Source organism: Colletotrichum aenigma (genome assembly GCF_013390185.1).
Source record: "Colletotrichum aenigma strain Cg56 chromosome Unknown KSG_Cg56_contig01, whole genome shotgun sequence".
Lineage (NCBI taxonomy): Eukaryota > Fungi > Ascomycota > Sordariomycetes > Glomerellales > Glomerellaceae > Colletotrichum > Colletotrichum aenigma.
This window is the reverse complement of record NW_023500907.1, coordinates 6,654,630-6,774,623: the sequence shown is the minus strand read 5'-3', so window position 1 is coordinate 6,774,623 and position 119,994 is coordinate 6,654,630. Positions and strand designations below refer to the sequence as shown.

The 119,994-nt window shown below is 52.9% G+C and overlaps 30 protein-coding genes across 30 annotated transcripts; 17 read left to right on the top strand and 13 right to left on the bottom strand.

Moving 5' to 3' along the window:
- Positions 1 to 3,589: 3,589 nt before the first annotated feature.
- Positions 3,590 to 4,043, bottom strand: CGCA056_v001800 (uncharacterized protein; the record flags this gene model as incomplete). The annotated part of the gene is made up of 3 exons (XM_037317060.1): positions 3,590 to 3,707; positions 3,795 to 3,872; positions 3,931 to 4,043. 3 exons carry the CDS (start codon positions 4,041 to 4,043, stop codon positions 3,590 to 3,592), a joined length of 309 nt encoding a protein of 102 aa, XP_037185489.1.
- Positions 4,044 to 7,739: 3,696 nt separating this feature from the next.
- CGCA056_v001799 (uncharacterized protein) lies at positions 7,740 to 8,064 on the bottom strand (the record flags this gene model as incomplete). The annotated part of the gene is made up of 2 exons (XM_037317059.1): positions 7,740 to 7,901; positions 7,990 to 8,064. The coding sequence occupies 2 exons, from the start codon at positions 8,062 to 8,064 to the stop codon at positions 7,740 to 7,742; spliced, it is 237 nt and encodes a 78-aa protein (XP_037184692.1).
- Positions 8,065 to 23,925: 15,861 nt separating this feature from the next.
- On the bottom strand, positions 23,926 to 24,745 carry RPS16 (40S ribosomal protein S16; the record flags this gene model as incomplete). The annotated part of the gene is made up of 3 exons (XM_037317058.1): positions 23,926 to 24,216; positions 24,477 to 24,548; positions 24,677 to 24,745. 3 exons carry the CDS (start codon positions 24,743 to 24,745, stop codon positions 23,926 to 23,928), a joined length of 432 nt encoding a protein of 143 aa, XP_037184691.1.
- Positions 24,746 to 25,235: 490 nt separating this feature from the next.
- On the top strand, positions 25,236 to 26,018 carry SNF8 (Vacuolar-sorting protein SNF8; the record flags this gene model as incomplete). The annotated part of the gene is made up of 1 exon (XM_037317057.1): positions 25,236 to 26,018. The coding sequence occupies one exon, from the start codon at positions 25,236 to 25,238 to the stop codon at positions 26,016 to 26,018; it is 783 nt and encodes a 260-aa protein (XP_037184696.1).
- A 603-nt stretch (positions 26,019 to 26,621) lies between these two features.
- On the bottom strand, positions 26,622 to 27,661 carry PMP22 (Peroxisomal membrane protein PMP22; the record flags this gene model as incomplete). The annotated part of the gene is made up of 3 exons (XM_037317056.1): positions 26,622 to 27,047; positions 27,104 to 27,379; positions 27,479 to 27,661. 3 exons carry the CDS (start codon positions 27,659 to 27,661, stop codon positions 26,622 to 26,624), a joined length of 885 nt encoding a protein of 294 aa, XP_037184695.1.
- A 2,304-nt stretch (positions 27,662 to 29,965) lies between these two features.
- On the top strand, positions 29,966 to 31,258 carry CGCA056_v001795 (uncharacterized protein; the record flags this gene model as incomplete). Its single annotated transcript, XM_037317055.1, has 4 exons — positions 29,966 to 30,175; positions 30,222 to 30,395; positions 30,447 to 30,764; positions 30,812 to 31,258. 4 exons carry the CDS (start codon positions 29,966 to 29,968, stop codon positions 31,256 to 31,258), a joined length of 1,149 nt encoding a protein of 382 aa, XP_037184694.1.
- A 452-nt stretch (positions 31,259 to 31,710) lies between these two features.
- CGCA056_v001794 (putative prephenate dehydrogenase) lies at positions 31,711 to 33,616 on the bottom strand (the record flags this gene model as incomplete). Its single annotated transcript, XM_037317054.1, has 4 exons — positions 31,711 to 32,756; positions 32,824 to 32,935; positions 33,004 to 33,064; positions 33,486 to 33,616. 4 exons carry the CDS (start codon positions 33,614 to 33,616, stop codon positions 31,711 to 31,713), a joined length of 1,350 nt encoding a protein of 449 aa, XP_037184693.1.
- Positions 33,617 to 34,102: 486 nt separating this feature from the next.
- CGCA056_v001793 (RCC1 repeat-containing protein) lies at positions 34,103 to 35,197 on the top strand (the record flags this gene model as incomplete). Its single annotated transcript, XM_037317053.1, has 1 exon — positions 34,103 to 35,197. The coding sequence occupies one exon, from the start codon at positions 34,103 to 34,105 to the stop codon at positions 35,195 to 35,197; it is 1,095 nt and encodes a 364-aa protein (XP_037184700.1).
- An 80-nt stretch (positions 35,198 to 35,277) lies between these two features.
- On the bottom strand, positions 35,278 to 36,905 carry rad9-0 (DNA repair protein rad9; the record flags this gene model as incomplete). Its single annotated transcript, XM_037317052.1, has 6 exons — positions 35,278 to 35,418; positions 35,467 to 36,068; positions 36,129 to 36,344; positions 36,397 to 36,544; positions 36,598 to 36,735; positions 36,792 to 36,905. 6 exons carry the CDS (start codon positions 36,903 to 36,905, stop codon positions 35,278 to 35,280), a joined length of 1,359 nt encoding a protein of 452 aa, XP_037184699.1.
- A 2,835-nt stretch (positions 36,906 to 39,740) lies between these two features.
- PHO8-0 (Repressible alkaline phosphatase) lies at positions 39,741 to 41,477 on the top strand (the record flags this gene model as incomplete). The annotated part of the gene is made up of 1 exon (XM_037317051.1): positions 39,741 to 41,477. The coding sequence occupies one exon, from the start codon at positions 39,741 to 39,743 to the stop codon at positions 41,475 to 41,477; it is 1,737 nt and encodes a 578-aa protein (XP_037184698.1).
- A 3,427-nt stretch (positions 41,478 to 44,904) lies between these two features.
- Positions 44,905 to 45,528, bottom strand: CGCA056_v001790 (PKS-NRPS hybrid synthetase; the record flags this gene model as incomplete). Its single annotated transcript, XM_037317050.1, has 1 exon — positions 44,905 to 45,528. One exon carries the CDS (start codon positions 45,526 to 45,528, stop codon positions 44,905 to 44,907), a length of 624 nt encoding a protein of 207 aa, XP_037184697.1.
- A 1,220-nt stretch (positions 45,529 to 46,748) lies between these two features.
- Positions 46,749 to 47,241, top strand: CGCA056_v001789 (uncharacterized protein; the record flags this gene model as incomplete). Its single annotated transcript, XM_037317049.1, has 3 exons — positions 46,749 to 46,853; positions 46,908 to 46,971; positions 47,036 to 47,241. The coding sequence occupies 3 exons, from the start codon at positions 46,749 to 46,751 to the stop codon at positions 47,239 to 47,241; spliced, it is 375 nt and encodes a 124-aa protein (XP_037185681.1).
- Positions 47,242 to 47,932: 691 nt separating this feature from the next.
- RPL34B (60S ribosomal protein L34-B) lies at positions 47,933 to 48,664 on the top strand (the record flags this gene model as incomplete). Its single annotated transcript, XM_037317048.1, has 3 exons — positions 47,933 to 47,970; positions 48,102 to 48,225; positions 48,476 to 48,664. The coding sequence occupies 3 exons, from the start codon at positions 47,933 to 47,935 to the stop codon at positions 48,662 to 48,664; spliced, it is 351 nt and encodes a 116-aa protein (XP_037185682.1).
- Positions 48,665 to 49,319: 655 nt separating this feature from the next.
- On the top strand, positions 49,320 to 50,045 carry ndufaf3 (NADH dehydrogenase [ubiquinone] 1 alpha subcomplex assembly factor 3; the record flags this gene model as incomplete). Its single annotated transcript, XM_037317047.1, has 2 exons — positions 49,320 to 49,773; positions 49,837 to 50,045. 2 exons carry the CDS (start codon positions 49,320 to 49,322, stop codon positions 50,043 to 50,045), a joined length of 663 nt encoding a protein of 220 aa, XP_037185683.1.
- Positions 50,046 to 51,411: 1,366 nt separating this feature from the next.
- On the top strand, positions 51,412 to 53,322 carry Rngtt (mRNA-capping enzyme; the record flags this gene model as incomplete). The annotated part of the gene is made up of 1 exon (XM_037317046.1): positions 51,412 to 53,322. The coding sequence occupies one exon, from the start codon at positions 51,412 to 51,414 to the stop codon at positions 53,320 to 53,322; it is 1,911 nt and encodes a 636-aa protein (XP_037185684.1).
- A 646-nt stretch (positions 53,323 to 53,968) lies between these two features.
- CGCA056_v001785 (uncharacterized protein) lies at positions 53,969 to 54,523 on the top strand (the record flags this gene model as incomplete). The annotated part of the gene is made up of 1 exon (XM_037317045.1): positions 53,969 to 54,523. The coding sequence occupies one exon, from the start codon at positions 53,969 to 53,971 to the stop codon at positions 54,521 to 54,523; it is 555 nt and encodes a 184-aa protein (XP_037185685.1).
- Positions 54,524 to 56,086: 1,563 nt separating this feature from the next.
- Positions 56,087 to 57,310, top strand: CGCA056_v001784 (uncharacterized protein; the record flags this gene model as incomplete). Its single annotated transcript, XM_037317044.1, has 1 exon — positions 56,087 to 57,310. One exon carries the CDS (start codon positions 56,087 to 56,089, stop codon positions 57,308 to 57,310), a length of 1,224 nt encoding a protein of 407 aa, XP_037185686.1.
- A 3,403-nt stretch (positions 57,311 to 60,713) lies between these two features.
- On the top strand, positions 60,714 to 62,476 carry CGCA056_v001783 (Satratoxin biosynthesis SC1 cluster protein 4; the record flags this gene model as incomplete). Its single annotated transcript, XM_037317043.1, has 8 exons — positions 60,714 to 60,815; positions 60,867 to 61,008; positions 61,066 to 61,247; positions 61,299 to 61,335; positions 61,389 to 61,456; positions 61,515 to 61,897; positions 61,948 to 62,015; positions 62,064 to 62,476. 8 exons carry the CDS (start codon positions 60,714 to 60,716, stop codon positions 62,474 to 62,476), a joined length of 1,395 nt encoding a protein of 464 aa, XP_037185687.1.
- Positions 62,477 to 68,244: 5,768 nt separating this feature from the next.
- On the bottom strand, positions 68,245 to 69,054 carry CGCA056_v001782 (Chitin deacetylase; the record flags this gene model as incomplete). Its single annotated transcript, XM_037317042.1, has 2 exons — positions 68,245 to 68,923; positions 68,987 to 69,054. 2 exons carry the CDS (start codon positions 69,052 to 69,054, stop codon positions 68,245 to 68,247), a joined length of 747 nt encoding a protein of 248 aa, XP_037185688.1.
- A 6,886-nt stretch (positions 69,055 to 75,940) lies between these two features.
- Positions 75,941 to 77,128, top strand: CGCA056_v001781 (Endochitinase 42; the record flags this gene model as incomplete). Its single annotated transcript, XM_037317041.1, has 1 exon — positions 75,941 to 77,128. One exon carries the CDS (start codon positions 75,941 to 75,943, stop codon positions 77,126 to 77,128), a length of 1,188 nt encoding a protein of 395 aa, XP_037185689.1.
- Positions 77,129 to 78,593: 1,465 nt separating this feature from the next.
- On the top strand, positions 78,594 to 80,113 carry CGCA056_v001780 (uncharacterized protein; the record flags this gene model as incomplete). The annotated part of the gene is made up of 2 exons (XM_037317040.1): positions 78,594 to 78,926; positions 78,980 to 80,113. The coding sequence occupies 2 exons, from the start codon at positions 78,594 to 78,596 to the stop codon at positions 80,111 to 80,113; spliced, it is 1,467 nt and encodes a 488-aa protein (XP_037185690.1).
- Positions 80,114 to 81,117: 1,004 nt separating this feature from the next.
- corA (Cobalt/magnesium transport protein CorA) lies at positions 81,118 to 83,038 on the top strand (the record flags this gene model as incomplete). The annotated part of the gene is made up of 2 exons (XM_037317039.1): positions 81,118 to 82,802; positions 82,870 to 83,038. The coding sequence occupies 2 exons, from the start codon at positions 81,118 to 81,120 to the stop codon at positions 83,036 to 83,038; spliced, it is 1,854 nt and encodes a 617-aa protein (XP_037185219.1).
- A 4,390-nt stretch (positions 83,039 to 87,428) lies between these two features.
- On the top strand, positions 87,429 to 89,603 carry xptC-8 (Dehydrogenase xptC; the record flags this gene model as incomplete). The annotated part of the gene is made up of 5 exons (XM_037317038.1): positions 87,429 to 87,956; positions 88,018 to 88,603; positions 88,655 to 88,753; positions 88,826 to 89,505; positions 89,574 to 89,603. 5 exons carry the CDS (start codon positions 87,429 to 87,431, stop codon positions 89,601 to 89,603), a joined length of 1,923 nt encoding a protein of 640 aa, XP_037185218.1.
- Positions 89,604 to 91,682: 2,079 nt separating this feature from the next.
- On the top strand, positions 91,683 to 92,184 carry CGCA056_v001777 (uncharacterized protein; the record flags this gene model as incomplete). Its single annotated transcript, XM_037317037.1, has 2 exons — positions 91,683 to 91,953; positions 92,018 to 92,184. 2 exons carry the CDS (start codon positions 91,683 to 91,685, stop codon positions 92,182 to 92,184), a joined length of 438 nt encoding a protein of 145 aa, XP_037185215.1.
- Positions 92,185 to 95,360: 3,176 nt separating this feature from the next.
- Positions 95,361 to 96,647, bottom strand: gliI (putative aminotransferase gliI; the record flags this gene model as incomplete). Its single annotated transcript, XM_037317036.1, has 1 exon — positions 95,361 to 96,647. The coding sequence occupies one exon, from the start codon at positions 96,645 to 96,647 to the stop codon at positions 95,361 to 95,363; it is 1,287 nt and encodes a 428-aa protein (XP_037185214.1).
- Positions 96,648 to 100,809: 4,162 nt separating this feature from the next.
- On the bottom strand, positions 100,810 to 102,150 carry dhcr7 (7-dehydrocholesterol reductase; the record flags this gene model as incomplete). The annotated part of the gene is made up of 4 exons (XM_037317035.1): positions 100,810 to 100,825; positions 101,002 to 101,304; positions 101,361 to 101,475; positions 101,532 to 102,150. The coding sequence occupies 4 exons, from the start codon at positions 102,148 to 102,150 to the stop codon at positions 100,810 to 100,812; spliced, it is 1,053 nt and encodes a 350-aa protein (XP_037185217.1).
- Positions 102,151 to 103,866: 1,716 nt separating this feature from the next.
- On the bottom strand, positions 103,867 to 107,639 carry vpr-18 (Minor extracellular protease vpr; the record flags this gene model as incomplete). The annotated part of the gene is made up of 12 exons (XM_037317034.1): positions 103,867 to 104,766; positions 104,841 to 104,859; positions 104,921 to 105,023; positions 105,082 to 105,503; positions 105,571 to 105,710; positions 105,764 to 105,843; positions 105,910 to 106,107; positions 106,165 to 106,304; positions 106,360 to 106,502; positions 106,562 to 106,686; positions 106,741 to 107,491; positions 107,544 to 107,639. The coding sequence occupies 12 exons, from the start codon at positions 107,637 to 107,639 to the stop codon at positions 103,867 to 103,869; spliced, it is 3,117 nt and encodes a 1,038-aa protein (XP_037185216.1).
- A 3,589-nt stretch (positions 107,640 to 111,228) lies between these two features.
- On the bottom strand, positions 111,229 to 111,729 carry ACOT13 (Acyl-coenzyme A thioesterase 13; the record flags this gene model as incomplete). Its single annotated transcript, XM_037317033.1, has 1 exon — positions 111,229 to 111,729. One exon carries the CDS (start codon positions 111,727 to 111,729, stop codon positions 111,229 to 111,231), a length of 501 nt encoding a protein of 166 aa, XP_037185211.1.
- Positions 111,730 to 112,876: 1,147 nt separating this feature from the next.
- CGCA056_v001772 (uncharacterized protein) lies at positions 112,877 to 115,132 on the bottom strand (the record flags this gene model as incomplete). Its single annotated transcript, XM_037317032.1, has 4 exons — positions 112,877 to 113,783; positions 113,848 to 113,947; positions 114,845 to 114,944; positions 115,040 to 115,132. The coding sequence occupies 4 exons, from the start codon at positions 115,130 to 115,132 to the stop codon at positions 112,877 to 112,879; spliced, it is 1,200 nt and encodes a 399-aa protein (XP_037185210.1).
- An 868-nt stretch (positions 115,133 to 116,000) lies between these two features.
- INVA-1 (Beta-fructofuranosidase, cell wall isozyme) lies at positions 116,001 to 117,930 on the top strand (the record flags this gene model as incomplete). Its single annotated transcript, XM_037317031.1, has 2 exons — positions 116,001 to 117,492; positions 117,551 to 117,930. 2 exons carry the CDS (start codon positions 116,001 to 116,003, stop codon positions 117,928 to 117,930), a joined length of 1,872 nt encoding a protein of 623 aa, XP_037185213.1.
- Between the last annotated feature and the right edge of the window lie 2,064 nt (positions 117,931 to 119,994).

The following is a 119,994-nucleotide window of genomic DNA, read 5'->3' as shown; positions in this document are numbered from 1 at the left end:
GCACACGGCCGCCGCAGCGTCTTGCATAGGAAACCTGGAGTCTGGAGAATGAGATGGACGGGTAAGGCCATCCTCGCTGCAATGCAAGGTAGGGCTCGTTGCGAGAAAAGGAGTTAGACCCCAAATAGGAGATGGTTGGCCGCGCCGCGGAACGGGAGCGTGGGCTCAGGGAAACGGAGGGTAGCGTGTGCCTCGGTACCGAGCGAGGAGGGAGAAGAGAACGGGAGAGGGTTGGGAGCTGGAAGGCCGGAGATGTTGGAGCCCAGAGCTGAGGGCCGGAGCCTGGAGGTTAGGACAAGCAAGCGCAGACAAGGTCCAGGGCCAGATAACCGCGGCCGCGGAGCTGAGGGAAAGCGCACCGCAAGTGGATTCCTGTGTTTTTTTTGTGCCCTTCCCGCCTTCCCTCTGGCCCCTCTCTGTCGACATTTGGTGACATTGTGGTGGTACGCCGTGCAGATAGGGAAGTCTGGGTATGGCGGTACGGCGGTACAACGGGAAGGCGGACGGCGCAAATACGTGCTGTTGGTATAGGGTTCCCTGACTTTGGGTTTCCATGGGAGTTGCCGCTCCTCGTGGAACAGCACCCCAAACCACCAGCCGGCCCAGCGGTAGGCAGGCCTGAGGACGTTGTTGCCAATCCTGCTGAACGCAAGGGAAAGGAATAGCCATGGTCGATTGCCAATGGTCTGTTGGGCGGTGTGGGACTGCACTGCGACCGTATGAGCTGAGTCCGGCGAGCAGCGAGATGTGATGTGAGATTCAATCCACTTTGACCTGCATCTCATGGGTGGTCACGTCTCATGGAAGAAACAGAGAAGAATTGGCAATGGAAGCACTGGAGCGCTCAACTGGAGCGGAGCACTGCTGCTGGAACCCCCCCTGGCACAGCAAGGCAAGTGTGAATGTCGGATCCGGTGTGTATTGGTTGGGTCGTGCTCTGGCCGGGCGGGCACCGACCCAGGATGGAGAGAGAGAGATGGAGATGCGCGCAGAACCACACTGATGCGGCACTGTGCGTGTTCGTTGGGATACCCATCAGCAGGTGTAAGTGAAGTGGTGGTGGAAGGCAGCTGCCTTCATCCTGTCTCTCTGAGTCTGCCCCTCGGTCTCTCTCTCCCCCCCCGAATGGAAGGCGCTCGACCAGGGAGGTACGAAATGGGCCCTTGTTCTTTCCCTTGAGTGTCTCCATCCAGTCGTGGGTGTTGCTGGGATGTGAAAGTGGGGCGTGAGAGCCCAGGCCCCAGAGAACAGAGATCTGCGTCTTTTTTGGCGCTAGCCTGTTGAATGATGAGGTGGAATGCCTGTCGCTGACCCACTCTCTTTTTTCTCATTGCATCGGCGAACCAGCTCCAGCAATGCAAGGTGAAAACTGATGATCCCCTGCACCTTGCCTCGTCTTGGCTTCGAGTCTTGGGAGGGGGGCTTGATGTGCCGATTCTTCCATCCGTCACTGGCCACTGAGAGCAGAAGCCCATGTCGATCGTCGAGATGCTCGGTTGCCATTGCATTGGCAGTTGCAGTTGCAGGACCAGGAGTACTGCGTAGCAACTTCAAGCCCCCAAACTTCAAGCATCGACGCACTATCACCACCAATCACCACTTGCACGCCCAACCTGTCTGTCTGCAAGGCCGACAACGACAAGCCGAGGAGCCCCAGGGCTAGGGAAACTAGGTCCCAGGTTGCAGGTGAGGCCTGTCTTGCGCGCGTGGGGTGTACCTTATTCGTACGTGCATGCTGCTGACTACTTACAACTCTTCCCTAGGCCAGCAAGCCGACTAGTTCCTCGCCTTCTGCAAGTCCCAAATACCGTCGTGCAGCTGTCAGTGATCACCATCATTCAGTCGCAAAAGTCAACGCGAACATCGGGACCGTCTCGGCGCGGCAGTCAAGGAATGCCAATTGCCATGGGCACTTCCCGGATTACGGTACCTGCCCATCCAAAAGCACTGCCCCGTGTCTCGAAACCCCCGTCGATCCCGAGTCCTCTTCCGACGACAGCCACAACAACGTCAAGAGACAAGTAACAAAGAAGCAAATCCCGCCTCTTCCCATGATGCCGGCCAAGGGGGGTAACACAGCAAAGAGGGACTTGCCGTGTGGTGCCCGCGATCTAGACTCCCCGAGTGTGGGACCCTGACTCGGGCGGAGTCGAAGGAATGCTTGCGCTGGAGTCGATCCCAGTGGACCAAAAGAGCATAGGCTCCTCGGGGACTTCTGAGCCCGCGCGTTGAGCACAACACTAGCCCCGACGGGCGTGACGAACGGGGCTCTGCCACCAAAAATATTCTCCGCCCGCGACAGAGATTGTACGACGCGATACAATGAGTGGGTTCCAGTGGGCTATGGTCTGTGTTTTGTGCTGTGGGCTTTGACCTTTTGTCCATGTCCTTTGGACCGCGACAGACACTCCGACCCGTGTCTCCTTGTCTGCTTTGTACGAATGCTATGGCATCATACTTGGGGGCTTGTCATCGCCTTCGAGACGACATCTACTAGACAACTGAAGCGGTGCCGCCGATTGCGAAACGAGGACCACGCAAAACACGACATGCCCTACTACGACTCGACGCAGGGGCGTTTATCAAGCCTTTGGGGATCTTGCTGGCGTCTCGAAGGTTAATTTGGCGTAGCCCAGGGCTTGGGATCAAACGGTGGTCTAAACTCTCTGACCTTGAGATCGCCCTGCCACTACGATGTTTAGGGGTTCGCCGGTTTCCTAACCACATACACTTGTTCTGTTCTGTCTCTAAGTTGACCTAAAACATTCGTTTCCTGAGCTACGACGACAGACGGAGTCAAGACAAGAATAGCCACTCATGGGACGAAAGCCCTCTCCTCCTCTATCCGTCTTTGCTTCCCGTCCCCCTCGACAATTATCGGATGGTTCAACGCCCGTGTGGCGGAGTGTTCGGTCAAGACAACCGGGAGGCCACAGGGAGAGAACAGAAGCTGGCCGTTCATCGCCAACAGCCCTAGGTGCAGACTTACCTGCGAATACCCATACTGCGACCCCTCCCTTTCTGAGAGCACATATTGCGCTGTCACATCTCCGAGATGAAGATGAGGATGGGTAAGCATAGACCTGAGCAGACCACCCATCGTTGGGGACTCCTACGCGACTTGCGTCTTGTCGAATGCTGCTTTTCCCCTGAAAGTGTAGGGAACCAAGATGTCTCTGCACGTGTCTCCTGACACTGTCTGATGTTGTGCTTGTCCCTGTCACCCACAAGAGGTTCGGGGCCTACCTTAGCGTTTCCCCCGCAAGTTCGACTTGTCAAACGAATACTCGAGCTAGGGGCGGGCGCGAGCGCAGACAGGGACACTGACGCCGGCTCGTCTAATCTTGTCTCGAGTTTGTCATTGCCGCTTACCACCACTATCAAAGTCGAGACGCGACGCGCCGCTCTCTCTGACGCACAGGCTACTGGGACATCACAAATAACTAGATATGAAGGACCGCCGTTGCCTGAGCTCGCAATTAAGAGAAGAGTTGCGTGTCCAGCAGTAGTGGCAAGGGGGTGGTCAAGTTGCCTTACCCTGCCTCGCACAGGACTGAACGTTACCGTGCCTCTAATGATTACAGAGATCTTAGAGTGTCGATCTTGTAGGGAACGACTGCAGTTGCGAGCGCGTAATTGCAATCGATTTGCCGAAAGCCGTGGAGTGCTCGCTTCTAATCTCGATGGGAGCTGCTGCGGCGTACCGACTGGAAGAAATCGTATCTCAACAAGATACATAGGTGCACACCGGGATTCGAAGGCGCTGAGCATCTGTGCTGTACCGTCTGTACCAACCACAGTTAGAAATCTTGACGGCGGAATGCCAGGAGGTTGACACCCTGTTGTCTCCAATTTGGTTGACGGTGGGTTTCCTGGAGAGCATCAGAATTCAGAAAATAGCCTCGGGGATGAGAAATGGGCGGGACTAACTGGAAGAGGCTGTAGCGGCATCCGCTCCTTCGATTTTTAAATGGGATTTCCTCCTGTTCCCTGTCGTCGGGCACCTCGACTACGGCGGACGGGCCACACCTCCACGTCGACATGTCGCAGCTGAGATCTGCCGGGGGCGGATTTACCAGGAATACCGAGCTAGACGCGAGGCCGGGGGCCGGGGGCCGGGGACCCAAGATCAAACCCGAAGGTCGAAGGTGTGGCTCAGGGTGGCCCAAGGTGATGGTGAGAATGGTAGGGGTAGGGCCCAAAGTTCTAGGCAGCTTCACCTGGGTTCCTTGCACCTTAAGTCGAGGTCGAAGCTAGGAAGATGCTCTAGCGCCCAGCTCTGCCCTGCGTTACCAACGTCCCCTTCTCCTACTGGCGTGCCAGGTGCCCAGGTCCAATGCTATGCCGCCCGGATACGCTAAGGATAGCACTTCTCTTGCAAGTGTCTCTCTATGTATTTGTCGCAGCCATATTTCCCAAGCCTGATCAGCGAACACCTAGCAATTTGCTATTCACTAATGCTTCAGAGAAATTCCAGAGGGCTGGAGCGCTGCGATGGCCAGGGGGGGAGGAGGGGAGGTGTTCTTTCTTTTGCCTGCCCCTCGCTTAATTGTGACAGCCTGCAACCCTGCCCGACGATGGCTGCTCCCCTCAGGCTAATTTGCCCTGCGAGGGTGGGCTGCGGGCACTGAGAACAGAAGGTTGAATTCCGCAACGCAGATGCATGCGGAGTTGCGAATCGACACGGGTATTCAAAGGCGGGCTCTCTCGCTCAGTCATATCAGACACGCGCGCGCACTGGGTCCCGCGAAAATTTGGATTGCGCTCGAGAGCCGAGGCAAACAGGGAGGGAGTGTCCGAGAGTGATGAGGGACGATCGAACACCTTGCCTGGTAAATGACATTGGAATCGGCGGCCGTCGGCGACGGCGACGCGATAGCGACGTTGACGGTAACGGTGAAGGTGGACGAAGCGAAGACAAGGCAGTGGCACGACCGCCGGAAAGGGCCGCTGAGCATCTGCGAGCCACCTAGGCCAGTTCTTAGCCGACCAGCAACCAACCTTGGGGGATTGTATCGAGAGCGAAGTACTGTACTTCGTGCTCTGGTTCGAAAGTACCTGCGGCAGTACCGGGGCAAAAGTCCCGGTACATGGCCAGGCCGCCGTCCAACGATGTCGTCCGCGCCCTTTCCTTCGCAATGCGTCTGTACCACTACCTGAGTACAAGTACTGCAGAAGCAGGCAGTGGCGTACGGAGTACCTTTCATCCTCCCTTGGGTGGGCTGCGGCGCGGTGTCCCTTCCTCAGCTGGACATTGTCGGAGAAGGTGCAAGCATGGAGCACGATGCGGACTTGTACGGCCGCTTCCGCCTGCTATGCTGGACTGTCGATGCCGATGGGAAGCATGTCTTTTCTCTCTCGGTGTTCATGGCAGGACCTCGGTGAAATTCCGCCACGACGACTGCAATTTTTTTCTCTCCTCTGTTCAATCCCGCACTGGTTGCCACATTAGAACATGGAGCCTCAATCCGCCACCTGCCATCGCGCAGCCCGCATGCGTGTCAATGTGGCCTGTCGAGCCGTGTCGAGCCGAGTCTGACTGATGTTGCAAATGTGACGGCCGTGTTGGACTACTCCCTGCTTGATGGGACCGTACCCTGTTCTCACCGCTCAAGTTCACGGCCGAGTCGGTCGGTGTCCGACAGCTTACGATGCGATTCCTCCGGATTGCATGCGTCACATCTACGCTCCACGGCCCGCAGTCCACGGCGAACGGGCACGCTGATGCCCAGATGGCGGCCGCCGCCGCCGCTGCTCCTCTCCTACTGCTCCCACCTTCCGACACCCCTTACAGTCTACAGGCGATAGCCTCGTCGAAGCGGTGTGGTCGGTCGTCCGAGTACCGACAACGACGGCTTGCTAGCCTGGTTCAGGCCTCAGCACGAGGTGCTGCATATGAGCCAAAGCCAATGCCAGGAACCGCCTCCAACGTGCCTTAGGGCTATCCGAATAGTTCAGGACCAATCTACGGCTATTCTCGAACAAACTAAGCAAGTCCCGACACCCTGGTTTGGGGGTTCACCAAGAAACGCAGCCCGCTGCTAGAGTGATCTGTCGCGAAGGTTAGGGCGTCGACAGATCTCAAGCGACCCAAGCCGCTGGGAATCGACTAAACAAGCGTTAATGCCCCGGAGGGGCACAGTGTCTGGTCTTGTCTTTCAGTTGGCCGTCTCCGAGGAACCCAAACCAACACACGCACACACAGAAGAGCAGTGCCGTACAAACGGGCGAACACCTTATCCCGACTTGACTCGCACCTACAGGCCTGGCTGGCTGGCTGTTCATCTACCGCCGGTCCATCCTTGAGACGAATAGCGCCGCCATCGCCAATTGTTTGTTCCAACGACAGCCCTCCATACCCAACACCTCGGGCAGTCGCACCACCACACATCAAACCCTGAATGACAAGGACGCTAGTCCGTTCAGTCACTCATCCTGAAGGATTTGGGGGCAGAGAAGCCACGAGAAGCATGCCTTGGCATGGCCGGCGGCTAGCATCCCGACAACACACGAACATCAAGCTCAACACCGTCATGCTACAGGCTGCTCCGTCCTTGACGAAGACGTGCCACACCGACCTGCAAACCCGCGCTGCTGTCGGTAACGACTCGCCTGGTCGGCTTCAGCCACCTGCAACACTGCAACACCAACGACTGGCCAAACGAAATGTCTTGTACTAGTACACACGCACCTTTACGGGCACCCGTGCGAGCACACCACAAACGACAAGTGATTGGCAAGGAGCAGCAGGCCCCCGCCAATCTTGCTTCCCGCTTCCAGCCGTCACCATTTCAACGGTCACTGGTATCACATCACCCTCACGTCGTCCCATGTTCATGTCATTCTCATTAATCCTCCCTCAGTTGGTGGTGCCGCCATCGACTAGGGCGAAGCAACTTTCGGCCAATGCACACTCCCAACGACCTGCTGCAGCCGGCTATGAACCTCATGTCCCTCCAAATTCCGCCGATTTCATCTTCTTGCATCGGTCACCCATCCATGAATTCGAAAAATCGAGTTGTCGCTCCGAATGCGGCACTGCATTGCCGTCATTGGCCGAGCCCAGCATTGGCAAATATTGTGACTCCCTCTTGTTGCCCGTGTACTTTGCACACCGATACGAATGGCGGCGGCAACACACGAAATTTTGACAGGATAGGACCGCATTAGGCCACGAATCCCAGGGAACGAGGAACACGAGAAAGGATTGAGATTGCGCGGATACCTCGGGACGACAAGCAAGACACGGTCATCAGACCCAAAGTTTCTGGCCGCATTACCCATGCGATGATTCCATTGCCTGAAGCCTGCAGCAGTTGAGCAGCGACGACGGCAGCCTTTCTGCCCTTTGCCTACGGGTACTATCCATGCCATTGAGTGCTGGTTGGCCACCTTCATTTGCCGCCCTTTTGTCACTCACCATGTCGTCGCCTCCGTCGCCGGCGGCCTGCCAGTCGACACCCCTGCTGCGTGTCTTGGCCTTGGCATGCTGGCTCGTACTCTACGCACCGCCCAGCACAAAGTACCGGCCAGACCAGCGCTGAAAAATGCAGTCGTGGCCCTCCTCTCCGGCCCTGTGGATGACCGAGCGCTGTCACTGACAGGCTCAGGCTTGACCTGACCTGACCAGACTAGACCAGGTCGCGAGACACCATTTTATCGAAGTCCTCTGGGGCCTGTCTACCCCTCCTCACATCACCTAGGATTTTGTTCGCACGTCCCTTTTCGAGTTCAAAATGCTACCTCACCACAACATTCCACGTGCAGGCTAAAACTTTGTGCGCCCGATGTCTGCAGTCCGGCCATACTGCCTCACGTGGAGTATCCACTGATGTGCAGACCATGCCGTTCAGCGCAACGGACCACGGTCCAATCCACGCACCAAGGACAGTGGCTTGACCCTGTGCAACAATCGTATGAGCACGGCGAACCGTCTAGCCGTCAAGCCAGCCGTGGCAGCTGGGCGAAGTGGCCGAGGAAGATACAGACCGAATCGGAACTTGGATCGTCAATGAGGCGGTCTGTTGGAATCGTCCAAACGTTGCACAAGGACCGACGACGCATCTCGCGAATCGACCACAACACTCATCAAAAACAGCCGGCTCAGGGCAGACGCTACCACGGCCTGCCAGTTGCTTGGTGTCTATCAGACAGGGTCATGCTCGCTCTTGGTTTCGCAGCCGCAGGGTAAGATTTTATGCTTCCCTGCTCTTTCAATCACTTGCCATCGCACACTGGACTGTCAATGTCAACCATCTGACATCTGTCTACAAGTACACCCTTTAACCTTTAATATGTTATCAATGCTTCACCTTTCCTCAGCTGCTCTCGCGTCTGCCGTACCCTGCCGCGTCGCCGTGCCCCTCACTTTCGCGACATGGCTGTCCCTCTTCTAATTCTTCGTCGCAGGACTTCCCAGCCAATATCGCAAGACTTCTTCGGTAGCAAGGATTTTTGTGCATCTTCTGGGCCCACCATGAGATGAAAACCGGGGTCACTTTCGGCTGCTCTCTGCATTTCGGGAGGTCTCTCGTCTCTTGTCATTTGATGCCCAAGGGAAAGGGTGGGATTTTGAGTTTTTCGTGAGGCTGGAACCAATCTTGCAGGACGCACCATCATCCGCACAGGTCACGTTTTCCTCTCACACCAGGTTTCTCGCTAGTTCCAGGCCGGGCCTTCTAAGGAAGGCACGACAACGCTATTCGACCGATTACGACCTTGATTTCAGACTCTCGTTTTCTAGCCATGGCCGTCGCCGTGTTTGGCTTTCAGCATCAAGTTGCGTGTCGTTCAACCGCTTCCTCACGGCAAAGCAGGACAGAGCATTTGCACTGACTCGTCCAACGGCATGGCAGCGCAAGCTTCATGCACATTGACAGCCATGCAACAGCCAAGGTCGTCTGCCATGTATCTTGCTGCTCCTTCGAAAAAGACATTCCTTTAGGCTGGGCAACTGAATCATCTTGAGGATCGCCGCCGTAATGAGCAGGTGCCGACAACCACTTTCGGGAAGGCTAGAAAGCAAGTTTCAAGGCTTGTCTGAGACATATGTTCCTGACTATTCCCAATACCTCGAGGCGTATGTGCGGCCAAGACGAAGGGGATGCTTCAGGCGCCGCTAATGCTCATGGAATCATTTGCCAAGCTCCAGGAACAAAACCGGAAAGACGTCTTTATCGAGTTATTCGACCGTCAACAAGTGATCCCCTGCTGGTAAGATGCTCTAGCCGACGCGTCTCACATGTCTCTGGGAATTTTACAAGACAAGGCAAGCCCGGCCCATCAGGGACATTATGCAACTATGGCATATGGTACAACTGGTGGATGAAGTCATGAGGCCATCAGGCGGTCAGTCCTGCTGCTGTGGTCCTCGATGAACAAGCATCCTTCAGGGGGGTCTGGCGAACCCAGCAAGTGTCAAGCAAAGTACGGCCAATTTTAAGCCCCCAACGGACAAGAGCAACGATACCCCTGCTCCCACTAGCGTGAGCTGATGCGAGTCGGAGCGATAGACAGTGTTCACATTGTTGGGCTTCGCACTGTAAATGAAATGGGACAGAGGTGCATGCCCTTATGTAACGGACATGGGCGAGGAGCCACGGAAAGCGGCTTATTTTCACTCATCGCCAGTTGGCTAGAGGTTGCGCACATCCACTGCGGCAACAGACGACCGCGAAAAGCGGCACCTGCACCCAAGCCAAGCAGAAACGCGTACGCGGTATCCGTACGGAATTGCAGCGGGCGATGGACTGTTCAACATCGTTCTCGGATCTTCCTTCTGTGGATGCCAACAGTTGGCGGTGAGCAAGACGACACAGAAAAATAACAATGGCGTTCGTACCTGCAAGAGATGACTTACAACTGGACCGACATGAGGCCTGGCTAGCTGCATGCTCCAGGCTGCAGCGCGCGCTGCAAAGCCGGTGCACCTATCACGATTGCTTCGCTGATTGATCCGGGTCGGCAACGACGGACGGCCAATATCGGAGATGCCACACTCCGAGAGCCACGGCAGCGGAGTACCCAAGTGGAGGTACGAGGAGGCAAAGAGCAAAGTTGAGCGGCGGGAGTGGGAAAGTCGATTTCCCATGTCCCCCAACTACGAATACAGCGGCGTGGGCCAATTTTGCTGCTGACGCCGGCTCATGAAGATCGTCCTCTGCCTGGGGCCCACCGCTCAGCTGTGCCCTCCATCAACCTGCTATGTCGCATACAGCCTGATCTCCCGCATGATGGGATACAGACAGGGCCATCGCGATACCATACAACCCCTCTCCTCTGACGGTCTGACCCCTCGAACCCCCAGAAGGTCATCGATAGTGGCTCAGGTAAGGCGGTCTTTCTAACCCTCGGCTACCCGCTTTTGGATCATCCGCCTCGTCCTACGCAGTACGTACGGACACAACCTTCACATTCACACTGCATTCCTAGGTATCATCGCGCAAACTCCAAGAGAGGAGCCAACTCCTTTCCGCTATCCGGTCGACTCTGGGCAAGCGGGCCACTAACAACCGCACCCCCACAAACTCACTATTCCCTGCATAGCCCTTTCGCTTCGCTGCTAGCGCGGTGTGCAAAGTGTACGCAAGAACGATTACAAACTACAGAGCACAGGACTAGGCGCTCTGACTGCCAAACGATGCGTGCGGCAAAGAAAGAACACCACCTAGGACTCCCGACAGCTGGGAAGCTGACGAAAGCCGACTAGCTTGATGATCCGCCGCGATGGTAGACCCTATCTGGCGATCATTCGGTCTGCAGGAGACTTGAGCAGAAGAATCCTAGGGCTTCACAGAAACAGCCTCAATTGCTTCTTTGAAAGGCTTGAGTCAACGACAGTTGAAGCTCATCCAGTAGACCATATGGACCATTCGCCTCGCCACTGTTGCAACGCAAATCGCTGCAACCGCGCAATCCTCTCAACGCCTCCGGTGAGGTGTTGTGGGTTGAAAATCAAGAGAAAATGACTCGTGTCTGTTCATCGATGATTTGGAGGAGCGCATGCGCTTCCGTATTTCCAGTGATATTTTGCCCTGTCGATCGCCTTGCTTGCTTGTCACTGATCGACCTCGGCGCTCCACACATCCACCCTTGAGCGCGAGAGGCCCTGCGGTGGGCAATGTTGATCTCTGAAGAAACTTGCAGCTCGGTTGAAAGCCCCAAAAAGCACAATGATTGTCATGTGTGATCGAGCATCGATTTCTGCTGCTGCCAAGTCCAGCAACCAGGTGGACGATTACCCGCAACATTTCGGTTCATGACGGCCAGTCTTCGTCCAGAGGATGGTTGGCAGACCGAACGCGATCGGGTAGCGGCAAACTGACTTCATCCAATCAGCGTCATCAATCATCGAGCGACTCGAGTTGGTGCACATGACAAACTCCTCCTGCGGGCGACTTATCATCCCAGAGAATGTCAGCCTTAGCCTTATTATTCGTACTACTCTAGAAATCCAACGCCTGCAGAGCCACTTATCTAAGCGGACGGGCTGGTCAATCACATCTGAGCTCACAAGGCTATTGGGCCCCAGGCTGCTTGTCACCTACCTTAAGGACAATGGATCTAGGTACAGGTTCGGCCTTTTGTCTCTCTGTGTGTGAGGCACTTGGCTTGCGGCTACCGCTGAGATGTCTTCAACGGTGGTTATCAATTGGCAGCGACGCTCGCGAGTTTGCATCATGGTCCAGCCATCATAGCCCGAGACACCTTGAGGGAAGAAGTTTTCATGGTGAGGGGCTTGCACATTGAAACTTGCTCATTAAGCATGCAGGAGTATCTTCATCTCGAGTGCAGTGGGTGGTTGGCAATTGCAGACTCCTGGCAAGGTTCTGCCCGTCTCTTCGTCTCCCCGCTTCCCGTGGCTGCTGTCGCGACTGCTCATCGCGGCCAACGATCACCATGCAAGGCAACGCAAATCATAGTTCTTGCCCGAGGCCACCAACCCTGGAGTATCTGCTTGTTATGGCATCGATCATGCCTGTGCACAAAGCTCGAACAAGTCTGTTCTATGCCAAACCGCGCGTACGGCGTCGTGGTGCAAAGAACTGCGACACTGTCGGCAGGATTTATATCGGATGAAGGTTCCATCCCCACAGCACTCCCCCTTTTCAGTCGCATTTTCTTCTCTCCTCTATGCTGCGGTCAAGTCTCATGTCATGGATGTGTGCGTCTGCACAATGATCATCCCCCTCAGGGCGACGCAAGCACCATCCATCTTGGACCTACCCCTGAGTGGTTGGCATCCAAGCACGATCGAGACGCAGTCACAATCACATACGAGCATCATGTTTGCATCCAGTGAAACTGCTTGGATGTTTTTGAAGCTACCCAGGAGAGTCATTCGTCCCAACAGGGACTCAAACTAACCAGCGAACATTGTCCGTGCTGATGAAAGCCTCAGCTTCATCCCTGTTTCCAACTGCCTTGCGTCGCACACAGTCTTTGTCTTCACCGCCGTTGGGACCAAAGTCCGCACGACTAAGAGCTCTGCAGAACAGACTTTGCCTCGAACAGGAAAGCGCCTACCAGATATCAGAAGAGATTGGTACGGAGCAGTCTCATGGCCTGCGCGCGGTCATGGGAGCTAGTCGCTGCTCCCATGGGCTGACCAACTACACCCATCCGACGATGCGGCGAGATCAGAAAAGTCACTTAGGTGACATCCGGCCGTTCTAGCTGTCCCTCCCGTACCTAGATGTGTATCCATTGAAAGCTCCCGTCAACCATGGGTAGGCCGTCCCACATGGTCAAGCTCGATGCGAAGCCTCTCTCGACATAGCCGGCTCCTTTGTCTGTAGCGTCTCCAACGAGGAATAGCGGCGGATCATTCTTAGGGCAGGGTTGCAGTTGCAACCAAGTGCTTCCGTTAGTCTCTGCACAAGAGAAGCACCTCTGGTGCAACTAATCACCAGCCTACGCTAAAGATGCATCGGTCAGGTCGTGAGCCGAACTGACGATGCCATGGAGACGCCAGCGCATGAGAGAACCCTAACCCCGTCAAGGCACTAGCGGCTCCTGGTGACCACGGCATCACCACTTCGTGGCCTTCTAATTGACCCCCTTTTTTCGCTCCCGATGACGGTGTTGACGCCGTCGGAAAATCACGCGCGCAAAGGCCAAGCAAGTTCTGGCCCGCCTGGTTCGACAGGGTTGAGGCAACGCCAACTACGAATTTCTCCGATCAGGCGTCTTTCAGTTCCTGTCGACAAGTGGGCAGGGCGCCATCGTGGCCTAGCTTTCAATTACGGGCGTCTGCGTATCGGTCAGCAAATGCAATGAAGCGGAAACATGTTTGCGTTGGAAATGGCCTTAGTCGCCATATGGCTAAAACATTGAGCCATGATATTTCTCCGCCGTTGGACAGCTGTTTGTCCTGTGGCTCGTGAAACCCGGGGGGACTGCGACTAGCCCACGTTTCCTCGAGAGAAGGCCGAGACCTCCTGAACCAGCCGTATCCTTAGCAGGTTGCGGACAGGAATTGGGGGGTCAGCTTCAGCAATTGGGCTTGCTATCGGCATGGCTGTCGCGTTACATGTCGCGTTAATTGGCCTCTGATATGCCAGCACGCGGTAGTCGCGAACAGAGCATTACCAAACGGCACGTCAACCAACCTACTGGTGCTAGAACCATGGCCTCCCTCCAGCTTTGCGTGCCTGAACAACAGGGGACTGCCCGGTACGCGCAGTCATTTCAATCATATTACGCCGGGCCAGAACACGAGAGGGGTTTCGACAAGAAAGAAAAACCGAGCGTTGAAAAAGATTGAGTCTGTCGCAAGGTGCGCCTGGTTCGACGCAAGAATCAATCAATTCGCAAAACACGTATGATGTCGTCAAAAAAAGGGGATTTGGCTGCATATCCCCGGGTGGGCTATTGTGGGCCGTGGCCGTCTCGACCAACCGGGATTGTGCAGATCCTTGTGAACATCATCCGTCGACCGGGACACCACGTTGTCGGTTCTGTCTCGCCCTCGACGCCGCTCCCTTCGCTGCTCCAGGAACCTGGGTCTGGGTTACACACCTGATGCAATCTTTTCTTTTCCTCCTCTTGGCCTTCGTGCGTACCAAATTTGCACAAAGACAACGCCAAAGAGTGTAACATGGCGCCTCAATAGCTCGTCCTGCCACTTGGGACGGCATTTTGGGGGGTTCGACGAGACGAGGAGGGGCGGGGGCTAAGCCTCGAGAGGAGGGGAACCAGAATGCTTCTCGTCCTTTGACTTTGGCATGCCCTGCTACGAGCGGGGCTCAAACTGTAAACATCGGATTACGGCAAAAAGTGCCTGTACTAGCAAGCCAACGAGGACGCATCACGTACCAGGCGGTCGGTCGCGGTGCTGCTCTGGAGAATCGGGGAAGTTCCATGCCATGTCTTCAAAAAGGTAAAAATAAAAGATAAACCGGACGATACAGGCACATATTGGTCGATGCCACCCGATATTACTCGATACAAACCGTGCCCAAGAGGCTATCAACTCTCCAGATATCACATCTTAGCACTCTCTTTCGCCTGATAATCGGGCATACTCCGGTTGTACGTCAACTCGAGTCGCGATTCCTACCCTGCACCCTGCCACTCTGCACCCTGCTTACGCGCCAAGTTACGAACTCTACCCGACTTCCAAAGCATTATCTCCCAGCTCCCCGACATAGTTTCGCTCACGCCGCCACAGACGTAAACATGCCTTCATCAAGTTAGGGATTCTTCAACATAGGTCAAAGACTTGTCCTCACTCGCGCCGGCGGCCCACGGCAGCACTAACCAGCGCACTAAGCCGCTTGCTTACAAGCCCGCCTGCTGAGGTCCCCGATGTCACGTTAATTACACACTCAAGGTGATGATGAGCTTGGCCATACTGTATCGGGACTACTGGCGGGTCTCTTCCAAAATCTCGTCAATGTTCATCCAGCGGCTCTTCCAGGCCGGGACGGGAAGACCAACGCAAGCAATTGAACCAGAGACACAACGAGCCGGAAGGCTTTGTGAGAGGTGTCAAGATGCGGTCACTACTCGCGAATTCATCCCTACCGTACTTGGGACAGTCACGGGTATGCGCAATCTGTCAGCGAGGTCTGAGGCCGCGCCCACCTCATCTCCCTTCAAGCATACGCGTCCAATCATTGCAGATATTCCAAGACAAAGACTCGAATAAAGTTTCCCACCCGTGGGCCTTTTGCACTTCCACCGCACCCAACGTCCGTACCGCTCCCAATTTGGACGAAACTGGGGACGATTCTCACAGGATGGCAGTCGAGAGGAAAATCTCAAATCCCACACCCATCGTTGCTTGCTATCCGAAGTTACTCTCTGCCTTCCTCCCGCTTGTCCGCCAACAAACCTGCCAGCAGAGAGTCCGAGCTCAAGAGTCCGAGTGTGGCTCCAAGATGGCGCCCTCGCTTCTCGCGTTTGGTGCTCGGGAAAGGGTGTCTCTTTGTTCTCGACCTTCCCCGGCTTCAATTCTCAAACGACTTCCACAACAGAGAGAGCGCGCCACAAGGCGCTTCTTCAACAGCTCAAGCAATTCTGCAAGCCATCGAGGTTAAATGACTCGTGGGGGGAGAAACGGCATGCCGTCGTCTCTCGCTCCCGTTCTACTCGGCACAGGATCCCAGAGATATCGTGTCTGTTCTCCTTGGGAAGTGATCCATGCCGTTTCTGAGACGGCACAGCCGTTCATCCAAACGCGGCAACAGCGGAGAGGAGGAGCAAGTCACTATGTCAATGCAATAGCACCGAGGAAATATGGCCCCCAGAGTACTGTACACGCGGAGAGGAGCCACACCACGCATGTCGAGCCGCGTCTAGGCCCTCTACCCACTCGGCCTAATTCACACAACCAAGGATAATTAACCCGAAAACTTGTCAATTTCCCCCAGCGTCGCAGGTGGCGCATATCAATGATTCGTGACCTGCTGCATCCGCATCTCCGTGTACGGTGTGGGTCATTTCAATTATGAAGACCTACCGCGTCTTGTTGGAGGATAGATTGAGTCCGGCGGCGGGAGAGAGTTGGACAAGGTAAGGGGGCCACGGAAGCATCAGCGAAGAGAGATGGTATCCGTGGGCAGGGTCCTTTCTCAGCCCCCTACTCCTGTTGCCATCGCGCTCTCTCATGGATGGATGGCCCGCTACCTACTCTTCCCCGCCCCGCTACCTTAGGCCGAAGATCTTTGCTCACTTGGCCGGAGGCTATCCGAGGGCACCCGGTGGCAGTGCGAACAAACGCTGATCACCCTCAAGGGGAACTGCTCTCGTCCGCACAATTCCCTCTGCTCTCACCCATGGCTTCCCCCTCTCCATCTGATACGCTCTGCATGCGCTGCCGCATACGATACGACAATTGGCTGGAATAGACTACCTACCACCCGCCATAATTTTGCCTCCCCCGTGACATGGGCGTGTGTCAAAGGGACCTTTGGAATCACTGCCGTTGCAGGAGTGAAGGAAGGAGGCCAGGTGTGGCGGCAACGCACATGCGAAGAGGCGTTCGCGCGCGGACGGGCGTTGAAGCAAGCCTCGTTCTTCATCTACTTGACCAATTTGAAAGAATAGAGGGTACAGAGGGGGAGAGGATCTTTTGCAACGAAGATCAATGACAAATAACCTCCAACCTCATCTTAGTACTGCCTCTCTTCCGAGTCCCTACGGATAGCCGGCCACAACGGGGAGGCTTGTTTTCGCCCTCGTTCGCTGGACTTCTCCGGAGTCGACTCCGTAGTCAACGGATCGTAGCAGAAAGGACCCCAACGCTATCATGAACCCCCTCCGTCAAGCGGGTTTGGCTTGCTTCGAGGTTCTCTTGTCCGCCGGCGGCATCGTCGTCTCAATTATTCTCCTTCCTTGTCCGTTCTTTTCGGACACGCTGCCAACGCTCGCACACCCGTCGACGGTGTTGTTGCCGGCGCTGATGATTGTCAAAGTGGCGCTGGTTGGCGTCTTTGCGTGCCGATGCCCGGGGCTTGTGGCTAATCCTTTCGACCCTTTGCTTGTCCTTCTTTCAAAAACGCGACTTCCTAGCGCTGCCTGGTGGCGACCAAGGTAGACGTGTCTAGCGGGCGATTGTAGCGTCCTCCTTTTCGTGATTTTCCTCTTGAATAGAGCAAGCCATGCTTCCTCAGCGATGAGGGAAGTAAGAGAAACGGGACGGCGTGATGGTTTAGTGAGCGCCCCTATTTCGAGACGGCGCCGCGTTTACTTCGCTCTTTCACTCCTTCACCCCCTTTTCTTCTCCTCCCCCGCCGCCGACGACGGACACTAGAGGGTAGAGGAGTGTGTGTGGAAGTGTAAGAAAGTCGGAAACTCTGTTTTTGCCATCTTTCTTAGTCTATGGGGTGAGGAAATCACGTACAGCACGTCGCGTGCTGGACCAAGAGGATGCCCGTGGAGGAAAACACGACGGCGTCATGCGGTAAGACTGGCGGAGAGACAGAAACACACACCCACGGCATGGCTATCGTGAATTGGCACAGGATACGGCTAGGCGCGCCATGGGCTTCTCTCCGGGGCGCCAAGGGGGCGTGTATTATCCAAGGCAGAGAGAAAGAGAGAGAGAGAGAGAGAGGCTGGATGAAGTGTATGGATGGGAGACGACACGAAACGACACGATACACAATAACACACGATACACGCACGACGCGCGTAGGATTCATGCCGCCCCCGTATGTTCAATCTTCGCGCTCTGGCGTTCAGGTTCGTGTCATCTGGTGTTCTTTTCCCTCGAAGGAGGTCGGGAGAGGCGGGAAGAGCGGCGGCTCTCTAGACCTGATCACACTTTCTTCCCACATTATCGCATTTGCGCATCACGGACGCGAGAGTCCGAGGGGCGCGGGTGAGGGAAAAAAAGAGATGGAGGAGGTGTCACGGGCTTTTTTTTTTCTGGCGGCAGCGGTACACGTAGCTCAAGCTGCCTTCCTGCCGTGCCTTAGCCACTGAGTTGTGCCCGGACTGGTGATCCGCCGGCTGTCGTCTTGAGTAGGGTGATCACACTGCTGCAGAGGCAGATGTTTAGCTGCAGATGTCCGCGGGGCGGGCACCAGGTCGGACGGCTGGGGCTGGGCTGGGTGCTCGTGCTGTGCATACGGCGGCCTCGAGCAGAATGTGACGGGTGACCCGGGCCCCTTTCGCCCAGTTGTGTGAGGCAGGATCGTCCAGTGCAAGTTGTTGCCGCGGCCTGCGCAGAGAGGGAGGAACTTTCCTGGGCCAAAGGTGCTGCTGCTGGTGCTGGATTGCAGACTGGGAAAGGTTGGGCAGCTTGAGCGCATCGTGCTTGCCGTTGCATGGGGATTTTGAACGCAATTGGCGATGAATTGGTTGGCGCAGCCAGCCCCCCTGTGAAGTGCGGTCGAGCAACAGCAAAGCAGCCCCTTCCAGCCTTCGTAATTGTGATGTTGAACTTTGAAGCCAAAGAGAGACGGATGCAGACAGACACAGTGACAGAGACAGAATAGATCTCACGTCAAGAACCTGTGGTGGAGGAGGACCCTGATTGACGCCGTCAACGACCCAGGCGAGGGAGTGGCGTTCGACCGTCTTGGTGGTCGATGAAGCCCGCTCGAACCTGGTGTTGGACAGTTTCTTCGTTCAGTGTCCGGTCTTTGGTGCCGTCGCTGAGCTACGGACGGCGTAGTTTGGGGGCAGATTTGACAGGTTTGACGGGCATCTTGAGGCTTGTGGGTATCGTGGCAGATATTCTACCGAACGCGTCGATGGAGGTGAAATGGGCGCGTAAAGATTGTTTAATCGTAGAATGTAAATCGTGACTGTCAATAAAGATTCAATTGAGTGGAACCAGTGTATGATTTAGATGATTATGTGTTCAAGAAGGGGTTCAGGGGTGAGGGCAAGGCTGGATCTGGAGGACGCAGGTCGCATTCGTGAGGCTTTTTGGTGATGTGAGGCCTGCTTGGCGTGTATCGCTACGCTCTGGTTCACTGGGAGATTGAGATTTGGCTTCGCAGCAACGAAAACTAGAATGCGCAATCGTTCGCATCTTTCCTTTTGCAAACGTGATAGTCGAGATGCGGTCAGGGGTTGGGCAGAGGACGACGATGATGGGCCATGACGGCGAACTCAGTCTTCGCGCGTTCTGGAGGTATGGATACTGCCCTTTTCGAGGCGCAATTCGAACTCATCTGACTGTTTTGCTGACGGGAAGAAGAAGAAGAGGAAGCGACGAATTACCCGGTTGGGGGCGTGTGGAGGAGGAATGCCCGTGACTGATTGTCTTCGCATACACAATGATCTCAGACCATGACTCTTTTCTCCCTGGTCGAATGCTTGTTGTGTGTGCTGTGTCAGGTTCACTTCCCGTGATGGCCTTCACGAATAAGAGAGCCTTCGTAGGACCAAGAGAAGTCTCGGCGATGATGGCTTGATGTTCCAAGAGAAAGTCACATGCGTCAGTCTCGGCTGTTGTGGGCTCTATGATTAGTTCGTCGATACAACATGCTCTGGGTTTACGTCTTGCCAAGAGGCATGGGAGAGGAGAGGCTTCAGAGCGACGTAACTGGAGTGGAAGAAGTAGGGTTCATGACCAAGTCTGGCAGTGTGCGAAGATGTCAGCAGCATCAAGACTACTAGCCAGGATGCTCCGGAAACGACGGGGATGAGTGCTTCATATCTACGCTGAGATTGGGTAAATATTGTGATAATGTAGAAAATAACGCAAAGAGAACGCACTCAGTCTAGCATTCAAAATCGGCAAGTAAAACCAATGGATAAGAATCCGACAGTTGAGGATGGCATTCGATGTCGATGAAAAGAAGTCAGTAGCTGTTGGAAAGCATCTGTTCGATACAACCTGGGTTTTGAAGAAGACTGCTTAGGAGACTACCTAGTCAATATGATATTGTCTGCAGAGTTTTGTTGCTTCACCCTAGAGTTGAAGAACACTATCCGTTCACGAGTTATTGATACTGGGTAAACGCAGAAAAACAAACCACAAGCGCTTGAGTGACATTGCGGTCCATGCATGGCTTGCATGAAGGACTTGTGATACTTCTAGAGGAGCAGGTTGATGACGGTAATTACTCGACTTTGATATAAGACGTCGAGGCACTATCACAAGGTCTGCTGTGGATTCGTCATTCGTCTCTTTACGCAACGTTTTCCGGCATGATGATGCCTGTTTGTGGGCTGTAGGTGTCACTGATTCAAGCCATAGTTTGGTTTTGGGGGTCTCGTCAGCTCCTCTGTCGCAAGATTATACTACCACATAAAGAAGAATACACATTGGTGGTACGCAGTCTTTAAAGAGAATTCGTTCTACGAGATTCTAAGACTACCCCGACTGTGTCTGAAATATTCCAAGCCTTGAGAATGGGAACTTGCGTTCGGTCCATTTTGCTTGCGGCCTCAGCTCCATAATACCATCGAGGACTGTCTTAATATGTGAATCAGCAGGACATCGAATTGTGAAGGGATTTGAGCTGGCTATCGTTGGCGTCATCAACTGGTCATGGGGTTGCTGCCGAATGCGAGGCCACCAAAGTCTATGATGTGTTGCGGGAATCAGCTTGAGAAGCTCCTAGGGGGACACATTGCTTCTGCTGACCAGCGTCGTCTCGCTCGTATTCCCCCTGACGGGAGGAAATACTAGGGCTCAAATCTTGCCATCAAGCCGCAATTAACTTCGACGATGCGTGGAAGACGAAGCTTATGTCTCGAGAATGTTTGACGTAGGCGTTTCTTGAAAGAAACGAGTACTTCAACTTTATCTCATGATAGAGTTGTGTCGTCTCTTGTCTAGGCTGGCCTTGATGGGGTATTGTTGTTGAATACGGGAGGGCTGAAGTTTGCAGCGCAGCTTTTACGACACCGTTGCAGCCCTTTAAACATCTCTGGCAGGGCCCCTATGTGATGGTGAAATTCAAGATCGTCCAGATGGGTATAACCACGCTCTAATTGGCCGTGTTTGAATATTCCACGTGTTGTCTCCCACTCGAATATATATTGGGAGTAGCGCCTTTCTCCCCCCCCCCCTTTTAGCAGAACCGAGTCAATAGCCGTCATAGCGGGGAAAGAAATCCCTGTAAATTCAACCTCTGAATCAAGAACTCGTGGATGCAGGCAATTGCTGTCGTCCATCGGTCTCTTGCCGTTGCCGGCTATGACGCCGAGACTGGCCTTTCAGAATGTCGATATAGAGGCTCAGGCATGGCGCCCACCTTGCTCGCTGCCTTTACATAACTTTCGGTGTATTCAGACTCAAAGTCAGACTAAGAAGCCAGAGGATACCCAATATCCTGAAAAGTCGAGGGGAGTGCTAGAAATTAATAGCTGACACAGCAGATAGCTGCGTTCTCTGGACGACTACGTACATGATCTTGCTCGCTGACACCAGCGGTTTCCATTAAATTTACCGAAAAAATATTGTCAACTAGCAAAACACGAGGATGACTGATATGGTCGTGGTGATGACACGTTGAACCATCTTTGCTATTAGGGCTGGGCAGACTCGGGTGATCTCTTCATCACCGGACGACGGACTATGAGAGCGTACAACCAAGCCCAAAATCTGAAAAGATCTGAAAGCGTTGCAGTAACGGACTCTCATTTGTACGAGAAGACTAGCCTTGATTGTATAAGTTCACCATCTAGGAATACATAAAAGGCCTGTTATGCTGTTTACCCATTACTCCTGCTCAGTCAAAGTTCAGGCGTGCTTCAGGTTCTTGGGAAGGATAAGATGTCTGATAACAAGCCAGAGAACGGATGAGAGCTTTCAAACATATCAACCCTGTCCCCAATCAAACAGACTGATCGGTCCCATCGACTTATCCCCTGCACAACTTCGCGAGACGGAGGGATCGAAGATTGAAGACTATTCAATGTTCTAATCGTAGCTGCGTTTGGTTCTTGACCGAGGTTTCAGTCGTTTCACAGACATGGGGCATCGTTCGCCCTCATAAGAAAGACGTGATTTGTTCGCATGCCAGGCAGCTTCGAGACGCAGTCTATCGGTAGACAGACTAAGTCAACTTTGAAGCTGGAATCATGTATATTTCCCCAGTGGTGCTTCAATGCCCTTCAAAGTCAAATGCCAAGTTCTCGTGTTCAGAGTTTCTTCGCGCTCACGCAACGCATTCCACGAGGAACGGTTGCGCTGTGGTCTAGCCAGGATTGCGGTACGTAGTGTCCATGAACAACCCTTCGGTCACCATTGCTGTCCTTCGTTGTTTGGTGATTCGAGTCTTCCCAGTGGAATAGTCCTTCGGCTACCCGGTAACAAGATTTCATCACAGAGAGTCATTTGCGGATACGGTCGTCGAACATGTTTTTGGGCTCATTTTGAGCTACCCAAAAACCCAGAAGAAGGCCATTGCGTGTGTGCCCACCTTTTGTCATGAAACTTCATTGCCTTGAACATCCTTTAGTTGGTTTTGAAGATACGCCATTTCGACACTGATGTATATCTCTAGCTTGAATCAAACTTGCCTTCACTCGCTTGCAGTGTTTTGCCACCATGCCTATCCATGTCATGCAGCGACCTGTGTGGGAGAGAGTCATTTCCGCCCCACATTGCTCCGTGGATGCATCATAGGGCTCAATCCCGCCACTCCACACAACAATATCTGAACAACTCCGTTCGGTCGGTTAGCTCAGTTGGTTAGAGCGTGGTACTAATATCTCATCAGAAATGTTAAGTAATGCCAAGGCCGGGAGTTCAAGCCTCCCACTGATCACGTCTTTTTGCCTCTCTCGTCTACCTCTACGGTGGTGGCGGGGTAGATTCTACTATTTTTAGTTTTTCTTTTTGACAATTCATTCACATCAACGCAGCTTACTGCCAGACGACGTTGTTACGCTACGTATCTGCTAAGTCCCTATTCGTGCAAGCATCGTCGTGTAAAGGAGTTTGTTCGAGGTCTCGTGTAAGGTGGGCGAGAGTAGTGAGGTAGTGAAGTGAAGAGCGAATGGCTGGCGTGGGTTGAGATCGATGGGATCGCTAGAGACTGACTTGGTTCCGTCATTCAGTGACAGCGCGGGCAAGCGGCCAGACCAAGTGATGTGAAGCCTCGGGATGACCTGATTTCCCTGTGTCTGCGTGGCTATATTTTACTCGTGTTGAAGACAATAGTAACGACAGTGACGACGACGATGGTAGGCTAGAGTATATCCGAGGAAAACCAGCCGCTCCACCATAAGAAAAACAGGTGGTCTCCTCGGAATTTGCCAGGTCCATATCACGATGGTTTTGATTGGAATTACACGCATGGACGAGAGGAAGCTGGTTAGATGCTGCCCGGGCTTATTAATGGCTTGGTCTAGATTCAATGGCTGGCGCCGGAGGTGCGTGGGAGAGCGAGGCAACTGGATAGCTATGAGGGCGGGAGGACCTTCTCAAACAAGCTGGCAATCACAGGGAAAGCGAGTCCACGGACCTTGAAGGTTGAAAGTCATTCGTTTTCCCTTGCCCTCTACACCATAACTTTTATGCGGATCGTCGACTCTTGAAGGAAAAAGAAACACGGCACACGCATAGCTCGAGCCCAAACGCCGTGTCATGAAGTTTCAATGTTTCATTTGCCTGCCTGACCCTTTACAAACCCAAGCCAAGCAGCGATACCGCGAGGCATGCCATTTGTATTATGCGTCGATGAGGGCGGTGGACGAACCCGCACCGAGCATTTCCGGAAACACGTCCCCCATCGAATCTCGTGTGAAAAGGACGCTACCAGATCATTTTTTGATCCACGTTTGACTCCTCCCGGTTTAAAAAGAAGAACGATGTGTCTTTTTTGCTGCGCGGGATAACACCAAAAGCTGGCCGGACCGGAAAACCCCCACTCTGCCCAAATTTCCATTTTTTCCCACACACTCACACCTTCCCCAGCTGCCTGCGCGAGACCAGAAGAGGTAGATGTCCCATGGTCCGACAGACAAAATGGAGGAAAGAGCGACGCCAGCCAGAGAGAGATATACCGTTTAACGGTAAGACTTCTGGAATCTGGAGCGGGCACCAACACCACCGAACTTCTTGGGCTCGCACCGGCGGTTGTCGGCGACGAGGAGGGTACGGTCGAACTGGACAAGAGCCTGCTTCAGCATGTTCTTGGAGTGCTCGTCGACGAACTTCTGGTAGTAGGCGACGACAGACTTGGCGATGGCCTGACGGATGGCGTAGATCTGGGAAGTGTGACCACCACCGGTGACGCGGACGCGGATGTCGATGTTGGCGAACTTGTCGAGGCCGAGGACGAGGAGGGGCTCGTAGACCTGTGGGTGAGTACGTTAGTATGCTTGTCGTTGCGAAATTCCGATGCATGTCCTTTTGCGGTCCCTCGGTCTTTGCGTTTCCCAATCCTCTTGCTCGTTGTGAAGAGCAGGACGCCGCGATGCTTCTCTTCCTCTCCCATTGAAGTGTTCCGTCATCCTGGCGCCTTGCTCTTCGTTTCCGAGTTTCGACCCACGTGGTGGTTTCCTCCTCTTGTCGACCGGTTCTGCATTGGGACTGTTTCGCGCGGGTTTGTTCGTACCTTGAAGCGGAGGATCTCAGGCTGGACAAGCGAGAGGGGCTTGCCGTTGACCTTGACGAGGCCCTTGCCAGCCTAGAGCAACATCAAAGTCAGCCTTCCAAAGTTCGATATCGAATTTTCGTTCACCACCCCAGTCGCTCTGGGACGGCATGTTCTTTTCTCGTTCGGCAGGGAGAGGCAGAAAAATTTCGGGATCGCACCTTGCACTGGGCAACCGCAGTGGCGGTCTTCTTCTTGCCGAAGCACTGGACGCTCTGGGTGGACGACATGGTTGCTGCGGGATGGAGGGGGGACTGTGAGGAAATTCGCAGCGATAATCGTGAGCGCGTACTTTGGTGATATCGAAACGGACAAGATTTGGATTTTTCGCGAGGGCTGTTGTGCGTGTGCCCTCCATGGGGCGCTAGTCGAAAGAGAGTTTAGCGTCTCCGGAGTTGAGCCGGCGGACCTCTTCACGTGATCTTTGCGGTCTGGGCTGCGTGGACCCGGAGAGCCATCCGGGCTTGCCTTATGTCATCACCCGCGACATCGAAGCGGGAGACCCGCCGAGTCGGAACTGCTGTTGACGTCGGCGCCAACGAGGACCGACATGGCGGAGCGTCCACCAAGATATCCGCCCCTCTATTAACCTCCCTCTCTGCCCCTCTTCCCCCCAAAAAGACAGGCAACAGAGAGCTAGCTCACCAACCAAGACCCCCCTTTGCCCGCTCCCGTCCTCCACATCCAAACTCCTCACGAAACCACCGACCGACCGAAAGCATGTCGCGAAAAGGCATCGGCATCGCGGCCTTTGACCGGTCCCGCCTGACCTCGGCGCAGTACGCCTCTCATGGCTCGAACCTGCGCAGCAGCAACGCCCAGGCCCTTGAGACGCAGCTCTCCGTCTTCCGCTCCCTCCTACAGCAGTTCGCGCAGACCCACGCCAAAGACATCCGTTCTGATCCCTCCTTCCGCGCGCAGTTCGCGCGCATGTGTTCTGCCATCGGCGTCGACCCCCTCGCGTCGTCATCCTCCTCGGGCAGCGGGGGCGGCTCGTCGTCGATATGGGCGCAGCTGCTGGGCAGGTCGGTCAACGACTTCTACTTTGAGCTCGCGGTGCGGGTCGTCGAGGTGTGCGGCGCGACGCGAGACGAGAACGGCGGTCTGATCGGGGTTCGCGAGGTGCGGGAGCGCATCATGACGGGCCGGATGGAGGGCGCGAGCGAGGTTACAGAGGACGATGTGCTGAGGGCCGTCGGCACGCTGAAGCCGCTGGGCAGCTCGTTCAGCGTCATCAAGGTTGGAAGCAAGGACTACATCCGGAGCATACCCAAGGAGCTCAACACGGACCAGAGCGCCGTGCTCGAGGCTGTTCAGGTGCTGGGGTACGTCAGCATCTCCATGCTCATGGTCAACTTGAAGTGGCCGAAGGCGCGGGCGCAGACGGCGTTGGAGGACCTGTTGGGTGAGGGCATGTTGTGGGTTGACAAGCAATGTCCGGAATGGGAGTATTGGAGTCCCGGGTTTATGGTGGACACCGGAGAGGCCACGGCCGGGGAGTGAGAGCCGCGTGCGGAGACATCACGAGCCACATATCCACTTCCCCGTTCGACAGACCGGCGGAATCACGTCACACCGACGATTGACCAAGTCCAAAATTCGGACAAGGGGGCACATCGCGTCCATGACTAGGTCTACACCGGGCTGGTTGTTCAGAGACACCAAAGTCCTCCAGCTGTTGCCGAGACCATGAGAGTGCATGCTACACAAGAGCACCTAATAGTGCTAGGTAGATCGTTAGCATACGGCCATGACGAAGATATAAAAGATCTCAAGCCAGGCCAGCCTAGAATGCAGTCCACTCAATAGTTAGTCACAATAGACGCCGATGCAGCAAGTCGAACCATAAAACCAAGCGCATTGAACCTATCTACCGACACACAGGACATATAACATGACGCAACGTACGAAGCAAGCAAATTGTACAAAGATACTCAGCGGCCGGTTGCAGCGTTTCCAAGCCGCCAGCCTGTTGCTCGCGTATCACTCACACTGCCCCCCGCCCCTCAACTCCAGAATTCCGCCCCAAGGACGGAACTCGTTTTCGTATTAGATGTTACTAGATCTCATCAAGGGGGCGTAATCTTGCCGTCATCAAAGTCTCCTTTAGTAAGGAGGGTTGGGGCCACCCATGGGGCTGGGGTGAGGGCCTCCGTGAGGCCCTCCGTGGGGTCCGTGAGGTCCGCCGTGAGGAGGGGGGTAGTCCTCCGGGCGACCTCCCATCGACGGGGAGCGACCATCGGAGCGGCCGTCACCGAAGTGCTTCTTGCGGAGAGCCGCGAGGCGCTTCTTCTTGGTGGTGGTGTTGATGTAGGTGCCGATGATGAAGGCAACCAGGTTGAAGAAGGGAACCCAGAGTTGATCCGGGAGGAACTTCTGGGCAAAGGCCAGGCACAGAGGAGAAGTAATCCAGCTGACCTTCATGACCTTCCAGAAGCCGACCTTCACAGTGGCGCGGACCTGGTGGTACGTCTTGGCGCCAGCAATCAGGGCCATGGCAACCAGGTAGACGGAGTTCTGAATGGGCGCAATCTACGGAAAGTCAGCCATCTCTTCTGTCGCGATATATCAACAATCAGACCACGTACAATCAAGTTGCTGACAATGATCTGCAGGACCTTGGCGCGCAAGCTGGTGCGGCCGGCAAAGGTCTTCTGCAGGGCCCAGATGAGGAAGTGGCCGAGAGGCGCGCTGACGATGGCGCCGTAGGCGGCCATCTTGGGCACGCGCGAAGTGAAGTAGTTGCCATGCTTGTTGCGGTCCTTGGCGAGGAAGGACGCGAGCAGCTCCTGGGCGCCAGCTAGGGTTCCAGCCGTGAGCATCTTGGTTCGCAGCGGGTTCTCCTCGAGCTGCTTGATGTAGGCCTGGTTGCAACCGCGTCAGTGGTGTATTCTCGTGGGATTTGGCCGCGTCTTGGCGGCGATTTCGCAGGCATGACGGAATCGAGGGAGTGTGAGACGAACCGCGAGGTAGCCTTTGGAGCCTGCATTCTTCTTGCCTCCGGTGATGGCAGTGCCGATGGCCTCAGAGATGGGATGCTTTCCGCTGGTGCCGGGCAGAGGCTTCTCGGGGTGGAAGGTGTCTTGGACCTTGTCGACGGCCTTTTGCAGCGTCTCTTTCGTCTCCTTCTCGAACTTGACGGACATTTTGGGCTATGCGTCGGGGGGTATCGCTATCGAAATGGGAAACGCGGGGAAGACAAAACTGCGGTGAGGGATGAGCATTAGCTGAGAGGGTCTTCTCGATTGTGTTCGCGATGGATTTTCCGGGGGGGTGTTCGTCAATTGATTTGCGGCTCCAGCTTCCAGACCCCGGGGGCCAATGGTTTGTTTACCGCGTCGCTCAGCCGACCGACAAGGAGTGGGCAGTAAATTGCGCGGCGACAGCTTGGAGGATTCGGAAAACCGCAATTGCAACTTGACGATGGTCGGAAAAGTGCGCGACGAAAAATTAGGGCAACGTACTGAGTGTTTCTTGCAAGATGACAAGAAGGTGGGAGTCTGGCCGTCTCGGAGGGGAGGTTGGGCGGCAGCAGCAGCAGTAAGAGGCGGGTGGGTTGTTGATGTGTGGTAGAGTGGTCGAGGAGGTTGACACAATTGGGGCCCTCTGGGCTCCCCTTTGGTGCGTGCGGATCGGATCCTAGGTACGACACGGGAAACTAGAACCAGGCAAGCTGTGTGGGCTGGAAACTGGGTGACTGGTTGGATGTGAACCGGCTGGGGGGAGGGGGGGACGCTGGACACTGGACTGGGCAACGCAACATGGGAAGAGAGGGACGGGACTGGGAGGAGATTGATTGCTTGCCTGAGATGGGGGTGGTGCCTCGACCTGGACTCTTCTCTTCCTGGACCTGCTGGACCTGGAGCTCGCTGCTGGGAGAAGCTCATTCGTCTTCGAGCGCTAGTCGACCGGGATGTTGCATGATGGGGCAGAGCTGGACGGAGCTGCAGGGGTGTGTCAACGGAGAGCTATGATTGGCTACATATAGCCAATGGCCCGAGGTCTGTTTTCACCTCCCGAGGAGGGGACGACGGCCAGCTAGAAAAAAAAAATTGGGTGGTGGTAGCGGACGGACGCACGCCAGCTCATCCTGACAGACGCTGGAATCCTGCACTTGCCGGCAGTGATTGTCTGTGCTGGGTTGACCCCTAGTGAACCCTTCCCAAAAAATGATGGTTTAATGATCAAGCTTCATGCTTTGGAGATGCCGAATCGTCCGAAGGTCATCTGAACCACTCATTCTCCTCCCGCTTTGCATCCCACCAGCTTGGCACCCTCGCAAAATTCCGCCAAACTTTTTTTCTTCATCGAAACGAAGTTTGTGTGTGCTGATGATGAGCTGGGTCAGAATGATAAGCGAGCCTGGGGTGTGACATCTGATATCAAGCCAACATCAACGAGCCTCAGGTTTTAAAGCTCGAACCTGCTTTCCACGGAGAATACTTAAAGTGGTCCTGGGCTTGCGTTAGCATTGTTCGACATGCCAAGGCGATTGGAAGAAGCAGACTTCCTTACCTCGGCGAGCTATGCGATTGGTGACATGTTCTCGCCTATGGCGAAATCCGCACTCTACCTAGACGTATAACCTTGTCAACCATATGCAAAAGATTGTGGATGCCCTTGGTTCTTCAGCAAGAGTGGCATGTTGGTCGACAAATTCGTCCATCTGCCGGCCGGTGGAAACGAATAGCGGATATCATTGGCAACCAAGGTGTCACCGTACGCGTCGAGGTGCAGCAAAATGATATCAGAGAGCTGGATAACATCGATGTAAGAGAACCTGAGCAAGTAGCGGTGGGAGAGTCGAGCCCAACGGCGATAACACCCAAAGTTTCGCAACGATCAACATGACTCACATCCTCGAGAGCTTTGCAGAGGCCCAGAAGTAATGCGTAGGAGTATTGTTTCTTGCATTCAATGTCATTCATACCCGTCAGCCTGCCGACAGTTATGAAAAGTATGTCAGTGTTACTGCAGACCAATAATTGATTCTGAACGGCACCAGAAGCTTACACGGAGACGTCAACCCACCGACCGAGATAGCCTAATTGGAATTTAGTCGCCTTGGTGCCTGCTTGGTCAATATATAATCAGGTGGTGTTGAAATCTGAGGGTTTGGGCAGTGCATCCCCGGCAGGAAAATGTGCACTTCAAACAAAGAAGGCGGGTGGTGACAGAAATCGGGAGCTCCTGCACTTTAAGATGAAAGCACGATGTCATCGCATTTCACCTTCTAGTGAATGTGAAGTTGAAGCGGGTGCTCCTGCCCAGAAGTCTAGTTTTCACCTACCAAGGCCCGAGTATGCTCCTTCTCAACTCCTTAAGGCTGTTACCCCTTCGCCCCTCCCGGGACTTTTTGGGTTTGGAGTATCACCAAATGACAACCTGACCTACGGACCTCCTACAAACACTCGCCACTACCATCCGACGCCCATTTCCTCGAGATCGTGATGGCTGGCATCAAGATCAAGACGGGCCCGCAGGGTTCCTCCCGTCAGACGCGAACCTACGCGGCCTGCACTCACGTCACGTTGATCCGCGTCTATAGCTACCATCTCCGCTGCGATTCTTGTGGCAACCTCGGCCCCTTGGGCTGGCTGTACTGTTGTACTCAAGATCACGAGGAGTTGCTTCGCGAGGCCATTTGCCGCGGAGAAGAGGTAGGTGCTGAGGACTTGGTAAAAGCCACTTGACTGACGAGGAAAGTGCAATTTTGACGAGCTGGGCCGTGACATGGTCAATACCGTCAAACCCAGACTTCGCGGTCCAGAGCAGCGGGCCACAAACCCAGCCAACTTTCTCGAGGAAATGTCCCCTGAATTTATTGCCAAAACGTACACTAGCGAACAGCTTATGACCATTTTCAACCAACGCAAGCATGTCAGTGACTCTCACTTACTGGGGTATGTTCTGGGGACTGACATGATCCAGCTTGCCAAAGTTCTTCAGCAAGAGTCTGATCGCAAGACGGCAGCCACTGTCAAAGAATCCAATACGTCCGATTTGGCCGAGTTCTTGACCCAAAGCGCCAAACCCTGGGTTCCGAATCCGAGAGAGGGGTGCAAGTACAGAATTTGTCCTTGCTGTCGCCCTGGTGGCGCAGACAGAGCGTATCTCAGCCTTGACAGTATCGCTAACGGCGACGTTCCCGCGACGGCTGCGACAGGTTGGGGATTTCATCATTTCGGTCGCAGGCCGATCTGCAACCCTGTAGTAGTCGCCAACCTGGGTCTTCGCTCGCAGACTGCCGTGAGTACTATAAATGAAAATATGCGCAATATCTGACACATCTGCAGTCGACGGCTCCTTCTCTTACATCCACGTCTCCGGCATTGACATCCAGCCGAGACACTTCGAGCACTGAAGATAACCTCGAGTCACTTCTTGCAAGTCTGAACATACAGATCGATCTACCTACCAGACTTCGCAACCCCGAAACATCCTCGCCATACCCAAGCCCGCAGCCTCCCTTGCCCCGATCTCCCGGTTCTCCAAACCTCGCTGCCCAAGCTGGACGCCGAGAGTCGTTGGATGGCGACTCGTCCATGCATGATAGCTCGACTGCGTCTGTCAGCTTGCCTTCTGGCGCGGGCAACACGACCGCTGATGTCACCACTGCGATGGAAGAGCACGAGAAAGAGGAGGGCAAGTTCTCAGCCCAGCCGCTGAAGGTTCAGAACGGAGTTGCCATGTTGGAAGAGAGCGTTGAGTTACACGTGCCGGATGTGATGACCCAAGTTTGAGCGCAGGAGAGGAAAGCTCTCATTGCGGATGGTCAAACTGATTCCTAAAAGCGACGACACGACGGGCGGCCGCAAGACGACCTGTTCGTGTCCGTCACTAGTTGTTGGTGGACGACGTGGTTGTAATCGTGGTTTTGGTTGTTTCGGCGTTGGATGGAGGGAGATACCCTTTTTGCTAGCGGAATGTCGCCTGTATCCTTTCAATCACGGATAGTGGGCAGAAATATTCAGCAGAATGCAGATTGTAACCTACGCCGCCTCTGCAGGTTATAGAACGAGTCATAGATCCGTATCATCAGTTTGTAATGGATATGCATCTTTTCACGACAACATTTTGGTTTCCTGAGTGGGAGCTCCCGGACGAAATTCTCCTCATAAAACCGGCATTGAGACCCCCGCAAGCCCAGTTTCTTGTCTCCTACTCCTACGTATCAATTTCCCAAACAAAACCCTCAGTCCTTCGTGCTTTCTAACACGGCCTTCATCATGGCGTTACCAACAGCAACAGCATCCTTAAACCTTGGCTGGAAGAACTGCTGCGTCGTCTCGAATCGATTCTTCCACGTCTCGAAGTGTCCCTGGGAGACACACTCCGCCCAGCCCCTCGCACCAAACGTAAACTCCAAGTCGTCGCTGCGGTACGTGTGATCCTCAATCGCCGTCCTCAACGCATCGTCGAGCATCTCAGGGCTGCGGAACAGGTACTCCGCGACGCCGAGCCACAGGCGGAACAGGGGCGTCGAGCAAATCATGTGGTCGTAAGGGACGATGCCCAGCTCGGCCCAGCAATCGACCATGGCGAGCAGCGAAAGGTGGTTGTTGGCGCGCGGGGGCTCGGTCTGGTCCTCCTTGCGGCCGAGGGAGAAGCGCTCGAGCAGGTCCGGGTTGAGGAGGGGCCGGTCGGCCCACTTGGGGCTGCCGTCGTGGCCGAAGACCTTTTCCTTGGCGGCGAGGACGCGGGCGCGGAGGGCGGGGGCGTTGCCCTCGAGCATGAGCTTGTAGAGGTCGGTGACGGAGCGGGCGAACTGGGAAATCTGCTTGCGGGCCTCGGGGTTGAGGATGGCGAGGCCGGCGTAGACGTGCCACTTTTGGGAGTAGATGCGCAGCATGATGTTGATCTTCACGTTCTCAACGCCGCCGACGTAGCGGGACATCTCCCAGGGGAACTGGGTGTTTGCGTGCCAGGCCTTGCCCATGGAGAGGAAGGCGGCGTGGGTGACGGCCTGGGTGTCGGCGGTGATGCGGTCGTGCTCGTGGGCGGAGAGGTAGACGTGCTTAGAGCCGAGGACGGATAGGACGGTCTCGACCTTTTGGACGGAGAGCGGGGAGGCGCGGTGGGCGATGATGACGAGGGGCTGGTTGCGCGGGTCGACGTTGGGTCCGTGGAGGGAGTGGCATGAGACGATGTCGACGTCGGAGGGGAGGTGGCGCTCAAAGGCCTTGATCTCGGGGTCTTTGCATGATGTCTGGCCGCCGACGATGGCGCCGAGTTTCGTTGCTGTCGTGGAGATTGGTTAGACATGGGACGGGGGACAGGAGCTGGTAGTGGTGCAGGCAAGGCATACATGGTCCGTACTGGGAGATCACGCGGTCAATGGCGGCGGCTTCAACGCTGTAGATGATGTAGTCGCTGGCTCGGGAGACGTAGTGTCCATTTCGGCAAATTTGTATATTGTTCTATAGTTCAAGAGAGGACATGGCTCAGCGGGTGCGTTGACCGGAAGGGCAGGCAGGAGCTCCCATACGTTTCCGGAGAACTCTTCTTTCAGGTTCTCGTACTTTTCCTCCCGGTCACACGCCATGATCCTGCCGGAACCCGCGTTAGCCTATTGGTTCCTCCCAGCAACTTCCTAATCCCCTAGCGCTAATAGGTGTGTAGCAATATTAAGGGCATGCCTGCGAGTTTCCTGGGAGCAATTGTTAGCTCATTTGCTTTGATAATGAGAGAGCTTGTAGCGAAGCAAATTTGAGGTGTAGGTTCAGACAAAGTAAAGTTAAGGTAGCTAGGTGTATCATCATGGAAAGCCTTCAGCCATAGCCGGGGCCAGAATGGCTTGCCAGCGAGGCCTCGGGCGATACTCTAGCCAAATGCGCTCTTGTCATCATTACCAAGGGGGAGGGGAGCAAGTTGCCTTGCGCGAGGAGGAAGAAAAATGTGAAGCTTACCAGAAGAAATCGCGTGACGCAGAGGCCCAGCTGGGAGAGGAGAGGTGAACCAATTACTCACTTCCATCCAGCGGCAGAAAGCCTCTGCGCGTACATCTTCCCCATGTCTCCCATGCCAATCAGGCCGACCACGAAATTTTCGATCTCGGCGGGTATGGCCTGCGGCGTGTTGGGAGTCGAGGAAGATGCCATGGTGGGTGTTTGTCCTGCTTTGGGGGGGGTAAGTAGATGCTCTCTCTGGTGCTGAAAATTCTCTGTCGAGACTGCAAAAGTCTGCGCGAAGCAAGCTCTCACATCCTGAGCAAGACCAGGAAATTTTGTTTTCGCTTGGATGCTTGGTTTCGGGGGCGCTGAGTCACGACCGAGAAACGAAAGCTGAAGCTGTTTGGTGGGATGCAGAGGAGAAGAAAAAAGTTGCACGCGGTTCGAGTTCCGCTTTTTGATCTCGCGCCGGCCATTGGGTGTGGAGACGGGAGAGGGCCGCCGGAGACGCGGTAATGATTGGCCGAGAGAAGGCGTCCCCTCCATTGAGCTGCTTAGATGCATGCGAAGAAACTGGTGGGGGACGAATTCCGTTATTTCGATATTTCTGGTTGTCACATATCCACATTGAAGCTACACCTGCAGGAGTCCATCTCGTGGAGAGCTTGAACCAGCGCAAACACAGAATTTCCCGAAATGTCGGTCCTTTTTGCAATCGGATCCAACGGATCTGGCCAACTTGGAATCGGCCACAAAGAAGATGTGTCAGTCCCCAAGCAAGCTATTTTCTACCCCGACGAGCCAGAGTCTCCCGTGGTCAAGGTCGCTGCTGGAGGAAATCACACCTTGCTTCTGACTGAGGGCGGACAGCTCTGGTGGAGCGGGGATGCCACGAGCGGGGCGTGCGGTCTGACTTCGACGGCCGAGACTCAGGAACCTGTCTTCCAGAAGATTCAGCTGAGCAAGGACGGCGGGGAGAACAATGCAACGACTGCCCTTGTTGCTGCCACCTGGGAAGCTTCGGTAATTGTCCAAAAGGATGGAGAGGGCAAGGCGACACGAGTGTACAGCTTTGGTGCAGGATTGAAGGGTGAACTCGGCTTGGGGGAGTTGCTCGTCCGTTCGCCATCCGCTACGCTGTTCAAGGAATTCCCACAGGCGGGCACTGAAGTCGTGGATTTGGCAGGCTGCATGGGACATGTCATCGCGGTCTTAAGCAACGGGGAGGCGTATGGGTGGGGTAACGTGCGCAAAGGCCAGGCTGGAAGCCCTGAGGTTGTCGTTCACTCGCCCAGGAAGATCGAGGGCGTGGATTTCAAAGTTACTCGGGCCATCTGCGGAAAGGACTTCACCTGCTTGTTCGGCGCACCTGATTCAGGCAAGCTGCTCGTCCTCGGATCCGACAAATGGAGCATCAAGTCATCAGCCCCTGAATCCGTGCCGGAGTGGCAAGACGTCGGAGCAAGCTGGGGCAACGTCTACGTGTTGAAGAAGGACGGGGAGCTCCTTGCTTGGGGGCGAGACGACCACGGACAGCTACCGCCACCGAGTCTTCCCAAGCTGAGCAAGATCGCTATCGGAAGCGAGCATGTCATTGCTTTCACGGATAAGGGCGATGTGCTTGCGTGGGGATGGGGAGAGCATGGGAACTGCGGCCCGCAGGTCGAGAATAACGACGTCAAGGGACGATGGAATGTCATTGCATCGTCAAGATTCATCCCCCCTGGATCGAAGATTACGGGTATCGGCGCAGGCTGCGCTACTAGCTGGGTGACTATCACTACCGGTTGAGCAAATCGATCACTGCCCCCCATCACCGGACAGATACAACTCCTGAACTGCAACATGCCACGCTACTCTTTCGACTTCCTCTACTCCCGGTAGAACAAACCCAGACGCCTGACATCATCTAGGGGTTGTGTAGGCGCCAGACCTGCGCTGCTTTCAGGCGCCGGATCGATCTCGCCGTTATATTGGGTAGCACCACGGTCTAGATGCATGATGGATTGGTTCTGCAACGTGTCAGCAAACATAGTCGTGGTGCGCGTTTGGGAACGTACGGGTTGGTTGCTATGATCCCATTCCAACCTTGCATCCTCCTCAGCCTCTTCATCCTCTTCGTCCCTGACGGGCTCCCACTGGTCATCATCCACAAACAACCCCTCGGACCGTATACTAGCGGGTGGCGGTCGTTGAGATGGCCGGAGATCGAACAATGACGTCCTGGCAGCACCGATTCGAGTAGCAGACGCAGCTGGAGGCGGTGGCGGCATGATCGGCGCGGCAGGCTGTTCGGGTGGTTCGGAAGGCGCAGCGCTCTGTCTTCTAGATCCGACGGCAGCCTCAAGTTGCTGCTGCGGCCGGGGCGGGGCTTTGCTACCGGCCCTGCCTTTCTTCGTCTTCTGTCCCGGATTGCCCCTCTCGCCGACCGTCATCAGGAGGAACTCGCAATTGATGCCGTCGCCCTGGTACGCGAACTGAATGGGGCGGGCTGGCGCGGAGTATTTGGCAGAGAGATGGGTACCAGCGATGCCAGCGTGTTGGATGATGGCCCTGAAATCCTTGACGCTAATGACGATGCGGAGGTTCTCTTCAACCTCGATGTCTTCGAACTCGTCTACTTCTATGGCGATAGACGTGTTAAGGGGTTTCTTGAGGACCTCTGGGTAAGGTTAGCAAGTACACTAGCTTGATTCACTCCACCATGGACAACATAACATACCGTCTCCATTTGTCGTTCTCTCTGCTGTGCCAATAAAGTTGACGTGCTCTCCATCTGAAACGACCTCGAGGAAGTCGATTCCGGAACCAAAATGCTCCATCAGCTGCCTCAGGGTCCGCGAGGGGATCTTCCAGTGGTGGACGGCCTCATTGCGGTCGAAAGTTGCGCGGACTGGTACCGCGACTTCGAAAGAGAGTCTGTGTTCGGATGTGATGCCTATCAAATGTCAGCTCAATCCGAAGGTTGATTGGAAATCAGGCGACCCTACCGTTTCTGAAGAACAGCTTCAGGATGAAGCGGCTTTTGACACCGGGGCCGTCTTGGATTGCCACGTCGCAACGGTCGATCGAGGTCTCCCTCTCACGGTCTCGCGTGGGATCGCCGCCGCCGCGGCTGCGGAAGATGTTGATGAGTGCCTGTGAAGCGTCAGTGGCAATTCTTTCCCTCGGACCCGGAAGTGGCGGTATACACGTGTGTACAGCGTGCAGTAAAACTTTTCGCGATACTGTGCGCTGCCCTCGAATTGGTACCGGGAACAGAAGCGGCTTGCCGTGAAGGTGAAGCAGGCGTAGGCTGATTTTGAAGAGTTAAGTGTTGAGAGGACAAGCTGTTGAGTCTCGTCAGCTTTTCACAATTCGCATTGTCTCGGCGCTGGCGACTAACCTGGTCCTTCTTGGCTTCGAGGGAGACCTCGTCGCTGAACTTGTTCAAGCAGGTGAGAACCTCACGGAGGGCGGTGACGGCATCCTCGCTGAGTGTGAAGTTGAGGATGGCCATGTTGGCATCCGATGAGTTGCTCGATTGCTGTTATGATGTCATTGAGGCTGGAATCACTTGTATGAAGTTTGATGTCGGGACATCGGTGACGATGTCGTCGTTGGCGCCTGGAGGAAGGCGCGTTTGGTCGCGTAAAGTGGTCCATGGGGTCCAGGCATTCGAGCTGGTGCGGGGCGATGTCGGTTGCGGTGCCTGGCGCTGTTCGGGTGCGCTAACGGAGGGCGCCCAATCGTATTTTTCAGCGACACATGCCCCTAACGGGCATTTTAGGTGCCCGTACAAAGGCCCTGAGAGACCGCCGACATTGAAGAATTGGAAGAGCCAGGTAGAGCGAATGCAAGCAAGGACACTTACACAACCAGTGGGAATATGTAACTGAGCCTCGCAAACTTATTCACCCTTATCATCTCCATTCAGACTTCTGCTAAACTCCACCATATTAGGTCCGCTCTTCTTTTAATATCATCGTTCCTAGACATTTTCAGCGAGATATTGTCGTAGGCAACAGCACCTTGAAGTCGAGCAATAAAAATGGAGTAATTGAGTGCCATCCAAAAAAGCCCTCAATGGGTAGGTAGCCTAGGTCTCTCAAGGTAAAGCAGACTTGATGTGATACTTAAGAGATAGTGGCGATGACAACGATTATAATAAGAAGGACGACGACAATGACGAAAGTGACAATAGTAAATAATGACGATAATAGTGAGGCAGAGTTATATCTATTATCGTCGGAAACGTTGGCGGTCGTACATGTCTAGGGTGAGTTCCAAGTGACGCATCTATTTCACAAGCAAAATATGGGCATACATCGCTTAAATAGCTTTATAGTGAGCTATGATAATATTGCTAAGCTCAGATCTTCTGCTCGAATGTAATTAGGCACACGCAGACTTTTGTCCCTGTCTGTCGTAATTGTCGTAATTATTCCTAATTCTAATTTGAAATCAAATCCATTTCTGACGGTCCGAAGAACCGCTCGCGTCCTTCAGCAGCAACATGTTGCTGCGGGGCATGGGCACAGCTCCAATGACAGGAGTCGCTCGTGTAGATTGGTTGGATGTTATCCGGTCTAGGATCACAAGCTTCGGGCATGACGAAGGGTATCTCGCCGCGGGCGTCTCCCTCCCAAGCGTTCGGCTGATTAATACGTTGTAACTCTTCCAGAACTAGATGACAAGAAGTGTCAAAGAGAAGGAGTGGGTTATGGTGACATATCGGTATGAGAAGAACGTAGATACACATAGTTGAAGCGAAGCCGTCCAGGGCTGAACCGGTGAGCTCCCCAGGAGCTTGACCGGTGATGGTGTACAGGTGCCGAGAGGTGAAATGAAGAGCATCGTATCTCGCAGAGAACCGGGCCATGTTATAGAGTCCATAAACCTGGATCGTGGTTCTTGAGCAATGTTTGGCAAGATGCTTATACACTCGTTGTTTCCTCCTCGTACCACAACTACATCTTTAGCAAGGAGCTCATGGCACACATATTAATCGTCAGGATCTCTCGCAAACCAAGAAATCCTAATGCCAGGAAACTGAAATATGCAGATAAACGGGACGTTGATGTCTGGCTGCCAGAATGAGGCTGTTGTGACAAACCGGCGGCACAAGCTTTGATGGCCAATCACCACTGCTTCAAATTGTCAAGGCAGCCGCAAACACCCAACGGGAACCTCAGAACAAGCTTGTGCATCACGATGAAGCAAGACATTTGCCACAGCCACCAGATCTAAGCACCTCCCCGTATCCCGCCTTCGAGCAAGTATACTACAACGGCCCGTTCAATGAAAACCAACCGACCATCCCACATGCCGGATATCATTTCAGAACATCAACGGCCACACAGCGGTACACCGATAATACCCTTTCTTACCCAACCACGCCTCGTCCAACCCTCCTTGATTCCAGGCCATACCGAGTTGGGTTTCGCTGGCATGGCAGATCGCCCGCTTGGCCCGTTCCCCGCAGATGCCACCAAAACCACCTGATGCCATCCCATCCAACGGCGACGAGCAGGTGACAGCTCCCTGCTGCACACAGACCAAGACCCCTCAAACCTTGGAGGGCGGATGTGGTTGGTGCGCGCTGTGCGTGCAAGTCAGTCAGTTCATTAGACAGAGATGTGTGAGATAGATGGGGAGAGGGAGAAGGCTCGTCCCGCATATGCTGGTCGAAAGTAATCCGAAGTCGTAGAAGCAGCGACAAAAAAAAAACGCAATCTTGCTGACCATGGGACGTGATGTCACCGGCACATGGGCTGCAGACCTGCACCAATCCCCACCCGCGCAATTCAACCCCAAAAATGTGAACCCCGTCTTCCAGCGTCTTGCTGCAGGCAGTCCGTGACCCATTACCCAAAACATTCCTGGAGCTTCGTTTCCCCCCAGGGCCGGGTCGCCAGGTCAGGTACCTTGTCCACCGCGCTAGACTTTAGGCGGCAAGGCAGTTTTCCCAGGCGCTGCTACCCCGTCGCCTACCCAGCCTCCTCACCTCTGCGGTGTGGGCGGTGGTGCAATTAACACAGCTCCTTTATCAATCTGACGGGGGTACTTACGTAGTGTGGGAGTCAGCGACAACCTTCAAAACCGGCGCTCCTCCCCAGCTGCGACTGCGCGTGCAAGGCAAAATCCTGCGACAACATCTGAAGCAGCTTGCCACGACACGGGCAAGACTTGCCGAACACGTTTTGCAAACATGGTAAGAACTTCCCTCCTTTCTCCCCTTCTAACGTGCCCCGAGCAAACAAAACAAGCTTCCGTCACCCAGAAACTTTCGCTTTCTCTCTCCGAGGAAACACGGCCGCTCGCGCGCAGTGTATGAATCACGATACAGAAGAAAATGGCTAACAAGACGTCTCCGAGCAAACAGTCGACCTCTGAGAGGACGCCGCTCATCTCAAACCCGTCCGATGACTCTCGCCGTCAACCGAACCCCGACGATGCCTCAGACGACGCCGACCCCCTCCCCCCAGGCCCCTCCCGCCTCCGCGAGATAATCCTGTTCATCTGGGCCCTCGTCGCCACCGCCGCCGTCATCGTCCTCGCCGTCTGGGCGCAGCACCGCCACCAGACCGGCGGCGGCCAGTTCCGCCACCCCACCAAGCGCAACCTCATCTTCATGGTCTCGGACGGCATGGGCCCCGCCTCGCTCTCCCTCACGCGCAGTTTCCGCCAGCACATCAACGGCCTGCCCGAAGACGATGTCCTCACCCTCGACAAGCACTTCTGGGGCTCCAGCCGCACTCGCTCCTCCAACTCTCTCGTGACCGACAGCGCTGCCGGCGCCACTGCCTTCTCCTGCGGCAAGAAGAGCTACAACGGCGCCATCTCGGTCCTGCCCGACTATGAGCCCTGCGGAACGGTCCTCGAGGCCGCCAAGCGCGCCGGCTTCATGACCGGCCTCGTGGTCACCACCGACATCACCGACGCTACCCCCGCCTGCTTCGCTAGCCACGTCCTGACCCGCGCCATGAACGACGACATTGCCCTGCAGGAGGTCGGCGCCGGTCCCTTGGGCCGGGTTGTGGACATCATGCTCGGCGGCGGACGCTGCCACTTTCTCCCCAACGGTACCGAAGGTAGCTGCAGACTGGACAGCGAGGACGTTGTCGCCAAGGCGCAGGACGAGTTTGGCTGGAGCTACGCCGGCGACCGCAAGGCCTTTGACGCGCTCCAGCTCGGCGAGAAGGTCAGCTTCCCTCAACTCGGCCTCTTCGCGCCCGGCGACATCCCTTTCGAGCTCGACCGCCGCAACATGAGCGACGTCTACCCCAGTCTGAGCGAGATGGCCACCACTGCCCTGCGCGCGCTCGAGAAGGCGACGGAGAACAGCGACCATGGCTTCTTCCTCATGATCGAGGGCAGCAGAATCGACCACGCCGGCCACATCAACGACCCCGCCGCCCAGGTCCACGAGGTCCTCGAGTACGACAAGGCCTTTAAGCACGTCTCAGACTTTGTCAAGAACAGCAAGACCGAGTCTCTGCTGGTAGCCACGAGTGACCACGAAACCGGCGGCCTCGCGACGGCCCTCCAGGAGCCCGGGCACCTACCCGTGTACAACTGGTACCCCCGCCAGCTCGCCAAGGCCACCGCCTCCGCCGAGCTGCTCTCCAAGAAGTTCATCCAGCACGTCGCGAACAACAAGGCCAAGAGCAAGGACGACCTCAAGAAGTGGGTCAACCAGGAGCTCGTCATCCCCGGCCTCGGCATCGAGAACGCCCACCCGGAGGAGCTCGACGCGCTGGTCAACGACCCGGGCGTGTCGGTGCAGACCTTCGCCGCCATGATCAGCCTGCGCGCGCACATCGGCTGGAGCACGCACGGCCACACGGCGCTCGACGTCAACGTGTACAGCACGGGCGGCGAGGAGGCGATGCAGATCCGCGGCAACATCGAGAACACCGACGTCGGCAAGTTCCTGCGCAGCTACCTCAACGTCGACGTCGACAAGATCACGGACGAGCTGCGGGAGAAGATGAACATCAAGCAGTTGGGTGCCATGAGCATGCAGCAGCTGCCTGCCGAGGACCCCGGCAGCTGGAGCCAGGAGCAGGAGTACGCCCACCTCTTGTAAGCCTACATGTGATATGAGTCATTGGTTGTTGTCTGGGGGCATATTCGGCATATTCTGGAGTTTACGAGCGTCTGTGAATTCTTTCATTGCATAGGGGGGAAGGCTGGAGGGACAAGTACGTACGCTGGACCATTTCTAATCATAGCAGCAAACGACAGCTAGAAGCATTGTGTGAACATCATTGAATGGAAACACGTTTCCGAACCATGGTTTCGTATGCCTGGCGGTGATCGCTCTTCGTTGGGGCCAACATGTTTGTGGTAAATTCGTCGTTGACCGTTCGCGTTGGGTGCAGAGTCCGAGGTGCGTAGGTGGCAGGTCATGTTTCACCGGGGCGGTAAGAATTAAAAAGAGAGCAAGCTGCCGGTTACCAAGGTCCACAGGTCATTCTTCGAACACATCCTGTGTCGTGAGGAGATATGCCAGAGACAAAAGACGCGGATTTCGACTCGTCGGCCCCCAGATTTGCGAGTTGGCCCATGTGCAATTGCCGTTTTGACTTGCCTCACCTGAGGCCCATGCCTTTCCCGCACTTTTCCCGCATTCAGCCTCATAGAAACGGGAACAAACCTTGGCGTTGGCTCTTCATGCGCTTCATCCTTCTGCCCTTGTTCAGGCCCTGCTTGTATAGTTGGGTACCGCGGGGGGCCTCGCGTATTGACCCTCACAAAGCGATGTGATATGACGGTGCTAGGATTCTCCCGATTTCGTTGGACGCGCAGGCGACAGTCGTTGTACAGGGGCTTGCCTGACTTGTGCCTCTCGGTTTGCGCACGCCCAGCTCGACAGGCGAGGGCTAGACGCGAGATGGATACCACCTTGGGTGTGCGTCTACCTGGTGGCTGAAGGGATCGACGAAGAGGGAGGGATGGGAAAAGAGGAAACAGTGTTTGCTGCCCGACGAGGGAAGAACCCCTGGTCGAGCAGGCAAACATGCTAGAAGCTTGGATCCTTTGGGGCCGCATGGCGGCTTCCACGATAAGTAGCAGATTGTGAACAAGGAATCGTTCCATGGATATGCGTCGAAACACCGGTTCTAGAAGTGAGCAGAGGCTGCTGCCTTCCGACTGCGAACCTTTCGAGTATCCTTATTGGAAGGCTTAGACGGACATTTGTCGGCGGTAAACGTCGCTTGCAGACTGGGTTGCTTTCGAGCTGAGTATTCCTGCTGGTGTGTGACTGTACCAGGAGGTCATTGCAGGAGGTGAGGGGGATGGGGAGAGCAATGTCCTTTTTGGGATTTATAGAGACAATCCCAAAGAGCGGTTGGTTGGTTTTACGGCCGGTTACGTTGGGGGGAAATAAGGCTCGGGTTTTCCGCTGTCAATCACCTGTGACAAACCGGCCCCGGGCACCGCCGCCGCCTCGGCGGGATGCGTTCTCTGTTCGATGAAGTTCGAGGGCCGCTCGCAACCAACCCACACCCTTGAAGACGACGGCATCGACGACGACAATGCATATCTCGGGACCAGGAGGGGGCAAACGTGTTGGTGAATCCAGCTGCCTGCTCGTGACATGGTGCTCCACCACGACCCCGAGTCGCCGGCTCCGACAGTGGCCGTAGATACACACGTCCCATTGCCGTGATGCAAAGTAGTTAGCGAGTCCCGAGCATCCCTGATGGTCCCCGAATGTGCGCTTTGATCATGTGCATGGGGAAAACAGGACGAAGCAGCCAACGGCTTTGTCCTCACTGGGTACCGACCCGATGGATTCGTAATAACCGGGAAAAGCGGGTGGTCTGAATAAGGACAGCACAGGCGGGCAGGCAAACATGACGAGGTTTCGTTTGGATATTCGAGACATGTCCGTCGGAGCTGGTTGGTAGGAGTTTGCTGCTGTCCATCAGTCTGAGCCGGCTGGGACTGGGCTCGGCGGGTAGAGTTAATGCAGGCGCCCTTACGAGCGATGCATTGTCGCCGAAAACCCTCAAATTCGAAGGGCGGGTTCCCAGCTGTTGATAGGCTGTCACGCATTACGCCGTGCGATGTGACTGCTGCGCCTGCGATTGAGGGACTTGGGCTGGTTCTCGGCCTCGAAATGTTGACCGGAAAGTGCAGGTAAGGCGACGAATTCTTCGGATGAACGCACAAACCTGCGCGACATCCTGGGTTGTCCAACGCTCCCGGGCCTGAAGACCGAAATGAGTCCTACACAGAGTGGTTGCGCGCGGTTGCGTAGGTGGTGGTGGTGGTGGTGGTGGTGCAGACAGGGCGTGGTCTGGAGCTTTGGATATGCAGGACCGGGGTCCGTTGGGATGCTGGGATGGGTTTCGCAAGTTGGGGTGGCCAGTCGTGAAAAGAAACCCGTTGAAAGGGCACCGAAAAGAAAACCGGAGAGGGCGCGCGGGGGCGGAGGGGCTTCCGAGCGATCAGGTCAGGCTACCTGCCTGCTAATCTCGCGCGTGGCGTTCTTCTACCCGGCGTGCATTTTCTCTATTGGGAACATTGTTTGCTACCTTACCAAGAAGGAAACCAACCGGAGCTTGTCAAGGAGGGGTTTGTTCGGGTGTGTGGGAAGCTGGCCAACTCCTTCACAGTGTGCGCCTTGCGGACGTGCGAAGTTGGAATCCGGGGTGTCAGTTGATACTGTGCCGCGGACTGGTCTCCGATATGCAATCCGTGTAAGCCAGAGCGGACGTGTGTCTCACGGTCGTTGTTGGGAGCAGACGACGAGACAATGCCTCTGGATCCGTGGCGGAATGGCGACGTTCGACCGGTTGAGGTGAGAGTTGCAACGGCCAGGTCCGCAAAGAAAGGGCAATCGCAATGTTTAAGCTGTCTCCTGTTACGTCATGCTTCGGCACCCGGCTCAGCTGCCTCGAATGTCACCTCACCTTCCGCGAGTCAACGCATTCACCAAGCAATGGGAAAGAACTGTGGACATGTACTGGTTGGTATTGCAGTCGCGCTCTACCGATGATACGCCTCTGGGCGCCTCTCTTGCTACAATGAACCCCATTGTCTGCTGCTGCTGCTCTCGTCTTGCCAAATCGCAAAAAGCCGACCCCCGCCTTGCGCAAGAAATTTTCGTATAATAACATGACCTCGAAACGGATCAATCCCAGCCCAAACCGGGACTGATATCGCCATGTGGCTGGAAAGAGGTGAAAAAACAGATGATGAGTCCCAAACGCCCAAGCCTCCCTTCAACGCCCTGATAACATGACATGCCTGCCCATCCAGCCCTAGGTCTGGCTCCCTGCCTGAAGTCTCATCCTCGAGAGAAATGTGACCCTGAATCGTCTAGTCATTTTGCTTCCTTGTCTTGGTTCCGTGTGACGCGTGGATATCGATGTAAATGGCCTCGGGTCGACTAACATAGGAGTGCTCTAGGACAAACCAGCGTGGTTGTCCGTCGCGTATCCGCCGTGCGCATTCGCGCCCGACAGAGCTCCCATGCCCGACATGTCGACTTGGCCGTTTTCCTACATGACCGAGGTTGACAGAAGTCGGGCATCGACATCATCCATAGGGAGCTCCATGCTGCCACGGGCCTCCACACCTTGTAGTCGCGACTCCATGTTCTGGAAGCGGGGCTCGTATCCTCCGGCGCGGTTCTCGAGGTTTTCCAAGCGCTTGTTCATCTGGTCGAGGGCTTGCTCTATCCGCATGAAGCCCTGGGCCATGTCGTGGCTCATGCGGTCGATCTTGTTAGTAAAGGACCGCATGGATTGGGCCAGCGGCGTGTTTTCCTGGCCGGGAGGGGCGGTCGCGACGCGAGGCTCATGGTTGTGGCTACCCTCCTGGACGGCGAAACGCCACTGGTTGCCGAGTTGAACTTCGCAGACGGCCTTGGCGCGCCAGGGACAGTCGACCTTGCGCGTGGAGGGGTTGCGCTTCTTTGCAGTGCTGCTGTACTTGACGCCGCCGCGGTCGCATACCAAGTCGTAGCGAGTGGGCTTGCCATCGCGGTAGTTGGAGGCGCGGAGCTTGACGACACCGTAGCCCTGGTCTTTGGCGACGCGCTGGACGGAGCTCAGAAGATCTTCGAAGGAGCGGAATATACCCTCGGGCGGAGGTAAAAGCGCCGGCGGGGGCGCATTCGACATGATGGCGGAAGAGTCCAGCTTGGCGGATGTGAAGGGAAGGTGGGGAAAAAGTGTATCTGGCGACGAGTCCGGAGAGAAAAGGACGCGTCGAAAAAGGAATGATGAAGCTCTGCTGAAGTGAAGAGAAAACGAAGTGCGGGCGTCAAGGTTTTGTTGGTTTAGCTCAGATGCAGCTTTCCACAGTTGGTAAGTAGCTGGGTTCGTGACGGAAAGGTAGGAACACGGAGAGGTTGGAGTCAGAGAATTCCAATCCGCACGGTCTGAACTAGGTTCGCAGTTAATCCGCCTTCCGGCTAGCTTTTAGCGAGTGTCAGCTTCCAGGATCCCAGCTGCAGGCCTGCACCCCTTGGCGCGGCAGCGTACCTTTTAGGTACCAATGTTCCCTGCTGCTTCTGTACGACGATGCTGCACTTTCCTCGACCGGAGAGATGCGCAATTCGTTCGGATGCACTTCGTGTCCTGCAGTGGTCTGATGAAGTTGATGGGGGCGAGAGCGATACTGATGTTGCAGCTGAAGTCTCTTTTGTTTTGTTTCCTCCCGTTGTTACCGCTTCTCTCTTTTTCTTTGACAGTTTACCTCCTTGCTGGACTCGCAGCTCACGTGACCCAACAAGTACCGCCCTTCACTTGCTCGAGGCACAGCGACCTTGACGCTGCACCAGACGGCATGAAGTGGGGCCATCTGTGGCCCGCGCCAACCACCTTCCAGATTGACGTGTCGCCGGTGACCACATTCAGCGTCCTTTCCACGGTCCCTGGCTTGGAGCGGCTTCTGGCCCCTACGCTAATTCCCGTCGTGAGCTCTCACTGTCACCGCACCGCGCCGCGCATCGGAAACACCAACGCTTCCAAGCTGGCTCACCTAAACCACCAACAAATCTCTGACTTGCCTGCCGGCGCAGTGCCTGCTTTGGACCCCAAGTGGCTACTTGCATGAAAGGTGGTACGTTTGCACTTGCACTTTGGATTTGAGGCGGCGCGCAAACAATTTTGCGCCATACATTACACCTGGACTGCCAGTGTGCCCGACTCTGCATCTTTACCTACATCCATCGCTGCATCCACCCTCTGGGCCAGGCTCTCAAAGCAACCTCGGTCCGCGGCGCTCGACATATCGATTCGTCCCGGATTCAACGTCAATCTCCCCCTTGGGGAAACAATTACCGAGCCGGCCTTTCAGGGTTTCCATCTCCAAGGGCGACGTCTTAACCCGCATCACCATGGCAAACAACAACCCAGCCATCAAGTCCGAGCCTGGCAATGAGGCGTGGGATGAAGAACGCCTAGAGCAGTCATTGAACCAGCTGAAGCTGTTGCACACCCAGGTCGGTGTCCCCTGCAGTCCTGCCCGACTTCAGTCGAACTGACCCCTCTCACAGCTGCGAGGTTTGCGCACCACGATCCCACGGATGATGGACCCTTTGTCCGCGCATCAACCAACTCGTATGTGCTGCACATCCACGGCCATGAGCATTTTCCAATTTCGTCAGCTAACGTTTACCGCCAGCCAAGGACAAGTTCGCCAGTTTCATCAAGTCAGTAGAGGCGGCCAGAAAGGAGGTGCACGACTTCCAAGATCTTCGAAAGAGCGAGGAGATGACCAAGATCATGAATCATGCCTCTCAAAGACGAAGAGAAGAGCCCAATGGCGTCAAACCCTGGCGCGCAACTGAGCACCCCGACTGGACAACATTAGAGCCAGAGTCGTCATAGTTTGGCATAACCTGATTTGAATTATTGCGCATGGCGTAGGGGGTTTCGAGGGAAAAGGGATATGTTTATGCGGCGTTGCTTTGAAGCGCTCAGTATCAGTCGAGACAAAATAAAACAGCCTTTGCCTCCCGTCAGTTTTCCTTCAGAACAAGTGCTAGAACCCTTGAGAAGATGATGTTTGAGAGACCGCATATGTTTCCTGTGCTACACTTTCCCTTGGTACTTAGTTACTCTCATTGAAAGCGAAAACGATAACGACAACGACAGTAGCAAAGACGAAAACGACGACGACGACGGTGAGACAGAGTAAGCGACCGCAAGAGAAGTAGTCACTCTAGCACAGTAAGATAAGGCTGTCTGATGATTAAACCTGTTGGGTCATAAGTCACTGTGAACATATCATTGAGCCATCGTTGACGCTCACAATGAACGTCTCCAGAGAGACACTGAAGGGTCGCAGCATGGGGACTGATTGAGAGCCACGTGACGTGATGGACTGAAGGGGCAGGCATGCCACCTGCCGCCATTTGTTGCCAGGTTCGATCGTACCTGCCGCTTAGTACGCAGTAGAGGGCTGGAACGCCCCACCATCAATTCACAACCACAAATTTCGACCAGACAAAATAATTCTCCAGCTTGCGATTCACGACTTCTGCTCAACTAACGTCCGCAGCACCATCAATCAGTCAAAATGGCCGGAGCCCGTGTCACCTACCGCCGCCGTAACGGGTGAGTCTCTTCCCACTCCGAATCGAAATGTCGCGATCGAATTTTTCGAGAGACGGCGTTTGTTTTCGCATCGGCGTGCACGCCGTGCAGGTCGAGAAAAATCGACAAGACTGACTGGGGAAAATTTGCAGCTACAACACCACCTCCAACCGGACTCGTATCGTCAAGACCCCCGGTGGTGAGCTCCGTATCCTTCACATCAAGAAGCGCGGCACTGCCCCCAAGTGCGGTGACTGCGGCGTCAAGCTGCCCGGCGTAAGTTCGATCCAAACACCACGGCCGAAGCGAGACTCGAGAGACCATCATCTGGGAGTGCATTGGACTGTTGTAGGAGGACATGGAGGAAGGGTGGTCGTCATCAGCAAGGGCTTGCAATCATCCTCGGATCAAGGACGAGCAGGAGGAACGAAATCAGCGGCGCTCTCAGATGATCGGACTCTCACGATGCCGAACTTCAGCACGGTTTCATACAAACGCGAGGATAATGCTAATTGTCCCGCCACAGGTCCCCGCCCTCCGCCCTCGCGAGTACGCCCAGATCTCCAAGCCCAAGAAGACCGTCCAGCGTGCCTACGGCGGCTCCAGATGCGGCAACTGCGTTCGTGACCGCATCGTCCGCGCTTTCCTGATCGAGGAGCAGAAGATCGTCAAGAAGGTGCTCAAGGAGCAGAGCCAGTCCGAGAAGAAGAAATAAACGTCTCATTCTTTCTTGCGTCACACGTCAAAAAACCAAAGCTGGCCGGAATGGGAAATTTTAGGGGGTTGGTTCATTGCTTAGGTGTTCAATAAGGGCAAAAGGAACTGCATGATACACAAGAATCGTCGGCCACAGGCGGATTGATGACGGTTCGTCTGCTGCTGTGCGTTAGGGCACTCTTAGGCCTCGATACCTGAATGAAAACGGAAATCGAGCCCTTTCAAAAATTTTGTTTGGTTGTCAAACGTGGGATCTCATATTTTCTGTTGCTTTCTGAGTGACGACCCCGCGGTTTTCAATCGAGTCGAGGCGCCCAAAAGAACAAAAGTGGTTTATCCCCCAGTATCGGAATTATGACAGCGAATTGAACTTTTGGCGCCGTCGCGCTCTGAACTCCACGGTATATGATGCGTGACACTGCTACTTTCGCGTGACTGTTTTTGATGTGGTTCCCCGCCATCACGACTGGTGGTTTTTTTTGGTAGCTCAACCTTGTAATCATGACGTTCAAGATACTGAAGTAGCTCTGCGGGAAAATTCCTGCTTGTACCCAACTCTTCCGTCAAACAACTCCAACCACCCCGACGCAAGCTTCTCGTTCCTACCCGCAGCATCCGTTCACTCATTCGACACAAGTATCCGGCCCGTATTCATGTATTCTCCCGCAAGCACTCGCGTGCTCCGCGCATTCGTGCGCGCCCAGCGCACGATTCCCCGATCGCTCCCCCGAGTCTCGACGCCTTTGCGACCCTCAGCAGCTCCTTCGCAAATCGCATGCCTACGCAGTCAATTCCATACGGCGCCGCCAAGGTTAAAAAAGAACAAGACGAACGAGTATGAAGGTGGTACCGACTTCAGCGAGCTCGACGTCTTGGGCAACACGCCGACTCCGTCAACATCAATCGATGTCTGCATGTCGGACGGCTTCTCCCTGAACAGTGGCCTCAAGATTCTGGATGGAAACGCTGCCCTGCTTATCGGCGGCGAGGCATTCGAGTGGCGGCCGTGGGAGGCCAAGGGCACGATGAACTTGATTAATGCCAAGGGCCAATTCGAGATTCCCCCAGAGGCGTTTGGCGTGCTGGAGCTGGTTTGGCCTCGACCTGGTTCGTCCCCCTTTTGGCGATGTCTACGATAATTGAACACTATTCTGACGTGGCTCTTTGCAGATCTTCTTATTCTCGGCGTCGGCCCCAAGATCGTTCCGCTAGCTCCGTCCACGAAAAAGCACCTCAGCTCGCTCGGAATCCGCGTGGACGTGCTTGACACGGGAAATGCGGCATCGCAGTTCAATCTGCTTGCTACGGAGAGGGGCGTCGATGAAGTTGCGGGTGCCCTGATTCCCATCGGATGGGTCGAGGGCAAGGGCGCTGCGTGACGTGCTCACGATGGGGAGACCATATGGACCGCCCTGACTCGGGTTGAGGATAGGCTCCTCGCCAGAGTGCGCACGTGGACGGAGAGAAGCATTCAAGACGGCAGACTCACGATGAACCTCCATCAGATGGGGACTGCATAGAGCATCGAAATCTAGCTTCCTGAATGATGTGGGATACCCGGGGCCGGCCACGTCCACAAACCTCACTGCTCGTCGCTACCCCGCCATGCAAATTCCTAGCGAGATCACTCTCAAGGTTCTCGCTGAACGATGTACCACCACCTGTCTTCTTGCACAAAGCCAGCCACCACTGGCAAGAGATCACAAGACGCAAAGACTCTGCAATGGCTCATATCATAGACCAAAGTGTAATATTAAAATCACAATTTACATAATTCTCATGTACAATTTTCCCAGCTTCTTCTCGATCGCGTACGTAATCAGCCTTGCCAGGCCCCAGCGCGGGCGCTGATTCGCAGCGAAGCTCCAATTGGCCAAAAATTCCAGAGACAAGGAAACCAATGGCAGCGTTTCCCCGGGCCCAGGTGGAGGAGACATGACGAACTGTTGGCTGACAATGGGCAATGACATAAATTGCCCAAAGACAAAAGTTTGGTGCCTTGCTCCCCACTGAAAGTACTCTCGCTGCCCGCTGCCCGCTGCCCGCCTGAGTGGTGCCTTCTGTGAGGCTCGCTTTTCTTGCGTACCTACCTGGGAGCATCTTATCTCTTACTTTCCCCAGTTTCTTCCCATCGCAGCGGTATTTGTACGGAGCAGCTGGTGGCGCATCTCCTGCCTTAGAAACGGCCTGCCCCGACCACGTTCTGGCCTGCCTCCGTCTCAGTCGATCCCCTCAGGTCTCGACGCTACCTTGCCCAACTCACCTGCGGTCTGATTAAAAGGAAGCCGCCTTTGCTCTTTCCTCCCTGCAGTGCTCTGGGCCTCGCGCCCAGTTGCACACAGCAGGTGCGACGGTGGAATACCCGCGGAAGAGGAAACTGGAACTGGGTCCTTACTTCACAGCGGCTACCCGATTTTGAGTCACATTCCGTGTGACCAGATCTCATCGTTATCTCGGTCTATCTCGCCCACACTCACTCCATTTTGTTTACCTCCCTCCCCCCAAGTAGCGAAAGGTTGAGAGATCGTCGGGCTGTCATACCCTCCTGGAACGACACACACAAAGATCGCCATTTTTCCTTGCAGCGCACTACATTTTGGAGATACCCGCGCTTTATTCCGGCTTCTGTCTTGTCAGACCAGGCTTATTATTCCTCTTCTTACCGTTGTATTTGCAACCCTTTCGGTGCCGGTGGCCAAGACGCGTCTGGATCCCGGAACGACAACCCACATACCCTCGGTCAACATGGGAGACCAACAACAGGCCCGCGGCGGATGGTGGACCAACCCCCACGACCCCGAGTCCACGGATCCGGATTTGTTGAAACAGAATTCAGAGATACGCACATTCACGACAGATCGCTACACCTATGCTGATATCCGCATATTTTACAAACGGCATCAACAGGCAGACCAGCTGCCCAAGCCACCCATCCCCTTGCTCGTCTTCATTCACGGGCTGGGAGGCTCGGTGGCACAATTTCACCCGCTGCTGACCAGCCTTGTCCACATCTCATCATGTCTGGCCATCGACCTGCCCGGATGTGGGCGATCCAAATTTGCACAGACGTCATGGGATGCCTACAGTCCGGAAGCACTGGCCGAGCTGCTGGAAGTCATCATCGACGAGTACCGCCAGAAGGAGCCTGGCCGCAACGTGGTTCTCATCGGCCATAGCATGGGCACGACGATGTGTGCACAACTGGCTAGCCGCAACACTACGCACCGAACAGATTTAAGAACACACATCGTGGGACTCGTAGCGATTTGCCCCGTCTCTGGACCTCCACCAGCTGACAAGACGGCGCTGTTCCGCAAACTTTTGTGGGTTCCCGGCTGGCTTTTCGATCTGTGGAGGGCCTATGACCGATGGGGAGGACCGCAGAGTGCCAGCGTGAGCCGGTTTGTCGGACCGGGAGCAGACCTCGAGCTGCGCAAGCTGCAAGACCGGTTTAACAACCAGAGTCGCACACCGGTATGGCGCCGTATGGCTTGGGGGTCTTTACCCACGTTCAAGAATGGCGTTGCCAGGGGTGGCGTGCCCGGAAAGGACGTATGGGCCGGCGTTGACGTACCCGTATACCTTGTTGGCGGGGAGGCAGACAAACTAACCCCTCCTGGTGAAGTCGGCAAGATCGAGGAGTATCTTCAAACCAAGGCACCGCTGTCACCAGAGACGGGTTCGGAAGATGGCCATGAGACCGTCGTCGACTCTGCTGCGCCAGTCAACACCTCCCAAAACGTCACCGATCATGTGCCTGAGAGCATCGACGACATCCGAGATGAGGACTTCCAGCGAGACAGACGACTGGATGAAGGTGCAGACACGACTGAGGACCCCTCTACGCCAGATGAATCTTCTCCTGCAAACCTTCCGCCTCAGCCTCGACATCCCACCAAGGTGGTCAAGTCAATCATCATCCCGGCGCCTGCCAATCACGCTGTACTGTTCATGCCCTCGACCGCTCGGGTTCTCGCCCATCACATTTCCGACTTCCTAGCCTGTCACGTCACCGGTCGCTTCTCCCTGAAATGGCAGCTGCAGTACCTCTCGCGTGAGGGCAAGTGGGACGTGAAGAACCTAGCCAAGTGGAAGAATGTCGTACCGGTATCGCTCCCGATAGGGCCCAAGGGCAAGCCTGCCGTCTTCCGGGCGATGAAGACTTTGCGAGAAGCCGACGATGTACACTGCCCTGCCGAGTTCGTCAAGAACTGGGGCAAGATTATCAAGGACGTTGTTGACATCAGTCACGACCAGCCTGTCTACGACCCTAGAAGCATGGAGAAGGGCGGCGTACGCTACCACAAGTTCGCCACGGTGTCCAAGGTTCCGCCCAGTGAGGGAGAAGTTGCGCATTTTGTGGCGCTTGTGGACAAGTTGAGGGAAGAGCAGAAGAAGAGAGCTGAGAAGGAAGGATGGGAAGCGGTCAACGGAGAAAACCAGGTCATTGGTGTTCACTGCCATTACGGATTTAACCGCACGGGTTACTTTATTGTATGCTACCTGGTCGAGCGGTGCGGACTAGGTGTGCAGGAGGCGATCGACACGTTTGCGGAGGCGAGACCTAATGGGATCCGACACTCGCATTTCTTGGACAAACTACATGTACGATATTCAGGGGCGAGGAAGACAAGCGAGGGGGCGGAAGCGTCATAGGCAGTTCCCGGGCAGACAGCTCATGTCTTGCTTTTCTGTGGGAGTGGCACAGCTGCCCAGCGAGGAGGAACGGTTTTGTTAGGTTTTGGGACCGGAAGGGTTAAGAGATAGCGATTTTGAATATTCACAAACATTTCTTACACCTTTGGCAAGACCCTCCTGTCAGCGCTGGGCTCACGTCTCAGCTTCTGTCACACATTGTAGCTATGACTTGATGGCTTAATGAAGCAGAAGCTTGAATTACTAATTCCTGTTGGTCCGTCAGTACCTCATACAGGTCTCGCAGTCAACCACACAAGTAGAAACATGTGCCTCTGTTGCCTCTTGAATGTCGGAGACCCCGAGTTCAGCATTGTGTCCTCGGCCTATTCAAAGTTAACGCATCTCCTCAAGGGCTAGTTCATCAACCTTGATTGCCAAATCCTCCCAAAAAAATGATAAAAGGGGGATTTCAGCAACGAATCTTCTGTAAAGACATCCAACCTTCATATCATCCCTTCCAAGTTGAACAACACCGTTCACCAGTAAGTAAATCCTGCAAGACTTGTCGCCGTTTCTTCAAGTCTATGCCATCAACAACTACATCAACAACTACAACAACCACCACAGTAACAACCACAATCACAACTACAACAAAAAAACCAAAATGAACCGCTTCCGAGTCTACGCAACCAAGACGCTCTCGGGCACCGTGGCTTCGCCGCGTACGTTCCACGCGTGCAAGCTCAGCCACGACTTCGGCTCCGCGCCGGCCCCCAAGCCGGCACAACAACAACAAAACAACACCATCGCAGCCGCAGACATCGAGTCCGACGTCAAGAAGCTGGCGGCGCTGGTCAAGAGCGCCAGGGCCGCGACCGAGCGGATCGAGGGGCACGTTGGCGTGCGGGGATGTATCGTGGACGACGGCCGCAAGCTCGCGGGCCCGTTGTACAGGGCGATCGGGTTCGATGTGAACGTCTTTCAGAAGGTGGACAAGGCGGATGTGATCCGCCGGAAGTTGGCCGCGTCGTTTTCGGGCGAGGGTAAGGTCAAGGGCGAGGGCGAGGGCCGCAAGGTGTTGGAGAGGTTGAGGGAGGTGCAGGGGGAGATGGGGGAGGTGCTTGGGCGGCTGGAGGCGGTGGAGAGAGAGTCGAGGGTGCCGGTTGGAGGGAGGGGGAACTGGAGAGGTGGGAGGTTTCTTGATCTGGATTGCTTGTAGACTTATCGTCTTTCTTCCGTGTGATCTTGGAGATTTCTGGGTTGTATGCGCATTTCACAAGTTCGGCGGCATACATTGTTGGCTTTGAAGATACCCGAACCGACGTTTTTGATTACTGCCAGGAATAGTTCTTGATTTGGAGGTATGGAAGTTCAAGTACAAGCAGTCAATTTACATTTCGATGTGAAACTACACCAAATTACGTCCCTTTGTCCCATTGTGCGCAGGCTTCGCGATGAGATTTTGCACCGTCACTTAGGCATAGAGGTGCGTGCCTTAAACTCCTATGGAGAGATGTGGACAGGCCACTTGGATGGTTCAGAGGTTTCTGGTGATCAGGGTCACTGTCACAACTTTTCTCTTTCACCCTTCTGGCTCTACAAGAATTGTTTTCGCAAAAAGAGACATTAGGGTCCCCAAAAGGGTAGACCAATGTGTTCCAAACAACTACCTACCTTCTCTGGATCTAATCTTGCTGGTCAGCAAATTTGTAGCAGGAACGACGAAACAAATTCTATTAGCCATACATCAACCCGGAATCGGGTGTAGACCAGAGGAATTGTAGGTTCAAGCGTGCTTTCATTACTTGACTGCTGATTTCGACGTCGTTCGTGACTCGGATCAAAGAGGGGTATCTCGGCTCCACGAACCTGTACTGCTTGACCCTTCGCGATCCTAACACCACTCTTCATCGTATCCGTTCTCGATTCACTTGCAGAAGGTCATGGATTCACCTATCATGGAGGCTGACGAACACAGTGCCACATCACTGGCGACAAGACAAAGACTCTAATTCATATTCGAAGTCTGCCACAGCCAAAATGTCGCAAATATCTCCTTCAAAATCGCATCATTTGGATACTCCAATATACCAGTTGTTTTGCAGCAAACCCGGAAGATTTCTAGCCGCAATGTCTTTAACGACCCATTTACCTACTTTGAATGCGCCGGTAAAGACGGTGGTGCACATCGATATCTGGGAGGCTGTATTCGACCAACTTGCTTTTCTTGGCTATCACAGGACCTTGGCAAATTGTGCCCTCACAAGTAAAGGCAACGCGTGGTTGGCACTCAAGCGACTTTATGAGTAAGTTGATTATCACCGAACCTGAATCAAATAGCACGCGGCTTGTTGTGATACCGTGAATGAGCACATTGCTGAACTCCTCCAGCTTGACATTTCTTCCTCCGACAGACAAAACGAATACCTCAGAAGGACTGTGGGAAACTCTCTGTCGTTCATCAACGTTTACTGAAGGCCCTCTGAACACGCCGCCTCTCACTTCACGTCCGTACCTAACATATGTCCGACGCTTCAACGGCGCCGATTTGCTTTTCGCTCCGAGAGTGGATTTGGAGTCTGTGAGCCGTTTTGGGGACCAGAACCCTCAATGGACTGAGAAAAGAACACCCATTTCGCAGCCCGATTTCCGATTTCTCGAGGAATTGGTTATAATCAGCAACGAAACTGGTCGGCGCCCGATGCTAAGAGAAGTCTCGATGTATCGCTGGGAAGACAGAGGCCCCCTCATTCTCTCCTGTCACGCGCTGGAGCGTTTATCGATGCATTATGCCGGAGACTTGACTGCTGAAGCCGGAAGACAAGTTAGCAAGAGCCTTCCGAGGCTGCGGCATCTGGAGTTCCCATTTGCGGCGAATGCCACGGCGGCCTCGGAAAATCTGGGCGAGTTCCTCTCTCACTTGAACGCAGACCAGCTTCACCACTTCGAGTGCGGAGTTGGAGAGGCGCAGGCCCCCGTGTTTAGAGCCATCGCTAAGCAGACAGAACTACGGTGTCTGGAGTTCCGCTTAGTCGAGAACCCCCCTCTCGATCTGCTTCTGCTGAGTCCGCTCACGAACCTGACATCGCTGACTCTGAAGTCCAACTCCTTTATTCCCAGCTGGCGGCTCCGAGAGAAGTATGAGCTTTGGGCCAGAAAGAAACGTAGGCATATTGCGAATTGGATCACGTCTTGCAGAAGTCTGAAGCGCCTTCACCTCTTCCGACTGCCGGACTTGATTCCTGCCATCGCGGACGCCCTCCCTCATCTCCAACTCGAAAGGCTGCATGTGTACGATACAGGCAACCATCCCGAATTCTACCATGCACTTAAAACACAGAGCGATCTTAAACATCTCTTCATAGCGGAAAGGTCGACTGATCCTCCTCCTAGGGATCTCCGATGCCGCAAGCTAGTCATGGACGCAGTATGTTCCATGAAGGACCTGCGCGACTTGAGGCTCCACACATCCTTCTCGCTCTATTATATACAGCTTCAAACACTGGCATGCTGTCAGCCTAATCTTGAATTCCTTTCCTTCGTTCAAAGCGGAGTAGAACAGCCCGCTTGGGTCTTGAGAGCCCTGGAGCTTTTCGAGAATCTTAAAAACCTGACCATCCTGGGAATGACGCGGTTCTCCGCACCAGAAATTCTAGAGTGGATTGAGAAGACCGGATGTCATCGTCGCCACGGAGGGTTCTTGCTGAGTCTGCCGTCTCAGGAGAAGGCCAGCTGGTACCGCGGCGTGCCGCCCGCCGAGCTTCCACCGATGAGGACGGTTGGGAGAGACTCTTTTACCAGGCGCATCAAGGAGCTGTTGAGGTTTTGTGCGGTTAAGGTTAGAGGCCCTGCAGGAACCGGGGAATCATGGCACGGAAACGATTATCTTGATTACGAGGAGTCCATGTTCCACAACCTTTGGGGAGATGCGAGAGGGCCAACTGCAGTGTCGATATGGAGAGAACGTGTTCAAGCGGATCCTGAAACGAGTCTTCATATTGCTTAAGTGTATATAGTATCTCCATACTCCGAATGGAATTCAAGTGCAGTGAGTCGACAATGTCTGATCTCGGTACGTCTTCGAAACAATTGCCCGTCGACAGCCCATCGCCAAGCTGAACGTCAACAAACGGTTTCAAGTTACAAAAGCTGAGGTCTCCTGGTCATCACTATCATGGTTTTCCTCACCACAGACTGCAGCCATGTGACTGTAGCCATGTTTGGGGCTTTTCATCCACGCCCTAGGGCTGCTGTGCCTGGTTGACTGAAAGCCAGGCTCGTTGCAGACCTCCGTGCGCAGAGAGCGCTCCTCGTTGGCCGCCAAGCCGCGGATCATACTTTGCCGTCGTGATGTGTTACATTTAGCTTCAGACTATCGGCGGGGGAGTCCAATTGATGAGGTGATGAAGACGCGCGAAGGAGCCCAAGGACCACGGTTTGCCGTGGACCATCTCTTCCGCCCGTTCCTAGTGCCTGAGTCGGCTGAACGTTGAGTGCCGGCCAGCCTTTGTCGCGCACGGCGAGGAAAGATTTGCATCCGAGGAAACAGGCCATTGTTATCTGCCAGTTTTCAGCCATGAAATGTGCTCGTAAACTCACCACTTTGGCTGTCAGCTTGAGCAGTCTCAGCAAGCGCCACTTGGGCAGAATTACTGCCTATAAGCACGAGCTCAGGGGAAGTGAGACATGGCTAATGAGAATGAGCAGCTCAACAATTCCTTTCTCTCCTGAAATTGCGAGTTTCCCGCAACTTTGCCAGGTTGACGGTTGATCCCTGATGGACGGACTGGCAACCTTTATTTACTGAGAAGAGGTGTGCATTGCTTTGAAGCCAGACCGAGTCCTCCAGGTCCCCACGAACTAACACAATGCAGCACAGACAATGACTGAGGCCGGGCCACACAATGACACATCAGCGTGGGTCAATTCTTGTCTGCACCGCCAATCACGACTGTCACTGCTTTACAAAAACCTGCCACTCCGCCAGCTAGGGTTTGAAACTCGCACAACCGAGCGGTCTTCATCACACGTAGCCTTCTTAAACCCCAACCCGAGCTGGATTGTCAAGCATATCCCAATCAGCTCATTCGAGCTCATCCCCGATGGCACAATTGGCTAGCGCGTCAGACTGTTAATCTGGAGGTTGGTGGTTCGAGCCCACCTCGGGGAGATTCAGTGGTTAAACCCCACCTGGGAACGCTCTCTTTTTGCTCATCGATGTTCTGGATTGCGCGGCCCATGGATTCACCGGGCTGACTTTTGCGTTGTGAGAAAGACACTTACTTGACTTGGTCTCTTATTTCGATTGCAGCATCTCACAGCTATCTTGATTTTGCTGGTGACGGGTAACGTCATACTGACTGACACATCGCATAGAAAAATGTCTGAAGACCGTGCTTCTTCTCATTGCCTGTTTTGGGTCAACCGCTCTGGCCGCAAGCAGAGACCCGGGAGTCCGATACCGTGAGGCCCCGTCGGCACCCGAGAATGTGACCCACTCTGTCCGGAGCTCGTCTCTAGAAAACTGCTCCGGGGCAGTCTTCTCGCCGCATGGTGGTCTTTAGATTCTACGGCGTCCGATGAAAGAGACTGCACATCGATATGGACATGGCGATATCACCCAGCCTCAAGCCACAAGCGAAACTGCCCTCAATGGGCCTTACGAGACACAGAATGAGGATGATTGCGCAGCTACGACTTGTGACTGGAATGTCGCTTCTCGATCACCAGCGACTTTCTTTGTCAATACTTTTTGCGAAATGCCAACCTTCAGCATCGAGGCAGGATCCTCCGCCTCATTGTCGATGTGTCTCTCGGGAGGCAGAAGACGTTGACGCTCAGATCAACCGAAGATAAAGGAACCGGAGGCAAAATGGCGTACTTATGATGCGTGGAGAAGCGCAAGGTGGTGCCATCGACATTCTTTGATGATTCAGTGGCTGCGCAGACTTGAAGAGCCACGGCCGCCGCCTTCTCAAAAGCTTGCCCTACCTTGTTCAGAGTTTGTCAGCGCCTGATCATCTTAGGATGGGACGAACCCAGGAATCTGGAACCGCATCGACAGCTCGCTTAAACGAGTTTCCGGAGGACCAGCCTTAAACGGCGAAACAGCATACTCCTTTGGTGTCTTCATCAAGCTAAGCCATCTGTCTACGGCACTTATTGGGCTTGCATCGTCCAAAGTCCAGTGTTCACCGGCAAACGGTTCTTCGTTTCCTGTCGGAGTCTTCACGGTCCAATTTGCCCGCCTCAATGAGGCTGGAGGCCAAGGACCAGAGAGCTGGTAACAACAATGAGACACGACCCCTCCTGCATTCTTCTCCTAGCTCGCCATCCGTGGCGACGCTCCGCAACCACGAGGCGTGCTGGCGAACTTCCACTGTTTGGATCAAGCTCTGAAGATCATGGAGAGGCATCTGAAGTGATTGTCAGCAAAAGGCTTGCCATGCCAGTTTTTACATTGTTCTCAAATTCCAATGATTGATCACCACAAACCTCGAGAAAGACTCCATTAAGAAATTGCCGACCCAGGACATATACAGGCCTAATGCTTCCGTTCACATGCCAAGACGCCTGGGTGTACGCGAACGGCATTCCTCTTGAGAAGACACTCTCAACATTCCGCAAACGTCACGATGCCCCTGCGTTGGCGCGCACAGCCCGCAGCTAGTCTCACTTTAGCTCCATGTTCGCCACGCCAATGTGGGATCCCGAGTGCCAAAGCTTCTGCTTTAGCTTGAGTACTGGCTTGTTATGGGCCACACATCAGACGCCATCTTCCCATCTCGGCTGGCCAAAAGCACTTGTACCTCGTAGACTTCTTGATGGTCTCAGCCGCGGCGTCCTTCGGCTACGCGAGGGCAGGGGGAGCGTCCAGTGAGGAAGGAACTGGTCCGACATGAAAGGGTAAAGTGTGAAATTAGCCAACACCCCCTCCGCAAACGCAAAGGAACCCAGGCAAGCCGGGCCAAATACCGCGGAGGCGATCATTGAGCGCTCGCGTGTCCGGTCCGCCCGGCTACAGCGGCCGGTGAAATGCAGTGTTGTGTTGTGTGTCTTTGAGAAAGAGAGAGGGGGGACTGAAGTAAGAAAGCCACAAACCAGTGCACAGCTTTTGGATCCAGGGCCTAGGCTAGCCCGCTAAGTTAGCTGGGCAAATTGACAGCCGTCAGTACGTGCTTTCTGGGGAAAGATTGTCCCGCTAAATGCTGGTTCTTGCCTTCTTCCCTTTCCTCCAATATCTGTAGGTCTTGTTGGCACCATGGCCAAGACTGCTTCCCGAGGTTTACCTTGACGTTGGTTCCTGCTTGTCGAACCCTTGCGGACAGAGTTTTCCATCGACAAACGCTCTCGACGACAACGACGACGAACGGTATTGTGGGGGTTGAGGAAGGGGATACGAACGCAACATGGCCGCCTTTCGGTTTCTCGTCCTGCTGGCCTGTTTCCTCGGCCTGAGCAGCTACGTCGCTGCCGCCGACCTGTCATACAACGGAATCCCTCCATGCGCGGTAAGGATGATCGATGGGAATTCTTGGTCCGCTGTTGCTGACGGGATCTAGATATCCTGCATTCTTCAAGAGATCGGGGCAGGACACTCGACATGTCCCCTCACGAACCAGACATGCATGTGTAACGACAAGATTCTCGCTGGGTACGTGCAGACTTGCGTCATGGCAAACTGCACAGTCAAAGAGATGCTGGGTGAGAACTCCAACCTCGTAACGGTATCATGAAGGTAGCATATTGACGGTTTTGCAGTCGCCCAGAACCAGTCGCTCGCAGCTTGTGGTGTGCCTCCGGCCCAACAAGACACTGTTATGCAGTGGTTCAGAGCTCTTCTCTTCGGCCTTCCAACGTTCTTCATCATCGTACGGATCACGAATAAGTACATGAAGCTGTCGCCATGGGGCTGGGACGACACGACCTGTCTTATCGCATATGTATGACATTGCTGCCTGATTTGATAGTGACATCCTCTGACATTCACCTAGGGTATTCTTGCAGCCTTCTTACCAGCAGCCTATCTTGGTAAGGAACCCAAACGCTTCGTTTTGTTGCTCACTTTCACTGACACTTCCTAGCTGAGGAGACAGGCGCCGGACGAGACATTTGGAGTCTTACTCCCGAGCAAATCACGTACTTCTTGGTGGTGAGTTCACAGATGGAGTACCTGAATATTTCTAGGATGATGACTTAACACTTCCCAGCTCTTCTATGTCTTTGGGATGCTCTACCTGACCGCTCTTGCCTTCGTCAAAGCATCGATTCTCTTTCTCTATCTACGCATCTTCCCGGACGAAAAGTTCCGACGAGTACTCTGGTGCACGCAAATGTTCAACCTGCTCCTCCTCATCGCGTTCGTTGGAGGCACTGTTGGGTCGTGCCAACCTATTCACTACTTTTGGGATGGATGGACTGGGGAGATGAAGGGCCAATGCATCAACCTGAACGCCTTTGCCATGTGCCACGGCGCTCTCAACGTTGCCTTGGACGTCTGGATGCTCGTTCTACCCGCAACCCAGGTCTATGATCTGAGGATGCCGCTCATGCGCAAACTTGGAGTGATGCTCATGTTCGGCGTTGGGGTATTGTGAGTTGACCTAACCTGGACACAACGATGTTAGTGCTGACCATAAGTAGCCTCACAGCAGTCAGTGCATATAGGATCAAGGCATTATTGATCTTCTCGACGTCTTACAACGTCACAGGTAAGCCTCAAATGCCCGCAATGTGTGAGTCACACTAACATAACGTAGCCGACTCCTTCCAAAGTTCACTTTGGTCACACATTGAACTATGTGTGGGCGTCTTCGTTGCCTGTTTACCTAGTACTCGCCAAGTCTGGCGAATCCTCTTCCCCAAGATAGTAACACAACTCTCGAGGACTGGACGCTCAGCAAAGGGATCTAACAACGAGTCCCAAGCCTCCAGAACCATATCCAGTCCCCCCGAGCGAGCACGAGTTGTGTCCTACGAGGAAGCATCAATAGCCCATTTGGTCGGAGACTTCAGGAATATCGACCTCAACGACCTCCCGTCAGAGCCAGATACACCAAGCACACCGAAAACACCGAAGAGTCGAATCGAGTTCAAGGAGGAGCCTTGTTCTGGCAGCTCAAGAGGCAACGACAGCACGAGAAGCATGTTGAAGATGAAAGAAGAGGCATGATGGCTGGGTTCTGAAAGGAATGTGGAACAGAATTGAACGACTGGTAGTACTACGCAGATTCGACCTGGCCGCAAACAGGCCACTACCGACGAGGGAGATGAACGTCGGAGGGTGTCAAAGGATCACCAAAGCAATCAAAACGTCCCAGGACTAGTTATGGCCACGTCAAAGAGAAGAGGCAGCCCGTGGAGGATCAAGTAGCAGCGCCGGTGTAAAGTTGGAAGGCCGGGCCACAGCGCGAGAGGCCAAGCGGTCAATGCCACAGGCCATTGAAGCAGAATACGTCAGTCAAGATTGATTGACAGAGGAATATTATATGGCAGGATGCAATTCGTGTTTATGTAATACCTGATACCATTAGAACGCCGCCCACCCAGGTGTGGAGCGACGTTGTTGATAACGAATGTAGTTGACCAGTAGCAAAGCAAGCAAATACAAAACTCCCAAACGACGTTGTTCTCTCATCTCTCATCTCTCTGCGCTGGTGTATGTGTTGTCTCGCGGGCATCATCAAGGCTCCCTTTCATGACACGACATCGGCAAGGCTTGTAAGTAGGAACTGCCCATAAATTTAGACACGCTATCAGTGCAGAAGGGAATTGAATATCACGGGTAGAACGTACCGCAAGGGTCAAATGAACAAGATTTCACCGAGAGGGATGTCCATCAACTGCCAGAGCCCCCGGACTTTATGCAACACCCTGTATAGAGGCGTGTCTTCAGCCGGCATCAGATTACGAACCGCTTCAAACCCCCCATTTCCGGCCTTGACTTCGTCCTTGCCCTTGCCTTTACCCTCTGGCTCCTGCTCATACATTCGGCTAAACGCACGTCGATCGAGCAGCTCAACCACCCAGCAGGCACTCATACTTCTGAGAGCAGGGTTTGGCAGCGTCTCCCACTCAGCGTTAAATGGACTTGCCATAGTGCAAGGCCCATCAATGTCGAAGACCGATACGAGATCTCGTGCGCGAGCCTCGTCCGCCTCGGCATCCCAGGCACCACGATGCGCAGCATCGGCGAAGTAATACAGACTACCCATGTTCGCCAGAATGGATGTTGGTTCCTTGCTATCAGACCCGAACAATGCACGGTCAGCCAGGCGTGCAAACATGCGTTGCGTTCCCTGACGTTGCAGAATGCTTTCCGTAGCACCGCTATTCATTTGTGTCGATACAGCTGAAGCCGAGCCTTCGGGATCGTTTGAGATCTCGTACTTCCTGTTCGACTCTCTGTCGGGCTCTTTCCCCTTCGAAGATGAGCTTTGTGTGTTTGGAAGTTTGCTGGTGTCGCGCACGCGCTGATATCTCCCAATCCAAAGAGTCCCGCGTTGCATGATACGATCAATGAACCAGAGCTGGAGGTATGCGTTGCCAGAGCCCCAATGCAGATGAAGAGTGCTGGAACTATCCAGAAGAATGTCAATGTGTGTGAAAAGCTCATCGCATACTACGTCCGGTAGTTCATTCGATCCAACTTTCCCCTCTTTTGTGTAATCGACACGCAGCGATTGCCAAATGCTATTCGCCACGCCGGTTGCCTGAGGATCCTGGCGGGCTAATTTATGAAGGTATGCGAGAATGTAAAGTATGATTCCAGCCAAACTTCTCTTAGCCGCAGGATCGGCTTCCAAGCTTGCTATTTTGATGTCGGCAGTGCAGTTGATTCCAGTGGGATCCATGCCACACCACACTGTCGAGTCTTGGGGAACGTGTCCATATTTTAATATTTCCCATAAGGCCTTCTTCATGATGGTGGGGTTTCTGAAATGTCGTTTAGCTGCACCTTCTCTTGACATGAAAGCAGCCAGAGACTCGTCTTTTGTCCGCGTCACGTTGATGTGCAAGCTCTTCATCGCGAGCTATGTTTCTGCAAGCTGTTCTTTAATGGGGGACAGGTCGAGTTCCCTATTAACAATCCCGATGTAAGCAGGCAGTGGCAAGCCCTGTGTTACAATGTCTCTGAATGCATGAACGGACGCTCGTGGGGCAAGGGGTCCTTGTTGAAGCATAGAGTAATCGTGTATTGCCCCAGGGTTGATGTCAAATGGAGACAGTAGCCCCAGTCCGGCGTAGCCGATCTCTTCTTCACCAATGTTCTTTGATTCATTGAGTGAGTACACCTCTGGAACGAGTAGCGATCGGTCTCCATTGAGCAGAGCGAGCGTGAGCATGGCGAGGCGAAGAGACGTGCAATGCTGGGCCATGAGGTCCGTGTGAAGGCGAATATCATAGTCGCACATATTTGCTACGATAGCAATCTTGTCTTGTGTCTCGGCAATGACGACTCTTCAAAAGTGTCAAGGATGTGCTCGCGTTCACGGTTTGCCGGCTGCCATACTGATTTCCTTCAACCAGTTCGAAAATAAATTTGCTGGCAGTGGGGCGCGGATGGAGAAGTTCTGCGTGTTCCAAAACATCCGACGACGGCCCGTATGCTGAGTGGTAGGTGATCCCGATCTCCTGATATTGTTCCTTCACCAGCCTCTTCGCGACTCGAACCAGCCCTCGAAACTCATCAACTTGTATATTGATAAGCTGGGAAGAGTGCCGGAGTGGATGAAGATCCAAGCTGTGCTTTGGAGGGTTCCTTGAAGAGCGAAATGATGAAGGATACTCGATGCCCTCCCCTTTTCGGAATGAGAGAAACAAGCCAACTCCCGCACCGTTAGACTCTTGGACAACCCATGCACGTGTGTACCAGCGGTCTGAGGTAACCATACCCAGAAAGCTATAGAGATAATCCAGGATCAGACTATTCAGCCTAGGCAATAGCCTAAGCTCCCCGATCTCGCTGAGACTGATCAGAGTACGAAGAGCATTAACTTGATTCTGATCGACTATCGTTCCGACATGGAGACCAACAGTGACACATGCCCGGTTGTAGACAAGATCCATAGCTTGGACACCCAACTGATGGTATTCCTTTTCCTCGTCAGGACTCTGGTCAGTTGGTTGAGGTAGACATTCCTGGTCGATCCAGATCATCCGCAAGCCCACGCAGTTAGCAAAGTCTACAGCACGATCTAAAACATCATCAAGTGCTCTTGCATCCCGCACCGTCCCATCAAGGTCGCGTACTTTGGATTCCACTGGCGTCTTGAGAAGCTGGCCTTGGTCGTCAAAGATTGGTTCAGGCCAGCAATAGGACACGGCAACATAATGCGTGCAGAGAGGAATCTGTTCTAGATCTCGGTCCGGGTACAAGCTCGCAGGACTGATTAGACGAAAAGTCCTTGCCTTTCTGGTATACGGGAATTCCGGCACGTTGCAGCAGATGTCGCATCCACCAGAGGGTTTGTGATCGTTTGGCGATTGATGCTGATGGGAGGGCCCTGTCTCAGCATGTTGTGACGGCTCTTCTTCGGGAGAATTGTGTTTTGTCTCAAGTGACATTTCGATTGCCCTTTGAAGTGTTGCCGCCTCATCTTCGCTGTCGTAGAAGGGTTGCTCATCATCGGTGCCTCCCTTCATCTCGTCATCTGTGTCGTCGTAAACCAGGAACTTGATATCGCGATATGCCCAGGTTTGGGCAGCTGATCTCCTGATACTGAATTTCCAAAGATCTTTCATCTTTTCGATGTCATCGACTCCAAGTGGAGGCAGGCCCGTCTTACCCAAGTCATCTTCCATTATGGTAGGCGGAAAGTTGAATCTACTATGTGTCGCTCCGGCATGGTGGTGAACGAGAAAGGAGGGAAGAAAACGGGTGAGGGAGAAGGCGTATAAAAGTCACACGAAGGACGGGTTTTGCTGTAGAGATGGGCTTCGAGTGGGCGATTGGTTGAGATGTGCCACACTTTGGTATTCCCATGCTGCAGGCCTTCCACCGAAATTCTCGAAACGTAGGAGGCTGTTTGGTCCGAACCCGCCAGTGATGGCTTTCTTATGGACGAATTGCGCTAGCAAGCCTTGCAAAGAGCATTTTGTGTGTCTGTGTCGTCAGAGAAAAACCAATACCATCGCCGGAATTTGGTCTCACATCAGATATGGCAAGCCAGAAGTCTGCCTTATGGTGCCATCATAGTACCGGTGGTGGCGACTGGGTGAGAAAATGATACTTTTAACAGACAATTAATGACGTCCGCAACCTCTCAAAAGTAGGCACCACCAGGAAAATTATCATTTCACGTGTTGAACAAGTCTAGAGACGTATTTATTCACACATGTATGCCTGCAGGATTTGAAGCTGACGGCAATGCTGACAACCTTATCGGCCGCAGATATTCTGCAACTCAGGCAAAGCCTTTGACTGCTGGGTCGCAATTCAACCGCAAATTGATCCGAAGCCCGCTTCCGGGAATTCCAACGACCCATCTGACGTCAAAGGTGGTGGTCTATTAGACTTATACTGCATGAATATGCTCGCCGAGTAAACAGCGAACGGAGCTAACAGCGAGCCTCTGGTCTTTGAACACCAAGCCTTAAGGTAAATCGACAGGAAAATTGATGATCCCTTACCTTATGGGCCGACAAGCAATACCAACCCGTCCGCCGAAGCAGACCACAGCACTCGGGCAACCCGGCCCCACTCGGCCCCGTCCCCGGTCGCCCAAGCGCTTACATCCGCCTTAGTGCCCTTCGACTCCGCCCCGCGCGCCCGATCCGAAAAAGCCCGCGTCCGCGCGCGCAAGGAAGTCCGAAAGGATTGCAGAAGGAATGGGCCAGTTCGAATCTTGGCGCAGCACCTTATTTTAGACACCCTCCCACAAACCAGCGCCCAAGGCTGAGCTGAGGGTTACTAACGCGGCAAGGTACAACTTTAAAAACCCAAAGGGACCAAGCGACCTGGATGGCGACGATCTAAGAGGTGAATGCAGCGGTACTGTCCATACGTATTGCTTAAGAGACACGGAGTCCTCAGGGCTGAGCACCGCTCTAGCTCCAGGCACCTCGGGCCTCAAAAACACGTGCAAAACACAGATTCCAGGTACCTGCCGATCTGCATCGGCGGGAAGAACAAGCGCCAACGCGTTGCGAGACAAGCAGGCGGAGAGAAATGCTTCGCCAAGTGTTACTATGCATTCCCCCAAAAGCCAAGTGCCATGGCGCATTAGTCCCCGTCCTGGGGGGCAGTCACACAAGACCCCGAAAAGAAAAACGAATGAATTGAATGAATAAATTGAAACAGAGTTCAGGACAGGTAAATTCAAGCTTTGTGTTGTGTCTGGTTCCGTTTATGTAATCCGTGAGCACCGTTGAAGAAACGCTGAGGTAAGGGGTAAAGAAGCAAGATATTTTTGAGTTCTGTCGAGGACCATTTGGGTTCAGGCACGGCGTGGTCCAGAACAGGATGGGCACGTCATCACCTCACCGGCCAACTTCTCGCGTTGGAGAAAACTTGTGGGTTGCTTACTTACTCAATGTGCAAGGGTTGGTCGTGATGTTGTGCGGTGCGACGCCAGTTTCACATGACACCTCTCAATCTCAAGTCAGAAAGAAGCGCGGATTCACGAAGGGTTTGACACGGAGAAATAGTTGAAAGTACGGGGCTTCTCATCTAATTACTGTAATAGATATATGGTATCTCCGACGAAGAAGAAATATTTACGTTGTTTCCTGGCGCCGCTCCATGCCCACCCATGACTTGATGTGACTGTGGTATACGTCTATGGGTATGTACAAGCCAGGACATAGCAGAACTGAAAAAGGGAAAGCCGAAATGCGCTCTCGGAATCAAACTTTTCCCTCCCGTGCCCCCTCCGAGAACCTCTTTTGTGTCCTCGAGAGCCGTAAGGGTATCATAAACAAGAAAAGGTCGCCTCTCATCTAGGCCTTGTACCAGTTCTCGGGAGCATCGCCAAGGCACTCGCCGACCGTGACGGCGCGGTACCCTTTGCCCTTCAGGGTGTCGATCATCTTCTGCACGAGCGAAACGACGGTCTGCTCGTGAACGTCGTGGGAGAGAACAATGTACGAGTTGGCACCGACGTCGGCACTGAGCTCGTTGTTGAACTTCTCGGCACTGAGGTGGGTGGTCTCGGGGGTGTTGTTCTCGTAGTCCTTGCTGTCGAGGTTGGTGTCGACGATCACGTAGCCGAGGGCGCCGAGGTCGGCCTGGCAGTCGGCCTGGCAGGAGAGGTAGGGGGCGCGCATGTAGCGCGGCGCGAAGCCGTCGATGCGGCGGGTGGCTTCCTCGACCTGCACCATCTGGGCCTGGCGGTCGGCGGTCGAGATGGTCTGGAGATCCGGGTGGGTGCCGGTGTGGGAGCCGACCATGTGGCCCTCGGCGCGCATGCGGCGGATGGTGTCGGGGTTGGGCGCCGTCTCGATGTTGCCGAAGTTGTTGGCGTTGACGAAGAAGGTCGCCTTGACGTCGTTCTGCTTCAGGATGTCGAGAAGCTGGGGGGTGAACTGGAACGGGCCGTCGTCGAAGGTGAGTGCGACGAGGCCGGGCTGGACACACTGGGAGACGACCTGTCCCGCAGCGGCGCGGCGGGTGACTGGGCTGAGAGGGTGTTAGTCTCATGTGGAAGTTGGACAGTTGAGCAGGGGAAATTATGGGACGTACGTTGCGTTTGCGGTACCGGCGAGGACGGCGACAGCCGCAGCGCTCAGGAGAGAGGAAGTGATCTGCATTGTGAAAATGGATGTTTGTGTTGAATTCAAAGAATTACAGACTGTGGTAAAGCTCAGACGCAAATGGGTATTAGAGAAGTGAGTGGCTTGCAGGATGAAGATGCAAGAACTCCGGAAACATGAGGGGGAAATGGATCAACTTATAACAAGATGGGACGCAAAGGAGAAAACCTGCATGAGGAACCATGAACAGTCCAGTCTGAGTTCATGAAGGGACCCAGAGCCAAGACCTTCGTGGGTCGGGTTGGGCCCCTCCCAGAATAGACTCCAAGGTGTCTCCGGTTAGAGAACCATACACAGCCTGGTCACGGAGGGGCGGATAGATTGCCTTACCCAATCGCACCTAGAACTTTGAGAGAACGGGACGGTGACGGTCTGCTTCCCCTCCGCACTTGCTTCAAGGCCCTGGACCGTTCAGCCCTGGACCGTTCAGCCCTGGACCGTTCAGCCCTGGACCGTTCAGCCCTGGGGCGCCTTGATGATCTTGGCGGGCATGAAGGAAAAGACCCGATGAGGCTCCGATACGAGAGCCGGAGCAAGGCAAGCTGGGGTAACAGAGGACCAGCGGTGGGAGGATATGCGCAGTGTGCTGTACGTTTTGACGTCAAGAGGCTTAGAGACTTCTAAGCTGACGGAATTCCATGGTCATGGGCTGTATGCACCTGGTATCCGTAGGTGGACGACGCGGGATCGGAGAACGAGAGATTGTCAATATGGCGGAGGAGTGGGGATGAACCACGCCCGAGCCTGGGGTGCGAATGTCTGTCATTCCGTCAACGTCGACAGGGATAGCTTGTAAGTCGGCCAAAGAGTGCGGCACAGTTAAAAACTAGGCATCCACGTTCATCCGTCAGAGATGGCTGGGATGGGCACGAACGGCACTAGGTAAACGGAGTTGAAAGGAGTGTGTGTGCTCGACTGAAAGAGTGTTGGTCGAACGTTGACGTCCACGCCGCACCGCAAGGCCACACAGGGATCAGCGCGAAACTTTGGCAGGGTGGAGTCAGCCACAAGCGCACGTCGTTGCTGTCTCGGGATGGACCATGGCAACTTGTGGAGGCTATTGGAACGCCGCTGCGGGAGAAAGACCGCAGTTCGTATCTCCTGACGATAGTCCCAGTACCAAGAAACCGATGGAACTGCTAAACCATACCGAGGCCTTTCGAAGCCTTCTATTGTGCTGGTTCCTTGCTCAAGGGGTTTGTTGGAAACTTGGGGTGGTGGCCTCTCACGGGGTCGTTGTCGCAGCGCGGAAACATGTTCTCGTCGCAGAAAATGCTTGTGCTGAGGGGAGCATGCCCAATGGCACCAAGACCGCCAGAGGAAGTCGGGAGTCGCAACAACACGGACGCTGCGGTGTGGCGCGGTTGCATCTGCTGCTGCTGATGCTGCTTAGGTGATACGGCAATAGCGCGAATCGATTGCCGAACCAGGTCCTTGAGAGAAAACGGGAATGGGAGTCAGAGGCTCTCTCGCGCTTAATCCATCTCTCCCCCTCATCGCCCCATTGCGAATGCGCCGTCGGGCTGAAAAGGACCTCGAGGCATGGAGGAAATGTGGGCGGCGGGATGCGGATGCCTGACAGCCCACCGCGGATAATGATAGATCGTCCCGCTGATTATCTGGGATTATCTTAGTCGACTTCGCTTCGAGGTGGGATGGAACGGATGGCAAGGTTAACATCTTAGCGCTAGCGCCAACAACGTGCGCCCACGATGTGGTAACGCTACGTATTTTCCAGCGCGGGGGTTCGAAAGGGGAAAAGGAAAGAAAAGAAGGCAAGAGAAGACGGTGTGCTATGTCAGACGGCAGCAGGCTGAACGATGAGTCGTCCCGGGACGGCCAAAGGCCCGGCGTCTACCACACTCAAAGTCTTGTGGTCGGTGAGTGTGCTAATGCATCGGAACGTATGCCAAGGCCTAAGCAACCGCTGTCACTGGTCACTCGAAGGTCTTGAATGGTGATCGTCCCAAAGCCTTCTGGATCCCGGAGCCCAGAAGAGGACTCGGCCGGGCGTGGAATACGAGTCTGTTGTGCAACTAATGTTGGGTCCATTCGTCGTGGGATGTGAGATGTGCCCTATCTCGCTTTGAAGATGTCGCAACTCGTCCGTACAGAGCGAGGCGAACGTTGGGACGGAAATCTTGGCCCCTCCACCGGGCGCATAGAGCGCCAAAAGTGCCTCCCTCTTTCAGACCTGTCATGGTGCGACTGAAAGCTTGGCCTGTCGTGTCATCAGTCTGCCCAGAGTCGACGACAGCGACTGGCGGCGAGTCAGACCCTCTTAGCTCTCCTAGACCATGAAGCTTTTCAGCCCCAAGTCAAGGATCGGGTCTCTCGGTCTGCATAGTGACTTGGCAGAGGCGACTTGTGGATTTCCATCCATCATTGCCGAGTGAGCGAACGTGTTGAGCTGATGGGGAATGTCTTGGACGCCGAAGACTCGTAGGTAGGCTACAGTGCAAATTGCTTCTGCTTCTGCTTGTTCTTCTGTGTGCTGGCTGCGCAGCTGCTGACGGTCGGGGGAGAATAATCCCTGCTCGCGTTTTCGCACCTGATGCAGACCGTGAGCGCATGTTCTCGAGCAGTCCGGCGCTGCTGCATTGCTGCAGTTTGCTGCAGGCCGGAGCAAGTTTTCAGTTCTCTGTCCACTCGCCGATGCAGTTCGTCTGCCTTCATAACATAACTCTGCGCAAATGCAAGAAAAGCGGGAGGTCGGTCGGTAGAGGCTGAAACAAGCGAGGCGCTCTACGCCACCATCATGGCGGAACAAAAGATGAACCTGAACATGGTTATTTTCGCTCTCTGCCGACTGGTTGAACCGCTTAAACTTTGACTTTGGGACGGGGATTGGAGAAATCATTTCGTGCGCCGGCAAAATAGAACCATGATGCTGGGTCTGCGACTGCGACATCAGACTCAAGGCCCTGGGTCCCCTAAATTTCAGAGGTTTCCATCTTTGGGGGCCAAGACTCTTGGCTGATAAAAGCTAGACAACCTTGCCAGGGGCGACCCCAGCCCGTCGGAACCCCGCATCGCACTGCGTCTGCGTGTGATTGTGTGATTGTGTGTTGGTGTGTTGGTCCCGTTGGTCTTGGTGCCACCACTGCCGAGGGTGCGCTGATTTCCCGGTTTGTGATGCATCGACAAGACAACAAAGGGCCCCGGAGGAGAGGGAGGGAGGACGTGCTGACCCGGCGCGGCATCTCGTCTTCTCGCTGAAGGTCATCAATCAGGCTGCCCGCGCAATGAAGCAACTACCGACGCATCTTCCCCATGCTCACGATCGGCAGCCGTTATGTATGCTTGTTCGCATCTGCAGACTGTAAGACTGAATATACTGCAGACAGGATCAGGCGACTTTTCCAGACCGCACTCGTCAGCTTGCAGTTCCGCGGCCAGGCTTTCCTTCGCGAGACCACTAAAAAGAGATGACGACCGTCGGGCTGAGACTGTGGTGAGAGCACAATGGTACCCCAGGTATCCCCGTGAAAACGACGCCTCAAGAACGAATGCGACCGTCATTCCCTTTGGCGGGCCGAGTGGAGACATATTGTTTCTGAGACATAGGACAAGACCTGGTTTGACGTCAGCCCCGTGTCGAGGGAAGAGCGGGCGGCTTCTCCTCACGATGCAAGAACACGTCAGGCGTGGTGTTGGTTCTCGTAATGGCATCGCCCGGCTTGATCTCCTTAGCCCAGATCAATTTCCGAATTACGGTGTCTTGGTAACTGATGAGGCGATCGGACACAAACGGTGAGCTGACGAAGTAGCATTCGGTTCACGGGATCCTGCTGTTGCCCGAGATCGACAGCCGGGTTGAATGACGGGCGGCGGCATGGTAGACGGCTGCCACCACCAACGCCATCATCAGAGACAACGGCCCCAAGAGTCCGGTTCAGTGCGGAGTAGTCCACCGTCCGCCGAGAACACATCCTCGTTCTCACCGGATACCCCGATGTCGCCAAGACGCGCATCTGAATCAAAGACGATGAGGTTTCAAGATCCGCACCGCATAGTTTGCCAAGACGTCTTCGTTTAGAAATTGACAGCCCAATACGAACCCCTTAACGAGTCAAGCCAGAACCACATTGCCATCGGCTCAGCGCCGAATGCTATTTTCTGGACTTCATGCGACAATTCAAAACGAGTTGATGAAAGTTTCGATGCCATATCAGGAGTAGTATAGAATCGCCCAGACTTCCGGTGCCCAACGATCGCGTGCGCACATCGCTAACACGACAGTCGCTAGACCACCGCACCGTTGTCGAAGCTTTGCTACCGCGAACACGATTCGCAAGGTGGCATCGAGACTGACTGCAGTTACTCCGAGAATTTCTAAGCGGTTCTTCTCGCATGAAGCCAAATGAAGCCAAATGAAGCCAAATGCAGTCTTGGGAGTTTGATGGCTGTCTCTGGCCGCTGGTGTCTTCCGCTAGTGTTGTCACCCAGCTTAGGCTGAACATAGCGCCGAAAATGCATGTCGAGAACCACGGCTACCAGTGCAGAAGAACGTGGTTGCGCACTCGTGGTTTAAACGGAGCCGACGCGGACGTCCGCATCAGTCCAGAAGGTCCGCTGTTCTCCGGTGCGCAAGAATGGCTTTGGCAACGCTCGTCCGCATCGTCGGGTGAGCTAGAATCATAGCGTAGCCCGCACCTCTCGTTCCGCCAATGGCGCAGTCGTGTTCTGAGAATCCGCATGGTTCTAGCTCATCCTCCACACGAACTATTCCAAGCCCCGATGTGGTTTTCCGATATGCTGCAGTTGGGAGGTACCTGCACAGCGTCTGATCTCTGGATTGCTAATAGAGGGCTGCCAGAGGGATAGTCGTGCTCGGCATGAGAGAAGTGGTACTCGTGTCTATCATGCCCGAAATACTGCATCGACACTGCGTCAGTTTACGGAGATGAAGGTTGAGGGTGATGTGACAAGTCTTGCCATGAGGGATTTGGAGAGATTCGGCCCATGAACCAAGCCATTTTCCACAGAAAACATCGTCGCATCCGTGACACAGATGGCCATCAAACGTTGCCAATCGAAGCACCGCGGGTCGTCGACGATTGGTGAGGATGAACTCCATCGGCTTGCTGTTTCCCTTGAAACGATTTGTTACCATTCTCTGCTCGCGGATACATCAGCCGCCATCAAGTAGATAATTGACTCTCTCGTGAACATAGAATCTCGTTGGGAAACACTTGAAAGAAGAAAGGAGGCCCCGCGCAAAAGGACCGCACCTCGACGGCTGTGCACTCCCTGAGACTTAGATGCTTGTTGCTAATTCTCTCTTGGCCTGCTTTGCTTGAAAGCTGACAACTTTTGACTCTGAGGTCTTACCGGTGGCTTGCGGAGATCTTGGGCCGTGCCAGTTGACGGATCGTAGTCACGATGAATTGGGCATTGTCAGCTCGCTCAGGCCTCGGTCAGCAAACGCCTTGCTCCTTCCGTGGCTGTTGTTGTATCAGTAATGCGAGCTTGTCGTAAGCTTCCTTCCACAGGTCTGGACCTCTGCTTTCAAAGACGGAAGACAGTCAAATCAAACGACCCATTGCACTTCTTCTTGGTCGTGATTGCAGATAACGTGAAGGCCCGACTTCGTTTGCTCCAATGATACTGCCACAAAAGCGCGAATTCCGGACGTCCAGCGTTCTTCAAGTTGATCAACCGGAGTCACCAGCACGGCTTTCTTGGCGGTTTCGTTCTGATTGTTGTTGTGCTTGACGCCGAGATGTCAATGTCACCCCAATATGCGGTTCCTGCAAGTGCCTCGATGCCACCAATGCCATCCGTCTAAACGCGGTGCCTGGATTGCGTGCTCCCGCCATGTGCAGAGTCGAATTCTGCCGGCAAAATGCGTCGGCCGAAAGGTCGCAATTTCGAATCCGTGGACGGTCGATGGCGCCTGCCCACTTCACGATGCCTTCCAGGCACCGAATATGGCTGATGTCCCTGAGCGGATGCTGACCGCATGCCGTGTTGTTATTCTTGGTGCGCATCCGTAAAGGCATTCTGATGTTGGGGGGCGACCGAGAGCTTCCCCCTCAGCCCTTCGTGCTGTCAGGGCCATGGCATCGTCCGTCCTGCATGCGCCTCTGAAGGGGAAGCGGGCATCGTGGACTTGTCCTGAGGGCATGGACCTCGCCAAGTCGGAGAGTCGACATCGTGCACCTTACAGTTGTTCGTCCCTTATAAGTAAAAGGGGAATCTCTTGGATCTTTGGCCCATAACCAGCCTCTCTTTTCTGCTCGATTCTCTCGCTTGTTGCTCGCCGCACGGTCTGGGTGGATTAGTTGACACGAGTTGACAAGACAAGACTATCGCGGTCTAGCAGCCGATCTACCGTCCCGCCCGATCAAGACCACGGCCGTCTGGTCTCCGCGTTTGCAATCACTGTGCCGCGTCTCAAGGTGTCATCGCTCAGCAAAGGCCGAAGCGGCTAATTCGGGGCTGCATCTTCCGGAATTCACGACCTCTGTCTCGCCCGGATATCTGCCGGCAATCAAATCGTCAATCAAGAACTCTCGGCGCTGGACTATCGGGTTCGGAGGCGATCTCACCTCGACGCCGGTATAAGAATCTCTGTTTCGAAGCACGGAAACGGAATTCTGTCAGGTGGAAAATCGGTTGTCGACGCGTTCCAGAAGGAAAATTCTGAAAGGACGTCTCCTGAAAACAGGATCTTGAAGGTGGAAGGAAGGACTTACGTTCTCCTTCCGGCAGAAGTTCCCCGTGCCGCCTCACCTGGTCAGCTCGGCGCCCCACACACAGCTGTAGCTCTCCCCCAATAGCGAGCTGTTCAGGCACCACACAGCGGGAAGGACGGCAGGCACAGCCCCTAAGCCCACGACGTCAGTACCCCACAGCGCCCCAGGACGACCCCTACAAAATGACGGCAGCTTCCGCGACGGCCGCCAGGCCACCCCTCCCCCTCCCCCGCGCCGCCCCATCAACATCAACATCAACATCGCTGAGCCGCCTGGCATTCTTCATCTTCAGCATCATCACAGTCTCCAGCTTCATACAGCCCGTCATGTGCGACAACGGCTTCGTCAACATGATCTACTACCCCAATTGGCACGCCTACAAGGGCCAGACGCCTGCCAAGATGGAGCTGAACCTGGTCACTCACGTCCTGTACTCCTTCATTGGAGTCAACACGGACGGGTCTCTGCAGGCCATTGACAGCCACGCCGACAATGATTTAGTGGTTGACGGCTCACCGGGCGCCCTCATGGCTTTGGCCAAGGTGAAGGCGGCAAAGCCTGGTCTCAAGACCCTCATCTCTGTCGGCGGTGCCAACAACAGCAGGGAGTTCCCCGTCATGGCAGCGAGCTCCGAAGCCCGTACCCGCTTCGCAAAGGCAATCCACGAGTTCGTCGACAAGTATCAGTTCAATGGTGTCGACATTGACTGGGAGCATCCCACCGACCCGAACATGGGAAGCAACTACATTGCCCTCCTCGAGGCCGTCCGTGCCGAGATGCCGGCGGGCAGGTATCAGCTCACCTCAGCGCTCCCGCCGGCGCAGTGGACGCTGAGGAACTTTGACGCGAAGCGAGCGGCCGCTGTGCTCGACTATATGAACCTCATGTGCTACGACCTGACGGGTCCCTGGGCTTCCGTCTCGGGCAACCACGCCCAGCTCTTTGCCTCGTCGACGTTGGCCAGCAAGGATCCGGAGCTGAAGCTCGCTTGCTCCGATGGCGTCGACTATCTGACGGCCAATGGATTCCCCAGCCGGAAGATCGTCATGGGAATTCCCGTCTACGCGCGTACGTTCCCGTCGGCTAAGGGCCCTGGACAGAGCCCGACAGGCTCGGGCGAGATGGACTACAGCGAGTTACCGCAAGAGTGGGTCGACAAGGCATCCGTCGACGAGACGGCCATCGCTGCTTCGTACGTTGACCCGGTGAACGGCTTCGTCACTTTTGATACACCGAGAGTTGTGACGCTCAAGGCGAACTACGCCAAGATGAAGAAGCTCGGTGGCCTGATGTACTGGACTGGTTCCGGCGACCGTTCAGGAAAAGACAGCTTGGTGCAAGCTGGATGGAATGCGTTATACGGCAAGTGAGTACCCGATCTTGAATGCCTTGATGATCACACCTGTCCGCTAACTCGCTCTTCAAAGGTACTGGGTCCCACCGCCAAAGCCGCATTAAGGTCGGCATCCAGCGTATGATAGAATGGGGACGCAATGAACTACGTCAAGTCAATATGGGATGACAGGAGTCTAAAATCATGGGAGCATTGAGCTTAGCTATGCATATGCAATGATGATTGATGACGGACTGAAATGTCACAATCTGAATAATACTAATAATCCTTTTAAATACGCCATGCGCGTTCGGAGACCACCGCTGCATCAATCCCATATGTGTTACTCGTCGATGTCATCGATGGCATGGCCGAGGAATGCTAGATGCAATTTCCCGACTGACCCTGCAACACCCGCGTCACACAAGCGCTTGTCTGACGAGGCTCAAGTCAAACATTAAGCTTGAAATGATCTCGAGGCACATGGCCATTTCAAAGTAGCACCCGCAAGCTGGGTTCCACACCACCTCAAGTTAAGGTACGTGGATGATGGCCCGACAGTCCGGCAAGCGCCCACCAAGCCCCCGCCTGCCGGCACCGACCGAGACCCCACGCGTCCGGCAGCGCTCCCGCCCAATCATTTCCCCAGGAGGCAGGGGTCGAACAAGCGCGGACCTTATCTTAATTCTCGCCGCGATGGGATTTCTCCCCCTTTTCCCTTTTCCGTCTCATCTCTCCGCCACGAGCACCGCGCCATCCCTTCAGGATCTGCCGCCCTGCAACACGAGCCGTTTCACGCGCCGGGCCATCCCAACCAACAGTCCCCCTCGTCCTGTCCTGCGCGTAATTGAACCCCTGGGCTTCCATCTCTACCGCGAAAGACGGCAACCAAGCTCGAGGACGACGGAGGCTGTCTCTGTCTGCACCACCAGGTCTAGCTCCGAGCTACCCGTTGAACGAGTGTTCGGACGGCCGCTCAGTGATGTGCGACAGGGGTGACTGCGGGCGACAGCAGGCTAACTGACCTTGCCTACCTACCTTAGTGCCTACTGACAGGTCGCGACTTGTCGGGCCCAGGCCACCAAACGAAACCACGCTGCAGGCAGGAAGATCGTGAAACCCTGTTCAAACTGGGCGCTTTGGGGGAACACGCGCAGGATGCACATGGGATGGCAAGATGAAGGGAGGCGCGATGGCTTTCTCGAGGGGCTTCATGGGATGGCGCTTGGATGACGGCTGACAGATGACGGATGGCTGCGGCCCACGAGAGGTTGAGTATAAGGTCTGCCATGCGGCCGACCCAACCATACCACGAGTTCTCTTTTGTAAGCATCTCTACATCGACTGTGGTTCTTCTTCGTGGTTTTCATTCCTTTCTTTCCTCGTTTCCCTTTTCCTATCCATTCGCTTCTTGCCTCTAACCCTGCTGAGCAGGCTATTATTCACTTTCGCTAACACTCATTCATTCAACTTTACCTACCTTCATTCTTTCTTCTGTCATCATGGTTTCCAGATCGGCACTTCTGTTGGCTTACGCCGCGGCGATTGTTTCCGCCACTCCCGTCCAGCGTCGAGTTGTCACGGAGCTGAATGAGGACGCTTTCAAGGAGGCCCAGCAGCGGGATGCCACCGCTACCCGGGCCTTCTCCAACGTCCAGATCAAGACGGCCGACGGGAAGTGTCTCTTCGTCGACAAGCTGTCGGGCGACTTCCGCGCGAACCTGACGCCCATCCAGGTTGCGCAGTGCGGGACCAAGGACGGCGAGGGCTGGGACGTCATTACGGCTGGAAAGCACAATGACCAGGCGGGCTCGGTGCTCATTGTCAGCAGTTTGGTGAGTCACGTCCCCGATACCGAATTCCAGAGATGGTAACTGACAGCGAACAGACGCAAGCTTGCGCCAACTTCGACCCTCGCCGCGCGGCAGGAAACCAGGTCCTGCTCTTCTCTTGCGGCGGACGAGCGGATGGTGGAGGCCAGGTGACCAACTCGCAGCTCTTCACCTTCAGCGGTGGTGCTGGCCCGTTGGCATTGCAGCCCGAGAACGACAGGGGCAAGTGCTTTACCGTCAAGGGTGCAATCGTGGACATTGCGGATTGCAACGCCAGTGACCAAAACCAGGCCTTCACCTTTGGGGGAGCGGCCGGCAGTGCTGGGGGTGCCACTGGAGGCAACGGAAACACCAACAATGACGGGCAGAATGGCGCTCAGAAGCCGGAATCCTCGAATGCTGCTCCGGCTGCAACTGAGGCCCCTGCTGCGGGGGGATGCGGCGGCGAGGATGCCACCATCACCATGACCGCCACGGCGACCGTCAAGCCTGGCAGAGGAAACGCCGAGGCACCTGCCGCGACCGCGAAGCCCGAGACGACCGCTCCTGCTGCCGCTGCACCAGCCTCATCCGCCGCCCCGGCAGCCGGAACCGGCGGTGACAACGGCGCCAAGAACGGCAACATCCCCGCCTCGAACCCCACGACCCCCGTCCCCGTCTCCCGCGCCGGCGGCACTCTCAACCCGACCGCGGCGGCCGAGGCCAACGAATTCGACAACACCGCGACTCGCTCGTTCACCAAGGCCTTCATCCGCGCGCCCAACGGCCAGTGCCTCTTCATCGACCCCACGGCCGGCGACTTCCGCCAGAACCTCATCCCGGTCTCGCTCGTGGAGTGCAGCGGGGCGGCCAATGAGCAGTTCGACATCGTGACCAAGGGCAAGCACAACGACGGCAAGGACGGCGCGGCGCTGGTTGTGAGCAGCCTGACGAACGGGTGCGTCAGCACCGACGGGCGCCGAGCTGACGGCGACACCGTCACCATGTTCTCGTGCGGTGGACGCGCCGCCGGCGAGGGGCTCACGAACACCGGACAGCTGGTCAAGATCACGGGCAACACCTTCGTCTGGACTCCCGTCAACGACAAGGCCACCTGCGTCGTTCCCGGGAACAACGGGCGGTTGGTCACTGCGGCGTGCAAGGGAGACAATAGCGAGACTTACACCATCGTCGCCGGCAACGGCGTCTAATGGCTTCCATTTCTATCTTCATTTCTATTCTTGGGGTGTTTGGTTACTTGGTGTTTGGAGGTATCGCTATCTTTTGGTTGACGGTTTACTAAGGATTGGATGGCATTCGAGAGGAAACATGTAGAATTCAGGATTAGACGGCCACAAGCAATGATGAACAGCCACTTCCTCCAACACTTAGCCTTGCCGAGAGCGCCGCCTTGGTCCACACTGCCAACCTCTATCGGCACCCAAACCCGACAGAGATCTGGAGAATCGTCTAGGCAAAAGCTTGAAGTTTTCTCCAGAGTCTAGACTGACAGCTTTTTCACCATCATTGGCCGCACTTCAAAAACACCCACATGTGAGGAGAAGCTTGGACCGGCTATGCGGCACCAACCGAGAGCTTAATCTCAGCCATTCAGTCTGCATCCAATGGGTGTCGCGATGATGGCCAGTGGAGGTGCGGCAGCGGGTTTTTAGCGAGGTTTCGCTACCAAGCGACGTCATTTAGGGGCAGAATTCCAGCGCGGACAAAAATAACCCGCCTGGACCTGGAAGATTCCTCCTGCCACAGGTTCCCCCTCGGCAACAAAAACCTTGGTAGCATCTTCCCTCCCGAAAGATCGCACGACATCCCTTCTTCTCGTCCGGTTTCCATCCATCCAACCCACATTCATTCAAGCATCCTGCATCACTTCATCGCAACACCCGCGTTGGAGAGAGATAGAGCATCGCTGCATTGCGATGCACAAACTACCGCTCACCTTGGACCCTTTCAGCTTCTAGACGCAGCTGAAAGGCTGTCCCTGAGATTAGTGCTGATCCAGACGCCACCAGGAGCACCCGAAACCCTGGTCGACTCGACCAAGACATTGTCTCGGCGCCCGTTGCGAGTCCCTGAATATCATCACGGGTAGCGCAGGCCGCGCCACGCGATACCTCAATTTTCAATAATACTTAGATGGTTCAACTCGCCCTGACCAAGTCTTCCTTGGCGCGTCCTCCCTCCCTAACCAGTCGCCATGTCGTCCTCATCCAACGTCGATTCCTACGGCGAGCCACTGTCCAAGACAGTGACCGACCCCGACGATCCCTCCTCCCGCCACGTCAAGTTCCCGAGTCTCGATATCGAAGCCCACGACTATGCCGACGTCGTCGCCCAGCCCCCGCCCTCCAGAGGCGTGCGCATTTCGGTGCCCAACGAGAACATCGGCGTGCCCTTGACGCGCGCATCGACCGACCAAGCAATCTCGCCCCTGCGGCGTCGCGCCGGCACGTTCAAGCCCGTCGAGGACTTTGACGACTTTGAGCTGTCGCGTCCAGGATGGCAGCCCGGCTCTGAGCCCGGATTCGACCCGAACAAGCTGGATGGAGGCCACGCCTCGATGCCAACGCTCCACGCAGACTGCGACATCTCTGTGATCGACTTCAGCCAGGAGAATATGGTGAAGCACAACTTCGGCAACGAGGGGTTCATCGACTTTGTCAAGAAGCCGCAGGAGCCATGGGTCAAGTGCCGCTGGATCAACATCAACGGGCTCAGTTGGGACGTCATCTCGGCATGCGGACAGTACAAGGGCCTGCACAAGCTCGCCATTGAGGATATCATGAACACGCGCAACAGGACCAAAGCGGATTGGTACTCGAACCACGCCTTCATTGTCCTCACGCTGCAGAAGCTTGTGCTTCTGGTCAATGACGACAGCAGTAGCAGCAGCAGCAGCGATGACGACTCGGATGACGACGCGAGTATTCGGACGATCAAGTCCAGGAAGAAGAAGCTCAAGCGCGCGTTCACCAGGGTTGGCAATAAGCGCGATGACCCCGAGAAGGGCAACGCGACGGGCGTGTCCACTGGCAACACTCCGTATGGGCACACTCTCAACAACCACCCGAGCAACCTGTCCCAGTTGCCAGAGACGGCTTTCGTGCGGACCCTCCAGCGCTACCACGCGTCAGCAAACGAGACGCGCACCGAGTATATGGAGCGGCACTCCTCGCTGATCTCCCGCGGTCTCGCTGTCTCCGCCGAGCAGGTCGCCATCTTCCTGACGTCGGACAACACTGTCATCTCCTTTTTCGAAATGTCAGCTGAAGACATCGAGCGTCCCATCACCATCCGTCTGGGCGACCCCGCCACCATTCTCCGCCAATCCTGCGACGCTTCACTGGTTGTGCAGGCCGTTATCGACGCCATCATCGATCTAGCCATTCCTTTGACGGCAGTCTACAGCGATGTCATTGGCGACCTCGAACTCGACGTCCTGACGAGTCCGAACATGAAGCAGACGCGTAGCCTCTACATCTGCGTCTCGGAAATTAACAAGATGCTCACCTTCCTGAATCCAATCGATAACCTCGTCAACGTCCTGCGCGATCACCGCACACCGCTGAGCCAGGAAGCTGCCGCACGGGAGCTGCAGAACCCCGCTAGCGGCGTTATCGTCACGCCGATGACACACACGTACCTCGGCGACGTGCTCGATCACTGTGTTATCACGACCGAGGCCATGCAGCAGATCAAGCGGTCCGCGGACAACCTGATCGACCTCATCTTCAACACGATTTCCGCCAATCAAAACGAGAGCATGAAGCAGTTGACCATCATCACCATCATCTTCCTGCCCCTGACCTTCTTGACCGGTTACTTTGGACAGAACTTTGAGAATTTCAATGACATCCAAAAGCCGCAGGGCATTCTCTTCTTGTACGTCGTCTCGCCCATCATCTCTGCCACGACCAAGCGACAAATGCTAACATTGAGACCCTCACAGCTGGCAAATCGCCGTCCCCGTCGTCGTCTGCACCATCATCATTATGATGCGGACCTGGATCTTTGCCTGGTTCGAGATGTTCTGGCAGCGCAGAAAGATCAGCGCCGACAGGAAGAAGAGGAAGAGGAGAAGGGAGAAGCGGAGGAAGGCGCCGGGCAAGTCGGATTAGAGGCCATCCCGTTCCTGGGGATACGGACTGTGACGTCGAGTAATTTTGTAGTCGCGTCTTTCTGTGCAGCGTTTCGTGATACCCATCTGATCGTAGATCATGCTAGACCTAGATTTGGACGTGTTCGTCCATGCGTTTGAATCAACTCATAATCACCTTGAACAAACTAAAGACAAGTATGACTCAGATTATCAAATGGTCTATTACTTTCTTTCTGCCGGACGATAGTGCAGTCAAGTGCCTCAAACGTAGATGGCTGCAGCTTGCCCATTGCGGTTTTGAGGGCTCAGCGTCTGGTCTCCCTGCGTTATCTCTCTTGGATTTGTAAGAAGCGAGGTACGTTGCCAAGAAGACCCTAGTCGACTGCTTCGAGGGTGTACATGTGCAATTCGCAAAGGCTCCGAGAGGATATAAAATGGTCTTCGACCCCAGATTCGGAGACATCAGAACGGGCGAAGGAAAATCCAGAGTTCGCTCTCGCGTGATCGTGCTCAAAACACTTTTGAAATTCTGTCTGCAGGGGACGCGGGGGATTTCATGACCAAGTCTCCAAGTTCAAGTCTGCATGTATGAAATCGTGGTTTCTGTCCTCCTTTGGCTATGCGGCCCTGAATACGGTTGGGACGGTACCTAATGCTGTTCAGTCAATCGGCGCACCACCCCTGTCCCCTATCCAACCATTATCGAGAAGGCCAAACCCTTTACGACGCGTGATGCTTAGTTCGCTCTAGAAATTTCCGGCTGAACGGGCATTGCGTTTGCAGACTCATTCTTTTCTGTCCTTAAAAATGCTTTTAAAGGGACCCGCCTATCCCTGCTCTCGCCAAGAGGGAGCGTGATAACAAACAAAAAAAAGAGCGACTTCAGGATTGGCGTCGGGCTCACGAATCGGAGGGACAGTGGAGCTCGACGAACCCACCGTCACTTGGCTACCATATCTCGAGTTGAGTATGGCTTAGGGTGGGGGGAGGGTACAGCGCATAGGCTGCGTCACTGCTAGTTAATCTTGGCAACATCTGCTAGGTATGTATAGTAGAGAGTTGCACTAATAGGCTCCATCCGTAGTAGGCTGAACATCGTTTCCAACAGAGCCCCATCTGGGATTCGGGCGCAAAGCCCTACGTCTGCTAATGCCGGCCGTATTTGTTGCCTTTCTTGCAAAAACTTCTTCCCTGTCATTGAGAGATTATTCGTTTCTTCATACATTGGCGATAATCAAAGTTATCCTGCTACCCAAACACCAAGATCTTTCTACCAGACTTGATTACATGGCGAGACGGCGCCAACGAACCCTTTTCTTCCAGATTTAGTAAACCCTCACAGAAAGAAAGAGAAATCTTTTCATTTTCCTACCGACTATGCCAATCTTCGCTAGCTATTGTTCAGATGGAAGGACGTCAAGACTCAAATTGCACGACTTTCTTCTTGATGACCAGGTCAGGGTGAATGTCGCTCTCAATACTTTGTACAAGATCACACCTGGATGTAGATATTGACCATGTGTTTGTCGGTGCAAGCGATTACATGATGATGTGTTGTCGTGTAGGTATTCAAGCCGAAACGTCAAAGGATTGCAGGGAAGAACGGCAGGGCAGGTCCAGAGCTTGTCTTGGAGGGATGACTTACATCATCATGCTCAAGGAGTGTAATCACTTCCCAGATGGTGCAGAATTCATTTCGTTTAAAGTGAAGAAAGCGCCATGACGAGATCGAACTATTGCGCTGCGAAGTAGCGTATGCTTGGGGGCCATGGATTTATATGAAGCGACTCGGTTGCGTATTCGACAAGCATGATACTGGAGAGAACATAGAAGTCTTATGTATCATGGCTAAACTGAAAATTTAAATAAGATAAAGGTCGCATGCCTCAACTTGAAGACAGTCTATGAGAAGAATGTTGGCTGTGGTGAGACCTCTCAGATAAGGAGTGTCCTACACCACACGATGGATTTGTCGATTTCTGTTAAATGAAGTTCTCGTATCCATCCATCAGTTCCCAAGAGTTTCGGGTTGCATTTATTTGGTTGTGAATCAAGCGAGGGCGACAGCAGTAAAGTCTGCGGAGTCATGCCTGTTAGTGGTGAAGCGCGTGTTCGAATCAACTTTTGGCGACGCAAGTTTTCGCTATCCAACGCCAATAGATCAGAGAGAAGTCCACATAGAGAAAATATCACATCAGCCAGCAATTCTTTGTGGTTGTTTCTGCAATAGGATCCGTCGAAGAGATGGAACGCACTTTTATAGTGTGGTGCCTATGAACGAAAACACCAATGTTCCTCATTACATGGTTCATGGAGAAAACATCGGCACACCTCGGTCATGGAACAGGGATAAAGTCTTATTCAATAGCGATCAATAGCGAAAGCAAGCCACGAGTTAATCAAGTAGGGCCTCATGGCTAGTGGAACTGTATGTTCCGGGCCTTTTGATGCTCTTTTGGGCCCAAGGCTGCGCATGACGGCGTCACACGTCTATTCTCTTTGCTTGGGCCAGATTCAGCGTTCGGAAAGACATAATCCTTGTCAGTCGGTGACTATTCTGTCAATACTCACCCGGAAAGCTTGGAAGGTGAAGGAAGGTGGTACGGATTGTGGTCAGTTCTTCTAGCAAAAGCGCTTCGCGCGGAACACTCGGGAGCCGCGGCGAGAGATCTTCAAGGACAAAGATCGCATATCTCATCTTTTTTCCAATCGCAAGAAGCCTAGGAAAAAGCATTGGCTTGTTAGAGTGAGTCAACGACAGCTGCGTTTCTATCTTTTATATGTTGCGTAAAAGGGAAGCCGTGACCAAGAAGAGAGGTGAAAATTCACTACCTGTTTGAGGACGTTAATTGTAATAAACCCTCCATCAGACGTCCCTGCCTGCCATCAGATGTGTAGGCTTAATCTAAGGCATCGCATCTCATTCAAAACCGGATGTACTAAATGAACATGCAATCGTCATATGTGCCATGCGCGGCGTTCCCAGCATGCGGCCTTTTACAGCAGCTGCGAGTACGCAGTTAAAGATATTACAATGAGAACAAGGTTTCCCATATCTCTTGGCAATTGCTACGGTCGTGTACACTTACAGCAGGACTAGTAGTGCCCCATACGCATGATTACATGGATCATGGTACGATTTAGTTCGCATCTGCCGGAGCCAATATTCTTGTACAGCCGCAAAGATGGATACAATAGTCCGTATCGGTATCACGGAGGCCCGCTCCTGTTGGTCCCGCCTCCCGCGCGTCAAAGAAGCCAAGCCGGTGGGAGCTTACATAAAGACGGTCGCGAGTCGCGCGAACCCATAAAAGATTTTGATCGACATCCAACGCTCGGGTGGGCCCCAGCAAGTTTGAGTTCGTGTTCACCGCCTGAGAGGCTGAGCCTTCACGTCATAAAAGATCAGTCTTGAAAGATCAGAATGGCGCTGCGGCCGTCCGGATAGAGTCATGAATGCTATTCTTCGCATTTTGTGGGTAGACTAGGTGAGGGAGAACGGCCATGTCGAATGCCAAGACTCGACCTGCCCTGGCGCGGTGATGCTGCCCACGATGTCAGGTTTGTCATTCATTTGTCAATTCTCTCAATTTGTCATATTTCCTTCAAGGTAACATGCCCAAATGCAAGTACACGGAAGCAAATAGGCCGGGGAAGAGAATCAACGGGCCCGGGGTTTTGCTATTCGTTGATATTGGGGGTCCCGTGGGGGTGAAAAGAGGCTCCGCCATCTCTGCCCTGCACTTATTAGGTTTTCAATCAGCTCCAACCAACAATCACACCTTTTTACTCGCCGACTTCGGCTGCCGCGGCCCCGTCCTTTCTCTTCGTTATCTAAGCTTATGTATCCGTGGATAAAACTGAGAGCATGGTTGGTTCCTGCAGCTGACATGCAAAAGAATGGAGCGCGGCGTTACCGCCCTTGTTCCGGCTGACAGGCGAGCCAATTGCCATCGGCAGCCGTTGGTTCCATAGACATGTTGTTGGTAGCAACTAGACAGACAGGATGCAGGATACGCCCTCAAAATTTCGCTTGGATCTGTTATGAATCCCCAATTTTTGTCTTGGTAGTCCACTCAACCGGCTGGGCGCAGTGCCAACTTTCACCTCTCTTCGGTACGAGATACGGATTGGTTCCCTAAACCAGAAGGTCAATCAAGCATGAGCGCGCGATATTAAGGAGTCATGGCAGGTGACATAGAAGACGCTCAAAAAAGGCAATCGCCGGTCAACGCCAAGGAAATGCTCTGCCTTGTCGGAAAACATGCGAAAACGAGTGACACCCGCGTATAAGTATGGCTATCCCGCCCTCGCGTAACCGAGCTGGCTTCTAGGGGTGTCTTCGAGCACCTCGGTCCTTCCACTCTCTTCTGCTCAGATCCCTACGCGACGAAGATTCGTTCATCGCCATGCCGTTCCTTCGCCAGTCCAAGTCCCAGCCCCTGTGGCCCCGGACTGCGTTCACAGCTCTTCTCGCAGTGAGCTCCGTCGCCAACGCCTTGGCCATCCCTCGCCAGATCAAGTCATCTCAGCTGCTGCAAAGCTACGACTATGTTGTTGTCGGAGGTGGAACGGCCGGCCTGACCCTGGCAGACCGTTTGACTGAGGACCCCGAAACGAGCGTCTTGGTCCTCGAGGCCGGCAACTGGGGCAACATGGAAGAGAATCTTGCGGCTTACTTCACCGAGTCGCGATATGCCAACCTCATGAACTCCCTTTGGCCCGGCGTGGAGTCTGTGCCGCAGCCCAACTTGGACGGAAGAGTCGGCACCGTCTGGATTGCCAAGCAAGTCGGAGGCGGCTCTTCCGTGAACGCCATGATGAACATGCGCGGTTCCGCCGAAGACTACGACCGCTGGGCAACCCTTTTCGGATCCGAAGCCCAGCAGGGAGTCGCTGACTGGAGCTGGGATGGCATGTTGAAGTCTTTCAAGAAGGTAAGAGACCTGCCCTGACTTGGATACTGGCGTAGACAACAAGCTGACCGCTTCATGAAAGGGCCTCCACTTTACCGAGCCCACTCCCGAGCTGACCGACAACTTCGACAGCTTCAAGTACGATGCCTCCTACTGGGGTGATTCTTCGGAAATCTATGCAGGCTGGCCTCGCTTCTACTACCCCGGCGTGAAGCCTCTGGTGGAAGCGTTCAAGGAGATCGACGGCGTTGAGTTCCCTCCCGACAGTGGTGCCGGACAGCCCGGTGTCTTCTGGTTCCCCACGCTGATGGACCCCCGGACTGTCACTCGCTCGTACGCTGGTACCGGCCACTACCTCAGCGTCAACGCTACCCGCCCCAACTACCACCTTCTGCTCGACACCCAGGCTCGCAAGCTGGTGGTCGACGACGACCTCACTGCCACTGGCGTCGTCTTCCCTTCCGGAAACAACACCCTGATCACCGTCAACGCAAAGAAGGAGGTCATCCTCTCTGCTGGTACCGTTCACACTCCTCACCTCTTGCAGCTGAGCGGTATCGGCCCGAAGAAGGTTCTTGAGGCCGGAGGCATTAATGTCCGCGTCGATCTTCCTGGTGTTGGCCAGAACTTCCAGGACCACAGCAGTCTGTCTGCTATGAACATTACGCGTAAGTGATAAAAGCCAAAAAAGCAGCTTAATGATTCTAACATGGATGCAGTGTCTAAGCTTGCATCAATTCACCCGAACCCGAGTGACCTGGTGGATGGCAACGAGTTCAAGGACTGGGCTGAAGAAGTGTGGGCAGCCAACAAGACCGGTCAGTAATGCCCCACCCTACGTACCAAACGTGTTCTACCAAGACTGACATCCAACGACTTGCATTGCACAGGCCCGTACTCTCTCACCTTCACCAACCTGGCCGGCTGGCTCCCCTTCACCGTCGTGTCTGGAAAGGCCGACGAGCTCGCCACCAAGTTGGAACAACAAGACTTCGCTAGCCTGCTCCCTGCCGATGCCGACTCCACCGTCGTCGCCGGTTTCGCGGCGCAGATGAAGATCCTGGCCACCCAGATGCGCTCCAAGAACACCGCCTTCACCCGCATGCAGCTCGTCCCTGACCACGGCTCCCAGGGCCCCGTGGCGATGCAGTCCTTCAGCCGCGGCACCATCAACATCAACACGACCGACCCGTGGAACACCGAGCCCGTGATCGACTACCGTGCCCTCAGCAACCCCGTCGAGGCCGACTTCTTCGTCGAGGCGATCAAGTTCCTCCGCCGCTACAACTTCGAGACCTCGCTGGCCACCGAGTACGAGCCTGTCGAGTACGCCCCTGGCCCGGATGTCACCTCCGACGAGGACCTGAAGGCCTACATCGCCGGTGCTCTGTCGCCCACCGACTACCACCCCGTGGGCACTTCGTCTATGCTGCCGCTGGAGTTGGGCGGTGTCGTCGACCAGACCCTTCGCGTTTACGGAGTCAAGAACCTCAGAGTCGTTGACGCCAGTGTCATGCCCATGGTTCCGAGTGCCAACACTTGCCAGCCCACTTATGCCCTGGCCGAGAAGGTGAGTTGATGCTTGGATTGCCCTTTCGTCGATGCGTCTCGTGTGCTAACATCATCCCCCTATCACAGGCCGCGGAGATCATTAAGCAGGGTATCTAAGCCAAACAGGATCTTATTCGTAGCCAAAACTGTCGATTCCAGTTGTCTTGCTACTTTGGAGCATGGTTAGTGCAGATGAATGAATCTTCTGGACTGCTGGAAATACCTAGACATCGGATGGGTAAGAATTCAAGGTGTTCTTTCTTGTGAGACATTGGTCTTCTTCAGACATTTAGCACTATCTTGGTAGATTACAACTATTAGAGAAATGCATACATGAACAAGTCCCAATCGATCATGGAGGCGTCTTGTCAGTTGTGTTCTGTACTTGTGCCGAGATCACGCCGTCGATTATGCCAGCGCGCGGAGCTGATGCTGCAATACCCTCGTTCACGTGAAAGCACACCGTACGCATGAGACACTCGTAGGAGGTTGGCTTGTGAGCTTTAAAACATGCAAAGAAATTTTAGGCAAATGAAGGCTGTGGTTTTGAATCTTCCCTTTCTCGTCATGGTAGTCAAATCCATCAAGTTTATGGATTTGATTGCGTCTCTTATTACCAGACTCTTGAGCCAAACGCATGGAACTTGATCTCGAGTGTTAACGTTCAAATTACCAGGGTCGGCTAACAACCTATGTCAGTCGATTGATAATCGAAGGGGCTTTTCTTTGGGAGCTGGTTGAGGTTCACAGCAGCTTGTCAAAAGATGATGATATGATGGAAGCTAGTTCACAAGACCAAATTAGTGGTGTATTATTTGAAGTGAAGGGTTGTCAGCATAATGATTCTTCGTCTTCGGAACGAGTTCACACGAGTTAAAAAAAAAAAAAAAGGACATTACAACTTAGTCTTTATAAGGGATCTAAATCAATACCATCTGTACATCAGATGATGACAGCTGAATACCCTAAAGTGTTTGCAGTGAAGCTGTCGAAGAAAAGTGTGCTGGCCTTGCATCGAGAGGCAAGGACACTTGGAGTGGGAGCCAGTTTGTGATTAGGACCGCACCTGGGCGACAAGTATCTCTGGCGTCACTCATTGAAAGGTAACAGTCTCTAGACAGAGTCAAGAGAAGGCAATTAAAAAGCCAATAGGTCTACAGAGGCTTGATTTTATCCTTTGTACTTTTCAACACAAGACGAAAAGTTTCAATCCCAAGTAGTCCTCATTGCGATGACAACTCGAAGAAAGCCGATTTATTCAGGCTGTGTCTCGTCCTGATTGGGACTTTCCATACATTTGAGAGCTTTTACATGGATTACCCACTTCATCGCACGGAGTGAGGCAAAGAAAACATTGCCCCAATTCTCCTAGCGCAAGCGCTTCTCATGCCCACGCAGCAGCGGAATGCTGACGTCTTTGGGTGTTCGCAGGACTCTTTTAATGTAGTCTTCTGCCATGTCTACTTCGAGGTTGGAAATTAATCGCGTCGTTACTACTAGCATCACAACGCTGACCGGGCCGCTTCAGCCGATGGGCTGGTTGAACAACCAAGCCTGTACGACCTATCGGCCGAGAAGGCGGTAGCTCGGTTTCGCTTTCACCTGAATAGTAACAACCAAAGCCGCCCTGCATACAGTCGGTCAGTAACACTAGCGGTTATGCAGCGCTGTAAAGCAACATTACATTGTTCGTTACTGGCCATCTTGTTTTCCCTTCAATCATCAATTTCAGTCACCTAAGAGCTCAAAAGATCTCGGACCTTGCCTGGTACTAGAGTTGCGCCGCACCGTTGCAGTACCTTGCAGCATCGGCGGCTTTCTGGGGGACGGGTGGCGGGCCATCACGCCATCGGGTGCATCCTAGCCCCCGCAGAGGTAAAATGGTCGTCCATCCTTCGTATTCCGGAACGCTCGCCCAGCGACGATGCCTGTAAGTGCAGCAGTAAGGCGATGTAGCGCTGCGTTGGCCCTCTGCGCGCCTGGTAGTGAGAAATTAGCGCGCTGCGGTGATGATGATCATTGCATGGCCTCCGCGTCTTTGTTTGTAAAAGGGGGGGGGGGGGGGGGATACGACTTCCATTCAACGTCACAGCAATACAACGGTCGATTTTATTATTTAAATTCCAATTTATCCATAATTTGAATAGAATGAACCATAGCAGTCTCACATTGAACTCTTCCGTTACAACCGTCAACATGCGCTTCACAATCACCTCCGTCCTCGCCCTAGCGGCCACCTCTACTGCTGCAGTTCTTCCCCGCGCCGACTACGGCTACTGGGACTTCACAGGCTCGGCCTCGTACCCGGTCAGCGGCTACAACTCATACAAGGTCGATGCGACGTACCACAACAGCGAGCTTGAGGCACCGATCGCGGTGACCTGCAGCTACCTCTACAACCCCCAGACCAAGACCGAGACTGCGTCATGCTCGGACCCGAGCTTCACGTACGATTTTGGCGGCGTCCGTAAGTATCACGTCCGAATTTAGAGATATCTTGAAAAGGGCCGTGGCTGATGATTATACTATAGGTCAAGCAAACACAGTTGCGACTGTTACATTGACGCAGACTGTTGAGCTTTGGGGTAGCAATGTCACCGTCAAGGGGTCGAAGGAGTTTGATTTTGATTTCAGTGGTGGCGCTGGCTTTACGGGCACTGCGTCTGGTGAGATTGATGCCCAGACTGCTACTGCTTGATAAAGGAGTCAAAGTCGTAAGCAGTATGATTCAAGAGATGAGAGGGGGAGGTCGGTGCAAGGATGGAACCTCGTAATTGCTAGCAATATGAAAAGAGTGTACATGCACCACAATAAGAATTCTCCTTTCTCCACCGTGAGATTCTCGATTTATTCTCCATTGTGTCCATTCACGAGTCCGACAGAGGATTTCCACAGAAGATGTATGCCTAGGAAGGGTCAAATTTGCAAGCCTTGGAAGACATCTTCTGATCATGGTTATCTATGCTTGAATGTGTTATTCTCGTCACTCAAAAAATGCGTGAAGTGACATAATAACTGGTCATTGAAACAGTATTTGGGATAATCGTAGGCTCACAAAGCGATCGAGTAGCCTGGAAAGACACAAAATTTAGTTTCTGAGGCTCAATCTCTTTGGGATTTGTGACTCATAAAACAGTGCACAACAGCTGGAGACAACAGAGAGTGACTATGAGAACTGAATTTAACGATAAAAAGAGGAGGAATCTCCAAATTACGGAAGAAAATCACTCCATTACGGCGAATGCGACTTACCTCCATGTAGTCACTCGTACGGTTGGAAACTTGGTAAAACTTGCTCCAAACCAGGAGTTCCTACCCAATCAGTTAACTTCAGAGAAATTACAAGTCTTCTTCGTCATGTTCAACACTAAAAAGAGAATGCAATACGTTGAGTTTTAAGTCAATGGAATGAGTCAATTGTCTGCTTCATTTCTCAAAGATAGCATATGACTCCACCGACGCAAAGTAGATCTTGAAAGTTACTGACCCCCATCGGACTTGCCGGTGTGCCCACATCTTCCGAAAGTCCTGGGGGAAGCAGACCACATTCTTGGCATTTCCATACTTATGATTTGCCAGCCTTGTCCATGGTTACATGAAATCTCCATCGGATGCTTACGGAATTCCAGGGGTATTGTTGATAAGCCTGCAAATTCCCACATATGGACGAATCAGACTGGGTTTGAACCTGGGAGTTGGTCCAATTCAGGGCAACTAATATGCTTGAGGATGGGGAAGATAATCGTAAAGTGGTAAGTTACTGAGCAATATTTTGGCAGAGGGTGGGACGACGTCCTTGATTTAAGAAGTGATCTCACAATCCTGTGTGACTACAGCGACTGCTCAATTTGTTCAAGGTTCCGAGTTCGTGGAACGACCCCGCTCGTAGATGTCAGCACACGAAGACATCGATCCGACAACATAGCGAACCTCGAAGACGCCGAAGCGAACAGGTCAAATACGGACTTAGAGTCCTGAAGCATTGGAATGTCGAAGCTGGCGGCGCTTTGGTGTGAGGAGCACCCAGATGATCTGCGATGCATCGAGTGCCAGCTTCCACTCGGATCTGATGCGCTGGTTCGAACTCTCCGTGTAGTTGACCCCGACGCGACGGCAACGACTCCGAACTTCAGCAGAGTCTACGGCTCAATTGAAAGGAAGATCCTGTTGTTTGACAGGCATCTCAGCTGTATGGAGGACGTTAATTTCGCAACGGTTTCCCATGTCTGGGATCCCGAAGTCTCTGATGTACAAAATCATGGACACTTGACGAACGCAGTAAGCGACGAGAAAATAGCCCTCAAAGTGATTTCATCCGCAAAATCTATATACGAGAGCTTGGAAAAAGAAACGGGTTCCAGCATCGAGATGTGGTACGACTGTCTCAGTGTCCCTCAGTGGCATGATCCATTGAAAAGGAAGATTCTGTCCCTGATTCCAAAGAACTTTCAACATGCCAGATTTACATTGGTACTGATGGAAGATGTTACGGCTGATGTACTATCCAGACTTCGTTATGGGAAGTCACTTGAGGAGCGAGTCTCAGGCATCACAGGGGTTTGCAATGCCAAGTGGTTCAGCCGAGTATGGACGATGATGGAATTCGTCCGAGCAAACCATCTGAGGGTGATGATACATGGTTACCGTATTCAGCCCGAAGTGGAGGACGTGTTCATTCAGGAAATACGGCAAGCTTGGAAAAGGGCTGTCCACGAAGTCGGTGACGTTCATATACTGGAAAAGGATTATGCCAAATTAGGAGAAAACATCGTTCCCTGAAATCTTGGCACGCCCGAGGAAGCGCGGAAGATCATCAAGGAGGGGAAAAAACTGGACTTCGGTATGGCATTTTCACTGTTATGCCGCAGGGGCTGTCGTTCCCAAAGAGACTTCTTTTACGCCCTGCTCGGCCTCATTGGGCCGGAGTTTTCTGAGCTACCTTCAGACAACCTAGAGGAGACGTCTCGCATTATTCAGAGAGCATGCTTAGAGAACGGCGACATGAGCCCGCTTCTCATGACACACGGTGACGGTCCCGGGGCAGACTCTCCTATGGTGAAGCGGCAGGGGTACTTCGATGATGTTACGTTCAACCTCGGCCCAAGGACGAAAGACCCCTCACATGCTGTCAGATTTGAGAGCGTTTCTGGAAGACCACAGCTGACGCTTTCAAAAATTGGAGAGTTCTTCTGGACTGAGCGAGCACCTCGCCAAGGACCCAATCTAGAAGGCCTTTGGATGCATATCTACCACGCCCTTAACCTCATCGGACCGAATGTTGAGGAATTCGTCAAGGCTATTGGTGGGCGTTGGTTCCATTTACCAGAGTCGCTTCTTGAGGTTATACTCCATGACGAAGAGCGCCGACACAAACTGGATAAACTGTTGACGACATGTTACAACCTGGGGCTCAAGGGCCACGAACGACCGCCCCCGGAACTCACGACAGAGATTGGCAATCTCATGTACATACTTCAAGCCCCGCCTTGGGTTGAAGCCCATATTCTTCACCAAATACACCATGTGTACGCGCTCGGAGGTACTGTGCATGGCGACATGCGCTATCAAGGATGGCTGATAGCAGCGCAGTGCCCGACATGCAGCAGAAACTTTGTGTACCGCGCGGCTATCTACAACCAGCGGTCTGAAGCGTTTGGTGCCACTGCTTATAGAATACCTGGACTCCGCTACTCTATGTTCACTATCTCTCCTGAGGGTGTCGGAATCCTGGTCAAAGAGGGCAGGATAGTCGGACGGTTATTATGGGCTACTCCGGCATGTGCTTGTCCGCCGGTCATTGAGACGGTTATTGTTTCACTTAATACTTTTGCTATGCCGCTATGATGTGTTTTGAATATTACAGCTAAGCATTTATCATTGGTGTTCAAGGGCAAGCGTGATTCGACTTAAGCCTTTGGTGAGAGTCTTGAGGTCGATCGAGAACACAAGCCTGAACCAACCATTCTCTTCCGCTCCGAAACCCTGCCCAGGTGCAACAAAGACTTTGTGTTGTAGCATGATTGCCATAATCTCCTTCTCTGGGTCTTCAATGATCTTTTCGGGGTGTCGGTCACGGTATGCCTTGCCAAGGTCAGCCCATAGAAAAAAAGCTGCGTTTGCACCTGGAGCGTATGAGATCTTGTGATCCCGAGCCCAGTTTACTATGAACTTGTGGTGACGAGCAAGTAGCCTTCGGTTATCTACCAAGTAATCATCTACCCAGCTCTCATCTTCCAGAATGTTGGAGAAGGTGTGGTCTGCCAAGGATGAGCTCATACTGTAGAGTGCACCGGGGACCAAGGATCTATGAAGTGCCGGGTTCTCCTGGGAAAGAACAGCAGCGAGGCGGATTCCGTTGGAGCCAAAGTCTTTTGAAACCCCCCAGACGACGTGAATGAGAGCCGGATCGACGATATTCGTGGTGTCGACGGAGAGGCAAGATGTGAATGGTGTCGATGGTGGGATGGAATCAATATCATTTGTGAATGTCGAGAGACCATAGACTTCATCGCTAATGAGATGAAGTTCATGCTTCTGGCATAGTCTCATAAGACCAAGGATTGCATCCCTTGTGTAGCATCGACCGAGGGGATTGTGAGGGTTGCAGAGAATGATGCCTGCCACTTTCTGGCCACGCCCATGGGCCCGGACTATTTCTCTCTCGTAGTTCTGGACGACATCGATGCCGAAAGGATCAAGGCCCTCGCATGGAACTGATATGAGATTTGTGGCCACCCGCAGTCCGGTCGTGGGCACGAAAGCGCGAAAGAATGGTTTGCCCACCAGGAAGAAATCATCTTGGTTGCCGAAGGCCCAGGCGAGGTGCTCGATGGCTGCGCTGCAGCCGTTCGTGATTGTGATGTGTGAAGCTTCCACCCTCCGATAGGCGTGGAAATGCTTGGTCAAGAACGCTCCGAGGGCGTTTTTGAGGCGCTTCGACCCAGTTGTGCCATCGCCATAAGTGAAGGCTGTAGCTGGGATGACAGGAACCTGCGCAACGCGCTTGAGGAGGGCTTCTTGCATCAAGACGTTCTCTGCCATGCCCAAACTCACGTAACCCTGAGGGTTGCTGTCTGGGTTCCAGAGATCGGCTTGGACATCCCATAGCAGTGAGCCGTTGGCGGGCGCTGACGCCACCGTCGCACGCGCTGAGAGACTCATAACGACAAAGCAATAACACGCCGGACTTTGAGCGGGAAACGAGTTTGACGTAAGAGTCTTTTTGGAATCGGAAGTTCGGCGTTTGGAAATAAGTTCCGGACCGCGTTCAGGGCAGTGACTCATTATTCGGCGGTGCAAAGCCCGGATCGACCCCACCAACTCACTGGGACAGTTCGATTTTAGGTGACAAGTGCGCCCTATCGCGGTCGGGAACAGTGACACACAAACACCGACGGTTCATTTTGCCAGGCAAATACACTAAAGGTAAACCATTCGATGATTGGATAGCATGAGATATGTTTCATTTCGAGGGATTACCCAGGGGCGTTAGTCAGCCACGTCAAGCGCAAAACTCCCCCTACTCACGTAAGGGGCGAAAAAACGGGGTTTCTACGCAAAAAAGAGGGTTTCTAGCTAGTTATATAAAAGTTATATTTTTCTCGTTTTACTACTAAATAACTTTTTTTTTGAGATTATACTATAACTTAAAACTATACTTTTTTTTATTATTTTTTTTAATCTTAGTTACTAAGATATTTTACTAGAGTAATATTAACTTAATGTTTATTAAATAAATTATATAAGTATTATATACTATATAACGTTAAGCTCTCTATTTTAGCTAATTTAGTAAATTCTATTTATAGTAGTATCAATTTAAGCTATTATTAAAGATTATAAAGTATTTTATATAATAGTTAGAAAATATTTAAAAGTTTTTTAAGCTAATTATAACGTTTTTTTACTACTTAAAGAGAGTAGTTAGCTAAAACTATTAATAGAAGCTAAAGATTTAGTTTTAGTAATATTTATTATATAGCTTAATACTATTAGCTTTTTAGTTATTTTACTTATTATTAAACAATAGTTAATATTTTTTAAACTAGCTAAAATATAAGCTTTATTTTAGAATATTTTATAAGGTTCTAAAAAGCTAATTATTTAGAGTTTTAAAAAGTATTAAAGATTAAACTTGTTAAGGTTTCCAAAAAAGGTGTTAAATTTAATTTAATATTAATTTAGAACTTTTTCAATTAGTATAAAGCTGTAGTTTAAAATTATAAATTTAAGCTTTTTAAAAGTTAAAATATTAACAAGTTTGGTTATTATATTAACTATTTTAATAGCCATATATATATTATTTTATTCTAAAACTAATAAAAATAGAATAAACTGTAAGGGGCTGGCCCCTAGGCTTGTTCAACGTAGAGGTGCCGTCGATTGACTATTCTAAGCTGAAGAAGGAAGAAAGGACTTTACAAGGGTAGGCACCTAACAGCGGTGAAGCAGGCCGGGTTTGGCGGCGTACTGCGGCAGAATAGTAGGTCCAACAGAGCCAGATCTCAGTAACTGCTCCAGCGAAGCCGGAGATATCAATCCGGGCTCTAGCCTGTGACATAAACTATACAAAGTTATTAATTTAGTTAATAGAGAGTTATATATTTTAGTTAGTAGTAATAATATTATTAGAAATATTATTTTAGTTTATTTTATTTTCAAAATATAGTTAATTATTATTTAAACTAATTATAATATTAATAAAAGTATTTATTTTATATAATTTCTGATTATTTTCTCTAATTAAGAGATTATAGTAGATTATACTAAGTATTCTAATATATATTTATTTAAGAAGTTAATAAAGTTTTAGTAATTTAAGTATATTAAAGAGTTATAGTTTAGCGTTAATATATATAGAAACTACTGTAATTAGCTTAAAATATATAATATAATACTAAATATTTATATTAAGTTATATAGAGATCTATCTTAAATAAAAGCTAGCGTAAAGCTATATTGTTTATTATTTTTAAATAGCTTCTCTAAATATATTAGCTTAAAATTTATAAAATATTATATTAATTCTAATATTACTATTAGGTTTTTTCTTTTTTATACTATATATCTTTTTTAGCTTATAAATATATAGATCTTCTAGCTATTTAAAAAGGTCTACTAAATAGTACTATAAAAAGCTATATAAAATAGCATTTTTATGTTTATATATAGAGATTTTATTAATAGCTTTTGCTAAATAATAAATATTATATTTATATACTTAAATATGATAGTAAAGTTTAAAAAGTTAGATATCTAACTAATTAGAGATGATATAGTTCTCTCTTAATTAGTTAAATATATATAGTTAGCTTAAATTAATATATTTAGCTCTTTGTTTTATTATTTACTAAATAATAATAAATTTAAAAAAGCTGTACTATAAGCTAGTATTATTAAGTAATATTATAGCGCTAAATAGAGCTTTCTTATTTAGAGGGGTTATAAAATGATAAAATTTATAATTTTGGAAAGTAATCTTTATTATAAAAAAAGCTAGAAATATATTATTAATTAAAATACTTAAATAGAGTTATAGTAATATAAACAGTAAATTTAGTGAAGTATTAAACTATAATATTTATAGAAATTATTTAGTAATAAGAGATATAAGTTATTAAAGCTACTAAAAAATAGGTTAAATAATACTATATTATATTAAAAAAAGAGGCTAAAAAGTAGGAGAAAGAGGTCTAAATAAAGTATGTAGCTATAAAATACTAACTAATTAATAAGTATATAAAATAACTAAATTTTAAATAGTAGTTTGTTTATACTAATAAGATTAATAATTATATATTATTTAATATAAAAAACTTATAACTAATAACATAAGCTATTTATGCTTAAATAGTAAATTAATCTTAATTTTATACTATTACTAAAAGAGATTTGAGATGCTATTAAGTATTATATAAGGCTTTTTAACTATTTTAATATCAGAGAGATATTAGCTAAAAAGAGGTATTATATTAATAATAATAATCTAAAAACTTTAGTAAAGAAAATAGTAATAATACTGTTTTAAATATTAATTTAGTTAATAACTTGAGAGCTAATAATAATATTATTAATACTAATAAGCTTAAATTACTATTATTACTAGCACTAGCTTTATTAGCTAAACTAATATTAATTGTAGAATAATAAATACTCTGTTTTACTCTATAAGAAGGTTTAATATATTTCTATATTAATAATATTACAAAAATCAATTTTGTAATAATACCTCTATTAATATAAATAGTAGAGTAATGGAAATATATTATTAATAATATAAAAAGCGATAATATAGTTATCTTTTATAGCTTATTAATATTTATATAAAATATATAGATATTATATATATAGCTAGATAGCTTTACTTAAGAGTAATCTAGTAATACTATTTTTGTTACTATAGTTAAAGCTAAAAATTATATTATAAGAAGTTATTAATTTAGTAAATTAATACTAAAAAATGCTACTTTTAGTGATCTAAGTAGAAACCCCCTTTTTGCGTAGAAACCCTGTTTTTTCGCCCCCTACGTGAGTAGGGGGGCTAGCGTTAGCCTCATGCATCTAATCTGACGTTCCTGCGGCTGCTTAGTGCTCACATACCTTCGGCAGTCAATGGCTTCAGCATCCGAACGCTTTCCGTGGTCCTGTCTCCGCCCTGCTATTCAGTGAACTCTTACTCTCTTCTTGCCCCAGCAAGTCTGTCTCCCGATCCGTGTCAAAATTGTCGACAAGAAGTTCAACTCCGTTGACGTCTGGCCGGGCATTGGCTGGAGTTCAAGGCCATTCTGATGGTTGAAGCACTATGGCTTGAGGAACCTATGTGAAGATTAAGTTCTTGTGATAGTTAAACTCGAGTGAGAAAGGACATACCGTTTTGATTGAAGAGACTGTGACAAAGTTCATTGTCTTCTGGGCGAACCGGTAGTCTACCTAAGTGTCAAATATGGAAAACATACGGCCCGAATGATATGCTGGTGGGAGTTCATGGCGACTCTATCCAATAGACACTGGCTTTCGTAAATCATGATCATTGAAGACATGATTAGAAATAAACTAGCTTTGCACAGGCTGTGGTAATAACTTCTATGTTCTATATACCTTCAGCTTCAATATTGACACGGGCTTGGAGCTGAACGCAAAACCTCACCAAACCCCAGGTAGGATTCGCCACGGAACAGTTTTGCAGTACTCTTCCCACATCGCTCCATACTTCTCCGAACACCTTGCCTCATCGCGTATGCACCGGTGCACCAGCAAGATCGTCATGAACATCGCATAGAACCATACCAAGCATTTGTCAGATCCGACCAAAGCACACATTGCGCTACTCAAAAGCAAATCTCCCAAGTAGTTAGCATGACGCGACCAGCCCCACCAGCCACTGCAAATGAGGAGGCTCTGATGACTGTGACCGTCCGAGGTCTTGTAAGATGCAACAAGGACCTTAGCTGGCTTCCCCCAGATGGAGCAACGGCCATTGGAGCGCCTAACCCGGTCCTTTTGGCTGTTGACGGACCTGAAGATGATGTACCCAGCAACTCCGATAGAGAAGATAACGACCTGGTAAATGGTTGATGTGGCTGTTGGGTAGAGTCCAAGATACTGGGTTTGGATGGTGTACATGCTAGGGAGCCAGACAAAAGATCCCCAAGCTAGGTAGAAGCCGAAGTGGTCATGCGCAATGTCGATAGTGCGCAGGTACCAGGACTCATTGACGAAGAAGTCAAGGACATATACGGCGTGCAGGATGGTAACAAGAACAATGTTAGGGTCGATCCGTCCGTGGATCTCGTACTGATACGCGATGTTGGACAAATCGCTAGGAGTAAATCAGCATAAGTGTGCGAATTTCGGTCAATCTTCGTAGAAACCTACATGAGCGTCCATGCAATGATGCCGGGTCTACCGTTGGTGAATAACTTCAGATCGAAATCGCCCCAAATTCTTGGATTGAGCTCTATTCCCATGTACAAGTCGTACAATACCGATCCTGGCAAATGTTAATCATTATAGGGGCATTCAAACATATTTCCGCAGTTGCCTCACCACTAAACTTCCGATCATCCGCATGCGTCGGTCTCAGATGCGCCTTGATGAAAGCCAGGACAGAGAGCACTAGGCCGGCAGTGTTCATCGAGAGGACCAGACCGCCCCAATTCTTTGGGATAAAGGCAGGATCCAAAATGTCGAAGTAGCAAAGCGCAGCGGCAAATGCATGGGTAATGAACCAAGCATTTAATCCATTAGTTCGATAGGTCAACAGATGTCCGGCAGGGCTTCTTTGACCGTGGTATGTTGGCCCTGGAAGATATCGGAAGAGGATGCCTTGGAACATAACCCAGAGCGTAAACACGCCCGTGACCTTGAGACTGAACTGCGGCCAATTTGACCATACAACAGAGATCAATCCGTTCTGTAGAACGGCCTTCAGGAACTCGGAGAGAGAGCCTTGGAATGCAGAAAGAGTGACAGTGGTGGAGATGACCAACGTCGGCGCGAACATCACAAGGAATAGTGATCCGACTGAGCGCATCCAGGATCCGCGGCTTGCTCTGCCCCAAGTAGGCTGCTGCGAAGGCTCAAGTTGAAGCAGAGATCGGGAGTAGTCCTTTCTCATCCTCACGAACGTCGCCTCTGGCGCTAAGGGAACTTCGAGAGGCTCCATATTGATTGTCAATGATGGAGAGAGAAAACAATAAAGGCGAGCATAAACGTATGCGAGCTCGAGACGAGCGACTCCGTGAAATTGGTTATGACGCCGATGCCAATGACTTAAAGTCAGATCGGCAGTATGATGTTGATATTCAATTACTGAAAACTGTACCATAGACCATGGATTACAGAAAGCCACAGATATGTGTTTGTTGTAACACGGCACTCCCTCTCTTATAAGTATGAGGCGTACATAAAGTTCGGGGCTATGTAAAGCCTGCATAAGGTAGGGGGACCTTAGGGACACCTTCTCAAGCCCGAGCCCCTGTTTCGCGCAAAAGCGCCTTTGACTACTGCGCGCTGAAGTCCAAGTCTACATTTCAGCGTGGAGCCGTTGTACCTAGCGCTGGAGTCGTTCTTCTTCTTCAAAATACAAATCGCAGAACCAAAGGTTCATACTTGAATTATGCTGTAGGCTGATGAAACGATTTTATAAAACAGAAATCCAAAACTCCGCTGACGATATGGGCCTTGGAGAGGTCTCTTCATTTATTGATTCTTTCGCATAGCAGGTTACCGCCTGCGGGCACACCTTGTTGATCACAAGATGCCTCTGCCGGGAACACTTTGGAGGGCCATAGTGCATCAAAAAAAGTCTTTGAATCGTTCAAGTTGATATAGATGTCATCATTACTTGCCCTCGGGAGTCGGGTCACGTATCGTTATGGCGTCTCGGCATTTGGGGCCGCCAAGTGTGAGGCGCCTAGGCCGGAGAATCTCGCAAAATGTCCCGCTCGCTCCGAGACTCGAGCATTTTCGATGCTAATGATCTAGCTTGGCACGCTTAGAAGCTCAGCAGGAGGTTCGTGCAACATGGGGCCACGGTAGTGTGTACAAGCGGGATCAGGTGTATGGCTTAGCGCCTCCCCCTAGTCCTGCAAGCACATGGACGGGGTGGTCTCAGAGACAGTACATGGAGAACTAGTCACATCACCGTTTCTTCCACTGAGTTGGTCTCGGAACGGTTCTCCCGGGACACATAATCACGAGTTCTGGATCTGGCAGAAGATAAGGTTTCCTGTTAGACTGTTGGCGGGGCGCCGATCACAGAAAACCATGTCGGGCGGCTCTCTCATGAATGAAGCCGAAAGTCACCATGCAATTCAGCGACAACAGTCAAGCCGACCAAGCTTGGGGGTCGGGGCCCCATCGCGACATAAGCAATATCCAAGTTTATTCGAGTCGCTTTGATCTAAACCGACCGGTTGGTGATGGCAACCATCAAATTCTCTGGTCCTCTGAGAAGTGCGAAGCGAAAGATTACCCCAATATTACACACCAATAGCACCCAACACAAGCACTCCTCAATGCCTCCTATCCGATCGTCATACTCCTAGCATGTATTGAAAGTCACTAATGTCTTTGACTTCAGGGTTGACATGGCCTGAACAAAATTCTGCCCGGATCACAACACAACACGACAATGTGGCAATGACTTCGTGACCTACGTCGTGTCTCTTATAATTTGTCTGTAAATATGTACATGTTAGAAAAGTAAAGCAAATGACAGCAGGTCACAAATACGCAACAGAAATGCTCCCAAACAGGGACCAGGGTGGCTGTCCACGAGGTAGACGATAACGAAAGAGTGACCGTGAAGCTGGGAAAAGAATGATGAAGCATCGATCCCATAAATCCCCAAACCCCTCCCCCCAAAGATATTCCACTCTCAAACCATGAGGCTCACCGTCGGAGCTGCGCTGACCGTCGCAGGAGAACTAGCAGTTGGCGTGTCGCACGCCTGCGGAAGATCCTCGAAGTTGAAAGTTACCTGCCGACAGCCGCTCCGAACTTCCGGGCCGCTGCGGATGTGAACGTAAGCCTCGTTGTCTTCGGGATCTTGGCAGTCGTAGAAAGAAGACTTCGCGTTGGCTGTGCACAGCAGTTCGGTTCCCTGTCGCGCGCAAGTAAGATACGAGAACGCTCCCGATATCTGGCCAGGCGTGTACATGTAGATTAAGCTGTTATTGTTGGAATGCACAGCTGCGTAGATGTCCACTGGTGTACTGCGCGAAATGTCGCGAGTCTTGAGGTAACCTTCGTTGGTCAGGGCCCACTCGAAATGCGTACCGTCGCCGCGGCGGTCGTAGACCAAGAAGTCGGAGCTCAACATGAGACCAAATCTGCTGGTCTCTGTAGTAATGCGAGCCGTGAGGTTGATGGGAACGGACTCGCCGCAGACAGCGATAGGTGGGAGTGGCGCAGCGGAGGTGGGTGCAGTGGTTGAAGTAGAAGTAGCCGTCTGAGATGTGGTGGTGGTGGTGGAGTTTGATGGGGGCAGCGCCTTGAGGGTGAACCAATTGGACAACGCTGTCTGCCAATCATCCAAGTTGGAGCGATCACCATATATCCGCAAACTCCTGGCCAGGATGCGGTATTCACCGGGTACCAGAGTAGTGCCCTGGCTGATGTTCATGGAGCCATAAGCAAACATCCTCCCGGTGGGAATTCGAGGTTGGAACAGAGCTGGGAAAACACGTTCGGAACTGGTCATGGATCCAAACCACTTGTTCTTGCCTGGAATAGGAGGGTGAACCCAGTCCTCAGGCGTCCAGTCCTTGGCCACATACTAGATAAACAGACCACAGTCAGCCACAAGTGTCCATTTTCGAAGTTCTCCATGCTGGGATGTCGCTGACTTACATCGAAACTCTGCTCCTCACTGGCCCAGCTGTTGGTATAAAGAGCTGCCGGCTGTTTCTCCCATTCGCCAATGGAAATACTCTTCTCCGTCAGGGAAACCAATAAGACTGTCCGAGTTCTTGTTCTGGATAAATGATGGCGTGTAGAGCCACGAGTTCTGCGAGTAAAGAGAACCCTTGACGCCTAAACAGAAGAAAGACAGGTTAGCAACACAATCGAGTGACAGAACTGCAGATCGTACCCATATAGGTTACCCGGACGTCTTCTCCGTTGGAGCCCCAGAAATGAATGTTTCCACCGTACACGGACATGAGCCCGTAGACGCCGTTGTCCGGTTCCGTGAATGACGCCGTTATCTCAACCGTCTCACCTGGTCCGACTGTGACGCTTTCGGTTGACAAGGTCACCGACGCGAAGTAACCGGCGATGTCGGGGTTTGTGTCCACGTATTTGGTGCTGATCGAAATCGCTTGGAAGCCATTCAGATTCTGGTGGGTAGCATTGTACGTAACCACCTCTTGGCCTCTATTCGTGAGCTTGATTGTGTGCACGCCGTTGAAGTGCACGGTGTCGTTCAGGTTGAGGTTGGCAGGCGAAACGAACGTATCGTACTCCACCGCCCTGACGGCATCAACAATACCAGCCCCAATTTTGGCCACGGGACTGTAGCCGTGTAAGCATATGGACTTGTATGAGAGGTGAAATGTGGCAATTTCGGCTGAGAACTTACGTGTAAGCAGAGTTATCGTTTCTCGTGGAGACGGGCTGACCGCTGGCGATGAGCCTTTCGTGCACCAATCGTGCGGCGTCAGGACCCCAGCCAGGGCGGCCTCCCTTGGACCCTAGGACAAGAGCGGCAACGCCGGCAATCTTCATCTTCGTCAGTACTTGCGATAATTTCGCCGTGGAATTTGGACTCATACATAAGGAGTTGCCATGCTAGTTCCCGAAAGTGTTGCCCACTTCCCAAGCTTGAGCGGATATGTGGAGAGGATGGTTGCGCCTGCGGGACTATGTTAGGAGACATCCGAATGAGAAGAGCAGCATGTCTGCAAAGGCTTTTGCCTACCGGGCGCGGCGATCTCTGGCTTCATTCTGCAATCCAATGTTGGACCCCAGGAGCTGAACGCACTTATTCTGACTCCATTGGCGTCGGTCCAACGATGAGAGACTGGTCTAGGGTTCTCTTCAAACTCGAACGTGACAGTGATGTTGTTATCGGAGTGTTGCAGCAGCCATTGCCCGTCCTCGTAGGTAATTCCGGCCACTACGCGTCGCGATCAGCTCTCGCAGTCATGAAAGTTTCGACATGATATCCACTCACATCCTTTGGCTTGAGCTCCAGCATCTTGGATAAAGCGATTCGGAACTGGTAGTCCCTCGCCCTGCTTGCCGTAGTAGAAAACCCACTCGACCCGACCCCAAGTAATCAAATCCATTCTTGACCAGTCACAGTCACCCTGTCTGTAACATGAAACATTAGCAAAGCTCTGAGCAGGATCTTTGTGATCAAACACACCTTTGCACCAAAACGTTGCCCTTGGGAACTCTTGGCTGGGTAGTCAAAAAGTCGCAAACGTCACGAGTTCGGACATCGGGATAGAAGAATGCACCATGATCGCCGACGAGATCGAAGGGATGTCCGCTAGGTTCCATGTAGACCTACATCGCAAAGGCTGGTCAGCAGGTGCTATCTTGCACTGTCATTTGGAGGACTGTACAATGTCACGAGTTGTGCCGTTGGCCGATCGCGCCTTCACTGTGTACACAACACGGTCACTCTGCTCAACACTTCCGACCGTTGTGGTGCCGAAGCTGTTTCCCAGGTTGGTGGTCCAGAAGGGTCCTAAACGTGGTCAGTTAAGGCTGCGGTGTCAGGAGTTGGAGTTGGTACACGTACCAGCGCTGCCACTGTTTCCGGCGGCGGCAGTGACAACCACACCTGCGGCCTGAATCTTCGATACCACAATGGATGCAGCAATGTAGGGAAAACCAAGCGCCGAGCCGAGAGAGGCAGTAATCACATTAGCTCCTTCTTCAAAGGCTCTCAAGAAGCCAGCAATGACAACGTCTTCGGTGGTGCCATCTTCGCAACCGAAAACCTTGTACATGCGAAGCCCCGCGTTCGGCGCCACACCCGGGTTGTACTCGTTCTGGCTTGCGATGATGCCAGCAACATGAGTACCATGGCCCGCACAGTCCATCGGATCCGAGTCCGGGTTGGTCGGTCCCCCGGGACTGTAATCGTCGCCTGCCAGATCATAACCGCCTTCAACCTTGAAACCGGGGCCGAATCCTGCGCCGAGGGCAGGATGGTTGTAGTCAACACCACTGTCAATCATGGCGACGATGACGCCGTCACCTTTCTGCCCCTTCTGGTGGACTTCGTTCACCCTGGTGGTGTTGTGCGGCGACCATGTGGGCCGGTCGGAATTGGAGATCACAGCCTCTGAAGTGGGCGGAATGGTGAACAGTCCCGCGGGCCAGACCTGGGAAACGCCCTCGATAGCCTTGATCTGGTCAACTGAAGTGGAGTTCGCATCATGCACGTCGACTGAGACGCCACGAAACAGGCTGGAATCGAAGGTCAGGGCCGGCTTCGTGTTCTTCTGGATGTGCGACGACACGGTCGTTGCAAAGCCTCTGATATCCTAAAAGTCGTCAGCGTTCATGTATACCAACTCGTCTGTCCTAGGAACGTACGATTGTGCCGTCTCTTTTGAAAGTTGGCGACCGCTCCTTCTTCGAACAGGACGATGTACCGGCTTGGAGCGGCCACTGCCGCAGCGAGAGCAGCATCATTGCCTGGCACAGTCGCGCTCTGGCCTATGCTCGCCAAAGCCAGCGATGCTGCTAGTGTCGAGAGGAGCTTTGCCGCCATGTAGCTCTGCCGTAATGAGAATTACTGTGATGATGAAGAGCAGACAAGAGAGCGTCGCAGAGAACGACAAGGATGATGAGGCACAAATGCTATGGCTCGAATCTCTGCCTGTCTCCCAAAGCGTATTTGAACTCTTGAACTCGTCCATGCTGAATGAAGAATCGTTCTCGGAGCTTTCCATGCCATGTGCTTCTTCTCGGCGATGTCGGACTTAGGCGCAGTCATGATACGACGAAGCGACTTTATCCCACCTAGATCCTGCATGATCCTAACAATTGGACATGCAGACGGAGAGGGGCATCGAGGTTCAGTGGTGTTGACCAGCCGCACGGCTGCATGTGCGTAAACCCAGCTATAGATTTCAGGCACACTAACTTCTTGGCCCGAATGCAAGGTAACTATGCCGGCGAACCTCCTGTTCTGGAAGGTCCAGACCACTCTTATTACGGAATAGAAAGTTCTGATGAGTACATTGTGTTTGTCACCCATGAATGAATGCTCTTGGCTTAGGTAGAAAAGTGGTAAAATGGTGCCATTTTATGGTTATTTGTGTGCCAATTCCCTGGTTTCTAGTTTCCTGATTTTGGTACAAGGGATTGCGGGATGCCCCAGATAATGAACCAAAACGGTAGCAGTCAGGATCCGGCTCAAGTTGTGGTAAGAGGCGCCTATGAGAATTTGGGGTTGATACATTCGCTCTCATGTAGGCCTAGGTAGTTTAGAGAATGGTTATCTCAATTATGCATCCGTAAATACCTACGTGGCGGGGAGTCAGTCGTGACTAACGAGAAGCTGTCCAAGAGTGTGTGCGCGCTGAGGGGCTCGTTTCTCGCGCCAAATGCCTTTAATTCCTGTTTCCAGAGTAAAAAGAAGGAAAGAAAAAGACAACAAAAGAGAAAATCGGCGTAACATTTGAAACTTGACCGAGGAGCATGTCAAGCGGCAGCATGCAACTTGGAATTGAGGACATTTCGGACCACCTCGGCCGGTATGGGTTGCTTCTGCAAGCATTTGCTAGCCCCAGATAAGTCGCCATTCTTTGTGGGCATCAGCGTAACCGAGAATCCAATGCCAGGATGGCTGTTCCGGTATGGTCCATGGATGTGATGATGTTGAATTCGCTTGTCAAATGCTGTACGGGGATGCTAAGTTTGATGTGACTTCTGAGGAGTTCGGCACATATCCGAGGGTGATCCCGAGCCTCACCTGATCCACCTAGATTGATTAGATGTGATGATAAAGCAAACCCCTGGAATTAAGGTTGAGCTATTTCTTACCCACGAGCTGCCCGTTTTGGACCAACAAGTGTGCGTACCAGGACCCTTGATTGCTACCCTCACATTCTACTCTTGGGCCACAAACCTGCATTCGACAGACTCGCGTTCATGGCACGACAATAAATCGGAGGGTATTTGAGTTCTCAACCCTGCAACGCGAGAATCCATTCTCCCGGCTGCAAACGCTCCCTGTTATAAGAGTTGGATCACAGGTACCCATGTTGCATCCGAAGCGTTAATTTGTACGATGACCCACCTCCTGTGATGTTTCCTTGGTTCTACCGTCTCGCGCCTATTCAGCCTAATCTTGCACCTTGCGCCGCTCACAAAAGGGACTTCGTACGGTACCTATTTAGAGGAGGTGGCATCAAGAACCAAGTCTTAAGTACGCATCCCGCGCATTCTGTTGTGTGATGAAGCAGAACAGTCTTAACGGGAATCAGTCTCCTGACGATAAGCAGTACCTAATAGATCTTGCGATGGTAACTCCACATGTAACACACTAGCTTCGTGTAAAATCATGTCATCCCTGGAATCTACATCACTCGACGTAGGTTGGCGGCAGGAATCTGCTACGTCTGCCGTGTCTTGGACGGTCTGGCGTTCCGGTAAAGTGATGGTGTCGCAAATCGAGGAGATTTATCGCGGAGCTCCTCTTCGCCCCTCTCCCTACTGGGTGTATCGTGCTGCATGTCTAGGGGGCTCAGGCAAGGCTTTCCGGGCTCCCAATGCTGGGATGAACACCATCCCACCGGATACGAGTGGAACACAATCCTTAGCATGCGGGGCTGCGACCACTAAGAAGGGATAACGCGCTTTGAATTTTAGCGAATGGCCAGTGCTTCAATGAGCCGGTAGAATGAGAATGTCGCTGGAGGTATTCCATTAGTTTGCCCCCATGCAACCGGGTTTGTGCAAGTTAGAAATTGACCAGTATATCGTGTTACAAGATTGTAGCTGAGATCTCGGCTGAACTTTCGCCGTGATTTGATAGCTATTCCCTAGTTGTCGATGATGCAGAAAGGACTATGTCAAGTCTTTGTGGAGTGGCAGGTTACTGGCACCCCTCCATCTAAAGACTTACACCGGTTGAGCTGGCATTCGGCCTTGGAAAGTACGCATGTGCTTCAGATGAGACTATGACACTCAACACAAGCAGGTCAATCCTCTTACCTGGGCTGTTGGGTTCATCGTTCGAGCAAGGCTGAAAAATGCTTTTGTTGGCGGAATGTGTTACTGAACATTTTGAACAAATCATCAACGCCGCATCTCGGGGTTGGGACTTCGAGGTGCAAGGCAGACACAACACACATAACTTCCTCAGCGTCATCATATACCCTTGAATACACAATCTCGAAGCGACTTGCAGCCAAACCAATGGATCCCGAACAAAAGGGTTTGTAGATCTATGGACTCTCTGTAGGGCCAACAGGAGACTTGCATGTCCTCTGTTTTAGGAAGTGAGCAGAGCGAGTAGGTTTCGGCTCATTAGGTGCTAGAAAACAAATGAGGAATGCAGACAGATCGCGAAGCTGATGCGTTGAAACAACCCGCCAATATACCAGCGCATTCGGAGATTGGGTGTTCAAAGGCGAATGCAAAGCTGAGCTAATCAGACAACATGATTTCGGAGTACATAGATAAGCATACAGTTGGATAAAAGAGAGAAATCCAATAATGACAATTTTCTTTTTCAACTACGAAAGGAAAATCAAATACTTTCCGTGAATAAATTGGTAGCCTGAAGAGACACGAGTTCATCGCTCTCAAGCTCCAAGGACCTAAGTACCCGCAAGCCTGAGACGACGAAGTCATCAGGCTCATCTCCCGGCCGCTGGATCATTGGGTCGGGTCAAGCGAGTTTGTGAGGCAAACTTACGTGGCCGACGGGCTTCAGAGGGGGCAAGTTGCTCAGTGTTTTCACGTCTGGGACCGTAAATACTTACCATTTGGCAGACTGCAGGAGGAATGTCTCAAATGGCAGCATACCATTCTGGAGCGCACTTGGCCTGCCCTGCCCAATAGAATTTGGACCAGATGGATGGCTTCCAAACCCACGACCGAAGCAATGATCATAGATATTTTCTTATTGAATATCTCTATTGGAGTAGTGTTTGGAGGTCTTTGTGATGTTTAGAAGAACCTCTACGTAGGTATGTTAATGGTCATGAACTCCAGTCCATACACCCGCCAGTCGTTCATCTTCCTCCCTGTCAGCTACAATGCCGAATTACCTGCTACGCACAAACTTGGTGTGTCTTCCATTCGCCACAGTCGCGCCCCTCGATCCATCAGCGGCAACCTTGTAAATGTTGACATGCGTAAACGCCAAGCTGCCTCCGACCTTCTCAACCTTGCCCTCAATCTCAATCTCATCACCCAGCTTCGCACCAGACAGGTAGCTGATGTTGATGTCAACGCTCACGCCGGTTGCCTCGCGCAGGTCCCATGCTGCAATGGCCAGGCCGCCGGCCCAGTCGACGATGGTTGCCGAGACGCTGCCGTGGATGCTACCGGAGGAGTTGAGGTGGTTGGCGGTGACGGGCAGACGCGCAACGACGAGGCCGTTGGAAACGTGGGTGAGCTTCAGGCCGGGGTTGAAGAGGAAGTTGTAGATGGGAGAGGCGTTGCAGCGGGTCTCGATGTAGTTCTGGATGTGGGCGAAGGCCGCGGGGTCGGATTGCGCCGGGACGGCGGAGGTGGCTGGGGGTTGCGATGGTGTTGTCGACATTTTGAATGGTGGAAGGATAACGCCGGAATATTCTGTTGTTTTTGGCGGCTTGTTTTTTGAGATTGGCCGTTTGGAAGATGCGCGGTTGTGAGTGAGGTTCAAAAGGTGCAGGTTGTTGAGTGAGACAAGATGGGTCACGTGTGCCGATTGAGGTTTTTCTCCGGCGGGCGGAGTCCGTCCGAAATCGGCGTTTGCGGCCCCACAATCACCGCCAGGTCGCGGTCCGACCTGCGAGACTGGCCGGCGATATGGATTGCGATGGCCGATGCTCTCGGGGACGAGCATGCGGAGCAATCTGATTTCGCGCTTAAAGGGATGGTATTATGATTGATTCTAGTTTTGAGTCTTGCTTCAGAAGACGTATCGAGTTCTTCGGAGCACGCATACAGCCGCAGCAGCCAGCTGCCCCCTCATAGTTCCCCTAGGACAGTCACGAAATTTCCCAAGTTGTGTCGTTGGGAAAGCGGGTATGCCGATGAAGAAATTCAGAAGTTGAAAAGGCTTGCTGACTGTGCTTCGGTTTTGGTGTTATTGACGTCAGATGCGAGAAGTTCTCAGATCGCGAGGTCCTCATAGCATTCGGGGGATGACCCGACGCCTTCTGTGTCTGAGTCAAAACCACGACGGAAATATGCTCAAGCGACGCCGCCATGACTAGGAAAGGCGTCGAAAACACGGTTACACCACCAGCCCGGCTTATCGTCCGCTATAAAAGCCCAGGCGACATTTCCGCCGCGGATCTGCAAGATGCCATCGTAGGGACGGGCCAACAAATAGCATGCCAAGTATCGCCCGGGAGCACCCTGCCATGCCACGTTCAAGACAGCGGCTGTTTCTGTCGGGAACTGTCCCGATTAGGAAAGGTTTCGAAGCGGCGCCCCGGGGATAGCCTTTCGGGCAAAGTGTTCGCTCAAAATATTCGGGTGAATGACAAGCGCGCGGGCAGTGTGCGGGGGCCAGTTGGCGGTTTCAGCCTTTGCCATTGTCCAAGGATGGGAATTGTAAGCACTCGCAGGAAAGGAAAATAGGACAGCTCTCCATTTTCTTTTTACCGAAGATTTTACCCACTGCCGAATAATTTACCCTGAAAGCCAAATCATAATCCCCGTCCCATCTACGCCCTGACGATCATTGGTGCAATTGCTATCTACATAACAAGCGGCATATGCACGCCGTCATCCCATGGCGGGTCGTCCGTCGCCATCTGGGGAAATTCCAGGCCTGCCATGAGCTGCACGAATGGCTTGAGGAACGGATGCTTTCCCTTGCGGAACAGTGCGAATAATGCGAGAAACCTGTTGAGGATTTCCATCACTTGGGCTGTCCTCGAGGCCGCCCAGTCCATCTCGATGGTAGGCATTTGGGTTACCCATCCGGATGGGTTGCTCGTTGACGAGTTTGAGTCTAGAGTTCCACTGATGGACGTAGCGCAGGAATCATGGTCCGAGGTGGGTATTCCGAAGTCACCGGCAAACGCGCCGCCATTTGCCGGAAATGTCTGCGCAATTCGTACGCAGTTGCTCGCGATGTCATACAGCTTTTCTGCCAGCCCGACTCCGTGCGTTTCTAAACAACGGATATCGAAAAAATCGCAGGCATCAATTGTCTCGGCGGCGATGTCGATAGCGTAGTCAGGCCGTAGCTCCACGTTGGGGTCAGATAGACTGGTGAAGCCGTGGCGGAAGGCGAGGTTCCAGAGCATGTTGCGGATCCAGTGTCGCGTGAGCAGAATATCCGCGTGTTGGGCACCTCCCTTTTCCATGGACGGACTCGCTTCTAATGGCTTACTATATCGTCTTAGGAGCTGCACCAGCTTCTCTGCGGATATGTGATTTGTAATTGGGTCCAGGTTGCAGTCGGACTTCCAGCATCGCACCACCGTCTCGTCGACGAAGTCAATCTGGTCGATCATGCGACCTAAGCCCTCAACGGCTAAATCTTCCACAGCTTCTTCGGCCGATGAGACACGCTTGATGAGCCTGTGGAAAGCCATGATATCCAGACCCATCAGGCGAGGCATTTGTAACGTAGAGCCTTGTTGCAGCGCATATATCCTGGAAATGGCGGTCAGTGTCCTGATTCCGTTCCGTCGCAGCACTTGACGGGATGCAGACTCACCTTTCCACAAACGCCAGCGCCGTTACCGTTCGTACTCTCCGATCCATCTCATCAGGGCTAATGTTACCATAGCTTGATGGATCATGCAGTCTCATAATCTCTGCCAATGTGAGAGCCTCACGAAACCGCACCGTTGCGGCATTATGATTGCCGCGGCAGAATTGACACCCGAAGAGGAAGAAACTGGTCATAACGGCTTCCACCGAAGGATCTTGCCCAAAGTCCGCCCCTCCGTGCTGCTCTGCTACGTATGACAGTACGGATTCGGCTAATTTCAGGCGATCTGGTAATAGAGGCTTATCTTGAGCGTGTATTGCCTGGAATAGTGTGTAGGCGCAGATGCTGTGCACCAAGGCGTTGAATTGACGGTCATATTCATGCCGACGACTCCTGAGATTTACCAGCAAGAATGACCTCCTGAAGAACGGCATGGATAAATGAAGTCGAGCTAGGAAAATGTTGATGAGTTGTGATATCCGGGCAGGACCCAGCGGAGATAGGTAGGCAGCGCTGAGAGCTGGCGATGAATGCTTCGGTGAAGGTGGCCGCCATCTGAGTTGAGCGTGTGCTAGTTTTGGTGATGGGTTCATCCGCACCATGGATAGTGGATCCGAGGTGTGAGACCGTATTGACTCCGGTAGGTTGTGCATGCCAGCTAGCGAGAAATCTGGAAATGCTGCTGGTGTGAACTCGGGAACTCTCTCCATCGGTACTAGGCTTGTTGATGGGCGTCGATGTGTCTCATTGTCGTTGTCCAACTCCACGATACTGGATTGGCCGAACCAGTCCCCACTAGCTGCTGTAAGACCGCCATCATTAAAGCATTGATGAGTTGACGGCACGAATCGATGTTCGCGCCCTGAATCAACCGATGCGTTTTTACTGTCGAAAGTCAATTCAATTGGTGTTTGACTGTCTTGAGATTCTTGCAATCTTCGAGCCGCCTTTTTCTTCGTGCGTTGCGAAGAATCTTTCGTGCCGCCTTTTCCACTCGTACTGCCGTCAGCTGAAGCCTTGAACTTGTACTGCGGCCTGCGCTGGTACGAGCAGGTGAGCCCCATGTCGATGCATGTCTTGCACGGGATGGTCCTTTCGCACTGTACCGGAGCGGCATATCAGTATTAGTGCCAGGCCGGCGGGATATACATAGCCGGGCCGGGTGGCTATTGACGGGCGGCCTGGAATCTCTCACCTTGACTTTGCGCACGAAGCAGTGGTCGCACGCGCGTGGCTGGAGGACGCGCGAGAGGGTCTGGTCCAAGACGATCTGATATTGATCGCCCATGGCGAGCAACAAAACACGCGACGAACGTCAGCCGGGGCGCCGTCTTATGGTGCTGACTGGTCGCGACGTTGGGCAGACATACCGCGTCGGCCGGGCTGCATGAGGTCGGAGAGTAGTGCGGGATGAGGAAAGTTTCGCCGCCTCCGCACTAAGAACATGGGGTGCCAGTGCGGGCATCCCGCTCCGTGCTGAAACGCTTGACTATTTTCGATTATGCAATCAGGGAGGCCCCTTCTTTGTATTGAATGGCGAGGGGGAAAATCAATCACGCACCGTGAACAGAAAACCTCGCGATGTAGCGTCACCGTCGAGCAGAGAAAGCCAGAGTCGGGCGAAACAGAAAGTTGGACCGCAAAAAAAACAAGCTTGCGGAGCCTTCCCCGGGTCTGCAAATCCGCTCAAAGTCCGAACCATCTGCAAGTCCAGTGTGATTATTGCTAGCCGACGGAAACGTTAGCAGCCAACCAACCCCTGGTCCAGTAGGCCCGATAATTCTGCAGCGTGCCCCGGGTTACACAACATGGCAATTCAACGGCAACAACCAGTCACGTTCCGCGGATACACAGTGCACACCATCCCGGAGTGGTCACTTGCTCCTTGATTCTGGGCAGACGTTGTTTGTTGCCACAGGTTGAACTATCGTTGCGAAGTGGCTCAGCTGTCTAGGTGGAACGTGATCGGCGACTGTCCGAAAATGGCAAGTTCAATTTAGCGACGATTGCGGCGAGCAGCTCCCGCGCCGATGGGGGCCTTTCAAAGCAACATGCCAACCTGCCGGAAATATCAAGCGGATGTTCGCATCAAAAATGCCCTACAGAGCTGATGTTTCTACTTTGATATTTCAGATTCGACAATTGGACTTTTGGCCATGTCATCAGAGCAGCCGAGCAGTCCTCCTTTTGTCCATCCTGAATCCTCAGGGAACTCAGCTTCAGAAGGGGGTTCATGTGTACACTCCAGATCCACCTCTGTTTCAGAACCCGACGACGGTGACGTCTTTCTCAACAAAGAAGATGCATTCAACAAATGGAGGCCGAAATTCCACCTGATTGCATCGAAGGGATGGCTCAACGACCCGTGTGCACCTGGCTACGATCGTGCCAACGACTGTTACCACATCGGCTTCCAATGGAACCCAGATACTCCTGAATGGGGCAACATCAAATGGGGGGCCGCAACGTCTCGCGATCTGCTCTCATGGGATGTCTCTGTCGAACCGTCGATCGTCCCGACCGAAACGGAAGACCAAGGTGGTGTTTTTACGGGATGTCTATCGCCTGTTGAGCTTCGTCCTGGGGAGATGACGACATTCTACACCTCTGCCAGGATACTCCCTATTCACCACACGTTACCTTACAACTATGGATCAGAAGGATTAAGTCTGGCAACATCAACGAATAGTGGGAGGACTTGGGACCGCCACGCAACTCCGATCTTACCTGGTCCACCGACAGATCTCAAGGTGACGGGATGGAGAGATCCCTTCGTTTCGACATGGCCTTCCATGGCTAAAGCTCTAGGAGACTCAGAGGAGACACTATATGGCATCGTCTCCGGTGGACTTCTTGGCCAAGGACCGACTCCATTTATCTACCGACTTGACAGTGAGGATATTACGAAGTGGTCTTTTCTTTCGCCTCTAGTATCACTTCCTTGCAACTTCTCTCAATCACCGAGATGGTCAGCCGACCACGGCGCCAACTGGGAAGTGACAAACTTCCTCAGCCTCCAGGATCCGGACGACGACAGGACGCATGACTTCCTGGTCATGGGAGTTGAGGGTTTGCTAGCTACGGAGAAGAGCAGAGGTCGCTCAGATTTTGACAAAGACCACGGTCAACTCTGGATGTGCGGGACTATCGAAGCACACGACGGACAACCTAGGTTGAAGCACCTGTATGGTGGACCTCTTGACCATGGAGCCTACTACGCCGGCAACTCTTTCTGGGATCCAAAGACAAATCAACGGATAATTGTGGGATGGGTCGTTGAGGAGGATCTACCGATCGAGTTGAAGAGGCGACAAGGCTGGGCTGGTTTCCTATCAGCCCCACGAGTTCTGAAGATTCAGAGACTGAGGAGAGTGACGAAGTCTCTTGTCTCGTCTCTTGAAGAGATATCATCCATCGGTCTCCGCCAGGACGGTGTTCAGGAAGGAAGCGACGAGCCTACCTTCGAAGTAACAACACTTTGCGCCATCCCGGATGACAGACTGAGGGGTCTGAGAAGGTCGATACATCCGGTCAGATCAGGAGATGGATTCATCTTCCCCCAGGGATGCTCAACCCTAGAAGTCGTTGTGTCGTTCGAGATTTCACCTCAACTTGAGTCGGCTGGACTAAAGTTCACTTTTGCAGGCAGTAAGTATTACTCTGCCCCTCTTGAGAAAGATGCATGGTCGCTGACTGAAGTGCCCAGATGACGCACAAGAGGCAACTATAGAATTCGATCCTTCGACTGAGAGAATCACAATAAAGCGAGACCAGTCAGCAAAGGAGTCAGGAGTTGTCGTCGTGGAAGAGACGGCGCCTCATACACTTTTCACGTATGTCGACGAGTCGGGCAGTAACACGAAACAGGAGCTTCTGTATCTTCGAATCCTTTTCGACGTCAGTGTCTTGGAACTATTTGCAAACGATCGCACTGCCATCACAACACGCTTGTACGCTGATGTGCCGAGGCTAGCGGCGATCGAGCCATTCGTGCATCAAAAGCCCTGCGCACAAGCAGGTGGTGGTGAAAACAGTACATCGATAGCACTACATAAGTTTTCGTGCTGGGAACTGGGACTTTACTGATAGATGTTCACCAAAGTCAGCAATTTTATGATGATGACCATGATTCGATGCGCTGATTGAGAAGATCCAACCTTCGTAATGTATATGACTATTGTGAACTGCTTGTTACCTTCCCTCCTGTCATTTTGTAATAATCCAGTTACCCAAGATACCTTCCGTGGAGCTTCCTGAGTCGTTTGTCTTCCTATATAGCCATCCTCTTGTGTTCCCTTCCGGGACACCCTCATTGCAGTTTTACACTTTCTTTTTTGGCACTCCGAGGTTAAAAAAGATATCTACTTGCGCATTATAAGTTCGCAGTTCTTGAAGGGTCTTTCTATTCAGATCGAAAGGGATTATGCATGCGGTAACGTGGAAATAGTGACAGCACAGCCAATAAGAAAGATGATGGGGACGAGAACCGAGATAACCATATTAAACGTGGGAGTCATGCTGTGTCCCGATCAGCCAGAAATATCCGCCTAAATAAAAGGACGACTACTGCGACTAACACTCACACGTGATTAGACACGCTTCTTCCTCTGCAGCGATTGGAAAAGAACTCCTTCTCGATACATGTATACTCTTTCTCTGGGGAGATGATACTTACTAGGCACTGTTAGTGAACTCTGGGCTCGCCATATGAGAAACATGAAGACTGTATGAAATGCGCCAACAGACTCCGACATCTGTCACATAGATAGGTGAAAGCATTATCCCATCGAGGACGCCATTCAATCCTGAAAACAAGACATCATTGGCTGGCCCTCGGACTTTCTATGGAGTTAAGTTTTAAGCCTATGAGGACCCCAAAGTCCGTCAGCTGGATGCATCATGTGCCAGCTTGAGGATTGCATGAGGCACAGTTCATGGAGATGCGTCATTGGCCAGCCTTACGTATCCGCAGCACTCCATGGTGTGCACACCTTCCCATAGCCTCTACGAACATGTCATCAGCTCGTAGGCAGGCTGAGCAGGCTGAGCCGATCTAGAAATAAATCTGTTACGGGGTTAACAGGTGCGTCTTCCCCCAAGTCCATCATTGCCGTTCCACTGTTATCAGCGAGAACCCGGATATAGAAGCTTCCCTGTCCTTTGTATGCACCTGTCAATCCCTCTCTCCAAATCTTTCAACCAAGCCGGCAATCTCGTATCGTGGAGAAATGCCTCCCCATAGTCTGAGACCGACCAGCGCGTTCACCGCTGACGTTGCACGACCACCACCTAACGGACGTGACGATCCACTTCTTAACGACTCTGGATCATTGACAAGTGACGAAGATGAGCCACCGATGCGATCATCAGAGGATAGACCACATCGTTCACCACCTTCGGTTTACAGCTTGATCTACGAGATTGTATCTCTCGTTCTTGCGGCAATCGCACTCTTTGGAGTCATCGTTCTGCTCCGAACCTACGATCGCAAGCCTAACCCCCGTTGGTCATTGGGGTCTTGGAGTGACAGTGTAACGCTTAATGCAATCATCTCTGTTCTTTCGACGGTGTTTCGGGCCAGTTTACTGCTCCCTGTTACGAGTTGCATTAGCCAATTCGGATGGATATGGTATACGCATCCGCGCGGCCGATCTCTAGATGACCTCTGCGCATATGATTCTGCCAGCAGAGGATCTTCCATCGGAAGCTTGTTGTTGCTATTCAAGTTACGCTCCATGTATGGTGTAAATTCTCAGTATTACTGTCGGGAGGCCAACTGACCAGTATGCGGCAGACATTTGGCTAGTATAGGCGCTTGGGTAGTCTTAGCAGCCACGGCACTTGGTCCATTTTTCCAACAAAGCGTCACGTTTATATCCATCTCCAACATCGACCCGCATTATAGTCCCAATGCAGAGGCAGTTACTTCGTATTCTTGGGGCGGCGATCTTGTAGGTTGGGCCGAGGTTGTCAATGCTCGTGAGTGCTTGTACCTCATTGCATTACAGGTTTTGTTTAACAAGAATCCAGATAATTCCATCCCTTACGACATTAAAGCGGCCATTCGGGCAGGACTGCTGGCTCCAAATCCTCTCTCAATTCCTACCCCGCCATTCATATGTCCGACTGGAAATTGCACGTGGGATCCCT